Genomic DNA, 128027 nt, shown 5'->3' on the forward strand with positions numbered 1-128027 from the left:
ACCTGGTTGGCCGCTGAGAGAAGATGATGTCAGACGATGCCAGACTCGAGGGGCATCCTTTGGCCTGATCCAGGCGGCCTCTTGCGTTGTTAGGTGAACTTGATCTAGCCCACCTTTGCAGGGAGGTTCACCCTTCAATGCGCCCGGATCAATGCTCAGAAGGATCACAACTGTGGGGCTGCCGATTTTGGAGACCCAGCCGGGTGGAGAAAGGGGCAGCAGGGCCTTGGGAGCAACTTGCTGCTGTTTCTGAAGCTGGCAGGGAGAATAATCTGGGCCAAACACGAGAGGCCCAATTTAAGGATATGCCCATCCATGCGGCTCCCCCAAAGGCACCACACATCTTCCAGAGCAACTCTGAGCATCGCTGAGGAGTTTGTGGCCCCTCGGGTGAAGAGGCAGCGTTTGCCCTGGGCTCCATCCTCAGACCCTCCAAAGCTGTCTGGGCTCTGTGCCCCCCCCCCATCCTGGAGCTAGAAGCCCCCACTCAGGTCTACCAGAGATGGCACAGTGTGGGGAAATGGGGAAGGGGGCAGAGTCCTGAGCCCCGTCCAGCTGGGATGCACAAATGGCCCTTGGAGGCTTCGGAGCCCCAGAGCTGCAAAGCAGATTGATGCTGAAGCCCTTTTCACCCTGTTAGATTACCCAGGATTAACCTTGATCTGAGTAATAGATATTCTAAATGGAAGTCCTGCTCCGGAGGATTTCCGCCATATGTTCTTGGAAGGGAACATGAAGGACTGGAGAAGGTGAGGTGCCGGAGGGAGGGAGCTGCTGGTGGGACTCTGAAGAGCTCAGCTGGGCCAGAAGCCCATCAAGGACTAGTTCAGACACCAGAGCAAAAGGCCCTTCACAGAATCATAGAATGGAAGGGATCCCGAGGGTCATCTAGTCCAACCCCCTGCAATGCAGGAATCTCAGCTCAAGCATCCCTGACAGATGACCACCCCACCTCTGTTTAACCCCCCCCCCAGGAAGGAGAATCCACCACCTCCCTAGGGAGACCCCTCCACTGCCAAAAACCTCTTACTCTCAGGAAGTTCTTCCTGATGTTTCACTGGAATCTCCTTTCCTGACATTTGAATCCATTGAACCCTCCTCCACCTCTTCTCCCTCCCCTGCTGGACCCATTGACTGGTTCAGAGCCCACAAGCCACCTGCTCAGTGGGGGTTTCTGGCTTGCAGCCTTTTCCGTGCTCCTCTTCCTGGCATTTGGGAATCCTTCAAGCAGAGAGGCTTAATGGGAGGGACTCATCCTGCTGTCAGTCACAGGCACTCAACCTCTTCATCCTGCCGGCAGAACAGCGCTTTAAATGAGCTGACTTGCAGAAGGACTGACAGATGACTATCAAGCGCTAAACAGTAGGAAGACCCGCACAAGGAAGTCTGTTTGCAGCCATGATGCTCTCAGGTTCCCAACCAATAAGAGACACCCCCAGCTGCTCCTGGGCTCTTGGGAGCTCCACCCACCCACCAGTACCAAGGGAATTGAATTCTCTCTCTCTCTCTCTCACACACACACACACACACACGGCCAGTTCAAGATATTTTGCTGCCAGTGCTGGCTTTCTAAGAATTCATGGAAGAGGAGAGGGCGATGGATGCCTCAATAGCCCCTGTGAGAACAGGATGCTGGACTAGATGCTCCCTTTGGCTTGACCCAGCAGGGCTCCTCTGATGTTCCCATGCCCCCCCCCCACGCAGAACCCAGCTGGACTGGGCCCCAGCGTCAGGCAGGGAAAGAGCAGCTGTGGGGAAGCAGCAGCCAATGGCAGCAGGACACCTGCAGGTCTCTAGCAAAGGGCCTTCTCAGTGTTTGCTGGAATCATAAACTCCTAGAATTGTAGAATTGGATGGGACCCCAAGTGTCATCTAGTCCAACCCCGCTGTAATTTAGGAACAGGAGCATCCCTCCTGGATGATGCCAGAAGCAAGCAAGGAGGACCCCAGGGTCAAGCAGAAGCCACCAAGGATCCACAGGCTCAGGAGAAGAGGACATGCTAGGGAATGTGTTCAGAAGGGACTCGTAAGGGTGTCCTATATGCCAGGTAATGAAATTCCTGCTGATTTATTGTCCAGGCTTGTTCCAAGGGCTCAACACTGTACCTACGTACGGAAGTTGGGTTTGTACTGATATTGTACGAACTCGCTGCCCAGTGATGTTCACAGAAAGGGGGAGGATGTTAGTTTCTGTTTCCCTCACTGAGCTGCTGCTGCTGCTAGTCACAAGACGATGTTTTCATTCCACAGTGCAGATACTGTTGGGTTCCCACGGGAAAGGGAGACGGGATGTGACGTTTACTGGTTTCCGGTTTCCTTTGTTCTGTCGTTTCTTTGTCGGAGTTGCTCTCTGCTTCTCACAGAGACAAGATGTATATTTGTATGCTCTCAGCATAGCTTAGAAATAAAGCTTAGCAATGTAGCCATACCTGCTTCATCCTTTCGTTGCGGACTCTGGGAATACTCTGCTGGGCTCAGTCAAGATGAGCCGTATCAGCTCGGAGGATCAGAGCTGAATTAACTAACAGTCTCCTCTTGTCTCAACAACAAAAACAACACCCCAAATATGCACAACGCACCACAGAGGTTGTGCTGCCCCAGAACTGGGGCTGCCAGCAGGGGACTTGCAGAGGAGACACTCCTGGGTAAGGATGAGCCGTGAGGAGCAGAGGCTTGGAAGCCAAGGCAGATGGTGGCCCACAAACACCAACTCAGAAGCAGATCCCGTTGACTTCAGTGAGTGGGTGCTGTAGGACTGCAGCCTCAGACTCCGTGAAGCTGTGTCCCTGAATCACAGAATCTTGGTATTGTAGAACTGTAGTTGGAAGGGACTTCGAGGGTCATCCAGTCCAACCTCCTGTAATGCAGGAATCTCAGCCAAGGCATCCATGACAGATGGCCATCTGCTTAAAAACCTCCAAGGAAGGAGAGCCCAACACCTTCCACCCCGTGGTCAAACAGCTCTTACTGATGGAAAGTTCTTCCGGATGTTTAGCCAGAATCTCCTTTCTTGTAACTTGAATCCATTGGTTCAAGTCCTACCCCCAGAGCAGGAGAAAACAAGCTTGCTTCATGTGACAGCCCTTCAGATATTTGAAGATGGCTCTCATATCTCCTCTCAGTCTCCTCTTTTCCAGACTAAACATACCCAGCTCCTTCAACCGTTCCTTGGTTTCCAGGCCCTTGATCATCTTGGTTGCCCTCCTCTGCACACCTTCCACCTTGTCAACATCCTTCTTAAACTGTGCTGCCCAGAACTGGACACTGGACTCCAAGTGTGGCCTGTCCAAGGCAGAATAGAGCAGGACTATGACTTCCCCTGATCTGGAAACTAGACTTCTGTGATGCAGCCCAGAATTTCATTACCTTTTTTTTTTTTTTTGCTGCTGCATCACACTGTGGAGTCATGTTCAGCTTGTGGTCCACTAAGAATAATTGGAGTTGGGGAGATGGTCCTTCCACCTCATACATGCCACACATGGAACCCAGATGTAACTCCTGCTGGGGGTGCAATGAAGCCCACCCCCTTGTTGGCCCCTGAAGCTTTTCCCCCCACAGATGCAGACAGAAGCACTGCAGGGCAGCTGGAGGAAAAAGCAAAGCAGCCCTTGGGTGATCAAGGAAGGAGCAGCAGCAGCAGAGCTTGGACTAGGTGTGTCAGATCACTGGCGCCATTGAGCAGGGGACCAAGAGGGCTGCTGCTGCCAAGCCAGCAAACTCTGCCTGCGCAGGAAGCTTACAGAATCCTTCCCAGTGAAGGGATCAGATGACAAGGTGCGGGAGGAGGGAAGTCACCCCGAGACCCTTCTTGCCTGCCTGGGGAGCAGCGTGAACTGCAAGGCCAGTGGCTCTCTGCGCAAGGCAGCTCTCTGCCTGCTTCCAGAACCCCCCTCACACCTGAACAGGGGGCTGAGTCCTTGGCAGAAGCCGGTGACCTTGGACTACAAAGAGAGCCTGAGCAAAGAGGAGCCGTGCTGCTCACTCTGCAATCATCCCCCACTGCTAATTGCACTGCGAGGTTTTGCTCCACAGAGGGAATCGTGCAAAAGTGGCTCCCGGAATGGAAAGTATCCCTGGAACTCGCAGGAGGTTCTGTAGGGGAATTCAGGAGGCAGCTTCCTGCAAAATCTTAGAGAAGAGACAGGGACAGAAATGCATTGGCAGCCCCAAGTCCCAAAGCAGAGGCTGGCGCCCTGTTTTCAGAGACACCAAAAGCCAAACTGAGAAGATCAGAAGAGCCTCTTGGGTCAGGTCCATGGCCCACCCAGCCCAGCCCAGCATCTGGTTCTCACAAGCAGGATTTCCAGCAAGTGGCCTCCAGAAGCATTGCTGCTTCTGACTGTGGAGGCAGAGGGCAACCATCCTGGCTAGAAGCCATGGTCAGCCACCAGCTCCTCCGTGGATTTTTCCAGTCCTCTTTAAAAGCCGTGGAAACAGGCTGCCAGCTTCCTTCCCAGTCCCCCACCCACCCCTCCCAGGCATCCCTTCTTCTTGAGGTCTGGTGCCCAATGCCAGTCTCATCTAAACAAGGTCCAAGACATAAGCCAGTTTCCTCCCGCACCAGGAGCGAGCAGAACTGGGAGATCTGGAATGTCCTGGGAGATCTCTGGCCACACGAAAGGCTTCGAACTCCCAGCTGTTGGAGCAACAGAAGAAGCTTCCTGCCCCATACTCTAAATGAGGTCGCTGGAAAAGAATGCATTTGGAGGAAAGCAGGAGTGGGTTTTCCTGAGAAAAGGCATGCGAGGGTGATCACAAATGCTTGGCTTGAGCATATGCTCTGAGAGCAGCACCTTCCTTAATTCTTTGCCTTCTGCCTGTCTGGCTATGCCAATATTTTCCACCTGGTTCAGGCAGATGGACTTGGTTGGTGTCCAGATTTCACAAGCCTCAAATCTGCCCATCTCTCTGCAGCTGCTGAATCACGCATCCAGCAGGATCACAGGTTAGAGGGGCTCAGCGGAATCCCTATTCTGGACTGGAGGTAGGAATGAATTCTCTCTGCCAGAGGCCCAGCCCAGGCCCCTTGGCCTAGCAGAGGGATGGTGACATGGCAGTGGCAGACAGCTGAGGATTTTGCAAAGGGATGATCCAGACATGAAGGTTGTGTGAGTGGGAAATTAACTCGCCTGCTCGTCCCCACTGGGAAACTGTGTCCCCCTTGCAACACCACTGGGAAGACCTTGTCCCAATGGGAGTGTTTGGAGCTGGGGTGGACATATTGTACCCCAAAGGGGTAGTGCCTACTGGCGTTGGGCACTGGGGGCAGCTGGTTGTGACCACAAAGGAGGGGTGCCCAAACTTCTTTCAAAAAGGGCCGGATTTGATGAAGTGAGGGCCTTTTTTATGATTTTACCCCAACGTTGATGAGGGGTTTTTTTTAGGATTTGACCCCAATAAACTGCCACAGGGTTGGGCCCCCAAAAGGGGCTTTGGACATGCCTGCCACAAAGCTATGCCATGATTTGAAGACAGCTGGACACTGTTGCAGAAAGGCACCCCAGAAGGTGAACCTCTGCAGCTGCTGCAAACCAGAACCTGCACAGTGTAGCCGTGCAACCTCCTGGAACTTAGAGCTCGATGAAAACCCCAAGCAGGCTGCTTACTGCAGGAGTGTCTGCACTTGGGACTGAGAACAGATTTGCAAAGAGAGTCATCCTGCAAGCTCAACAATGGTTTTGAAATGCTGTGTTGTGTTTCCTTTGCTTGCATGCTGGTGGTGAGAGAAATTGTTTTGAGGGTTTTTAAAGAACTGCTCAGCTAATCCTTGTGTGTGTTTGAAAGCTGTTTGGAAATGCAGAATTGCAGCAGGAGGAGGAGGGAGGCCTCCAGAGACCCTGCTGGGATGGAACCTTGCTTGAAAGGGATGGTGTCCGTGTCGGGTTTGCTACTGTGTGCAGTTTTTTATGATGTGCATTCTAATACCTTTTTGTTATTTTGCACACCTGAGACAGATGGGCGCTTTTTGAGGGGGTAGAATGTTGTCTCTTGTGGGTGCCAGAATCAAGACACCCATAATTTTTAGAACTTAACCATTGTTTGAAGTCTTCACCTTAGCAGTGCAAAAAGGCAACTTCCTGGCCTGGAATTGCTTGGGAGGGGAAAGAGCCATCCTGTAGAACAAAGGAAGGTTACCTTGGCTGGCTAGCTAAGTACAGAGCCATTAGCAGACAACCGAGAGCCATTAAGGGCCATTGGCAACGCAAAGAACTTTCCTTCCCCCCCCCCAATGGCTCATGCAAGGTAACTGGACCTGAGGTCACACAGGAATAATGTTGTCCTTTTGAGCAGAGGTTTTCTGGGAAAGGAGAGGCCCTGAGGTTGGAGCCATCTTGGCTGCTGGCTGGAGAGGCTGCCAGCCAGAGCACAGCTGGCTGCTGTGATAGGAATTTTGAGGTCTTAGATATATGTTAAATGTTCCTAAGTGTACCAACCAAGCACGTACATAGATCAGCACAGGAAGACCGACCTGAAGCCATTTTGATTCCCAAAGTGATTTCTCTGCAACCTCAGAGGAAAATGGAAAAACCTCCCCATTGCCATTTCCTTCACAAATCCTGTCTTAAGGGCACATTTAAGATATGAATAGGGTGTGAGCTGTGACCTGGCTCAGGAACTACATATTTATCATTACAAAATACTGGCCAGGCTCACCAGGGTATCCAATCAAGTGAGCATTAACGGATAACCTGGCAGACGAGATAAAACACACACTCAGTTTTCTGCTGTAGACCGCCTTTTCTGTGATGTAGGTATGATGTATCTGGGGGGGGGGGTGGTCTTGAACTCCAGGGCAGGGAATTAAAAATGTCTATATAAGGGCAGGCACACCTTTGTTCTGGGTTCCTCCTCCCTCCTGCGTGTGGTGAGTGAGGACCCTGTTGCAACAGATCAATAAAGATCAGGCTTACTAGCCACGTTGCTTCTCAATATTCTCTGGTTGGCCTCTGTTATTTTCTCCTACCAATAGGGCTCTTGGATACCCCATAAGGGAAAAAAGGGCAGATTTTTGTTTACAACAGATGGCGACACTCGAAGGGGCATTTGGTTACCCAGATTCTGGGAGCGAGGAAGGACTGGTGATCCAGCGCGCACCAGGCAGTTTGCCAGGAGGAATAACCAGTCCTCCATCGATCCCAGGGTCTGGAAATAACTGGAGGTTCAGCAGGGTTAACCAGAGGAAGCAACGCTTGATCAGGCCGGCCTTAAACAACCAGTCAAGAGATCCCGGGATCACCAGGACAGAGCATGCGGAAGTGAGTATAAGTAGGAAACACGGGTAGTGGGTTGGGTTCTCTAAACCACAGCAACCAAAATTCTTTAACTCTTCCTTTCCTTCCTTCAAATCTAAACTTTCTCCCTCCCTTTTCCATCACCTAATTTTCACCACAGACCCAAATTCATCGGAGCTGCCCAGAGGAGGGTCTTGTGTGTCTCTTCCCCTTTAATTCTATATGCCAAGCGAATTACAACACTGCCCTGGACCCAAGCTGGCTGCAGCTCTGAGAGAAGCCAGGACCGGCGTTCTGGAGATGTCACGCAGCTGTGCGTCTCTCCATCCTAGGCTCAGGTTGTCGAGATGTGAATGACCCACAGATCTTAATGTCACTGCAGTCTCTGTCCTGCCTCACTCTCCCCAGTCCTGGGTAAGCACTGGGACCCCCTGGCATCTTGCTGAGAGCGTGCCCAACCTCTGTAACACTGGCACTAGGGGCAATTAGACAAATGTTACAAGATAACAAAGTAACACAGTGCAAGGAAGCCAAGGGGTGCAGTCCTCTATGCATTCAGCAAACTTCCCTCTCTCTGGTCCCAGAGCAGTGCCAGATATACGTATAAGCTAAACAAGCTCTAGCTTAGGGCCCCACTCTCTTGGGCCCCCAAAAATAATTTAAAGGAAAAAAACTGGATGTACATTTCCAAAATATAAGATAAAAACAAAAATGGCTTTAGCTATTAGGTCCATAAATTACCATATACTGTAGCATCTATTCAACACAAAAAACCGTGACAATTTGTTGTTGACAAAGGACAGCTGGACATATAAAGGGCCCCATTACCTTCAGGAGCTGAGGGCCTCATCAAACCTAAATCCGGCCCTGTCCCAGAGGGAGAGCCTAAGCTGTTCATCTCTGCATCAAGAAGAAATTTCTGACCATAAGAGCTGTTTAGTGGAGCTGTGAACTCGCCTTCCTTGGAGGCTTTTAAACAGAGGTTGGGTGGCCGCCTGACAGGGATGTTTGAGCTGAGATTCCTGCATTGCAGGGGGCTGGACTAGAGAACCCTTGGGGTCCCCTCCATCTCAACAGTTCTCCGATTCTATGCAGCCTCAGCTCCTGGCTGTTACCAGCCATCTCCAACAAGCACACACAGAGGCTCCTCAGGCTTCAGCCTCCTGCTGTGACCACTAGGCAGCTCTGCTTCCAGAGTTGAGTCATCAGAGAGCTCAATCGAATGGAAAAAATATAAGCCTTCCTTGACTCTTTTGCCAGAGTGGAACCTTTTTGCCGAAGGTAAAGTTCTCACTATAGTATTTTCAATACAGGGCATTCAGACTCAGCATGTTATGTGCATTAAACCTATAACTTTAACGTCACACCCCTACCATTGAACATCTGCTGCTTAGGGTTATGATGATGATTATTACTGCATTTATGAATCACTTCTCATAGAGGAGAAGCTAATGGAGGCTACTAGCCATAGTGACTCTGCTCTGTTCTGCCTCCAGTTAGAAGAGCAATGCTTCTGAATCCCAGTTGCTGGAAATGGCAGGAGGGGAGAGTTGCTCTTGGGCGCCTGTGGGTTTCCCTTTGAGGCATCAGGCTGGCCCCTCTGAGAACAGGAGGCTGCACCAGAGAGGCCGTGGTCCTGATCCACCTGCAGGACTCTTCTTATGGCTGTCTGTTGTGATAAGAGAACCCCCATGCTCAGGGATAGTCTACCTCTGAATGCCAGATAATGGGGAGCAACACCTGGAGACAGCTCTTGTGCTTTAAACAGGCTTGCTGCTTTCCCACAGGCGAATGTGGGAACTTTTTGTGGGCCATTGGCCTGATCCTGCAGGCTGTTGTTATGTTCCCATGAGTCACCCTGAAGTCATTTACAGTAGAATAGCATATATAATACGGATACATATATAAACATAGTTAGAACAATCACATATATATGTGTATATAAGCAAGTTGAGGAAACAGTTATAAAAATGGTTTGAAATAGCAACCCATGCATAAAATCAATTCAGATCCAAGGCAGGCAACTGAGATAAAGATTTCAGAAGGGTTGCAGAAAGAGGCAAGTTTGAATGCGTTTCCCGGGAGTCTGGATGGTCTGCGTACCGTAATTTTCCTAGCCAGAAAAGGCCCCTTGCAAGAAAACTGCAGGTCTGAGTTGCCAAGGAGGAGCTATCCAAGGAGCAGGGAGTCTCTGTGATATTTGCTGCACAAGAATAGATCTCCCTCTCCAGCCATTTTTTCATTTTACTGAACTGGAGGAGTTAATTCCTGGCTGCCCTAAGCTGGCATTTAAAATTCTTCAGTAAGTGCAAGCAAAGAAGGAAGACTTTTTGACCTGCAGAAAGATCAAACTCCTAAGACGATGCTACTGAATCATGACAAGGCCGTTTTTTATCACTTAGAAACATAAAATTGTAGAGCTGGAAGGGCCCCCAAGGGTCATCTAGTCCAACCCCCTGCAATGCAGGAATCAGAGTTAAAGAATCCATGACTGATGGCCACCCAAGCTCTGCTTAAAGACCCCCAAGGAAGGAGAGGCCACATCTCCCAAGGGTGTCTGAGGGCACAAGACATTTCCCTGCTTTAACCAACTTCCACCACCAAATTAACTTGGGGGTCAGGAGCCTCTTTGATATAGAAAATGTCAGTAGGGCCCCTACCCCAAATGCTTGCTGATGCTTTATAAAGACCCCCCCCAAAAAAAGTTCCAAATCTTTTTGTAACATCCTGAGCACAGAAGCAGATCTGAAACCTCTGGTTTGGGAGGGACCTGTGGAGAATCGTCTTTGTTAGAAAGCATGGTTTTAAAGTTCAAGCCACCCTTTAAGCAGTAATACATTTTTAATATTGCTCTACTCTGGCTGCCCTGGTATTTGTATGAGAGGGCGGCATATAAATAAGCGAGGAAACAAACAAACAGGTTGCTGACGCCCCTGGCCAGCGAAAGAGGATGGAGAGAGAGGAGGGGTTTGTCTCCCCCCAAGTCCTCCTCTTTGGATCCCAGGGGAATCAAAGAGTCCACTGAATATTGCTGGGGGGGGGGGATTAGGAGGGAAGAAGAGAAACCTGCAAAACATTTGCTGATGTCACAGAAAGGCAGAATCAGCACTCAGACATCAAGGAAGAAGGGGGGAAGATTACCAAGCACTTCTAGACACTTCACTCCGAGGAGAAGAAAGGACAGGATTTGGAAAGGCATTTGCTGCAAGAACCGGCTCCTCAATATTGCGGGAGAAGGGCCTGTGCGCATGAGGAGGGCTCTCCAGAGAAACCACTGCTTGGCTGTGTTTACTGCCTCTGATGCTGGAGGGAGCAGCGGCCACCAGAACACGCGCAGAAGGACCTGGATGGCTCACACATAATCTGGCCTCAAGGTGAGGCGAAGCAGATTGCCAGAGGGCAAACAAAAGGAGGATTTTGCCATGCAACATCTGATCTGTCTACGCAATCGTCTGCAATGGCCAGCAGCTTTGATGGCTTTTTAAATAGGTTAGACGCATGCAGAAAGGAGGAAGGAAGAGTCCCAGTGACTATTCACCAGAATAGCGAAACGCATTCTGCCCTCCTTCCTTGCAATCCTTTAGAGACTAAGGTGCCTCTGAGGATCAGGGACTCAGCCACACTTCCTCTTCGTCTGTGTCTAGAAAACACGGGTCTGAGAAGTTTCCTGCTTGCCCCCTTCTTCCTAGGCATGTGTCCAAGCGGTTTCGCCTTTGCCACCCCTCCAACTTTCCAGCAGAAAGCTCACTCTTCAGTGCTCAATTGGATATGCCCTTGGATGGTTCTGTGAAAAGTTTTGGTCACTGCACCTTAAAAAGGAGACATTGTAATCATATTAATGTAGAGTTGAAAGGGACCCCACGAGTCATCTAGTCCAGCCCCCTGCAATGCAGAAATCTCAGCTAAAGAATCACTGGCAAGTGGTCATCCAACTTCTGCTTTAAAATTTCCAATGAAGGAGAGTCCACTGCCTTCTGAGGGAGTCTGTCCAGCTGTTGAATGGATCCTACCCTCAGAAAGTTCTTCCTAATGTTTAGTCAGAATTTCATTTCTTGTACCATTTGAATCTGTTGCTTTGGGTCCTTCCCTCTGGAGCAGCAGAAAACAACCCTCTTCCATCGTCCATGAGGCGGCCCTTCAGATCTTCCAATGGCTCTCAGGTCACCTCTCATCTTTTCTTCCCCAAGCTAAACATACCCAACTCCTTCAAATGACCGAACCCAAAGAGTGCTCGCTAATAGTTCCTCATCATACTAGAAAAAAGTGACAAGTGGGGTGCCACAGAGTTCCATCCTGAACAATGGGTTCAATAAATAAAAATTAAAAAATTGTCCAGTGCACCTCAAAGGTAAAGGGACCTCTGACCGTTAGGTCCAGTCGTGAATGACTCTGGGGTCAGCCAAGGGAGCCGATGTTTGTCCGCAGACAGCTTCCAGGTCATGTGGCCAGCATGTGGTGAACCAGAGCAACGTACGGAAATGCCATTTTCCTTCCTGCTGGAGCGGTACCTATTTATCTACTTGCACTTTGATGTGCATTTGAACTGCTAGGTTGGCAGGAGCAGGGACTGAGCAACGGGAGCTCACCCCGTTGTGGAAATTCGAACCGCTAACCTTCTGATCAGCAAGGCCTAGGCTCTGTGGTTTAGACCACAGTGCCGCCCACGCTGACCTTAGAGACCAACTAAGTTTGTTCTGGGTATAAGCTTTCATGCACACTTCTTCAGATACCTGAGTTCAATGTCTTTAAAAAATAAATTGAATGAAGCAATTGAGGGGATGCTGATCCAATCTGCAGATGACACCAATTGGGGAGGGGTAGCTAATGCAGAGGAAGACAGAATCAGAATTCAAAATGACTTTAACAGATTGGAGAACTGGGCGCAAGCTAACAAAATGAATTTCAATAGGGACAATTGTAAGGTTCTGCACTTAGGCAGGAAGAACCAGATGCGCAAATATAGGAAGGGGGACACTTGGCTTACTAGCAGTACATGTGAAAAGGATCTTGGGATCTTGGTAGACCACAAGCTGAACATGAATCAACAGTGTGCTGCAGCAGCAAAAAAAGCTAATGCTATTCTAGGCTGCATCAACAGAAGTCTAGTGTCCAGATCAAGGGAAGAAGTCATAGTCCTGCTCTATTCTGGCTTGGTCAGACCACACCTAGAATCCTGTGTCCAATTCTGGGAGCTAAAATTCAAGGAGGATATTGACAAACTGGAAGGTTTGCAGAGGAGGACGACCAAGAAGATCAAGGGTCTGGAAACGCATTCTTTGATACTATGATTCTGTGGCTGAAGGCCTCCATCTTTAAGAAAGCCTCTCCTTAATCTGCTCTGGGCTCCTTTGCAAGAAGCATTTGAGAGTCTTACAGATGTCCAGAGGGAAGGGAAGGATTAAAGCTGGCAGCCCTGAACATTGGTCTGTTAGCAAACCTGGTCGCTTAGTCATGGGAAGAGGAGAGCTCCAGCTCAGGTGCAGCCATGTGAGTCCCACATCACCTGGGCGGGGGGGGGGGAGGGATGTGTCCCCCTTTGCAGAGGACTCTCCCGTCTGAATGGCTGTCCTACCCAGTCTTAAGTGTGTTTAAAAGAAAAAAGAACCATAAGAAGTTATGGATGGGGGGGTTGGGGGGGGCGAAGCCTGCCTGGCTCTTTCCACTGCACAGGCTCCCGCTGGTCTCTTGTTCTTTGGAGTTATTGTGTCCTCTTGTCCCAGTGGCTTAATATGGATTACAGCAATTATAGCAGAAGGCTGTCCTCTCCCTCATGAGGGATTCCTGCTCCCAAAGAGATAGAGGTGAGGAAGAGGATTTGGACATCTATGCTACACTTTAGCAGCCAACTCCCAATTTATGGGCGATGTCGGTTTTAGGAGGTTTGCTATATTTTTTGCCATATTATCTTTTGGCGACAAGGGAGACCGCAGGGCATGCAGTTTTACAGATAGAAGAAAAAATTCAATTAAAAAAATATATTTATTGCTTTCCACACAGAGACAAATGTCCCAAACACAACTCTGCATGAAACAAGGATAAAAGACAAAGCATAAACATGCTCATTCAGGAAAGGACTCCCCTTCCTTGGAGGTTTTTAAGTCTAGGCTGGGTGGCCATCTGCCATGTATGACCTAGTTGAGAGTCCTGCATTGCGGGGGGTTGGGCTAGATGCCCCCAGGACCCCTTCCAACTCTGCAGTTCTGTGATTCTAAGAAGTGCACTAAAGGGCCAAAAACATAACTCACTATCCTCCCAAGAAACAATCAAAGGAGCTGGCAAACAGAAATGTTCTAGCCTGGCACCCTAAACGCCAGGCCTACTTCCATGCATGGAAGTGTTGTGTCTGGGGTTGGGATCCTAGAATAATAGGCAGGGAGGAGTCTAGAAGGTAGCATCTGATTGGCAGTGGAGCCATCCAATCCGGCTCCAGAAGGGAAGTTTGAACTAGCCTATCAGGTGTGACCTAGGGTGTGGTTACAGGATATCTAGCCTGGGTCTGGGAGGGACCAAAAAGCCAGGACACACCAGATGACTGACTGTTTTTATCTGACTACTCTAAAATAAACTGGATGAAACTGATGGCTTCTCTCTGAGCATATTTCAGAAGCGTGCCATGTTCTGGGAGCCACCACTGAAAAGGCCTTCAGCCCCTCTCTCAGAGGAAGAACAAGGAGAAGGGCCTCAAGTGATGAACACTGTAATATCCGGGTCGGTTCTTATGGGGAGAGGCGGTCCTTGAGGCATTGTGGTCCTCAGCCACTGAAGACTTTATAGGCACATTTAAGGGAGCCCAAAGGGACGCGGGTGGCGCTGTGGGTTAAACCACAGAGCCTAGGGCTTGCTGATCAGAAGGTTGGCGGTTCGAATCCCCACGACAGGGTGAGCTCCCGTTGCTCGGTCCCTGCTCCTGCCAACCTAGCAGAAAGCACAAAGTGCAAGTAAATCAATAGGTACCGCTCTGGCGGGAAGGTAAACGGTGTTTCCGTACGCTGCTCTGGTTCGCCAGAAGCGGCTTAGTCATGCTGGCCACATGACCCAGAAGCTGTACGCCGGCTCCCTTGGCCAATAAAGCGAGATGAGTGCCGCAACCCCAGAGTCGGCCACAACTGGACCTAATGGTCAGGGGTCCCTTTACGTTTAAGGGAGCCTAATAACCAAGTGGGAGCTAATGCAGTTGTCATAGACTGGATGGAGTGATGGGAGGCACCAAAGGGGGGGGGGAGCCCCTAGGGAACTCCTAGGGGAAGGAGGCTCAGAGCCAGGGGCCTGGTGGTGGGACAACATTGGGAGGACAACAGGGGAGGAATCTGGGCACTGGGAAGGTGGAGACGTTCAGTCCTCACAACTGCTTCACCAGGGCAAGACTTCCTAGGAAACGTTGCTGAGACCACTAGGCCCGATCTGTTTCCTTGCCTAAAGAGTTGACGACACTTTTGGTTTCTTGCTGACCTGCTCCTGCCTCCAGCCCTGACAGCCCTCGTGCCAGAGCTGGCTGGTGTTCGGTGCTCCCGCCGTCTTCCTCCAGTCAGCAGTCAAATCCTGCCCTGGCTGCAGTTCCCGAATCATCTTCAAAGGCAGCCCCACATTGAGGATGCTGCCCCTTCTGTGTGAGAAGAAATCCCAAGGCAGTTCACAAACCGCTAAAAGCCAACAGCAAAATAGGGAGAATAAGACTGATTACAGAAATAGAGGAATGCATAACAAAAATGCAGAGCAGAACAATTTCATCAAAACATTAAAACATCCGTAATTAAGGTGTATGGTAAACAAGCCTATTAGAACAACGCAACAGTTAGAACAATAATTAAAGCAGTAGGGTCAAGTCGGGAGATGAGGGGGATGATTGTTGAAACAGGCAGAATGCCAAGACTGACAGGACCTCTTGCTTTTCTGCAGGGAAAGCGTTCCGCAACACTGGCACCACCAGTGGACTATCCGCCTCCAGGTTCCCACAAGATGGTGGGCACCAGGCCTTGGCAAAGCTCACCGGGGTCTGAGCAGAGAAGGGGGTGAGGGTCTTTCAGGGAAACTGCTCCAGAGCTATTTAAAGCTTTGCTATGTTAGCTGCAGCATCTTAAAACTGGTTCAGCGGTAAATAGGCAGCCAGGATAGAACCCTTGGTGCTGGGTTGGTGGTAAGGAGCACCATTCACCACCCGGCTTGTGGCAACACTCTGGACCAGTTGCAGCTTCCGTGGGAGCCCCACACAGAGAGCAGCAGAGAAGTGAGGCTGAGATGGGGGCAGAGTCCCCACAGACCTCTGCACCCCCTTCTACCTGGAGGAAGCCCGTGCGTGAAACATTCTGCGCATGGCATGTTGTCAGGGATGGAGGTTTTTAAGGAGAGATTGGGCGGCCACCTGCCTAGGGTTCTTCAGCTGTGGTTCTTGCATCGCAGTGGGTTGGGCTGGATGACCTTTGGGGATCCCTTCCGACTCTACAATGCGGTGATCCTAAGGAGGGCGCCCCGCTCAGCCGCAGGCGCCGGTGTCCTCCGAAGGGGCCTGCGTCAGAGGCCGAGGGTGGCGGCCCCCTGCGCCTCCCTCCTGCCTGCAGTGCTTTCCGGGGTCTTTGGGTGCTGGGGAGGGAAGCTGGAAGGGGAGGGGACGTGTTTGGTCGGCCCAGCTCAGCCGCCGCCGCCGCCGCCGCCGCCAAGTTGATGTACCTGACCAGGAACGAGATGGAGACACGGGATCCAATCCAAGGCCGGAGCGGAGGCGGCAGCTCGGTTCGCAGACGGGAGGGACATGCCCGGAATGCAGCCGACGTCGTCCGCGCGCCCACGGGGAGCCCTTCCCGGCTCGCCTCCCTCCCTCCCTTCCTCCCTCGCAGACGAGTCTGGCTAGCTCGGCAAGCCGAAGTCGCCTCCTTTCGCGGGACCCCTCGAGCCCATCCAAGCAGACCCCGCACTTCGAGAGGGGCTCGAGGGTTTGGGGCAGGAGGGCGGTCCTCGTCCCGGCCTCCTCTGTTGGGTGGGGCCTCCTCGTCCTCTCCCCCCCCCCCCCCCGTTTCTGGGAGACTAAGGACACTTCCTCCCAAGCCACCAACCTAGATTGCTTTCAAAAAGGGCGAGAGACAAATTAATGGAGGATGTCTGGGCTCTGCCTGCCCGGTCGGAAGCGCCAACGCTTCTGAAGGCCGCTTGCAGGACCCCAGAGGAGAAGAGGGAGGCTCTGGTGCTGGGATCCTGCTTGCGGGCTTCCCAAAAGAGACACCTGGGAGGGCACTGGACTGGGTGGGCCACTGGCCTGATCCAGCAGGCTCTGCTTATGGAGGTCTGATGTGATAGACTTTCCCTGAGCAGGGAGGTTCTGAGATCTCTGAATACCAGCTAGTGAGGAGAGGGCGCTTGTGCTGGGATCCCTTCGGGCACCTGATCAGCCACAGGACGCAGGACTAGGTGGGCCACTGGCCTGATCCAGGGGGCTCTCCTTATGTTCTCCATCCTGCGTCCTCCCTGCAGGAGCTGGTGCCGGGAGACGGAGCTTCGGCTGCCGCTTTCCGTGGCGCAACCTGCTCCCTGGCCCGCTCCGTCGGAAAGAGCAGGGCGCGCTTCCAGGCAGAGAGAGGCATTGGGGAGCGGGACCCCCGGGAAGCCCCCGGGAGGAGGAGGGTCGGAGACAGAGAGAGACCCCCGCCCGAGGGGCAGCTCCTTGGGCGCCCCCCCTCCCCTCGGTCCCTTCCCGGCGCAAGGCGGGCGCACCCGGGCCCCGCGCTGCCACCTCGGCTCGGGCTGCCTCTTGCCGACGACGCGCAATCCGAAGTGACAGATCCATCGCGGTCCATCTGCCACTCCGCCGTCAGCCCGCAGCGCTGCCTGACATTTCCAGCTCGGCCCTGACACACGAGCCCGCGCGGCGGGAGCAGGAGGGGCGGCTCCGGCACGGGCGCAGCGACGGAGGACGCAGGCAGGGAGCCCGCCGCCGTCGGGAGGGAGGAGGAGGCGGCTGGCCCTTCAGGGGGGCGGGCGATGGGGGGAGGACCCGGCCCGGGACTTCTTCAGGGGGCCACGTGCTGGAAAGAGCCGGGCCAAGACTGCGGGGAGGGAGCGGGGACCATCGTGAGCCCGGCGGCCGCCCCCTCGGGGCTCGGCAGACCCCCAGCAGCAGCAGCAGCAGCTCCCTGCTCCCCGGGGAGGAAGAGACCCGCGTGGCCGAGCCTTGGCCGGATTCCAGCAGGCCCGAGGGGCTGCCAGCTGCCGCCACCCTCCGTCTCCCTTCATGATCTCAGCAGGAGATCCGCTCAGCCTCGGCTCCGTGTTCCGGTCGCCCCCCCCCCAACTGTCACTCCAATTCTGTCTCCTCATAAGCGACAGGGAACAAGCTGTGCTCAGGCAGACTGCTCCCCACCCCTCTCCCCTCCTCCTCCTCTAGGAAGCCACATAGGAAAAGGCCTCATTCTGCTCAGAATCCACCCATCAATCAATTACTTGCAGTTCTCTACCGCCCTTCATCCAAGGATCACAGGGTGGTTTACAATATAAAAATACAAATTTCCACTGCTCAGTCAGCAAAGCATGGACTACTCTGCAGGGGTGGCGCACCCTCAGCCACAGCCCAACCTTCACTGTGGAGGGATGAACACAGCAGCAGAGTCATTTTCAGAGGGTTTACAGACTCGAAAGAACAAACCACAAAACCAGACCTGAGTCTGAACTCTGGGCTGCCCTGCAGAGTCCTCTTCCCGGCTGGGCCTGATGCCCAGTCACAAATACACCAGAAACCTCCCTTGTTTGCTATGGGCAGCCATTGCTTCTCTTTGACAAAAGATGCCTCAAGGCAAGGCTTCAAAATGAAGCATAGAATTGTGGAGTTAGAAGGGACCCAAGGGGTCATCTAGTCCAACCCCCTGCAAAGCAGGAATCACAGCTAAACCAGGAAGTCCCTGTAACCCTTTAGGGGTCTCTGAAGCCATTGCTGCTTCCCTCAATGTCACTCATAAGTGTGACTTCCCTTATTGGTCAAGAACAATGGGAGGCGGGTTGCAGGCTCGGAAGAACAATTGGGCAGAATAGTGCTGGTACATTATGTCTCCTGATTCTTGTTCAATAAGGACTAGAGACTTGGGGGAAGGAAGGAAGGAAGGAAGGAGAAGGACGTAAGAAAAAGAAAAGAAAGAAAGAAAGAAAGAAAGATGTCTCAGAACTCAGCACTGGCTGAAACAGGCTTGGCAGTTCCTTGGCAGGTTGCAAGAGGGCAGGGTGTGCCCCCCCCCCTGCCAAGCCTGGGGAAACATTTCCCCCATGTTCCGTTTGCCAGAGGCAAGCAGGGAAAGCAGCCCGGGTGGCTGTCTGTCTTCTTGGCCCAGAGGCAGCTGTGCGCCAGCGCCCTGGAGGAGGCCTTTGGAGGGCAGGCCCCATGCCTGCCTCTCCCTCGCTCAGCTGACAGGAGACGGGCGCCAGGTCTCCTTTGCCAAGTGGCTCAGCTGCAGCCCTGCCTGCCTCCTGCTGCCACCGCCTCTGGAAGGATTTCCCTCGGCTTTAATCTCTCCTTGGGATGGAATTAAAACTTTGCACGAACAGCGCAGAACAAAGCCCGGGTGGAGCATTGGCGGGGCAGGATCAGGCCGGCTTCCCTCCTGCTGCTGCTCTTCGCGGCTGTGTGACTCTGATCTGGCGGCACAAAGGAAGCGAGAGAGGACAATTATCAATTTTAATTAAAGGCAGGATGTTAGTGAGAAGGAGGGCTGGGCTGGCTCCCAGACAGTTCCCTGTCACTTCAGCTGCTGACGCCGCAGAAATTGTCGTGGATTCATCTCTATTAAAAACTGCCTGAGCACATCTCTTTTCCAGGACCAAGACAGGCAGGCCAGCCGTGACGCTTGGCCACAGGGGGATCACGGGGGGGGGGAGGCTTGCAGGGGACAAAGGAAACCCAGAGCCGTGGCCCCTTAGCCCTAAAGCAGCATAAGGCATAAGCCCAAGCCCAGCACTGGGAGGGCAACAACCTGCTTGCTCTCTGAGCATTGGATAAATGCTGGGCAGCTGGGAGGAGGGTCACCTGGCTGCAGGTGAAATCACCTGGCCGGGCCTTTCACCCGTTTGCAGCTGTATTAAAAAATAAACAGTTATGGACCACAGGTATGAAGTTTACGGCATGTAATGCCTTAAGAGAGAATATTATGAAAATGATATACAGGTGGTACATGACCCAAGTCAAGCTTGCGAAAATCTACCATTTGCCCGATAACAAATGTTGGAAATGTAAAGAAACTGAAGGTACATTCTTTCACCACTGGTGGACATGCCCAAGGATTAAGGCTTTCTGGGAGATGATATATAATGAATTGAAAAAGGTATTCAAATATACCTTCTTGAAGAAACCAGAGGCCTTTCTCCTGGGCATGGTCGGCCAACTGGTGTTAAAGAAGGATAGAACTTTCTTTATGTATGCCACAACAGCAGCAAGAATACTTATTGCAAAGTATTGGAAGACACAAGACCTACCCACTCTGGAAGAATGGCAGATGAAGGTGATGGACTACATGGAATTGGCGGAAATGACTGGCAGAATCCGAGACCAGGGAGAAGAGTCGGTGGAAGAAGATTGGAAGAAATTTAAGGACTATTTACAGAAATATTGCAAAATTAATGAATGTTAGAATGATGTTCGAATGAAGCTGGGTGGTTTAAGCAGGAATGCTATAAAGGTGTATGTAAAAAAGGATTGATAACAGGTGAAAATTTAAAGTCATAGTATATTAAGTTATAGGATCATGAGAAAATAAAGAGGGAAAGAAATTGCTGAATTAACTAATTGAACTGGAATACAAAAAAGGGAGGTATGAGGAGGTCAGAGAAACAAGGTTATGAATATAAGGTATAGAAAAATTGATCTATTTTTCTTTTTTTTTTCTTTAAGTGTTTTTTATTCTTTTATCCTGTATTTTGTATTTTTCCTGTATTTTTCCTTCTGTTTTTTGTTTTTACTTTTCTTGTTTTTGTGTAATTCTTTTTTTTCTGAAAATCTAATAAATATCATTTTAAAAAAAATAAAATGAAATAGCTGTGTATTGCAGCCTTGGAGAATGAGAACCAAAGGCTGTGTGGGTGTAGATAAGTGAAGAGAGAGGAGCCGGCGTGGAGGTGGGGGAGGTCCAGCAGACATGGAATCTTTGGGCTTGCAAAGAGCTTTCGACAAAGCCCCAGCCGAAGGCGTCATCATGGAATAATAAGGGGAGAAGCCCTCTAACCGACTGGCCACGGGTTCAGGGAGCAGTGGAGGACTTTGGGCTTTCAAATTTCAGCAGCTCCCTGTGCAACACCAAAATTTGGTGCGCCCCCACCTCTCGCCTTCTGTTCTAAGCCATAGCTGAGGCACCTCCTGAAGCCCCCTCCTGGCTTCGTGCCCAGTGCAGGCAAACTGGTTGAGCTCCCCTAAATCTGCCTCTGCGGGGAGCTGTAGTGAATTGGGCACGTCTCAGATGAGGAGAGGCAAGCAGAGGCAGCAGAAAAAAGCAATATTTAAAATATTTGTATGCTGCTTTGCTATTGAAACTATCCAAAAGGCTTACAATAAAAGCCACCCAGCAGACGGCAATAAAATCAGCAAAGCAGCAGCAGAGGCAGCAGAACAGATAAAAATCCAGGAAAAAAACCCAGTCAGCTTATCATCTCCTCAGCTCATCATCTAATAGTCAGCAATGTGGTTCTCTTCTACCAAATAGCAGGCGCCATGATGGATAAGCCTCTCTGCTGGCTCATCATCTAGCCATCCTCTGAAGAAAGGAGAGCCTTGGGAAGGGTCTGCAAAGAAGCAGAGTCATGTACAAGGAGGTGCTCCTTCCACCAACATCTTTGGGACCTTGAAGATCAAAACCACCTCGCACTCTGCTTTGAAAGTCAGCGCAGATTTTCCAAAACCACTGAGAGATGTTCAGACCAGCTGCTCAAGGTAACAAGAGAGCTAAGCCAGTAATCAAAGTCAGTGGAAGTTTCAGGGGCGGCCTTCCTACACAGAACACATTGCAGAAATGGCACCTTGATGATGCAGGAGCCTGGAAGATTGTAGTAACTGCAGCCAGGCTCTCTCAGCCCAGGAGGGGTCTTGTGCTGCCTCTCACCCGAGGCTGGGGAAAAACACCAGCCAGAGAGCTGAAGAAGAGGGACCTCAGCCCATCACAGGAGGCAGGGTAGGCCACCAGCCTGGAGGACTTTAGAAGAGAATTAGACAAATTCAGGGAACAAGGGGCTTTCAATGGCTCCTAGCCAGGATGGCTGTGTTCTGCCTCAACAGCTGGAGCCAGCAATGCTTCTGAAGGCCCCTAGCTGGAAGCCTCATTGCTCTTCTGATGTTCTAGTGGCCCCACAGGGCTGCTTCCATACAGCCAGCTGCAGGTCACTCAACTGTGCTGTTCATGTGTGCAAGTTTTGAACACGGTCCACAGGGGGTCACCCTCTTCAAAATTCCAATCCATTTCCCCCCTCATTCCATCCAGATTTACTGTTTCTGTGGTTGGGTTTTTAAAAAATATGTGTGTTGGAATCCAGAAATGGTAAGATAGGAAATAATATGGGATGGCCTTTTGACAAGGATGAGGTTGTGTGGACACTGTGCAAACCAGCCACTCTTGAGCAGCCCTGTCCTGATGGGAGAGCCTCAACACAACTTGGTAAAGGTAAAAGGTAAAGGACCCCTGGACGGTTAAGTCCAGTCAAATGCAACTACGGGGTTGTGGCGCTCATCTCACTTTCAGGCCGATGGAGCCAGCGTTTGTCCACAGACAGCTTTCCGGGTCATGTGGCCAGCAGGACTAAACAGCTTCTGGCGCAACAGGACACTGTGATGGAAACCAGAGCACAGGGAAACGCCGTTTACCTTCCCACTGCAGCGGTACCTATTTATCTACTCACACTGGCATGCTTTCAAACTGCTAGGTTGGCAGGAGCTGGGACAGAGCAATGGGAGCTCACCCCGTTGCAGGGATTTGAACCGCCAACCTTCTGTCTGGCAAGCCCAAGAGGCCCAGTGGTTTAGACCAGAGCACCACCAGCGTCCATGAGAGAGCCAGATCTCACAGCACTCCCAAGCTAGGAGTGTGACCCCACCCAGAGGAGCTACTTGGACAACCAGCTGGTTGAGGCACCTCTATTTTAGATGGGCTGATTATGAAGGGAAGCGGCTGGCAGACAGGCCCTAGTCGAATGGATGTTTAACATGGTTTCTCTATCCTATGGATTGAAATAACAGGACCAGAGAATTAGCAATTGTAACAATGAATAGACAAAGCCACAGATGAACCCAGCCCCAACCTCAGTTATGTCTGTAGATGGAGGAAGAGCAAGTCCTAATGACCAGCCCCTCCTGCTGTCTGGTCCGCTTCCACGGGGTCCCTTTCAGCATCTGAGACCTGGCGAGGTGTTTGCCCAACCCCCTGCCCTTGGGACACTTGCCCATTGGGACTGATTGGGGCTGGGTGGTTACAGGGTGCAGGGAAAGAGGCTTTACACAAGGAAAACACAGTCAGGAAGCATCCGATGGAAAAGAGAAAGAAGGCAAGCCCATCTCAGTGCCCTGCAGTTTGGGGTAGAGGCACATAGACCCCTTTTTTCCCATTGGGAAGGAGGAATCTTAGAAAAGTGGATAAACTCCAGAGACAAAAAGTTCACGTTTGATCTATGACAGGATCATCAGGAAATATTTTTTGGACTTGGCTGGTCAGAGAGGAAAACAAACACTTGGGTACTTCGAGAGAAGCGCAGGGATAAAAACATTTCTCTGAGGTTTGACAGCTGACACACCCTGTTCTTGCAGGGAAAAACTGCTGCATGGACAGTTTATAAGATTGAGACGTAATTGCTCTTCAGAAAAAAAAATCTTATTTCCAGGAATCTAGAAGATTAAGTAATCAGCTCCTCGAGAGGCCGTGCTAGGGAGAGGTCTGGAGGCAGCTGCCATGATGACACATGATAATCTTTTAGTAACATGCAAGCAGAAATCTTGCAATCGGCTAAACTGTAGCTTGACATCTCATTACGTAACTAATATTTTACCCAGTACTGTTAAGAGATATTAGTACATTTCAGAGGGAATACCAGGGCATCAAGAGGAGGCATTGATTTCCTTCCAAAGAACCAGAGACATGAGAAATACTTCAGTTAGCCGTGTCCTGGAGGCACAGGTGGTTGTTTAATCTCTCCTTCCTATTGCACAGGAAGAGAAAGGAAAATACTGGAAGGAAGAAACTGGCTGTGGAAATGGTTTCGTGGGGGAAGATTTGGCTTCTTCAACCATGGCCTCTGCTTCCATGAAGAAGGATTTATGGCAAGAGATGGTTTGCACCTCACAACAATCAGAAAGAAAGTGTTTGCTAGGAGTCTGACTACCTAGCAAACTGAATCCCAAGGTGGAAGGCAACAATATTTCAGAGGACTGGGGGACACAAAGTACTGGGAATTAGAACTTCCTTGGTGTACAATAAACTGAGGTCACGCTATAGGAACCTGCAAATGCGCAGGAAAAAGCAAGATGGAAGCAGCTGGAGGGAATGATTTGTTTCAATTATTTCTATACTAATGCACAGAGTATGGGGAATAAGCAGGATGAGCTTGAGTTCTTAATACAGGATAGCAAATATGATACAATATCCCTCAGAAACCTGGTGGGATGAGACTCATGATTGAAATGGAATAATTGAGAGGTATAACCTATTCAAAAGGAATAAACCAAACAGGAAGTGTGGGGGTGTAGCATGATATGTAAGGGATGTGTACATCTGTGGGGAAATTAATGACTGGTATTCAAATTACGACACGGGTGGCACTGTGGGTTAAACCACAGAGCCTAGGACTTGCCGATCAGAAGGTCGGCTGTTCAAATCCCCACGACGGGGTGAGCTCCCGTTGCTCGGTCCCTGCTCCTGCCAACCTAGCAGATCGAAAGCACGTCAAAGTGCAAGTAGATATATAGGTACCACTCCGGCGGGAAGGTAAATGGCGTTTCCGTGCGCTGCTCTGGTTCACCAGAAGCGACTTAGTCATGCTGGCCACATGACCCGGAAGCTGTTCGCCGGCTCCCTCGGCCAATAAAGTGAGATGAGCGCCGCAACCCTAGAGTGGGTCACAACTGGACCCAATGGTCAGGGATCCCTGAACCTTTACCTTTATTCAAATTACACAAAATTAGATTCTGACTAAATATTAGGAATAACTTTCTGATAGTAAGAGCTGTTCGGCAGTGGAGCAGTCTTCCTTGGGAGGTGCTGGACTCTCCTTCCTTGGAGGCTGTTGAGCAGAGGTTGGGTGATCTGTCAGGGATTCTTTAGCTATGATTCCTGCATTGCAGGGGGTTGGACTGGATGCCCCTTGAGGGTCCCATTCCAACCCTACAATTTTATGATTCCATGTGTTTAAGGGGAAAAGTCCTGGGCACCGCCAGCCACTTCAAAAACTCACAGTCCTCACCCACCTGGCCATTGTGCCTATTGCAGATTCACAGCCAACCCGACAGGTTTTGGGTTTCCTCATAAACTGCAATTGGTGCCATTTAAGCTCATTCACATTGATGTAGTTTTGAAAATGAGAACAGGAGATGATCTCTGCAGCCTTACAGATGTGTAGCCGGGCACCCCACTAGTTATTCATGTTCTCGAGAAAAATCAATACAGCATCAGACCTTCAGTTTTGGGCTGTCAAGAAAGTTAATTAGGCAAGTGATAAAGTTTTACTTTAAAAGGAGAGACAGTAGATTTTGAAATGGAAAACCCACAAGGCCCAAACGAAGAATTTTTATTGTTTTCCTCTTCTGTAATCTATTTTCGGACAATGCCAGGTGGAGGAGTGGGAAGAAAATGAATTTAGATTTCATAAGAAACTGAGATACTTTGATCCTCCTTGTAAATATTCTTGGTCTTTTGAGATCTACCCTGAACCAAGCTAAAATTTTAGGGCTTGTTATGGGACTGACTCCCCTGTGAGGAACGACTGCTGCGTTGGGGCTATTTGGTTTAGAGAAAAGTGAGTGAGAGGTAACAGAGGTTTATAAAACTCTGCCAGGCCTAGAGAAAGGTTTTCCTCCCTGGAAATTGTGAGGATCCAAGGAAGCTGAAAGTTGGGAGAATCAGGACAGGTAAAAGGAGGACTTTGAAGGAAGGGTGGAATATCAATTTAACAATAAATGAATAAATACTTTTTCCACACAGCACAAACTATGGCACTTGCTCCCGCTGGAGGCAGTGATGCCCCTCTAGTTGTTGTTGTTTAGTCGTTTAATCATGTCCAACTCTTCGTGACCCCCTGGACCAAAGCACGCCAGGCCCTCCTGTCTTCCACTGCCTCCCGCAGTTTGGTCAAACTCATGCTGGTAGCTTCGAAGACACTATCCAACCACCTCGTCTTCTGTCGTCCCCTTCTCCTTGTGCCCTCCATCTTTCCCAACATCAGGGTCTTTTCCAGGGAGTCTTCTCTTCTCCTGAGGTGGCCAAAGTCTTGGAGCCTCAGCTTCACGATCTGTCCTTCCAGGGAGCACTCAGGGCTGATTTCATTCAGAATGGAGAGGTTGGATCTTCTTGCAGTCCATGGGACTCTCCAGATTCTCCTCCAGCACCAGAATTCACCCCTTTTAGGGATTGTCATTAAGAACCTCAGAAGAGCTTTTTGGATCAGGCCAGGGGCCCCTCCACCTCCTCTTCTCACGGGGGCCAATCAGATGCTCCCAATGAGAAGCCTGCAAGCAGGATCCAAGCATAAAAACAACAGGCATTCGGACTATGGAGAAAGAGTGTGACCATTGTGACTCCTGACCATCCATCGCCCTTCTCCTCCTCCTCCTCCGGGAATTTGTCTAATCATCTTTTAAAGCCATCTAACTAGAGGGCAGTGATGTATGGAAGTGAGAGTTGGACGGTAAAGAAGGCTGATTGCCGAAGAATTGATGCTTTTGAATTCTGGTGCTGGAGGAGACTCTTGAGAGTCCCATGGACTGCAAGAAGATTTATATATATATATATAAATATTTATTAAGGTTTTCACAATATTACAAAATGAAAAAGAAAAAAAAGAAAAAACACAAAATAAAAATAGTTAAAAACAATTCAATCTTTCCATCACTTATCTTTCATTTGCTTGTTTCCCGGACCTCCTCATACCTCCCTTTTTTGTATTCCAGTTCAATTTATTAGTTCAGCAATCCCTTTCCCTCCTTATTTTATCCTGATCTTTAATCTTAATATATTATAGCATTAAATTTTTACCTGTTAAAAATCCATTTTTTCATATTCTTTTATACCATTACAGCTAGAAACCACTTAACTTCAATCCAACATCATTCTAACATTCATTAATTTTGCAGTACTTCTGTAAATAGTCTTTGAATTTCTTCCAATCTTCTTCCACCGACTCTTCTCCCTGGTCTCGGATTCTGCCAGTCATTTCCGCCAATTCCATGTAGTCCATCACCTTCATCTGCCATTCTTCCAGGGTGGGTAGGTCTTGTGTCTTCCAATACTTTGCAATAAGTATTCTTGCTGCTGTTGTGGCATACATAAAGAAATTTTTTTAATATATATAAGATATTTATTAAGCTTTTTTAAAGTATTACAATAAAAATGAAAAAAATAACAAAAATACAAAATAAAAATAGTTAAAAACACACAGATTTTCCATTGCTTGTTCTCCTTTAGCTTGCTTCCCGGACCTCCTCATACCTCCCTTTTTTGTATCCCAGTTCAATTTGTTGGTTCAGCAAATCCTTACCCTCTTTATTTATCCTAATCTTTAGTCTTAAAATAGTAACGTTAAATTTTTACCTATTAACAACCCATTTTTCATAATCCCTTAAAGCATTACAGCTGGAAACCATTTAATTTCTATCCAACATCATTCTAACATTCATTAATTTTACAATAATTCTGTAAATAGTCTTTGAATTTCTTCCAATCTTCTTCCACCGACTCTTCTCCCTGGTCTCGGATTCTGCCAGTCATTTCTGCCAGTTCCATATAGTCCATCAACTTCATCTGCCATTCTTCCAGAGTGGGTAGATCTTGTGTCTTCCAATACTTTGCAATGAGTATTCTTGCTGCTGTTGTGGCATACATAAAAAAGGTTCTATCATTCTTTGGCGCCAATTGGCCGACTATGCCCAGGAGAAAGGCCTCTGGTTTCTTCAAGAAGGTATATTTAAATATCTTTTTCAGTTCATTATATATCATTTCCCAGAAAGCCTTAATCCTTGGGCACATCCACCAAAGGTGAAAGAATATACCTTCAGTTTCTTTACATTTCCAACATTTGTTATCGGGCAAATGATAAATTTTTGCAAGCTTGACTGGGGTCATGTACCACCTGCATATCATTTTCATAATATTCTCTCTTAAAGCATTACATGCCGTAAACTTCATACCTGTGGTCCACACCTGTTCCCAGTCAGCAAACATAATGTTATGTCCAAAATCTTGTGCCCATTTAATCATAGCAGATTTCACCGTTTCATCCTGAGTATTCCATTTCAACAGCAAGTTATACATCTTTGATAAAATCTTAGTTTTGGGTTCTAACAGTTCTGTTTCTAATTTTGATTTTTCCACCTGGAAGCCAATTTTCTTGTCCAAATTATATGCCTCCATTATCTGATAATAATGAAGCCAGTCTCGCACTTTATTTTTTAGTTTTTCAAAACTCTGCAATTTCAGTCTATCTCCATCTTGTTCCAAAATTTCCCAATATTTCGGCCATTTGACCTCCATATTGAGCTTTTTCTGAGCTTTCGCTTCCATCGGTGACAGCCATCTTGGAGTTTTATTTTCCAATAAGTCCTTATATCTTATCCAGACATTAAACAATGCTTTCCTGACAATATGGTTTTTATTTTTATTTTTATTTTTATTTTTTTATTTTTTTATTACAATGCTGATTGAGTCTGGTTTTTTTCCCCAATAATTTTTTATTAAATTTTTAAACAAACAAAAAAAAGGAAAAACAACACACACACAAAAAACACAATACAAAACTTAACAATAAAAACACAAAACATAACAATTAAAAACAAACTCTCTTTTCCATTTCCAATTTTAAATTACTTATTTTCTGGACTTCCTCATACCTCCCTCTTTTGTATTCCAATCTACATTGTTTGTCCAGCAATTTCTTTTCCACTTTTTTAATCCCAATCTTTAATTTAATAAAGCGTTAAGATATATAACTTCAACTTTTTTAAACCTAATCCTTGATCTTAATGTCATACAACTTTAAATTTTTCCCTTTTGTTATCAAATTTCCATTTCTTTAAACATCTTTAATCTTAATCTTTAATCTTAATCTATCCTTAACTTTAACCTGTACAGCTGGAAACCACTTGTTTTTAGTCCAACATCACTCTAACATTCCTTAATTTTGCAGTGTTTCTGAAGATAGTCTTTGAATTTCTTCCAGTCTTCCTCCATCGACTCTTCTCCCTGGTCACGGATTCTACCAGTCATTTCCGCCAGTTCCATATAGTTCATAAGTTTCATCTGCCATTCCTCCAGCGTGGGAAGTTCTTGTGTCTTCCAATACTTTGCGATAAGTATTCTTGCTGCTGTTGTTGCATACATAAAGAAAGTTCTATCCTTTTTTAACACCATTTGGCCTACTATGCCCAGGAGAAAGGCCTCTGGTTTCTTAGGGAAGGTATACTTAAATACCTTTTTTAATTCATTATATATCATTTCCCAGAACGCCTTAATCTTTGGGCACGTCCACCAAAGGTGAAAAAAAGTACCTTCAATTTCTCTACATTTCCAACATTTGTTATCGGGCAAGTGATAGATTTTCGCAAGCTTGACTGGGGTTATGTACCACCTGTATATCATTTTCATAATATTCTCTCTTAAGGCATTACATGCCGTAAATTTCATACCTGTGGTCCATAACTGTTCCCAGTCAGCAAACATAATGTTATGGCCAACGTCCTGTGCCCATTTAATCATAGCCGATTTCACCGTTTCATCTTGAGTATTCCATTTCAGCAGCACTGACAATATGGTTTTTAAATGCTATATGCGCTTTGACCTTATCATACCACAGATATGCATGCCATCCAAATACGTTGTTAAAACCTTCTAAATCCAAAATGTCTGTCTTTTCGAGAAGCAGCCATTCTTTCAACCAGCAAAAAGCTGCTGATTCATAGTAAAGTTTAAAGTCTGGCAGGGCAAATCCACCTCTTTCCTTTACATCTGTTAGTATTTTAAATTTTATTCTAGGCTTCTTGCCCTGCCAGACAAATCTAGAAATATCTCTCTGCCACTTCTTGAAACAGTCCATTTTGTCCACAATTTGCAATGTTTGAAACAAAAACAGCATTCTAGGCAATACATTCATTTTTATTGCAGCAATACGGCCCAGCAGTGAAAGCTTCAAATTTGACCAAATTTCTAAATCTTTTTCACTTCAGCCCAGCATTTTTCATAGTTGTCTTTAAATAAATTCCCATTTTTTGCTGTCATGTTAATCCCCAAGTATTTGACTTTCTTAACCACTGTTAAACCTGTCTCATTCTGAAACCTCTCTCTCTCAATTGGTGTTAAGTTTTTCTCTAAAACCTTGGTTTTTGACTTATTCAGTTTAAACCCTGCAACCTGACCAAATTCTTGAATCAGTTCTAAAACCCTTTTGGTACTAGATTCTGGCTCCTGTAACGTCAATACTAAGTCATCTGCAAATACTCTCAATTTGTACTGTTTGGCTCCGACCTGTATACCTTTAACCAACTGTTCCCTTCTTATCATATTCAGCAAAACCTCCAGGACCGATATAAAAAGCAATGGGGAGATTGGGCAACCTTGTTGTGTCCCTTTTTCTATCTTAAATTCTTCCGTAACCACATTATTTACAATTAATTTAGCCTTTTGTTCAGAATATATTGCACCTATACCGTTTTCAAAACCTTGGCCTACCCCCATACCCTGCAAGTTCTTCTTCATAAAACTCCAAGAAATGTTGTCAAAGGCTTTCTCCGCGTCCACAAATATTAAAACTGCTTTAGTATTTATATTCACTTGTAATTTTTCTAAAATGTTGATTATGTTTCTCACATTATTGGATAGATGTCTACCCGGGAGAAAGCCTGTTTGGTCTTTATGTATCTCTTCCAGCAGCACTCTTTTTAATCTTTTAGCCAAAATATTGCTGCAAGAAGATCAAACCTCTCCATTCTGAAGGAAATCAGCCCTGAGTGCTCACTGGAAGGACAGATCCTGAAGCTGAGGCTCCAAGACTTTGGCCACCTCATGAGAAGAGAAGACTCCCTGGAAAAGACCCTGATGTTGGGAAAGATAGAGGGCACAAGGAGAAGGGGACGACAGAGGACGAGATGGTTGGATAATGTCCTCGAAGCTACCAGCATCAGTCTGACCAAACTGCGGGAGGCAGTGGAAGGCAGGAGGGCCTGGTGTGCTCTGGTCCAGGGGGTCACCAAGAGTCGGACACAACTAAACGACTAAACAACAACAACACAATGCCAAGTAAAAAATGCTTCTGGTTTCTTAATAAATGTATATTTCAACATTTTTTCCATCTCCTTATATATCATTTCCCAGAAAGATGCCCCTCTCCTTTCTGATGGGCAGGTGGGCATCTCTTCTTTGCCTGTGCTGCTGCTCTGCCCTTGAGATCTGCCTTGCCACCCTCCCTCCTGCCCTTTCCTTTGCACGACTAAACCACTAAACAACAACAGCAAGAAAAGGGGTGAGTTTTTTGGTTGCAATGATTGTCTGATAGAAGGCACTTCAGAAGTGTCTCTTGGCCCAGTCTGGTTGGCCAGAGGTCCAACCCAGACTTGCAGCAGCCTGAAACAAACCTTGGCATTGTTATGGAAATGACGGGGGGGGGCACATCTTTAAAGTTGTTACAATGTTACAAATATTATGCTTGAATGTATCCTTTTGACTTGACAGCTCAGGGAAGATACCTAGCTTTATAAATTCATATAAAATCAGTAGTTTGGCCAATTCTCTTCATTCCAACGCCATTTTGGCCATAGAGGAAAGGACTCCTTTACCTTTCTCTCCTGCCATAATCCCTCAAATGTGAGGTCACATACACAGCAGCCCACCCAGGGAGTGCTCAAGGGTGGCAATCGCTGAGCTGATGGCTGACCATAAAATCCCAAGAGCTCATCCCCAGACTTGCCCCTGGACAAGGATATGTAAAGGGTTCTATTTTTCTTTGGTGATAGGTACTTGAGAGGTGTTAAGAGAAGTGACTGGACACGTTTGCCAAGGTTGAACTAGTGTAACCCCTGTCTACCCCTCCCCTTTTGTGACATGTCAGGGATGTAAGGAGGATGTATCAGTGATGCTGTACGAACTGTATTCTGGGTGATTTTGGGAAGTTTTAAAAGAGGAGGTCACCCCACGCTGGGGGTTCTTACTCCTGGGGGGGACCTGTTGCGCAACAATAAAGATCATGGTCTACTGACCGCTGTTTTGCTCCAAATTACTCGGCTGGAACTTCCTTCTTTTACTGACTTCATAGACCCGCAGGCAGGGCCGTTGAGTAGTCTCTCACCCCAGAATTTTTCTTATCAGAGTATTTTTCCGCAGGTTCCTCGGGATTCTTACCTTGAATGTTTTTTGAGCTGCTTCGAGGCAATATGTACGTTACGGTATTTTTGTATGGAAAAAGAAAAATTGTTTAGCCTTATTGACAATAGGTTTCCATGGGAACGAGGGCTTTACAAGCATGTGGCTTTTGAGACACTGTTTTATGTGTGTGTGTTTTTTCTCCAGAAGCCGTTTGCCACGCAGGGTGGATCTGAGATGTTACCTGCTTCCTGGCAGGTGGGGGTTGCTGCTGCTGCTTCCCAGGAGGGAGGGGGCGGCAGGGAGGTTGGCGAAGCATAAAAGCAGCAGCCGTGGAGCCAGCCCCCCCCCCCGCTGGTCCCCAAGAGCCCCCCACCTGCCAGGAAGGGAGGGAGGCTCTGCTCTCGCCCTCCCCACCGGCCAGCCTCCTCTGGCTCCTCCATACCTCTAGTAATTGCTGCCCCACTTTTCCTGTCAAGGCCCTGAGGGAGGCCTGCGGGGTATTAATAAAAAGTGCATGGCTAAAAGAGCTTGCTAACTTTCTTACTAGTTGCTGCAAACCTCAGGAGGGGAGAGCTGTTCCCCTGCGCAAATTTCCCCTTGTGAGAACAGGATGCTCTGCTAGATGGGCCATTGGCCCTGATCCAACAGATGCTCTCCTGATGTTCTTATGGCTCTCCAGCAGAGCAGTGCCTGCCAGGGCGTCTGCTCCTGAATAAGTCCATCCTGAACCCAGAGACATTTCTCAACTACCCGCCCATCATTAATCCCCTCTCCTTGGGCAGGTGTAGTGGAAATGTGGAAGACAATTGTATTTCGAGGAGTTAGGTGGCATGTCCCTTTCCCTTTAACACCTCCAGTTTGATTCTGGTGTTTCACACACCTGTCAGGAGTTTCCTGGGTTCTTCTGGGTTCTTGCAGGTGCTGGCTGGATGCCGGCTGCAGGTAGTGGGAGACTCTCGGCTGCTCTGTATTAGTTCCATCTCAGGGTCCTGGGCTCATTATGAGTAATGCCAGGTGCACTGGATTACATCCAGGCAGGCTATAAAAGCCATAGGTGGGAGGGGCCCAGATCAAAGGACCTGACGCTGGGAGACTGATGGTTGGGGTCTTTCTCCTGCTGCTCTAGCTGGGGCTCCGGGCAGCTGGAGGGGAGATTGGGTAGCCCCTGTCGGGTATGTTTTATGTTATGCTTTGCATGCCTGCTGTTTATTTGTTAATAAAACTGTTTTGGTTCCCCTTCCACCTCCTCATTCCTTTTGTCCTGATATCCTTGGAAAGAACTTCTGTATTTGGCAGCACAGCAGGATGCTTGAGGGGACAACGGTGGCGCAATCACAGGCACTTCTGGGGGAGCTGATGGTCCAGCCTTGGTTCAGGCTCTGTTTGGGAACTGGATCAGCCTTGGCTTCTTTCATGGATGGCCTTGACCAGGAGAGGAGCACAGGCAGGGCCACCCTGTTGCTCTTTCTCACTTTCTCAGCAGCTTTGGACACCAAAGCTGAATCTGCCTGGAGCAGCTCCATGAATTGGGGACTGGGGGCTGCAGTGGTTCCGATTTCAGAGAGCAGCATGGAGTTGCTGCCTCTCAGCCCCCTGGCAACTGTGCCATGGGAGGGAACGCGCACAGAGGACCGCCTTGTCTCCAGCGCTGCTTAACATCTCTAGGAAGCTACTGGGAGCTGTCCTTTTAGGGGCTTTGTAGCTGGGTGTCACCAGTAGGCTGATGAGCCACAACTCTATTTCTCTGTTACATCTGAATTAAGCGTGGCTGTACAGACCCTGGACCACTGCCTGGTGTGCTGGATGAGGGCCAGGAAGCTGAATCCGGGGAGACACAACTGTGGCTGAGCGGTTCTTGGGCCCTGCAGCTTCTATGCCCATGACAGAGCTGCACTTTATCTGAAGGAGCAGGTATGCAGTTTGGATTTCAGCAGGAAGCTCCATCGGCTGCACCAACGGGAAACAAAGGAGGATGCCCATCCCAGTCTCTTGTATCAAAGACTGTGGAGAGCCAGATCACACAGAACTGATCTGGTTTGGTCCCCATATGGGACAACTGCATATCAGGGATGTCCAACAGGTCAATTGCAATCTACTGGGAGGTTTTGGTAGATTGCAGTCAATCACCGGCTCTTCCATCTGCCCCCCCCCCCTCTAAATTGCTATACCGGAAGATGGAGCTCTCTTTGCAAGGCTGACTGTTTCATTAGTGATCTCTTGGTGAGCGCCATTTTTTATTTATTCCTTCGCCCTGATCCCCCCCACAAAAAAACGGGATTTTCCTCCCTAAAAAATCTCAACAACTTTGACCTGCCAGTTTTTAATTGTGTGAGTAGATCACATTCTCTTGGAAGTTGGCTGTCCCTGGACTAGATGATCATTGGGGTCCCCTCCAACTCTACACTTCTGTGATTTATTGAGAGTGCTGCTAAGCGTGTGTTCTTGAAGATGTCAGAGCCCAGTTCTTGGGTTCCATGTGGTGGTCCAGGAGGAGGAGGAGGAGGAGGAGGAGGAAAGTGTGGCAGCCAGAAAGGAGAAGCTGTGAAGCCGTCCTGGGCTCTGGGGGGGGGGAGGCCCCGCCGGCAGCTGCAGGAGAGCTCCTCGGGGCCCTTGCCTTCCCTTCCTCTACCCTCCGCCTCACCCCACTTGTGTGGCTGGTGGGTGGTAGGGTGGTAATCAGCCCTAATCAGCTCAAGAAATAATTGCCAAGCCTCCTGCCGCGAAATGATGGCTGAAGAGCCCCCCAGCCTCGCTCAAGTGACTGCCAGAGGCAGAGAACTTCCCAGAGGCTCCAGAAGAGGGTCAGCTGCAAACCTCTGGGGCATCCGACTCCAAGGACAGCGGGGGCTTAGCTTCTGCTCCCAGGGCAGAAGGAAGGACGGCTCTGAGGTCAGGGTGGAGGTGCAGAATTTGGATCCCAGGAGCAGCTGGGCAGGAGGAGCCCCAGGAAAGGACTGCAGGGTTCCTGACACAGCAGCAACAAATACACTCTGCTTCCTTATGGCTCTCTCCATCTCCTCAGAAGAGAGGAAGGAAGGATTGCTCTCGACTCATTCCGTGTCGGAATGCCATTCTACAAATCTATGGGGGCTGTGGACAGTTCTAGTCCCCTCGCCTCAAAAAGGATCTTGTGGGAAAGGGTCAGAAAAGGGCCACTAAAATGATCATGGGGCAGGGGGGAGTGACCCCCATATGAAAAAGGGTTAGAGCGTTTGGGACTTTTCACTTCAGAGAAAAGGGAAGGGAGAGTCTGGTGGAAATTTATAAAATGATGTACGGAATAGAGAAAGTGGAAAGGTTTTCTCCCTCTCTTATAATGCTATGAGTTGTGGACACCCAAAGAAGCTGAATATTGGAAGATTCAGGACAGATTAAAGGAAGGCCTTCTTCACAAAGCAGAGAGTTAAACTATGGAACTCCCTCCCACAGGAGACAGTGATGGCCACTGACTTGGATGGCTTTAAAAGAGGATTAGGCAAATCCGAGGAGGAGGAGGAGGCGAGACTGGCTCTTAGCCAGGATTCTCTGCTCTGCCTCCACATTCAGAGGCGGCAAGGCTTGCAGTTGCTGGAAACAGTGGCATAGTGTGGGTTGCTGGCACCCGGGACGGGGCAAGTCTTGTGCCTCCCTGGTGAACTGAGCAGCTGAACCGGGGATGTGCAATGGGGGGGGGGATGTGTGGAGCCCATGTGGAGGGTGAAGGGAGCCTTCAACAAGCTCCTCGCCTGCTGCCTCCATCCACCTGACCACTAGAGCAACCCACCTGCTGCTGCTCCTCAGCTGCCAGGGCTCTGTGCCTGCTGTGGGGGCGCAACCTGGAACCATGGCCTCCCTGCTCTGGCAGGAAACCCCAGGAGGGGAGAGGGCTCTGTGCAGGATGTTCTGCTTGGGGCACCTGACTGGCCACTGTGAGAGCAGGAGGCTGGACCAGCTGGGACGCTGGGCTGATCCAAGAGGCTTTTCTCATGCTCTTAGGAAAAGGAGCCATGAGAGAGAGAGAGAGCGGCCAGCCGGCCTCTGGGCAAAGCAGGCACCAGGTCTCTGGCATTCGGAAACTGCCAACATCCTCTCAGGCCCAGGTCCCTTTTGTTGCTGAGGGAAAGAGCCTCTCTCTCTCCGCTTCCCAATCCTTCTCTTGCCTCCACCATGTCTTGCCTCCTTCTTCCAGAGAGAGCAAGAGAGAGAGCAATTTCTGAGCCTTTGAGCATCTCATGCCTAGGCTGTTGCCTTCTGCCACCAGGGAAGCCACAAAGGATCCCTCACAGCTGAGCGACACAAGGGGCACAACAAGCTCTTGTTGCCTGTGGCCATTGCAAACTGGGGGGGGGGGGGACACACACACACTGAAAGCAGATTGGCAGCAGTGGCTCTCCAAGATTCCAGGCAGGAATCTCTTCCAGTAGGGACGGAATGTGGGACCTGTCTGTAGAGCATGAGACTCATAATCTCAGGGTTGTGGGTTTGAGCCCCACATTGGGCAAAATCTTCCTTCCAACTCTGCAATTCTGTGATTCTTTGAAGGCAGATGCTCCATCACTGAGCTCTGGCCCTTCGTGGATTGCAGGTGTGAATGTCCCTCTCTCTGTGTGCAGCCGCCCCCCTTTCTATTGTACACAGAAACACACATTAAAGCCCTATAGACCTGGGGGCCAGGAGACCTGAAAGGTTGTCTCCCCCCTCCCTCACCTACAGAAGTGATCGCAGCTTGTGCTATCTTCTCAGGAGGCCAATTTTACACAATAGGGGTGGTGACCTCAACCCTTTGGAGTCCCCTCTCCTTGAATATCAGGCCGGCTCCATCTCTGTTGTGCTTTCCTCTTCCAACAACTCTTTTAAGGAGAGATACCATCTTATCAGGAGCTTCTTCCTACACAATGGCTGCCCCTGGAGCCGCCTCTGCTGCCTTTTTAACACCAAAAAGATCTTTATTTTCTGTTGCAAGGAAGTGGGGACCCAGAACAAAGATGTGTCACAACTTCTAAAGACCAGAAGCTGCCTGACCCCTTAGCCAAAGAGCAACCAGAGACGGTTTACAGCAGGCTTGTCTCCTCTCTTATCAGAGGGAAGAGTTTCCTCTTCCAAACAGCCTTTCAGGTGGAGATCTTTCCCACCTGCATCTTCCCTGGAACTGGTTTTTAAGAGGCTTGCTGCTTGCTGCCCTGGGCTCCCTTGGGAAGAAGGGGGTGAAATATACGGTAAATTTAATAAAATAAATCCAGAAGTTCCTTGCCTTGTGAGGAAAGGGGTCCAAGCATGCAAGTTCTGAAAGAGTGGAGAGTTTAGATGCAGGACCCAGGGAGCCACAGGTGGGTTGCCCAACACTGGGGGCATCTCAGAGGATTGCCCTGGGCCTTATGCAGCGGCGAAGGAGGACGCCCTGGGTTGCCAGTCCAGAGCAGCAACAGGAGAGAGGGCAGAGGACCCCCCTGGGAGGACATCAGATGGGCAGCTGGCTGCAGCTGGGTCAAGTCAAAAGACCCACCTCGTCCCTCCAGCATCCTGTTCCCACAGTGGCCAACCAGGTGCCCCCAAGGGAAGCCTGCGAGCAGGATCCGAGCGCAAGAGCCTTCTCCCATCCTGGGGCTTCCAGCCACTGGGATTCAGCAGCATTTACGGCCTCTAACTGGCAGGGCAGAGCCTGCCTGCCTTGTCACCATCAATAGCCCTCTCCTTCTCCATGAATTTGCTGAATCCTCTTTTAAAACCATCCAAGTTCATGGCCATCATTGCCTCCTGTGGGAGGGAGTTCCACAGTCTGCGCTGCTTGAATTTTATCTGTCCCGAATCTTTCATCCTCCAGCTTCATAAGTTCTAGTGTTATGAGAGAGGGAGGGGAAAAAATTCTCTGCTCACTTTCTCCAGGCTAGGTATCATCTCCTCTTTCCCTGCCCCCCCCCTTCTGCAACTGGCATGTCCTTTTTGCCCCTGCCCATCCTGAGAGGCCCCTGCCAGAGAGGGGGGCCAGCAAGAGCCAAGGTGGGGAGCACTCAGCCACCCCCTGCTTCGCTTGCAGGGTCCCAACACAGCTGCCTGACTACACTGGGGGGGGGGAGGCAAACTTGAAGGAACTCAGCGAGGAGAATGAGACGGGACAAGGACAGCTTGTTGCCTGTGGGGGGGGGCATCTCTCCCCCCCATCCCTGGGAAATGGCTCCTCTGGCTCAATGCAAAGAGCGGCAATCTGAATGGCGGCTTCACAGACCATTACTCTGCTCTGCAGCCCCCTGAAGAATAATAGTTTTGGTTTGCTTGAAGTGCTAAATGCTCTCAGATTAAGGCAATATATACTGTACCTGAAAGCATCATCTAGAGTTGCACTTGCAGCTGCAAGGCAGGCAGAGATGGGCCTCAGCGGTCCTGGTCTGTTCTCCCCAAATAAATGACCTCATCAGCCGAAAGCCTGACCTGCACACAGACAGGGGTGGCAGTACCAACCTCACCCCTTTGCACTGGGCCCAGAGGTGCCATCTTGAGTCCATGTCGGGATCAGGCCCCAAGATCTGCCCCTTTTGCTGAGAGAGCATCAGCCTGCAGCCTCCAGAGACACAGGTAGGCTCTCACACACCTGGAGCCTTTGCTCTGCCCAGACTTAGTCCAGGTGTGCAGGGCAGCCTCAAGGAGGCCAGAGGTTCTCAGACACCTGACAAGGGAAGCGCATTGGTGGCAGCACTGCTTCTGAATTCCGGTTTCTGGAAACCGCAGGAGGAGAGGGGCTCCTGTGCTCGAATCCTGATTTGAGCCACCTGTGGTTGCGATTTGGCATCTGGTTGGCTCCTGTGAGAACAGGATGCTGACCCTGGAGGGTCCTTGGCCTCATCCAGCAGGTTCTTCTTGCGTTCTTATCTTCACATGAGCAGCAGAATCATGCGCGGCAGATCTTGCAGGGCTGCACCCTGTTAAAGGGAATTTCCTGGGCTCACTTGGATTGCCAAACCAAAACAGCAGCCAAGAAATAGGAGCAAAACAGCAGCCTGTAGGCTTGGTCTTTAGTCAAAGACTGTTGCAACAGGACTCCCACCCACCGCATGGAAGAAGCAAGAAGAAGCCCAGAACAAAGGATGGCCCCCCCTTTTTAGAAGTTTTCCCTTTTTTACCCACAGCACCCCAATGTAGCATCACACATACATCATCCCTACATCACAAACTGGGAGGGTCTGGTGACAGAAACCTGAGTGTCACGTTTGTCCCCATCCCTCTCTTGACCTCCACCTCACACCTATCAAGTGATTGAAATAAATAAAAAAATAATAATTGTCCAGTAGCACCTTAGAGACCAACTACTGGACATTAAAAAAAAAAATTATTTCAACTGTGTCAGAACAACACAGCTACCTACCTGAATCTATCAAGTGATGCAAAGGAAAACATTTACAAGTTCCTGTCTTCCTGGTCAAGGTAATCACCCTCCTTTGTCCTGACCATTTCTGGACAGTTTGCCATTGTCTGTGGGATGGCTACCTGTCTGGTACCCATCTGCCAGGATGCCAGTGATTATCTCTTGCGCAAGAGGCTGCTGAGTACCTCTTCTCAGGTTTGGGGGGTTATGGCTGCCTTTCCTCGTGTCCCAAGTCCCCCCCTTCGGTAGCCCCCTGAGCAGAACAAAGTTGGAATGGCAGAAATCTGAAAGTTTTCCCATTGAGCCAGTACATAGATAGATCTATCAGTGAATTGTCACATTTGGTAATGTGCAGCGGAGGCCCTTTGAATGGTGTAGCGGTTAAGAGCAGTGGACTTGTAATCTGGTGAACCAGGTTCACTTCCCCGCTCCTCCACCTGCAGCTGCTGGGTGACCTTGGGCCAGTCGCACTTCTCTGAAGTCTCTCAGCCCCACTCACCTCACAGAGTGTTTGTTATGGGGGGGGGAGGGAAAGGAGAATGTGAGCGGCTTTGAGACTCCTTCGGGTAGTGATAAAGCAGGATATCAAATCCAAACTCTTCTTCTTCTTCTTCTGTGTGATGAAGGAAGAACAGCAAAAGAGGCTTAAGCACCAGAGTCATCCTCTTTTCTTTTGGTCTTAGGCCCACCCCCAGCCGGCCGTCCATTGTCCTCCCTGGCCGAGGGCAGGTCAAAGGCCGGCTCAAGCAGGTAGGTGCCACCCGCCCAGGTGAGCCCCACTCGGTGCCACAAACCCTGCCCACCTGTGGGGAAGGGAGGGCGGATATTGTGGGGACAGATGCAGGAGTGATTGTGTTGATTTTGGTAGTGGATGTGGGTGTGAATGATGTCCGCTGGAGGGGCAAACTCCTTCCTCCCCCCAACCTTTGCATAAATTCTGGTAACAACCCCACCCGCCTGTTTGAATGCTCCCTGGGCCCTGGCTTCCCCCTGCCCTTTCTGCCCCTCCAGCAACTGACCACCTACATTAAGATTGCAGGCACTTGGAAGAGATGGGTGCAACTCTACAATTCTGTGGTTCTATAGTATTATGGGTTGCCCTGTTCTCCCCCTCTGGCATGCCCTTGAGCTCATGTCCCCCCAAGGCCCCCTCCCTCACAACTGCAGAAGCCACCCAGCCCTCTCTTGGGACGCCTCGGTGACCATAAATCGTGGCCATGGCCCCCGGTCCAGGCATAAATATGTCTGCTTTCTGCGGGGCTGGCCATGATTATTCCTCCTGACACCAGCAGCCGACGCAACACACACACAATAAGCGCATATTTATCGCTCTGCGCAGCCCCACGGAAAAGGGACCTGGCAGTGGGGGGGGGGGATTGTGCTGAGTAAGCAGGAAAAGAGCTTGGGAGGGGAGGGGAGGGGGGAGAGATGTGGCGGGCAATTAATTATCGGCCTTTGAACAGCCATAATTTTATATTAAACAAATATGCAAATGTGGTGTAAGTGGCTGCTGTTACTGTTGGGTGATTCAGCTGGATGGCTGGTCATCACTCATCACAAAAAGCTTGGTTCTTTTGGGGGAGGTCTTCCTGCCTTTTATTTAATGGAAGTGCATCCCCCCCCCCCAGCCCGCCAGGAGGATAATGCATGGGGTGGGAAGCAGGAGAGGCAGCAGCCTGGGCAGGTGAGCAAGGCCGCCCCCCCAGCAGAGATTCTCTGGAGACTTGCATTTTCCTATATTTCTTATTACTATTAAATCACAATCTTGTGTAACTACTAAATTAACTATAATGTAATAAGCAATAGTTTTAACCTTACAAAACTTCTTGTAACCCTACTAGTGATATTAATTGTTTACAATTGTCTTTCAAGTATAACAAAAATTTGTTCCAGTCTTTCAGAAAAGTCTGATCCTGCTGGTTCTGGATTTTCCCCGTCAGTTTTTCCCAATTTGGCATAGTCACTGAAGGTTGTTGAGCAGAGAATCAGCCATCTGTCCAATGGGATTCCTGTGTTGCAGGGGGTTGGACTAGATGACCCTCAGGGGTACCGTACCCCAGGATTTTTTCCTTAACACGTCCAGCCCTACAATTCTGTGATTCTATGACTCTAAGACCCTAAGAAGGTCCTGCTGGGTGAGGCCCATGGTCTGTCATCCAGCCCAGCCTCCTGTTCTCACCAGATGCCCCCAAGGGAAACCCACAAACAGAATGGGAGAACAAGAGCAACTCTCCCTTCCTGGCATTTCCAGCAGCTGATTTGAGAAGCTGATTTGAGAAGCATCGCTGTCCCTAACTGTGGAGGCAGAGCTGAGCCAAGATGGCTGAGCTGATCCTCTTTTTATTATTAGAGAGCCAGTGTGGGGTAGTGGTTAAGAGCAGTAGACTCGTAATCTGGGGAACCGGGTTCGCTTCCCCGCTCCTCCACATGCAGCTGCTGGGTGACCTTGGGCCAGTCACACTTCTCTGAAGTCTCTCAGCCTCACTCACCTCACAGAGTGTTTGTTGGAGAGGAAGGGAAAGGAGAATGTGAGCCGCTTTGAGACTCCTGAAGGGAAGTGAAAGGCGGGATATCAAATCCAAATTTATTAATTTATTTATTATTTTATTATTTTTTATTAAGAATTTCAACATAACCATTTATCAAAAACATATCATCCTCATTTCACCGCCCCCTATTTTTCCTTCCACCCTCCCCAAACCAGAAACCCACCCTCCCACCCCAGACTTCCCTCAGCTCCTCTCTCTGATTTCTCAGCACATATTAATCTCTGCATGTTGTAAAATTGTAAAGATCCTTGATTTATCTATCTATATGTTACCAATAATAAATTTGTGTATGTTTATTCAAAACCTGCCAAGGAGTTCAATTCAGTTTGTTGTTTCTTTAAGTATTTTGTAAAAGGTTCCCACTCTTCTTTAAAGTCACAGTTGTCCTTATCACGCAGTTTGTGTGTCAATTTTGCCAATTCCGCATAGTCCATCAGTTCCTCTTGCCACAGTTCTTTGGTCGGGATCTCTTCTTTCTTCCATCCTTGTGCAAGACTCTTGCCGCCGTTGTCGCATACATGAAAATGTTCTTCAATTTCCTTGGCAGGTCTTTCGCTACAATCCCTAACAAAAATGTTTCAGGCTTTTTTACAAATGTTAATTGGAACAGTTTTTTCAATTCATTATATATCATTTCCCATAATTTTTTAATTTTACTACAATCCCACCACATATGGTAAAAAGTCCCTTCTTTTTCCTAAGCTGATCCTCTTGGAAAGCCATCTCTTCCTCCTATAGGAGTTCCATGGCTAAACTACACACAGTGGAACCATGTCCTTTCTTTTCTCCCTCCTCCCAGGTAAGGGCTCTTCCAAGGCCCCCCATCCTGCCCCCCTGCAAAGAGGAGCATAAGAGCAAGCAGGCTGCTGTCGGCCCCATTGCCTTGGCTGTGGGAAGTCCACATCCAAATCCCTTCTCATTGCCCCCCTTCCACGTCCCCCAAGTTTCCAGTATCTCAGAGGGTCACCGCAAGGCTGAAGAGCTGCTTTGAGCATCAGTGCTACTTAATGTCTCTCCATGCTCCTTCCCACTCCTGGCAAGATGGTGGTTCTGAGAGGGAGAGGCGCCTCTATCCAGATAACTGGTCCATTGCCTGCCATGAAGTCCTGCTCCTCCAGAAAGAGCAGCTTCATCACCGGAGATGGACCCCCGTTTGTCACTGATGAGACTGTGTTCCCCTCCAGCAAACTGACACGCTGGAAGGTGCGCAGAGGAGGGCAGCCGGGATGATGGAGGGTCTGGAAGCCAAACCTTATTTATGAGGAACGGCCGAGGGAGCTGGGGAGGCCTAGCCTGGAGAAGAGGAGACTTGAGAGGCGACACAAAAGACATCTTCAAGTGTCTGAAGGGCTGTCAAAGGGAAGATGGAGCAGGCTTTTCTTCCGCTGTTCCAGGGGGAAAGCCCAAAACAACGGAAAGGAGATTCCGACTAAACAGCAAGAAGAACTTTCTGATGGCAAGAGCTGTTGGACAGTGGAAGGTGGTGGACTCTCCTTCCTTGGAGGTTCTGAAGCAGAGGCTGGATGGTCCTCTGTCAGGGATGCAGGGGGCTGGACTAGATGCCCCTGGACCTCTTCCAACTATGACCCTATGAAGGCGAGGGCATCGGTCTTGGCAAGGGCAAAGAAGACTGCCTGCTTCTCTTCCCCCAGAAATCAGGACCAGAGGAAGCAGAGCTGTAATTGGTGGCTGGGAGGGTGGGAGCCCCTAATGGGGTCCCTGGAGCAGCCCCAGCAGAGCTCCCCGCATTAGCACCAATTAGCAAACAGCTGCAGAGACCAGAAGAGCTTTGAGAATGACGATGTCGCCGCAGTCCCAGCTGCATGCCTGGTGCAGGAGTTTGGCCGCAGCTGCACTGAGTGCCCCCCACAGATTCGCTGCAGCTGTGTGTCAACAGGTGTGCCTGAGAGGCCAGGCCACAAGCCAGAGGACCCCCGAGGGCACCCTGTGGCTCCTGCAGGTGGGCAGCAAGTGGGGGGCAGCCCAAACTGCCGCCCAGCTGGGTGGCTCAGAGTTGCGGGGCTCAACGTGCCCCCTGCTCCTGCAGGGGTTTGCTAATTGCTGGAACTCTTGTGCACGGATCCTGCTTGGTGGTTTGCTGTGGGTGAGAGCAGGACACTGGACCGGGTGGGCCATTGGCGTGTTCACATGGAACCTCCAGGTCCATAGGCAGTCAATCTGGATTCCTAGGTTCTTAGGTGTATCTGGCCACTATGAGACAGGACTCTTCTCATGTTCCTAGGAGCCAGCGGGGTGTGTTTAAGGATCCAGGACCTGTGACTCACCTTGCCCGGCTCCAGGGCCACCTTCTGCTTCCAAGCCAGGCCTGAGCCTCCATCTCCCCCCAGCAGTGGTGCTGTTCTGTGGCAGAGCCCCGTCTGGCCGCCGTAGAAGCGCCAGGATCTGTACTGGAGCCCGGCAGCCCGATGATGTTGCGTTGAGGCACGAGGAGCGTGGCAGAAGCTCTGCAGATGGCAACCCCCCCCGCCCCCGTGTCACTCTCCCCCTGCAGACCCTCAGGAGAGCAGGCCTGCGGCCCCCGTGTGATGGATTGAGAGGCAAGGCAGTGACATCCCCTCGTAAGTCATCGAGTTTCTTTATGGGGAGATCACAAGTAATAAGCTTCCCCTCCGGAATTAGAATGACATCCTGGAAAATTACAGTCTGGCTGAACAATGGCTGATGGAGGCGCAAAGGATTCCCTCTCCGCAGGCAGGCCCCCTCCCTCCCCGGCAGTGGAGGGGGGGGAAAGAGAGAAATGGCTCTCTGCTCAGAGCCAGGCAACCAGCAGCTTTGCCTTGGCCCAGCGCCCTCCATGCCCTCGGCTCAGGACTCGGGTGGCACTTGACCCCCTGAGCTCCAGCAGGATGGCAGAGGGGAGGGGGCACAGCGGCTTCAAGGGAGGGGGCACGACTAGGGCGATAGCTGGAGCTCACCAGGCAGAATATTCATCAGGCTGCCACATGGCTAAGCCACTCCTCCTCCTGCGATGGCAGGAACTGCTGTGTGGATGGTGAGTGGGCACCTGAAGCCGTGGCACAGGAAAACAGCCAGTGCCCAAGGCAGCCTGCCCAGAAGGTGGCAGACTCCTTCGCTGGAGGTGTCTCTTGTCCTCCAACCAGGACCAGAGGCCCTGGGGGATTCTGGGAAGGAGAATTCTCTGGGCCCCACTCAGCTCCTCCCATGGGCCCTTAGCAGGCACCCTTTATTTTCCATCAGGGGTGAGGGGGAACCGGCTGTGCCAGCCCCAAACCTTCCCCTGCCTTCAGCGAGTTCCCAAGCGCTCTCTGCCCAACACCGTAAGAACTAGCAGCTTGGTGGGATATTTCAGGGTGCAGAATCCTGCGGCCAGCGCTCCCTTCTGGGTCTCCAGTGCCCTTGTGTGGAGGACGCAGGTTGCTGGCCTGAGCTGATGGCGACAGTTTGCTCCTTTAAAACCCGGCAGACCGTTTTATCCACCTGCTGCCGTTTGTTCTCTGTTCAGCGTTGTAAATAAGTCCAGCTTCCCTTCCCACCTGGAGCTTGGCGTGTGGGCAGCCTGCATCCTCCAGCCCTGCTTGGTTTTCAACTCAGCTGCTCTCCTGCCTTTGTTTCTGGCCAGCCTCTACTCTGGTCTTCAGGAATCAACACATTTGTCAGACAGACGCTCAGCTTCCGCAGCTGCCAGACTCGGCACTGGGTACCTGGGTGTGTGAGCTGTGGGCATGGAATTTGCGACTGGGCAGCCCTGGTGGTGGCAGAAGGAGGGCAGGTCTGTTGCTCAAGGTGTTTGCTTGGGAGCGCTGCAGCAGAGGAGGGTCTGCAGGAACCGGAGTTGGGGGGCAGAGTGACCCGTCGGCCTCCCCTCCCCCGCTGCCCTCCGGCTGCCTCTCTCCCTCACCCCCAGCACCTGATGCCCATTCCAGGTGCTCCTTCACCACAGCCTCAAGGGGCCTCCATGTTCCTCTCCCCCTCCCCAATTCCTCTGTGCACCTGACAGGCACAGGGAGCAGCGAGCTAATTGATCCCGGTCTTCCTCCTGCTGGCCTCCCGGCTGCTTCTACAATGTCATTTTCTCCAGAAAGGCTCCTGCAATTACTGAGAATTACATATGAAAAGCAGGCACCCCATATTGATTGGAGCCCAAGAATAGCTCTCCAACCATTTAGAGTAGATTAACTTGGGGGTGGGGGGGGGGTCACAGTTATTTAAAGAGATTAATCAGTTCATTTCAGGTAATTCCTCCGCTGTCCACAGGCTCCTCCTGCCCTGCTGGGTGTGGGAACACTGAAGGACAGCCGGTGCCAGAGACTGGCTGCATTGGGGCAATGCCAGGGCTGGAGGAGAGCCCACCAAGTCAGCTGTGCCACTGCCAACTCCACACCCTCCTTCTTGCTGTGAAGTCTCAGGGAGAGAGCCCACGGTGTGCTGGGTGCTGGGCAGAGGGACCCTGGGGAGACATTGCCTCCTGCCCCACCATTCCCATCTCCCTCCCTGATGAAGGGGGGCACTGATGGGCTTGGTTAAAGGGCCCCACCCACCCTGGTCTTGAAGGCTTGCGGCAAAGTCAGCAGACAGGGCACCCGGCTTCTTTTTACACAGGCGGGAAAAGGTCCCTGCCTGCAGGATCTTCCACTCTGAAACAGACCATTGTTGTTTAGTCGTTTAGTTGTGTCCGCCTCTTCGTGACCCCCTGGACCAGAGCACACCAGGCCCTCCTGTCTTCCACTGCCTCCCACAGTTTGGTCAAACTCACGCTGGTAGCTTCAAGAACACTGTCCCACCATCTCGTCCTCTGTCGTCCCCTTCTTCTTGTGCCCTCCATCTTCCCCAACATCAGGGTCTTTTCCAGGGAGTCTTCTCTTCTCCTGAGGTGGCCAAAGTCTTGGAGCCTCAGCTTCAGGATCTGTCCATCAGCACTCAGGGCTGATTTCCTTCAGAATGGAGAGGTTTGATCTTCTTGCAGTCCATGGGACTCTCAAGAGTCTCCTCCAGCACCAGAATTCAAAAGCATCCATTCTTCGGCGATCAGCCTTCTTGATGGTCCAGCTCTCACTTCCCTACATGAGACAAACCATAGAGGGAGGGAAGTGGGGGTGAGAGCAGGAGGTTCACAGCAGCCGCGTTTGGAGGGTGAGTCTGCATACAAGCAACGCACGCCTGTTCACAGCCAGCCATCTTGGTTCTTTGCAATAGCAGGGCGATCACCACGTGGAATTTCAGAGTAGGAAGGGACCCCAAGAGTCACTTAGTCTGACACCTTGCAATGCATCTCCAGCACAAGACCAAAAAAATCACAAACACAAAAACACTCATCTTGCTCCGGAAACCTTTTTTACATCTGACATTTCAATAATACCAAGAGAGATGGAGTTTGGAGGCGGCAGCTGCCCTTGGCTTTGGGGCAAGATCAGTCCTGGGGGCAGAGCTGGACCTCAAGGAGCACAGCATTGGAGAAAAACTCCAGTAGCCAAAGAGGCAGGCAGGGGTCCCAAGAGGCCTCTTGGCTTCCAGGAAGCGGGTCTTGGCCATTTCCGCCTCTGCCGGCCTCAGGTGCTGCCCGGGGCCTCCCTCCCACCATTGGGCTCTTGCCTTGACCACAAACTCACTACTTCCCACACAGCCATCCCTGCCGCAGGGGAACAGCCGTATTGGCCTCCTTTGCAAGACTTTGGAAAGGACCATGGGACGTTGCCTTGTCCCGAGACAAAGCCTGGAACCACCTATAGCTCAGTCCTGTCTGCGCTGCCTAACTGCGCTGACCATCCCCACTTTTCAGGAGAAAACGTGGCCATCTTGGGCCCAGCCTTCCCAATCTCCGCTTTGTTGCTGCTGCACGAGAGAAAGAGGAGGCAGGCGGCTTCTGCGCTGGGTGACTTTCCAAATGTCAACACAATCTGTGCTCCATTACGGCTAAATGTGATCATCTTAACGGCTGGCTTCTTAATGTCAGAGGTACCCCAGTCGATGGATTGACAGCCCCCAGCAGCACAGGGGAAGGGAGGGCCATGGGGAGGGGGTTATGGAGGGCAGAGCCCCCCTGTGTTTTCTCCAGCCTGTGCACTGGAGGGTTAAACTGCACACCCCCCCCACGGCTGCCCTTCCCTGGGTGCTTCCCTCCTCAGAAGAGCCACAGGCTGAGCGTGTCAGGCAGTTTGGCTGGAATGACGGAGGCGTGTCGGAGAGGCTGGGAAGGAGAGCTGCTTGCTTGTTGGGTGTGTGTGTGTGTGTGTGTGTTTAGCAGCAGCTCACGTCCCTGTTGGAGGTGGTGGGCAGATGGACAGACTTCTGCCCCTGGGCCAGTCCGACCAGGCAGAGAAGGGGGGGGGGCATGTGCTGAGAATCTCCCTGCAAAGGCATTGGGAGACATCCTCAGGGCAGCTGCTGGGGGTGGTGGCAGCTCAGTGACCCAAACGGCAGCCTCTAACTTGCGAAATGGGGCTCTTGTGGCTGCAGCAGCCCCACCCCCAACACACACACACACACACACACACACCCTTCTCATCTCAGCAGAAGAAATGGCAAAAGACAATTCAGGACAGATAAAAGAAAGTCCTCCTTCACACAGCGCAGAGTTCAACTGTGGAACTCCCTCCCCCTTGACTTTAAGAAAGGATGAGACAAATGCCTGGAGCAGAGCGCCGTAGGGGCTCCCCAGCTGGAGGCAGCGATGCTTCTCAATCCTGGTTGCTCTTGAGTCCTGCTCTGGGGCTTCTGTCTGGCCCCTGGGGGAGCAGGAGGCTGACTGGCCTGATCCAGCACAGACCCTTCTCATGTAGAGCAAGGCAGGGCAGAGCCCAAGAGGTGGAGCCATCCCTCTTTCTCCCTCTTGTTATGGTGATGTGCGCACAATGTGTCCTGGGACCTTCGGATGGAGGATGGATGGCGATGCTTCAGGAAGCACATCACGGCCAACCAGCCTCTCCAATGCACAGGCGCATTGGGGGACTTGGCCATGCTAAGCCTCGCCTTGAGCGGCACTTGTGCTCAAATCCTGTGCCACAGTGAGAACAGGATGCTGGACTAGATGGGCCCCTTTGGGCCTGATCCAGAGGCTCTGCTTATGTCCTTACTTCCTGGGAGAGGTGAATGGCCTCTGGGCCTCGAGGATTCTGCTCCGAATGGGTTGGCAGGGGCAGGGGCTGGCAAGATGGGGAGATTTGCTCCTGGGGTTCCCCATTCTGCCTGCCTGGCTGTATCCTGAGCAAAGCCTCCACTTCCTGGTCAAGAGGTTTGCTTGGCTTCCTTTGGGTCCGGTTCCTGGAGTAGGAGCACTGCAGAGTTCCTACTCTCGACCCTTTTTGCAGTGGCAGACCTACATTTTGGGGGTCTTGAACTGTTGTGGGGGCCCCTTTGCAACCAGCAACGAGGTCTGGGCAACCACTGCTAACTCCTTCAACGACCATTGCAACATCTGTGTTACTCACTCTCAGACTCTGAGATCGTTGAAATATGTACCACAAAAAATAAATCAATGAGTCATGAGACTCAAATTGTGTCTACTAGACCCATTTTTTAAAAGCAGTGTGGACCGAAGTCGCTTCTGGGGCTCCTCTGGGATTTGGGGCCTTGAAGCAGAAGCTTCCGTATTTCATGGCAGATCCGCCTGCCTCTTTGTGCCCCCTGCCCACCTGAGCCATCCCTCCGTCTCATGGTCTGTTTGCCTTTCAAGGCTGGGAGAAGCTGTTTGCTTTTCAGCTCAGCTCACCACGGCAGCAGCTCCTTCCACCAGCCCAGCCTGCCTTCGCTGCTCCACCCGCCTGCAGATGACTTCCTCATGCACCCCTTGCGCAAAAGGGGTTGGGTGTTTTTGTGCACACAAGCCCTGCAAGAGGCTCCCAGAACGGGCACCTGGTGCCAGGAGGGGGGCAGCGATGGCAGGTGCCTCCAGATGCAAAGTTCTGGGCACCTCCGTGCTTGTCCCTGGGGCAGGCGAGGGCCAGGTCAAGCGCAGCCCAGCCAACTGTCCCTTTTAAGCGGCACATCCCAGATCAAAGCAGCAAATCCTGGCTTCTGTTTCAATCCCAGAATGTCCTTTTTTGTGTGCGGCTCTCTGGCGTGAGCACCGTATGTGGAAGGTGTCCTGTGCCCCCATTATCCTCGTGATGCAGGGGGTCAGGGCATCTGTACCAGGCAGGAGCTCAGAAGCACCCGCAGCCTTGGCACTGCCCGGGGGGGAGGGGGAGGCCCTTCCCTGTGGCAAAGGCTCAGAAGATGGATCTCTCTCCTGGGGTGGGAGCACAGAGATCTCGCTTGCTGAGCACATCTGTCTCTGCCAAAGCTCTCTCGGGAGACTCCTCTGGGCTCTGCCTGGCGCATCTGGAGCAGCTTGCAGAGGGGGCTTGATGGGCTCCCCAAGAGGAGACTCCCGGGAAGAGGCCCTTCTTGCAGGACTCAGATGGGGGCACCAGCCTGTTCCCTGGGAGGCAGGAAGAGGTCCCAGTGCCCTTGGCCTTGAGAAAGTGAACAGGGAAGCTTCGTCTCCCCCCCCCCCGGCCTAAACTGGACCCGGATGCCAGGACTTCCTCTCCTGCTGCCCCTCCACCAGCCCCCATTATCCACTCTGGTCCTGACCCAGCCCCTCCTGCTTCCTGTCCAGTGAGAAGCCGCTGCAGGACAGACACCCCCCTCATACAAACACACAGAGTAAATCTTCCTGCCTGCTGCCTTATCAGGCTGTGGGCCACACTAATTCCTCAATTTTGTTTTCTAGGAAGAGGAGAGATAAAGGCCTTGTTACCTTTAAGCTGCTTTGAGCATCTGCTGCTGCTGGAGCCCGTTGAGGCACACGGCAAGGCAGCCTCTGCTGCTGCCAGCTGCAAAGCTGCCTGGCTTAGTCAGGATGCGACCCCTGACACCACTTGCTCTGTCAAAAGGCAAGGACTGCAAGTTTGGGGAGGGGGGAGCATGGAAGCTGCCCCTCTTCAGCTCCCACAGTCCATTTCCACAAGCACACACGCAGGGGATATTGAGGATTCCCCCTCACTTCCATGTGCCCAGAAAACACGGGTGCAAGCCCCTGCCCCGCTCCTTCCCCAGGGAAAACTCTCTTTAGGGTTAAATTACATCAGATAGCAAATTTGGCACTAAAGGGCGATTTTCCGACTCAACATCCGGAAGAGTTTTTTGATGAGGAGAGCTGGCAGTGGAACGGACTCCCTGGGGAGGTGGGGGCCTCTCCTTCCTTGGGGGTTTTTCAGCAGAGGTTGAATGGCCACCCGTCATGGATGCTTGAGCTGAGATTCCTGTATCACAGGGGGCTGGTCTGGATGACCCCCAGGGTCCCTTCCAACTCTACCATTCTAGGATGCTCAGCTGCACTCCTGGCTCTCCCTTTCCAGCCCCTGCCTCAATTGGGCACCTCTCCCCATCTCACACAGTAACTAGAAAACGTGCCAAATCCTAAAAGCAGCGGATTCAAGGAGGCCAGGGTGCCCCTCAGGAGTGCCCTTGGCATACGAGCCCCTGGCTCTGCCTTGGCAGCCCCTGCCAGTCTCTCTGAATCACCAGAGGCCACAGGACACCAGGAAATGGACAGGTGCCTGTGAGGAGATTTCACCCCTCCCATACCCAAGAATCTCCTGATCATCTCCTGATGGTCTCTGCTGACTCTCCAGAGAGAAGGAGGCGTGTCCTGCCTATCTACTTATTCTGCCCAGCAACATATCTGTGTGTGTGAGAGAGAGTCAGTCAGTCAGTGTATCGGAGAGAGTGAGAGTGTTGGAGATCCTAGAGATAAGATTGCTGTTAGAGCAGCTGCAGACTCTCAGTGTAGCATTGATTTATGCTTAGAATATTCAACTCTGTATATAGTTTTGTATCATAGTTGTAGTTACAGAATAAAAGGAAGATATTCTACAGAGCTGCTCTCCGAGTGGTTTATACTCTGCAAGACTCTGCAAAACTCTGCTGCGCAACGACTGTATTACTGAGACAGTGAATCCGGTGCTCTCAGCTCTGAGCTGTGAGTCCACAGCACTGTGACCTGTTCCTGTGGGAAAGGAGGTCTCTGGCGGTGCTACCCAGCTCGCCTAGCCCAGTCGGGGTTGAGGTGCATGAGTCCAGTTGGTGCACTGGCTCTAGGGCGATGCTGACAGCCTGGTCCCACCCTCAGCCAGGGGGACCCCCCCCCCAGGTCAGCTGCAGGCAGACGCTTGCCAGGAAGCGACGCCTCTCCCCTCGGACCCCTGCTTGGCTCCTGTCGCCCAGGAAGACCCGAGGCTGAGCTTAGCCTTCCTTTGGCCTGGCTATCGATTCCTCTCCTGGAATCCTGAGCATTTGTTTTGATTTTCGGTGGTGCCAGAAGATTTGTCTCTATTGAATTTCAATATACTGCTTTCGGTACAGCCTCCTAATTTATCAAGGCCATTTGAACTCCCAGCTTATCACCTGCAGGGTCTGCCGTAACTCCCCAGTTTATGTCTGGCAGTTCAGGAAAGCACAGCATCTCTGAGGAGTCTGCCTGCAGGAGCGGGAGCAAGAGACCCCTCCCCATTCAAGGCACAGCATTCAGGGTGGGGGGGGGGCTGCAGGGGCTTTGCTGCCTTTGCTTTCCAAACAGGATTTCCAGACAGAGGCAGGCCGCTGCTGAGCCCAATTCAGACACGTGGCAGAGAGGAGGACAGGCAACATCGGGCTCTCCTGGTCCTACAGATCACCAGGGACACCAAAACCAGGAAGAGGCTTACGCTGACCAGATCCAAACTGACCTAAAGGATTTGGACCGCAGGTATGAAGTGGAACGGCCCTCAGGGATTGACCTCTTAGTGGAGGATAATACTGGGACTGAGCCAGACCTCTCCTCCTCAGGGGCACAACGGGAACCCCCAGGAGTGGCCCCGAGACAGACCGCAAGGAGGGGCCCAGCTGGCCCTGTGGTTGGCGACAGCATCCTTCCCTGAGACAGCAGCCCACCTGGAATCCTAGAAGGGTGGAGTTGGAAGGGACCACGAGGCTCATCTAGTCTGACCCCTTGCAAGGCAGAAGTCACAGCTAAGGAAGCCCTGACAGCCGGCCATCCAACCGGCCCTGAAGGAGGGTCCACAGCCTTCTGAGTTGTTGGCGACAACACCCTTTTGTGGGCCAGCAATCCCCTCCCCCTGGTTCTTCTCTGGCCCCTTGAAATCCCTGCGAAAGGTAGCAGGCTCCTTCCGGGACCCCACTCTGCACCCAGGACAGGCTCCGGCCCTCAGGCCCTTCCCCTCAGGCGCCCCAGAGGGCTGGCTTCAAGGGGGAGCAACCAGGCAGGACTCCAGTGAGCAGGATCAGAGGCTGCCTTCTCCCAGGTCAGGCTGGCCCACTCTTCTGCACTCTGATGGGCACCTGCAGCTCTCCAGGGTCTCAGGTTCAAAAGGGACTCCCCCATCACTTGCTAGGACTTCATCTTGCAAACCAAAACAGCCCTGGAAAGCCCAGGGGTTGAATGTGGGACCAGTTTGGTCCCTGGCTCCATTTTTGGCCCAGGTGTGCAAGTGTGGGACGACCGCTCAGGTTATCTAGAGCAGATTCCAATCCAGCTTTACAGTCGACACAGAAACAGCCTTGCTTGCCCTGGTGGGAAAATCCTCTGGTACTTCTCAGTGGCTTTCAGTTCCACCAACTGAGCATGGAGGGAGTGGAATCTGGGGCCTGCGGCTCCTGTTCTTCCTGCAGGGACACTTTCCTGGAGAGGGCTACCAGCGGCTTCCACAGTCAGAGGCCCCAGTGCTTCTGGACACCGATTGCTGGCAACCACAGGAGGGGAGAGAACTCTTGTGCTCGGATCCTGCTTGCAAGTTCCCTACAGGCACCTGGTTGGCCACTGGGAGAACAGGATTCTGGACTAGATGGGCCGTTGGCTTGATCCATCAGGCTCCTCTTATCTTTCAGAAGCTGGTGCTGAGGACCTCCCGATCAGTGCCTTGGCTCCTAAGCTCATGGTGGCCCCCAGGAGCTCTGTTCTGTCTCTCAGGCTGTTTAGTATCTGCAGGAAGCCGCTGGGAAAAGGTTGTATGGAGATTTGGAGCCATCAATACGGAGATGACAAGCGAGAGAACCTCTCTCTTCCATCACAGTCAGGGCGGCGGCTGGACCGATGCCTTGAGGTGGAAACAGACTGAATGTGGCCAAACACAATGAAGCTCAATCCCCACCAGGCGGGGGGTTGAGGGGGAGGGAGGGAGCAGCACCCCCATTTGAAAGGCAGGCTTGTCACTTGGAGTCTGGCTTGTCCTTGGTGCGCTGACGGCTACAGTCAGATGTGCTTTTGCTCAGCCCAGGCTGGTGCGCCAGCTCTCTCTGTTCCCGGAGAAGGCAGATCTGCCCATCGTGACAGAGGCCTCGGATGCATCGCATGTGGGCTCCCGCCTTTGGAAAATGCCCAGAAACTTCCGTGGCTGCCATATTGCTCAGCTAGACCTGCCTCTCCAGAAGATGCTGTGCTCTTGCCCCAGTTCCCAGCTTGCCCTCTCCCAGTTCAAAGCACTGGTGAAAGAAACCTTCAAAGGTCCGTTCAGTTTGGGACCAGGATATCAGAGTGAACCCTCCCCTGATCTCCTACCCGAGCTAAAGGGACCCCATGCCCCCCATGAGCAACCCTGTTTTTTGGGGGGGGCTTTTCCTTGACTGCAAGAGGCTCTGCCCCTCCCTCCTGAGGGAGGCAGCCCAGTGCTTCCATCGCTCCAAACACTGCATTGGCAAAACCTCCCTTTTGGGTAAAGCCGTTTGGTGGAGTGTATTAAATGCGTTGGAAGCTGCTCTAAGTGTCCAACTGGGTGTTTTTAATTATTGTTTTAATCTCTGCCGTTTTCAAGTTTGTGTCGTTTTAATGCGGCTGCATTGTTTTAATTGACTGTCAGCAGTCACCTGGAAGTCTTCTGGTGAAAGGCAGGATTAACATGTGGCCAAGCCATTTATCTATGCTGCTTAATTACCCACACCCATGGGTGCTCCCCACCCACACCCATGGGGACGTGGGTGGTGCTGTGGGCTAAACCACAGAGCCTAGGACTTGCTGATCAGAAGGTCAGCGGTTTGAATCCCTGTGACGGGGAGAGCTCCCATTGCTCGGTCCCGGCTCCTGCCAACCTAGCAGTTCGAAAGCACAAAGTGCAAGTAGATAAATAGGTACCACTCTGGCGGGAAGGTAAACGGTGTTTCTGTGTGCTGCTCTGGTTCGCCAGAAGTGGCTTAATCATGCTGGCCACATGACCAGGAAGCTGTACGCTGGCTCCCTCGGCCAGTAAAGCAAGATGAGCACCGCAACCCCAGAGTCGGCCACGACTGGACCTAATGGTCAGGGGTCCCTTTACCTTTACCCATGGGTGCTCCAAAGGCTGGCAATTCTTAGTCCAGAGACCAGCCGCCCCCATGAGTGACTCTTGGCTGCCCAGGAAGACTGCCTAGCTTGGCTGTGGGCATGAGAGGGGAGAGGAAAGCCATGACCCCCCCCCCCCGTCTGCACCTGCCCAGGAACACTTAAAAGAGGGTTTCTGGAAGCTGGGGGACTGACCCCTGAGGTCATCACGCAGCGGAAGAGGGCACACCCCACATGGGGCTCTCATCCTCTCCCTCCCGGCCTCCTTCCAGCATCTCTGCCCATCTGAGTCCACTTTCCCCTCCCAAGAAACTACCAAGGAACGCAGCAGTCCTCTTGGGACGCCTTGCCAGGATCCTTCCCTGCAAGCAGCCGTTGGGGGGATGGAGAGGAGCTGGATTTGGGGCCGGCTCAGAGACTCAAGCGCAGACCTCAAATTAGTGGCAGATTAAAAGGGTTCTTGCAGGAGACGCCAGAGATTCCGCTTGGCTGAGACATCCCTCCTCCTCCTCCTCCTCCTGCAGACCAGCCAGGAGTCTCGCCTGACCCCCAGCCCCTTCAATTCAATGGGAATTGCAAAGTACAGTGTCATGAATTACAAATTACGAATTGTGAATTATAAATTAAACGCATTACAAAAATATGTGGGTCGTGAAGAATTCAACACCTCCGAGGGCCACGTGACAATTCAAAGAGGCAGGAAGGGCTGCAGGAAGATCTGCTCCGGACCCCTTTTAGGATAGGGAGAGCCATTTCTCTTTTGCGGGAGGGGATTCTGAACGCCTGCCTTGAGCCAGCGGCCCAGACCCACTTCTGTGGAGTCGCCCCTGTGCAGCACCGGAAAGGGGCTCCGGTCCCTGCCAGGCTCCTGGCTGAGCTGCAAGGCTTTCCTAAAATCATAGAATTATCGAGATGGAGGGAGTCCCTGGGGTCATCCAGTCCAACCCCCTGCAATGCAGGAATCTCAGCTCAAGAATCCCTGGCAGGCGGCCATCCAACTTCTGTCTGAAAACCTCCAATGAACCAAAATCCCCACAGGGCGGACACATAGGCCAGGCCCCTTCTGGGGAGCTCGCTGCCCACCAGTCCCAAGCCCAGCAGCTGCAAAGGGCAGCAGGAGGTGCTCCTCCCCACCTCACCCCCAGGGAGCAAGGCAGGTGCTGGGGGCCCCTCTCCTTGTCTGTCTGTCACGTACAGGGTGGGTGCCCCCCCTTCCCAAAGGAAAGCAGCACAAAGGACTCCAGGAAGACGACAAGGAGATCATTTATTTCCGGGTCCCAGAAAGACCAAAGTGTGAAAATACCAAAGGTGAGCAACTCGGCTGGCTCAGAACTCAAAGCACAGCTGCCCCCCCCCCCAGTGCTCCATGGGCCTGCCAGCTCCTCCTGCGGGGGCATCCTTTGGGGGGCAGGGGAGACGCACCCCTATTTACAGGTGGGAAGAGGCAGGAGTGGAGGGGTGTCACCAGGACAGCAGCTCTGGGCAGGTGGGGGGGAGGGCAGGCAGTGTGGGGGGGAGCACCAGATACATACCCTGTTTGGCCCATGGCCTGAGAGGCCGGCTGCCCCCAGGGAACAGGGAGGGGAGCAAATGGGAGGTGTTCCTGAGGAGGAGAGGGAGGGGAGCAAAGAGCCGCTTTCCCTGCATCCAGCCCCCACCCTTTGGACAAGGACCATGGGGGGCGGGCTGCCATCTGCCCAGTTGCCTCTCTAGAACCAGAGGGGAAGTCACAGTGAAGGCCAGGCTGGCTTGGGGAGGCCCATCCCACCCCCCCTCCCACTACCGGAACAGCCCAGGGAGACTGGGAAAAATCCTGAGAACCAGCGACTCGGCTTGGTCCGAGCCGTAAAGTCAGGCAGGCCTGCAAAGGGGGGCAGGAGGGGGGGAACTGGCCAGGAACAGGGAGCTTGGGGGTCACAGCAGGTGCCAGGGGAAAGGGGAGTCATGAAGGCTGCCCCACTCCCAGCCCCCCAACACACCCTTCAGGCCTGCATCTTGGCCCCAAGTCCCAATGGGCCCTTGCTGGTCTCTCACCCGAAAAGCCGGGTATTTTGTAGGGAGAAGTGGGACCGGCAAGGGGGCTGTGGGGCAACCATTTGCCCCAAGAGAGCTGCCTCCCTCAGACCCATGGCAGGGAGAGGTGGGGGGAGTCCCAGGAGTCTGCCAATGGCACACAACTTTTGCAAGAGGGAAACAGGCAAGTGGAGCCAGAAGGGGATGGTTGGCGGGGGGAGACCCTACGGAACAGTGATGCACCTGCTGGAGGGGAAGGATGTCACACTGCAAGCACCTGGGGAGGACGAGGTGGGGGTGTCTTTGCTGGGGGCGTGTCTGGGGCTGCGTGTGGGAGAGGAGCGCTCTGCTGTGGAGAATTAGAAGACCCTGAGGATTGGTCCCCAAGAGGGGTGGAAGGTTCTAATCCAAAATGCAATACGGAATCCCGCCAAGGGAAGGAATCAAAATGGTCCCCCCCTCACTGCAAAAGCGCTGTGCCCCCTCCCCTCCCTGGAGCCCACAACCAAAGGCCTCCCCTTCCCCGAGGATGAGGCCAGAGAGGAAGGTCCCGGGGGAATGTCCTGGAGAGGGAGACCCGGGAAGGAGAGCCAGCCAGCGGGAGAAGGAGCAGCAGGCTCCTCTTGGCAAAGACTCCGCTTAGCAAATCAAAGCTTGTCAAACGTTGGAATCAAGTGACAAAATCAATTTCGACAACAAAAGGCTCCCCTCCCTCCCAGGCAGGCCGCCCCCTCCCCTGCACAGATCCATTTAAATGATAATTTGCCAGGGGAGAAGTCCTGGCTGGCAGAGATGCAGTCTTCAAGGGACATGGAGAGTTTCAGTAGAAGAGGAGGAGAGGGGGCAAGCAGTGGGGCTTCCCTGGCCCCCTGCCCTGGCCCTCCCTCACCCCAAGGCCCTCCCCTTGCAGGCAGGCCAGGGCACTTGGGGGGTTCTGCTGTGTGGCTGGACCTGGCTGCGCCCGCACGGTGCCCCCCCCCGGAAGCCACTGCCAGCCTGGCTCTCTTTCCTCCGCTGTGGGTGGGGTGTCTTTTTGGTTTGGTGGGCCTAGGACTCTGCGCTGCCGCCGCCGCCGTCCTCCTCCCCTCCCCGGCGCCCGGCATAGAGGGCCGCCAGCTGCCGGAAGCGTGGCCCCCAGCTGCCCAGGTAGGAGAAGTCCTGCTCGGAGCCCGTGGAGCGGGAGGCGATGGAGCTGAGGGAGGCGGGAGGGGAGTCGGCCCCCTCAAAGGCGTAGGTCTGGAAGGAGTCGTAGGGGGGCACAGAAGGGTCCTCGTCCGCCTGCCCCACTTTCCTGCTGATGTAGTCCCTGAAGACGGAGAAGTCCAAGTCGGGCGCCGGGCGCCACTGTGGCAGCGAGTGCAGCTCCGAGGGCAGGACGGGGGGGCCCTCGCCCCCGCCCCCGCCCCCCTTGGTCTCCGCAAAGTCATAGAGGCTGCGCAGGGCAGACATGTCGTAGGCCTCCGTGTCCTGCTCCCCGCCCCCCTCGTCGTTGTACTTGATGACGTTGTCGCGCATGTCCTCGTCCTCCTCGGAAGAGAGGTGGCCCTTCTGGTGCCGCTTCAGAGTCAGGATCAGGAGGACCAGCACTGGGGGGGGGGGAGAAGGGTGGTCAAGGCAGGAAGAGAGCAGGGGACCCCCCAGGACAAGACAAGAGCCAAGGGCTCCTTCCAAGCACCTCCTACCTGAAGGGGCTCTCCCTTTCCTTACAAAGGCAAAGCCACCTCCTCTGGCCCCTTTCCAGAGAGGGAGGCTTGAGAAGGGCTCAGGCCCCATGGAGCCTTCAATGTGGGGTTCCTCAAAGTCTGTATTATCCCTCCTGCTGTTTAACATCTACGTGAAACCTCTGAGTGGGGTCATCCGGAGGTTTGGAGTATGTTGCCAGCAGTATGCTGATGACACTCAGCTCTCTTTCTCCCTGACATCTGCAGGTGAGGCAGTGGGAGTGCTGGACCAGTGTCTTGCCTCGGTCATGGACAGGATGAGAGCCAACAAACTGAAGCTCAACCCAGATAAGACGGAGGTCCCGTTAGTGGGGGATTCCCTGGACCAGATGGGTGGGAGGGCACCTGCTCTTGATGGGGTTCCCCTTCCTCTGAAGGAGCAGGTCCTTCTGGATCCACTACTGTCGCTTGAGGCTCAGTGGCACAGAGGACCTTCCGTCAGCTTCGCCTGGTGTCCCAGCTGAGCCCCTACAGGGATAGTTTTAACTTCTGCTGTCTCTGCTCTGGTAACCTCAAGGATGGATTACTGCAACGTGTTCTACATAGAGCTGCCCCTGAAGACAGTTCAGAAGCTTCAACTGGTGCAGAATTCGGCAGCCAGGTTGCTCACCGGAGCAAGACGGCTTGAGCCTATTACACTGATCCTGGTCCAACTACACTGACTACTGATTAGTTTCCAGGCCCAATTGTAAGTGCTGCTTTTGACCTATAAAGCCTTAACTGGTTCAGGAGCCCAATACCCCAGGACCGCCTCTTTCCATATGAACCTTAAGCAGAGGCTTGACAACCATATGTCAGGAGTGCTCTGATGGTGTTTCCTGCTTGGCAGGGGGTTGGACTCGATGGCCCTTGTGGTCTCTTCCAACTCTATGATTCTATGATTCTATAACCTACCTGGGCCCTGAGATCTTCCTCTGAGCCCCGCTTTCGTGTGCCTCCTCCTCCAGGTGCGGAGGGTGGCAACACGAGAACGGGACCTTTTCTGCAGTGGCTCCCCATCTGTGGCACCTTCCTTCCATATCTTTAGGTGCCAGGCAAAAAGTTTCTCTTTCACTCGGCCTTTGGCTGATGAACAGCCTCTGTCCTTTAAAGTGTTGATGGGGGGGCTTCATTGGTTTCCTTTCCTTTTCTTATGTATTTGTGTCCTCATTTTATATTTCTATGTTGTGCGTCTAAGCCTGTTCTTGGAGGTGTGGCCCTCCCCCCTGGAGGGGCAGGAAGGGGGCTCCGTGGGGTGCAGAGACTCACCGATGAGGATGAGGACGCAGACCAGCAGGGCAATGAGGGCTCCGGGGCTGAGCGAGGCGGAGACCACGTAGGCGGTGGTGTTGCAGGACTGGATGGCGCCGGAGCTGTCGCAGCCGCAGATGCGGATGGTGAGGGTGCCGGTGCTGCTGAGGGTGGGGGGCCCGCTGTCCACCACCAGGATGGGCAGCAGGAAGAGGTCCTGCTCCTGCCGGTTGAAGCCCAGGCGCTGCGTGTGCACGGCGGCCGTGTTGTCTGTGGGGAGGCAGAAGGGGCATCGTGCATTGCAGGGGGTCAGACTGGATGGCCCTTGGGGGTCCCACCCAACCCTACAATTCCACCATTCTAATCCAAGGAATGACACAAAACAAATGAAATACTGTGAAAATACCTGAAACGAGAAGTAATCGACTAGAAATATTATCTTATAGGGACTTCCGGGACAGCGCCATCAGCAATGGTGGAGTTCCTCTGACAGAGAGGAACCCGCTCCGTGAAAATCGGGTCTTGCCGCCGCGGCGAAGGCGGAGACCCTTTAAAAATCCCAGGCGGAGGAAGCCTGGGAACGTGGGATTCGGCTGACACCAGGAGCGCCTCCCCTACTCGCAGGGAACCCCTTTTTCGGGGGTCCGAAGCGACGTGGGGTGAGCGGCGCGGTGTTTTGAATCAACCGCTACTTTTACGGAGTGAAGCCGCACAGCCGTTGCTGGAGAGCGCTGACCTTTTCCTGTGGACAATTGGACTCTAAACAAGTACCCGTGAGTAGAACGGAAAATTGGATCAAGTACTAAGAAATATTTTAATTTGGCACCGAAACGGGAAGGTTCTAAACAGGAAGTCCGTCTCCCGTTTTTTGTAAATAGATTGAAGCAAAAACTTTGTAAGCTAAAGTCTGGAAAGTCGTATATAAAGTTTTAAATTTCCTTCATTCATCACCACCAAAACCCCTCTTGGAAGCAGGAGAAAAGAGGGCGATTTTTGACTGTTTAAGCCTGCAGGAGAGAGAGTAAAGAGAGATAAATTTTCCACTATCTCAAACCTGGGAACGGGGTGCCAGAGACAGAAATTTATTGGGAAGTTCATCGACTGTGAATGGAATGTCTTTTGACAGATAGTAAAAAAGAAGAGAAACAAATTGACTCCAATGTTGCTTCTTGCAATCAAAGGAAACAAAGTATTTGAAAAGTGAAAGTAATTTTTCTTTGTTGGTCCTGCTTTTAAAAGATGGATACAAATAGAAATTGTCTCCTCTAGAGGGAGCTTGCTAATTTGTTGCCGGAGCTGATCACAGCTGTATGATTAGGATCGTGAGACCAGACTATAACCTTGGGGGGGGGGGGGGAAATGTGTTTACAAGAAGTATTGGTGCTTGCTTTTTGCAAGACAAGTGCTTTGCTGGAGCAGATGCATGAGAAGATGGATTTGATGACTGTTGCAGTTAAAAACTTTGGACAAACGGCAAATACCCATATAGAAACTATTCAGGAACCAGCCCAGGAATCTGTTTTGATAGGGCAAGCGCAAGTGCAGAAGAAAATGGAGGAGGTTGCTGTTGAACCTCAAATAACACAAATGGAGAGATCCGAGGCCTTGCAGGAGTATAAGCCGCTGCTCTTGAAGTTTGAATCTGGAGTGGACCGGGGGAGGGGGGTCTGGAGTTGTGAGGGCTCTTAATTTTGGAAAGACTGTGAATCATGCTTTTAAATACTTTCTGGATTACAGTGTTGACTGTGGGGAATGGGCTGATCTGCTGAGGAGAGATGGAGATACTTTTGGATTGGAGTCCTCCCGAGACCTACCCCCCAATGAGAAAGGAAAGAAAATAAGAAAAAGATCAACAAAAGACAAAGTAAAGGGCAGATATAAACAAGAAGAAGACCTGCAGAAGGGACATGGAAAAGACTTAAGAGCCTCGGACATTAGAGCACCAGGTTGATGGATTAGATGGATGAGAAAGGACTGACAAAATCCCGAGACCAGGAAGAAGAGACGATGGATGAAGATTGGAAGAAAGTTTTAAAAATTTATTTAGAAAAGTATCGTAAAATTATGAGTATTAGAAAAATGTTGGAATGAAATTATTGGGCCTTAGTAGAAATGTCAAAAAGAATTATGTAAGAATATGTTATGGTTAAAAGAATTTGGTATATATAAGATTTAAGTTTTAAGTTTTAAGGTTTTTTAGGGTAAGATAAGGTTAAAATAGATTAAGGTAATTTAAATGACAAAATACTGTGAAAGATGGAAAGGATTTGCTGAGATAATTAACAACTAGAATACAAAAAAGGGAGGTGTGAGGAGGTCGTTGAAATAAGTTAATGAAAGTTAAGGATTTGAGAATATTAGACTTGTTTTTTAATTTTTTGGTTATTTTTGTTTTTTGTTTTTTGTATTTTTGTTTTTTGATCTTGATACATTGTGTGTTTTGTTATTTTTTTCGACTTTGGTTTTTATTGAATTGTATTGTTTAATTGTTATGTTTATCTACTTCTTTCTCTCTTTTTTTCCTTCTCTTGTCTTTTCTTTCTTTTTTCTTTGTAACTTTAAAATTCTCAATAAATATCACTAAAAAAGAAAAAGAAAAATTTTCTTATAGAAATAAACTAAATAATAAAAATCAAAAAGTTTAAGGAAAAAATTAGAAAAACCTAGAATTGTACAAAGCCTTAACGGGAAGCCAGCTACGAACCTCGTTTCACTGAACTATTCAGTCTCCTCAGAAGGAAATAGAAAAATCATAAACCTTAAATGACTAAAATTCAAATTTCTAGTCGATTACTTCTTGTTTCAGGGATTTTCATGGTATTTCATTTGTTTTGTGTAATTTCTCAGTTCCGTGACTGTCCTTTTTTCTACTGATTCTAATCCAAGGAGGCAGAGGGTCATGGGATGGACGGAGAGTGGCAGGCGGCCCCTTCCCCAGGTAGCCCCCCCCCACCTGAGGGCTGTCAGGTGCTCTTTGCAGCTGGTGCATCAGGATTCGTCCTCGGGGCCAGCCCAGCCAGAGTCAGTTCTATCCCCCCCCCCTTGCAGGCACAGACTCTGCAGATCCTCTCCCGCCTTCCTCTCTTCGCTGTCAGGGTCCCCAGGAAGCTGCCAGCTCCTCCTGCCCGCCCCCCCAAAAAACCTTGCTTCTAACGAGATCTTTAGAGAGTTCCTGCATCTGCTCCTTTTGCCTGCAGTCAGGAGCCGTCCGGTGTCGCTCCCAATTAGCCACCAGCCAGCCAAGAAACACACACACACACAGAGAGAGAGGATCTTTCAGAGCAAAAAGCAGCCCGGCAGGAGACAAACCTTCTTCTCCCATTGCAAAAGTGGGAGGGTGGGGGCTGCCGTTCTGGGATGTGCCCCCACCCCAATCTGTCCTGCCTCATCTCTGCCTTGTGTGTTTTGGGGGATGTCTAGGGAGGGGCCCTCCATCTCCCCCATCTCCCCCACCTGCACCCTGCGCTTGTTCCATGCAGCCCAGCAAAGCCTGCCTCCATTGGGATTGGGGGGTCATAGAATGCTAGAGTTGGAAGGGGCCCCTAAGAGTCATCTAGTCTAATCCCCTGAAACACAAGGATCTCAGCTCCGGCATCCAAGCCTTCCAGCCTCTTCTTAAAAACCTCCCAGGAAGGAGAGGCCATCTCCTTCCATCCCACAAATGGCTCTTACTGGCATAAAGTTCTTCCTGATGTTGTGTTGGAATCTCCTTCCTTGCAACTTGCAGCCATGGGTTCGAGTCCTGCCCTCCGGAGCAGGAGAAAACAAGCTGGCGGGGTGGGTGTGTCCCACAGGACACCCCATGGGATGTTAGCTGCCATTCAAGCTCCCCAGGGAAAGGTCCAATGGCATTGGTGGGGGAGATTGGAGGGTCAAAGCCCCAGACATGTGGGACCCAATGGACCCACAGTCTGCCCCTGAGGTGGGGCAGAGAGCGGCAGCTGGACCACCCTTGCAGGCTGTGGGTGGGGGACGATGTGACCCTGCGAGCTGCCTGCACAACAGGCAGAAATTCATCAGGGAGGTGCAGGGCTGGAAAAAGCTTCCTTGGTCGGATTTCTGCCTGTGCAGATCCCAGAAGCCCAGCTGCAAACATGAGGAACTCTTTGGATGCTGAGAAAGTGGATGCGAATTTTATATGCGTATAACTTTTTGTCTCTTTTAAACGATTGCTGTACATTCTTTCCGGGTTTGATCATTTTCTAAACCGCCTTGGGGGTTGGGTTTTTCCCCTCCACAATTGAGCAGCATATAAATCTTAAGAAATAAATAAATGAATATGAAAGAAATCCTCCTTGTCAGTGGCTGCTGCTTCTTCTTCTTACTGTTGTGCCTGTTCCTGTTTCCTTGCTCTCTGTGGGGAGGTTTTGCTGAAGGGACACACAGAACTCTCTGGGCTAGGAAATGCAGCCCCTGCAGCCACAGAGGGGGTCAGAGGCCCCTGGAAGCTCACAAGTCCCCCTGCCCCACTTTGGTGGGCATTTCAGTCCAAACCCACATGCACCCCAGAGGAGCTTAGATGCACAGAATTGCAGAGCTGGCAGGGACCCCCAAAGGTCATCCAGCCCAACCCCCTGCAAGGCAGGAATGCTTGCGGGCATCACAGGAGAAGAGCAGCTTCCTTGCCCCTCTCAGGAACCAGGACGCCCTCCTTTTTCCCACCCACCCCCTTCTACCAGCCTGACCCCGGGGAGCAATCTCCAGGACAGGCAGGGAGGGCGGTGCGGAGCTTTGCGCCCGAGGTCTCTTCCTGCCGCGGCCGAGGATGTAAAAGGAGGAGATTTAAGTGAGCGCTTTGTGTCTCCATCTGGGCTGGCATCCATCAGTGTCTTGTCTTGGCTCCAGCAGCAATATTTATAAATCACATCTCAAAACTGGCTACAAATTTGTACAAAGAAACAGATGGGCCGTTGGCGGCCGTTTGTCACCGCCGATATTTATACCGCGCCCAGGAGAGAGCAGAGGGGAGGCGGGCAGGGCAGAGGGGGGCACGGGGGGGGGCTCGCTGGCATGCGTGGGGAGGGGGCCGTGGGGCAGGGCTGCCGGCCTCGGGGGCAGGAGAGCAGGCGGAAGAGCTACCTGGGGGGGAGGCAAGGTGGTGGGGCTGGACTAGATGACCTGGGGGTCCCTCTGTGCTCTCTGACTCCACAGCTTACCCTCGATATCCAGCAGGGAGAAGTGGTGGCTGGAGGAGGCCTCGGGGGCCAGAGTGAAGTAGAAGCGGTGGCCGCTCTGGGGCTCATCCCGGTCCACGACGCTGATGGTCTGGATCAGCTGCAGGGAAGGAGGGCAGCGCTCAGAGGAGCAGCTCAAACAACATGCCCAGCTCGGGGCGCCCATGGATTGGCTCAGCGCCAATGGATTCTCAGTGCCCCCCCCCCGCAAAATAGATCGATCCTGATACGTTGGAAAGACACAGATATGCCCCCCCTTTGATCAATGGATATGAAAACTCTTACAGCCCATTCTTCCAGATAACGATTATCCACGGACGTCTTTAATGCTGTTTCAAACGTATTTGTCAAAACCATTGTGAATCAACCTATACTAAGTTTATATTTCAGCTTTGCAACCTTAATTACATTTATTGCTCTTATGTATTCTCTTTCTCTCTTTTCTTTTAAAAACTTACTTTAATTTGTTGTAATTATTTCAGTAAAATATATGTATTCTAGAAGAGCCCCTCCCCCTCAAACTGCACCCAAGGGGTGGGGGGGGTCTGGGGCAGGTGGGGCCACAGGTGCCTCTCAGGGGCAGACAAAGACTGCAGCTCCCAAAAGTGCCCCCCCCCAGCATGGCAGGACAGGAAGGACGGCCTCCCCAGCGGGGGTGATGGCTTCACCCCCGATTGACTTCGATTGACTTCGCTGATTGACAGCCGCTGAGCTGGGATGTGGAAAGAAAAGAGAGACAGAAAGGGGAGAGGAAAGCCCCCACCCCAATTGCAGTGCACCAGCCCCTCCATGCTCCTGCTGGACCACAGCGCCCCACAGCCAGTGGTCAGGGCTGCCATATGCCACATAAGACACCCCCAGCCCCTCCCTAAGCAAAAGCAAGCAGGTGGGAGGGGAGGGGAGTTTCCAGGGTTTGGGGGGACCTTTCTGCCCAGCAAGGCTGTCCCTGCCCCATATGGGTCCTGTCCCCCTGCCCATGCCTGAGGTCTCCCTGCCAAGTCCAGGGCCTGCCTTGTGGGCTCAGAGCCCCTCACCTGGCTGCCCCCCCAGCTGCCCCCCTCCTGCTCCTCACCTGCCCAGGCTTGGCGTCCTCGCAGACGGCCGCCTCGTAAGGCGTGGCGAGTTCAGGAGGATTGTCGTTCACGTCCAGGATGCGGATGCGAAGGGTCTTCCTGGACACCTGAGCGTGATTGTCTGGAACACAGAAAAGGGCAGAGGGGACTGAGAGCCGCCTCCCAAGGTTTGAGGCAGGGGGTGGCAAACTAAGGCCCACAGGCCGGATCAGGCCCACCTGGGTCATAAATCTGCCCCGCTCCGCAAAGCCAAGACTCCAGGTGATGGCGATGGGAGGAAGAGGCTGAGCAGCAGCCGCTCTGCCACTCAACAGCCACGCTTGTTTCACCTCAGTGGCATTTGATTGCCAGAGACATCCAAGCGCTGCGCTGAGGTAAACCAGGTGCGGCGTCTGATTGGCAGCGCCCACCACCGGCTCCGACTCCTCTCACCTGGCCACCTCCGGAAGTCCGCTTTCCCTTCCCCGCCAGCTTCCACCTGCGCCGCCAGGAGACACCACGTCTTGGCGCATAGCCGCACCCTGCCCTGCCGTTGGATGCACGGATGCTAAGAGCCCTAAAGACGCGCTTACTCGCAAGTAAGCGACAATTGTTTCAAGGCCACTTGTTCAGCGCCTGAAGAACTGCTCAAGCCCACGGAGATGTAACCTTCCTGGCTCCTCTGCCGGTCCCTCGTGTTGCAGATGCTGCAATAAGGTTTTCTCAACCTAGGCATGAAGAAACCGATACAGTGGTACCTCGGTTTCCGAACGCCTCCGCAGTCGAACATTTCAGAACTCGAACACCAAAAACCCAGAAGTCAATGCCTTGGTTTTCGAACGTGCCTTGGAAGTCGAACAGGAAATGAGGTTTCTGTTTTGAGGCTTCCGATTTCAGTTTTGGGTTTTTGAATGTTTCGGAACACAAACGGACTTCTGGAGTGGATTATGTTCGAAAACCGAGGTACCACTGTACCAGTTTTTGTCCACCACAATTGAATCTGATGGACATCAAAGTGACCTCGGGTGGCTGCGTAATTCCTACCCACTTAAGGCAGAATCTAAACCAGGGGTCAGCAAGGTTTATCTTGCCTGGGCCGGATCAGTCCCACAAAGATCCCTCCGTGGGCTGGATCCTGCACCCGCCCATGAAATTTGGTGCCTGCGTGTGTGCAGACGCAATTTTTGGTGCCGCGGAAGCAAGTCCCTGTGCCGTGCTGCGCCAGTTTAGCGCAGCGTGTGAGGGACTAGCTGAGTTTGGGGGCGGCTCATGGGCTGGTCAAATGACATCCGTGGGCCACTTCTGGCCCATGGGCCTTCAGTTGGTGACCCCTGATCTAAACTGTCCACTTTCCTGGCAGGATAATACACTGGGTGGCCCCAGGGGTGGTCTCTGCCACAATCTGTCACCTCTACAATTCAGTGGTTCCACCACATGCCAGGGAGCTCAGAGAGGGGGCTGTTGGCACCCCAAGAGCATCTCCCAGCCAAAGGTGGAACCAGGCCCCTCCATAGCCAAAGTCTCTCTGATGCAGCCGCCTGGGAGGACGGAGGCCGTGGGGAAGGAGCAGAGCCTGACCCACAGGAAATGGGAGTGGCCCCGAAACACAGGAAGCCCTCTGGCCAACAGCCCTGAAGAAATGCAGGCCAGCCCCACGCTCCTTGCCCACCTCCAGGTAAGTCCCTGCCAGCCCCACCTGGTGCAAAGACACCCCCTCCTCAGCCCACCCTACGGCTGCCTCTCCCCCTTGCCAGACTGCTGTGAGCCTGGAGACGGTGTCCGACCCTGCTTGTAGGATGGGAGCAACGCGGATGATGCCCCTGCCCAGCAGGCACAAACTCCTCTGACTCCCGGAGCTGGTGCCCTTTGCCAAGAAGCATCGCTCTGGCCAGGGCTGGCAGCAAGCCCAGCTGACGGGCACTGTGCCAGTCTCCCTCCTCTGTGGCAGAGAGCGTCTGCTGGAGAGAGGCAGGCAAGGAGGGGCATCTCTCCCTGCTCAGCTCTGCCAATGCCCAAGAGAGACCATGACCTCCACCTCAGGGCACTTTGATGAGAGAACCCATGGGAGAGGGCATACGGGCACCACAGGGGTGAGGAAGCCTTGCCCATTGACTTCCCTGCCCCACTCTCATATCACCATAAATCCAGGAAATTGAGGCTAAAAGCAGCTTTAGTCAGCCTCTGAGCATGCCATGAAGGCCAGTCGCTGGGGAAGGGGCTGGCCTTGCACCCCATCCTGCCCACGGGGCACCCGGTTGGCTGCTGGGAAGGGCAGGATGTGCTGATCCACCAGCAGCCATTTCTGGGAGCCCTTTGCAGCAGGGAGAGGGGCCGACATTCTGGGATGCAGCCGTGAGCAGGAGACCCCCCAGGAAGTGCAGCCCCAGCAGCAGCCTAGCCAGGGAGGGGGCTCTGCCAATCCCCGACTCTTTGGCAATGCCACCCGCAGGCTGGCCAGCTAGCCTGGCTCTGCCTTGCTGGCCTCCAACATCTGCCTCTTTGCTGATAAGTTTGCAAGGAACCGCCGTTGCCCAAAGGCCTGGGGGACGGGGGCAAAGGGGCATCACGCCAGCCAGAGCCGGCCTTCAAAGACCTCCCTCTTCCGGCTCGCTCTGCCGCGGCTGCCATTTTGCTGATTAGAGGGGAGGGTCCCGGCGGAGGGGCCTGTGCCATCCATCAAGCTCCTGGCACCTGCCCTGCTCCACTGAAAGGAGTGGGAGAGCCGGAGCTGCAAGGATGGGCTGGGCAGGGGCTGGATCCGAGCAGAGGAAATGGGCAGGTGGGCACAGGAGGGGGGGCTGCTGGATCTGGGAAGGAGGGGCAGGGGCTGCCCATTGCCCCCTCCCTCCCTCCCTCCTCTTGGCCACTGCTCAGATTTCTTTAAGAAGCCTTTTCTTACAAGGCAGCTCAGAAAAAACACGTACGAAGCAGCACAAATTTAAGCCAACAGAAGTAAGCGTAGCTCACAAGAAATCTCAGAAAATCATCCAAGAAAGCGGGTGGCTTCTCCTGGGCTGGTGGCTCTGGGAGAGAGATTGCCTGGCCGCCCGCCAGGGACTCCTGAGCCGCCATCCCTGCCTGATGGGGAGCGTTAGGAAAGGAAAATAAAACTCCCCCCATCGCAATGCCCTTTTACCAATCTCTGAGGCGACCACGTTTGGAGGACTGTGCCGCCTCGCCTCCAAAAGGATATTGTATTTATTTATTTTGGTCAATAACCAGCTGATCAAAGATATTGTGTACCCAGGAAAGGGCCACCCAAAATATCCCGGGGAGGGAGCACATCCCGTGTGTGGAAACTCTGGTAAAACGTGGCAGAACCAGAGGTGTGTGAAATTATGCAAGGCTGGCAGGGGAAAGTTTGCCTCCTGCTCTCATCATGCCGGAAGTCCATGCGGCCGCTAGATGAAGCAGCGGGATGGACAAAATATATTCACACACTGCCATAACTCTGGAACTCCTTGCCACAAGACAGAGGGATGGCAACCAACTGGACTGATTTAGAGAGGAAGACGGGACCCTGTTTCTGCTCTGCTCTCGTGCCTCTCAGGGCCAGTTGCTGCAGATGACAAGCAGGGAGAGATGCGGCCATGCGCGCTGGTCCCGCATGAGGGCTTTCCTTTGGAGCATCCGGTGGGCAGCATGCAGGACTCCAGGGGCCCTGGACCTGATCCTGCAAACAGGCCCTGCCTGGATTACGCAGGCTGCTGGTTTATTAATGGCTGGAGGGAAGCAGAGACCCAAAGGGCAGTCCAGGATGGAGGCTCTGGTTCTTGGTGCCGTTAGCATTTCCAAGCCTGTGTGTGCCAGGGAATGGTCTGAAGACGAGGCCTGGGGGGCGCATTCTATGGTAGACCAGCTTCTCTCCGATGGAGAGCTGGAGGCGGAAGAGCCCCCCCCCCTTGCTCACAGCATGTTCAGAAGCAGAGAGAGAAACAGAAGCTGAAAAGCTTAGGAGGAGTTACCAAGTTATGAGATAATGACAAGGGAGCCGGAAGGGAGGGGGCAGCTAGTTGTGACGTCTCTTGACCCCCCACGGACTTGGAGGTCCAAACGTATCAGAAAGCAAAGGAGGCAGAGGGAGGGAGGAACTTCTCATTGGCGCCTAAAATGCTGCTGAAGTCGGAAGGAAGATTGGAGAGCTATGTATTTGTGCTTACAACATGATGCCGTAATAAAAGGACTATAAATATATCAACTGCTCGTTAATTCTTATTTGTGAAGTTACTGAAGGGAAGGGAGGACTCTCCATGTCTGGCACGTTGGGACTGGAGGGTCCTGCCGGAAGTGGAACTAATAGGGGGTTCAGAGCGGGGGGGAGGAGGCTCCAGAGATGCCGCCGAGAGCCTCTCCTCCTGCCCTGACTCGGATCTCTGCCATGTTCTGCTTCCACTCCAAGCTGCTGGGTCTCGGTCTTTCAGCCCCCCCCCCACTTGCCTTGTAGCTCCAAGTCAGACCCAAGGAGAGCCTCTCGGTCACCTTCACCTTAACTGCGCATTACCTTTCCACATTTAAAACCATGCTCAAGGCGGCTCACAACATGAACACAGGTTCATAATTACAAACACAGCAAAAGTCGTCACAAACAATCAATAAAACGCGTCAAAAAGTCCACAACCAAATTGAACAATGGCCGTAAGATCTAAAAATAAAGATGCAGTAAAATAACAAAAAAAAAAAGATGCAAAAAATTAATAGTAGTAACAGCAACCCCCCCCCCCAAAAAAACCCCATAAGAAGGCAGTGGCGAAAGAGTTTCCTCAGCAGCCTCAGCTTTTGTAGCTGGAGTTGGTCTGGGCTGCGGGAGTCAGGGGGCAATTTCCTGGCTGCCCTACTAATGCGTCATGTTCTTAATAGGTTTTACATTTTGCTCATCTTGGGGCTCAGGAGACAAAACTAGGGTTACAAATTAAGCAACTCAACCAGCCAAACAAGCCGCCTCCCATTTCTTCCCACAGCCCTAAAAAAACGCACATTTGCCTGCCAGAGGGAGGCGGCCAAGTTCCCAGGTGCCCAAGCGGGTTGCAAGGAAGGATCTCTGCCAGCTGGGGGCACAAGGGCCAACGGGGTTCAGGGGAAGCTTGGGACCCGGGTGGCACGGGGGTCAAGATCAGAAGGTCAGCAGTTCAAATCCACATGACAGAGTGAGCTCCCCTTGCACTGTCCCGGATCCTGCCAACCTAGCAGTTCGAAAGCACGCCAGTGCAAATACAGACACCTGACCCCATAGTCTCCTTTGAAGGGATTCAGCCAGCCTTTCCCAAAATTATTGAGAAATGATGTATAACGAATTGAAAAAGATGTTTAAAATAACCTTGGTTGAAAAATCAGAAGCTTTCTTGTTAGGTATTATAGGCCAGGAATTACCAAAAGGGCAGAAGAAGTTATTCATGTATGCGACAGCAGCGGCTAGGGCTTTAGTAGCCCCAAAATGGAAAGACAACAAGATACCAATGAAAGAAGAATGGCAAGCAAAACTGATGGATTCTGCAGAAATGGCTAAACTTATGGGAAGACTCAGAGACAAGGAAAATAGAGACTTTAAAAAAGAATGGGAACTGTTTGTGCTGTATTTACAGAAATATTGTAAAGAAATGGACTCATTAGCAGGGTTTGAGTAAACACTTACAACTAAGAAAACAAGAGTAAAGGTTAAGAAATAACAACATGGAAATTAATTAAATGCAAGATGTAATTTGAAGAAGATGAGCCTGGATAGCTCAGTTGGATAGACCATGGTGCTGATAATGCCAAGGTTGCAGGTTCGATCCCTGTATGGACCAGCTGCATATTCCTGCATTGCAGGGGGTTGGACTAGATGATCCTCAGGGTCCCTTCCAACTCTACAGTTATATGATTCTATGATTCTGGTACAAAAATGATGAGAAAATAAGAGCAGTAAATTTAAAGATGAAAAATAAGACAAAAATTAAGCAGAAGTAGCAAATAGTTAAAGAACCAGAAGGAAAGTTGAGGGAAGTCACGGGGGGGGGGGGGGAGTTGTGTTTTATTTTTATTTTTTATATGATAAATGTATTGAATATTAAATAGTAAATTTTAATTAAAAGTTATTAAAAAGAAAAAGATTGGACTCAACCGTCCAGGGGTCCTTTACCTTTTTAGCTCAGGGGAAGCAAGTGTCACCGAGAATGGAAATGAATGGAGGCCCCAAAATTCCCAGGGGATTAGACCCATCCAGTCCCCCAACGGCCAAGCAGAGACCCCCATGGGGAGCCCACAAGGGGCACAGCAACTTCCCCCTCATCTCGCATCCCCCAGTGACCTGTCTCCTCGGATAGAATCACAGAACTGTAGAACTGGAAGGGACCCCAAGGGTCATCTAGTCCAACCCCCTGAAACACAGCGATTTCAGCTCAAGCATCCAAGACAGATGGCCATTCAACCTCTTCTTAAAAACCTCCAAGGAAGGAGAGTCGGCCTCCTTCCATCCCACGGAAGAACGGCTCTTAGTGCCAGAAAGTTCTTCTGTTTAGTCGGAATCTCCTTTCTTGAAGCCATGGGTTCGAGTTCTGCCCTCCAGAGCAGCAGAAAACAAGTTTGCTCCATCTTGTGAGGAGGACTAGAAGCCAGGAGACCAGAGTTCAAATCCCCCCTTGGCCGTGCCGTTCCCTGGGTGGGGCCTTGAGGGCCAGTCCCTGCCTCTCAGCCTCCCTGGCAGGGTCCTTGTGGGGGCTAGAGGAGGAGGGGAGGAAAAGGATTATCGAATATTTTAAGAACCAGTATAAACAAGAAAATAACCTAGCAGGTCTGTAACTCCAGCAGAACAGAAGTTAACAGAATTTAACAGAATAGGCCATATATTAACAATTGCAAAGTTATTTACTAGAACTACTTCTCAAAAATTAGATACCGCTTCCCATAATGTCAAAATCAACATCGTGACATAATATAATAAAAATGTAGCTTTTCAGTTGACCACCAAGTCCAGTATGTACAAACTACAAGTCCTATATAGTCAGGGCCGTAGTACATTCTTTACTAATTTCTTCATCTCTTTTGTATTTTTCTGTAGTTCTAGTAAATAACTTTGTGATTGTTACTATGTGGCCTATTACGTTTACGTGTGTTTTCAATTGGATTTGCGTGATATAGGCATTCTGGTGGTTTATAACAGAATTTAACAGGCAAAGAACTTTGAAGACGAAGAATTTGGAACACGTGATTTAATAGAAAAATAAAGAAACCAGGAATAGGGTGGGAGGGAAGTCACCAGGTATTTAGTCGAGAGGAATATGAAAGTTGCGCAACCAGAGGGGGGAGGGAAGGGGACGTGGGATATATTCTTTGTCTTTTCTGTCTCTGTATTTGAAAAATGCAAATAAAAAATAAGAATAAAATAGAAAGGAGGGGGGGGCATGCCTCCTAGCTTGAGCCCCCCCCCCCAATTCCTCCTCCAACAGCCTCTCTTGCTCCCCTTCTCCTGAATGTCTTGGAGCAAAGCCATCCTAGCCCCTCCTGGGGGGGCATCTTCCTGCTGCCTCTCCTCTGCCAGCTCCTGCTCTGCTGCCCCCCAGCCCCTGCCAGCCCCTCCGCTGGCACCTGTGGCAAGAGGCTGCTGGGAGGCGCATGGCTGGGACCCCAAGGCCAAAGGGGCTCCACAGTCAGCCCAGGGGGGGTCGCAAGGAGGGAGGGGGGCAAGGCGGCTCCCCTCCCCCTCCCCGGAGGATCCATCATCTCCACCGGCCCCTCCCCCCCCAGCATCCCAACCCGGCTGACTGACATGCAAATTAGTTTAATTATTTCTTCTTCTAAAATAAATTATATTTTGCAGTGGCTGCAATATGTTGTGTCAGGCAAAATTACATTCAATATTTTTAAACTAATTGATGTCAGCCTTGAGAAAACGTGATTGACAGCAGCGAGGAAACGAGGCTCCGCTACCTAAATGCTTTCCTAAATTAAAATTAAACATGCCGGTTTTTTCACTGCATTTCCTCCAGGAGTCGGAATGCCATTAATCTGAAAGCGCCGTTGGGTGGGGGGGGAGGCAGGTGGGAAGGGGAGCTGGGGGGCACGGAGAAGCAGGATGGGACTCCCAGCCGGGGGGGGGGCTGCAGGCTCCTGCCGTGGGCACCTGCCGGCCTCATCCAGAAGGATCCAACCGCGTCAGCTGCCCGTGAGGAGGGGCACCGGCAGGAGGGGAAGGAAGCCAGGAAGTCTCTCTGCAGCCCATGACAAGCGGGGAAGGAAGCAGAGGGAGGGAGGGAGGGAGGGACTCCCCACATCCAATGGGGCAGCAAGGGGAAGCTGGCAAGGCAGCCCCTCTCTGACAAGGAGAGGCGATCCATGGGGGATGCATTCCGGCACAGAATCCCACCCCACTCCCAGAATTGCACAGTTGGTGGGACCCCCCAGCCCGGCTCCTCTGGGGTCACAGCGGGAGCATCCCTGACCCACAGCCAACCACCCTCTATCAGGAGCGTAAAAGGTAAAGCAAAGATCACCAGTGTGGAAGCAATGATTCTTCAACATCAGCTTCGTTGGACTGGTCATGTTGTGCGGATGCCTGATGGTCGTCTTCCAAAGCAACTGCTCTATTCCAAACTTAAAAATGGAAAGCGTAATGCTGGTGGTCAACAAAAGAGGTTGAAAGACTGTCTCAAGGCAAATCTAAAAAAATGTAGTATAAACACTGACAACTGGGAAACACTGGCCTGCGAGTGCTCCAGTTGGAGAACAGCCTTGACCAAAGGTATCATGGGCTTTGGAGACACTCGAACTCGGGTCACATGGGAGAAACACACTAAGAGGAAGGCACACTTGGCAAACCCTCACTGTGATCAACTCCCGCCCAGAAACCAATGTCCCCACTGTGGAAGGATGTGTGGATCCAGAATTGGCCTCCACAGTTACTAACGGACTCACTGTTAAGGCCGTGTTCATGGAAGACAATCTTACTCGGCTACGAGGGATCGCCAAAGAAAGAGAAGAATCAGTGTATGAATCAAAGTCAAACAGATGACCAAAGTCGAGGATTAAGGAGAAAGCCCGGTTGGTTTAAAAGGAACCTCCCACATGAACAACAACAACATTTTTATCATTTATATGCTGTCCATCTGACCGGGTTGCCCCAGCCATTCTGGGCGGCTTCCAGCAAAATATAAAACACCACAAAATACCAACCCTCAAAAACTTCCCCCTACAGGGCTGCCTTCGGATGTCTTCCAAAAGTCACACAAGTTTTATCTGTTTGACATCTGATGGAAGTTACTCCCCACAAGGTGAGCCCTGGGGGTCCCTTTCCTGCCCCATTATTCTATCATTTGACTGAGGTTTCTACGTGGAGGTTGGATGACCATCTTCCAGGGATTCTTTAGCCGAGTTCCTTCATGGCCGGGGGTTGGACTAGATGACCCCTGGGGTCCCTCCCCACCCTACAACCCTCCGATTCCATGATCCTTCTAACCCCATTCACCCTGCCACCAAAGCGACCGGCTGGACCGGCCTTGGTGCATCTGGATCCTGGCCCCTGCCTCTCCCTTGGCACAGGTGAGCCTTTGCCGGGGAGGAATCTCCCTCGGAAAGAGGGGCTCCCCTCCCTCTGGCCCCCTCCCCTCCCCTTGCGCTGCCCCGGCTCAGCGGCAGGAGGGTAATTAAGGAGCGGTCCAGCTCCGTCTCCGATTACGGCCGTTCTCCGGCAGGAAGATTTATCATCTCAATTACCAGCAGTGGACACAGCAGTCAAGGGCCCATCATTTTACATGAGCGCCGGAGAAAACAGGGAGAGAATCCCTAATATTAGCCCAAGGAAGGTAAACAGCTTGTGCGGGAGATGAAGATTTATTTGCACAAACACTCCAAGAGGCTCTCCGGGCTCAACAGGCCCCTTCATGCCGCGCCCGGCCCTGCGCATCCCCGAGGAAATGCTCTCGGCTGCCCAAAGAGACCAAGCCAGAGCAGAAGGCAAAGCGTGCCGGATCAGGCCAGGCATCCTGCTCTCACGGCGGCCAACCAGGTGCCCATCAGGGAGGCCAGCAACAGAATGACGGCACAAGAGCCACATGCCCGCCAACATTTCTCCAGTGAAAAGAGGGGCGTCCTGGTCTGCACCAGGAAGCTTCTCCCTTGCTGGATCTTGACCCACCTACACCTGCCGCCTTGAGCCAACCTCTCTGCCACACCTACCTCACAGGGTTGTTGTAAGGAGAAAAAATATCTCATTTATTTATTGAATTTATATCCTGCCCTATACCTGGAGGTCGAGGGAAACAATAAATGGAATGAAAGAAAGAAAAAAGCTGTAAGATGCCTTGAGTCCCTGTCAGGGAAAAAGGTGGGGGAACAGTAATAATAATAGTAATAGTAATAAGTAATAGTAGGGACGCGGGTGGCGCTGTGGGTAAAACCTCAGCGCCTAGGGCTTGCCGATCGCATGGTCGGCGGTTCGAATCCCCGCGGCGGGGTGAGCTCCCGTCTTTCGGTCCCAGCTCCTGCCCACCTAGCAGTCTGAAAGCACCCCTAAGTGCAAGTAGATAAATAGGTACCGCTTTATAGCGGGAAGGTAAACGGCGTTTCCGTGTGCTGCGCTGGTGCTGGCTCGCCAGAGCAGCTTCGTCACGCTGGCCACGTGACCCGGAAGTGTCTTCGGATGGCACTGGCCCCGGCCTCTTAAGTGAGATGGGCGCGCAACCCTAGAGTCGGACACGACTGGCCCGTACGGGCAAGGGTACCTTTACCTTTACCTCATAGTAATAGTAATGGAATCTGTGAGAATGGTCAGGAACATACCAGGCAGTAAATCCTATTGAACTGCTTTGGATGGCAGCAAAAGGCTGCCCAGTCTTTACCCAGTTACCTGGGAGTAAGCTCCATTGACTACAGTGGGACTTACTTCCGAGTAGACAGCATCAGGCTCCACTTACAAGAAAGGAACAAAAACTCCAGGTGTTTCTGAGGACGGCTGGCTGCTGAAGCATTGCAATTAAAGAATTTAAAGCAGATTGGTGACCTTTTCCTTTGAAATTCCATGAGGGGATTTTTACGCCAGCTTCCCTGTCTCCTTCATTTGGTGCAGGGATTGTATTTTCAGTATAAACTGGACTCTGTTTTTGCACCGACACACACACTCCACTTTGATTGTTCTCAGAGACATGGAGGGGAGGAAACCGGGAAACGTGGACATTCTGGGATCAAATCATAGCTGTCAACTTTTCCCTTTTCTTGCGAGGAATCCTATTCGGAATAAGGGAATTTCCCTTTAAAAAAGGGAAATGTTGACAGCTATGGATCAAATCAGAAACCAGGACAGCTTCTGTAATTCCGGGACTATCCCCGGAAAACCGGGACACTTGGAGGTTATGCAAGAGCAGCCCTTTCACATCCTGCAGTTTCCAGCCACTGGGATTCAGAAGCATTGGACTGGGGAGCCAGAGTGGGGCCATTGTGACTCGGGGCCACTGAGAGCCAAGCCAGCGCCAGAGATGGGGCAGCCGCTGGCGGGCCGGCCATGACCCTCCCCACATGCAGAGGTTCAGCCTGGGAAACCCGGAAGGGAGAGGAGCTCCTGGCCCCATTTGGAGGGGTCTCTGGACACCGGAGAGGCAGGGGCCTCCCAGGGCTGTGAAATGGGAGGAAGCAGGTCCCCCCCCCAGGGGGAGGAGGGCAAGAGGCACCCTTGGGCGTCCAGCCCCACCAAGAAGCGCCGGGTGTGTGCGGGTGCAGAAAGTGTGAGCATCTATGGCGGGGGTTCTTTAGCTGCAGAACCTGCATTGCGGGGGTTGGACTGGATGACCTTGGGGTGCCTCCCAACCCTACGATTCTGCGTGTCTGAATTGCGCCAAAGTGGGGTTGAGACCCAATGAGCAGCAAGTGCCCCACCAGCAGTGATGGGCAGGGGCTGGAATGATGCTCCTGGGCAGTTACGGGAAGATATGCGTCATTCATTGTCATCCTTCTCCCCCCCCCCCTTGAAGCACCAAGAGGGAGGGAGGGGTCACATTCCAGCTTAGGGCAAAAGCCCTTTGCAAGAGGCCCACAAAGCAGTTGGGTCCCCGGGTGGGAGATATGCTGACTCTCCCCCCACCTCTCTCTCTCTCTCTCTCTCTCTCTCTCTCCTTCCCTCTCTCTTTCTCCCTCTCTCCCCGCCCCCCCCCCACTTTGAAGGCCGCCCCTTTACAACTGCCCTTTCCAGCAAAGGATCCCGACATAAATGGCGCTTTAAATTCAATATCCGCCATTAATATTTCATGATTACAAAGCGCTCCGGATAATGTCCCTGGCAGGAGCGTCTGGACAGTTAAAATGGATGAGTCAGAACTTCCTGACGGAGGGAGAGGGGAGTTGGCGGGGAAGGCGCCCGCCCAGCACTGGCACTAATGCGCCCTGACAGGCCCCTTCACCCGCCGGGGGCTGCTGACTGGTCTGGAAATGGGAGCTGTTGCAGGGAGAGACGGCCCTTCTGATTCCTGTCGCCTTGTATTTGCGGGCGGAGAGAGGGATCCCCCCCCCAGCCACGCAATGGGAGCCGGGGGGCAGCAGAGCCCCTCTGCACCGTGGCCTGTGGGGGAAGAAGCCCCTGGTTTCCCCTGCCAAGGGCAAGAAGATCATTGGGCTGTGGGGTCGGAAGGGATCCTAGGAGTCATCTAGTCAACCCTCCTTCAATGCAGGAGAGGCGCATGTGCGCCAAGTCCCCCCCCCATGGCACTGCCCCCCACAGGCCCCCTGCAAACCAACTGGACCTACTGAACAGTTCTGAACCCCACATCCCTGCCATGGGGCTGGCTGTGAAGAACACAGTCCATTAGGGGTCTGGCAGAGACCGGGAATTCTGGAAACATTTCTACTCTGGAAGGTACAGTCATACCTCGGGTTGAAGTCCCTTCAGGTTAAGCCTTTTTGGGTCATGCTTTGTGGCGACCCAGATGTAACAGAGGGCGTTACTTCCGGGTTTCGCCGCTCGCGCATGCGCAGGCGCTCAAAATGACGTCACACGCATGTACGGAAGCGGCAAATCACGACTCGCGCATGTGCAGACACGCTGGCGCGGGTTGTCTTCACTGCAGGATGTGAACGGGGCTCAGGAACGGATTCCGTTCGCATCCAGAGGTACCACTGTAATTGCAAGACCTCCAAACATGCAAGGGCCTAACTCTGGCCCAGACCGCAAGGACGGACATTTCCGATGAAGGGAGAGGTCTTTACTGAGGCAGAGGAGACGGGCAGGGCTGGGAAGGAAGAGGCCTTGAGCCACAGCAGCCGCTGCTCTCCGGAAAGGGGGCAGGAATGGCGAGGGAGGGGGGCTGGTAGCAGCAGGCCCAGGACCCCATTGCAAGAGCAGCCCCTGCCCCCTGGGGACTCCAAGAAGCCCTGAGAGGTCTCCTCTGTGCCTCTGTCGGATAGTCTTCTCAAGTCATCCAGCTGCAAATGATGCATTCTTATTCTGAAGAATAATTCAGTTTATACGCAGTCCTTTATCCAAAGATCCCAGGGCAGTTTGGAACGCCTCACGCCCAGCCTCTCCAGAGGGCCTTCCCAGAAGCGGCAGCTCCCTTGGACACTCGACTCCCAGCACTGTCGAGGTGGAAGGGCCCCCCAAGGGCCATCTAGTCCCACCCCTGCAATGCAGGAAACGCTCTTGCATCTTCTTCTGCAGCCCCTCTCCGCCATCCTCCTCCTCATTAGCATTCCCTCTCCCCCTCCAGACAGGTGCTGCTTCCTACCTGCACTTGCCACGCATATTTATTCCTATTTATTCGGCTAACTCCTTCCTCTCCCTTCCCTCCCACCCCAAGAGATTTCCTTTGGCAGAGCAGAGCCAGCCAGCCGCTCTGCCAGGAGAGGGAAGGGGGCGAGGAGGAGGAGGAGGAGGAAAGGAATCTGTCTCAGGGCCCTTCCCGAAATCCGCTTGCCCAGACCCCCGAGACCCAGCCCACGGAGGCATCAAAGGCGGCGGCTGCTGGGAGCCTGCCTTTGTTTCCTGCCGGCCTTGTTTGAAGTTTGGGGAAGCAGCATTCAAGCTGTTGGGCTTCCTCTTTGGGGAGAGTGGCAGAGATGGAACAGAGCAGCCCCCCTCCCCAAAAGATATATAGACAGCTGAGGAGGACCAGGGAGGAGGGGGTAGCAGGCAGGAGCGCAAGAGCCGAGGTCCTCACAGGACCCCCGCCAAAAGCAGCGCCCGCTGGTGGGGGTGGGTTGGGGGGGCTGGAGCCGAGCCGCTCACTCTCCCCCACCATCTGCTTGGTGCTGAACCTCGGCCTCCTCCCCAGCTACAGCCGCCTCCTGCAGGGCTCCCCAAAATACCATCTTTCGCGCCTGCCTGCCTGCCAAGGACCAGGCTGCTTTGCAGAGAAATTGGGGGGGGGGGAGAGAGGCTATGTGTGAAGTGGGTGGGAGAGGGAGGGAGGGGAGTGTGGGGAGGGGAGGGGAGCCCAGAGTGGGCACCCCACAAGCAGAGCCCAGGGGAGCCCTCCGCCCAGGGTAACTCCAGGTGCTGCAGAAAGAGGGGCGCCTGCCCTTCCACCGGTGCACTGTGCAGGGTCTCATGGACAAGATCTTGCAACTGCGGCAGCGAGGAAAGCAGCCTTTGCCCTCTTTTAGCTGAACTTCTTCACGCAGCACATCATGAAACTAAGGAGGCTGCGATGGCCATCAAGTTGGATGGCTTTAGAAGTTGGAAGGGTCCCTCAGGGTCATCTAGTCCAACCCCCGGCATTGCAGGAATCACAGGGGGCCACCTGAACCCTGCTTAGAAACCTCCCATGGAGGAGAATCCACCACCTTCCCAGAGTCCGTCTCGCTGCCAACATCTCTCACCATCAGAAAGGTGCTTGATCTCCTTCAAAAGCGAAAGGTGGGACGCTAATAATCCTCCTGGAAGCCCCCCAAAGGGCTTGGGGCAGGGGGTGTTGCTTCTCCTTTGCCCCCTCCCTCCCTCCCAATCCTGTCCCCTCCCCCTTTGCTGCCGCAGCCGTGAGGTTTTGGCTTTGCCTTCCTCCGGGGGCATCAAAAGGGGGCCTGAGGCGCCAGCCCCAGAGACAGGCAGGGAGGTGTGTGGGGGGAATGTAGCTCCCCAGGAGGCCCCACGTCAGGCGTGGCAGCGGAGGCAGAAGCACTGCCCACCTGCCCATCCCAGCTCAGATTAATATTCCTGCTGGCTTGCCCCTTCCTGCTTCCCACTGGCACCTGGGAGGGCTGCTTCAGGTCCAGACGAGCCCCTTTGGCCTCCTCCACCTCGGGGCTCTTCTCCTTCTTCTTGGCCCCCTCTGGGCTGACTCCATCCTGCCCGCCTCCCCGCCCCCCCGGGACTCACCTGCTTCCATGGCCAAGATGGTGATGTTGTGCCAGCCGGCTGTCTCCCGGTCCAGCACCTTGCTGGTCACAATGGCGCCGGTCAGCGGGTCAATGTCAAAGATCTGCTCCAGGTCGGTGCTGCGGTCGATGGCGTACCTGGGCACCAGGTGGGAAAGGGAGCTGTGAGGAGGATGCAAGGGAGGGGTGGAAGGCTGGCACATGCAGCAACGGAGCTCTTGGGACCCTGATGTCAACCCCAGGGGGGTAGGAAGGGGGTGCGGGGGGTGAGGCCCGCCCCGGTGTCATCCTGAGGAGGGGTGATGAAATGGCAGGTGGCATTCACCGTGGGCCCTGCAGCGCACCCATGCCATGCGTCTCAGCACCCAAAGGCTCTGCACTGTCCACTCGCTGCCTACCCCCCAGCTGTGGGGTGGCCGAGGGCATGCTTGCCCCGTCGGTATGGGCACCGTGCATGTGCCATCCCTATGGGTGCCACTTGAGCACCGTCCGTATGGGTGCTGCGCATGCACAGCTGGGCAGTTTGCCCTGCCCCTGTGGGTGGTTCGGCCCACCCCTCAGTGCCCTGCCCCGGCTGCCAGACAGGCTTCTTCCGCCACTGGTCAACTCCTCCTCCTCTGTGATTTCAGCCGCAAGGAGGACTAGAAACCTGCTCCTTTTAATTTAGCCATTAAAGGAAACTTGTCAATAGATGCTGCAAAAGGTGTTTAATGCACAGAACCTGCCCAGCCAACAGACTGGCATGCCCATCCCACACCAGCTCTCATTCACTGCCACTTTCAGACGGGCGCCACAACTTGCCAACATTCATTCGTTCACGGAGAAGACACCATGTCAGAGCAATAACCTGGAGAAGGAAGATCACCCTCCTCAGATCAGAGAGCCATAGAGGCGGCTCAGAGGGTACTCCAAGTGGCACATGCCACACAAACTCTCCTGGCATGTGGAATCAAGAAGGAACTGCACACATCTGACATTGGACTCCAGCCCCTGTAAAGGCAGGGGGGGCTAGCCCCCCCCCGGGCGCTGACTCACCCCACCAACACAAGACGCAACCGGCTGTACTTTTGAATAAATAAGGTATAATATTCATTGTATCAAATTGTAGATTTCAATGGAAGTCTCATAAAGTTCAACGGAAAAAGCAGAAGACCCAGTGGATCAGTTCATTCTCTAGTCCGTTCATGCATAAGGTCCACCCATGTATAAGTATCTATTCCACCTGTCTGTTCATAGAGTCCAATAATCCACACAAAGGGTTGTTACAGTTCCACAGAATCCTGTCACAGAGTCTAAGACAAGGATTTCCGGAATATCAGCCTTGTTTCGCCATCCTAGGCTTCATCAGTAGTCCAGGCTCATATGTAATGTTACAGGATAGTGGATCTTCTAGCATAGCAGTGGTGCATGAACTGACTAGAGAATGAACTGATCCACAGGGTCTTCTGCTTTGTTCGTTGAACTTTATGAGACTTCCGTTGAAATCCTGTGTGTTTAATTTAATTAGAATACAAAAGAGGGAGGTAAGAGGAGGTCCGGGAAACAAGTAAATGTAAAAGAAGTGAGGAAAAGAAGAAATTGTTTTTAATTGTTTTTTCTTTTTTTACTTTGTATTTTTTCTTTTTATTGTTAATTCTTTCTTTATTAATGTGGTTTTTTTCCTTGTGAAACTTTAATAAATATTATTTTAAAAAAAATCCTGTGTGTTTATTGAGTATGTTTCACGTAACCACAGGTTTGTTGTTGTTGTTGTTTCACACACACCCCCCAACAGGCAGGAAGCTTTCGGGGGGGGCGCACTCTGGACGGCTCCTAGTCAGGATGGCACCGCTCTGCCTCCACAGTCGGAGGCAGCCAGGTTTCTGAATGCCAGTCGCTGGAATCCGCAGGAGAGGAGAGTTGCTCTGGGGCTCAGGAGCTGTTTGCAGTGTTGCTACAATGGGCATCTGTTTGGCCACTGGGACAACAGGATGCTGGACTAGAGGGGTCACGGGCATCCTGGTCTGGCTTCTGTGCCAGGGATGTGAGGCGACTGGTCCAGCGAAGAGCAGAAGGGAGATAGAATCATAGAATCATAGAGTTGGAAGAGACCACAAGGGCCATCGAGTCCAACCCCCTGCCAAGCAGGAAACACCATCAGAGCACTCCTGACATATGGTTGTCAAGCCTCTGCTTAAAGACCTCCAAAGAAGGAGACTCCACCACACTCCCTGGCAGCAAATTCCACTGTCGAACAGCTCTTACTGTCAGGAAGTTCTTCCTAATGTTGAGGTGGAATCTTCTTTCTTGTAGTTTGGATCCATTGCTCCGTGTCCGCTTCTCTGGAGCAGCAGAAAACAACCTTTCTCCCTCCTCTATGTGACATCCTTTTATATATTTGAACATGGCTATCATATCACCCCTTAACCTCCTCTTCTCCAGGCTAAACACGCCCAGCTCCCTTAGCCGTTCCTCATAAGGCATCGTTTCCAGGCCTTTGACCATTTTGGTTGCCCTCCTCTGGACACCTTCCAGTTTGTCAGTGTCCTTCTTGAACTGTGGTGCCCAGAACTGGACACAGTACTCCAGGTGAGGTCTGACCAGAGCAGAATACAGTGGCACTATTACTTCCCTTGACGCCAAGGAAGCCAGACTGCCAGGCCTTGGAGGCTTCTGCACCTCCGTCCGGATCCGTGCTGTGGATGCGTTCCCAGAAAAAGCAGCACCCCCACCGGCCAGGGGTTCCTGAAGCAGCCCCAGCCCAGCCGCACCCTGCACAGCCCCTCCGGCCCCCCGCCAGGCCGGCCGGGCATCTGCCTGAGCCACTGTGCTGCCTCCTTTTTCCTCTGCAATAAAGTTAATGACTCGGATGGAGGAGCGCCGAGCGAGGGGCCCTCGTCAAATCCGCAGAGGATGACACAAGCCGGGAGGAACTGTAAATATTGCAGAGGACAGGAGGATACAGGTTCCAAATGACCTTGACAGAGAGAAAGGCCAGGCGGGGAGGGAAGGGACAACTGCAGAGTGTTACGTCCCCCTGGGAGAGAGGAAAGACCCACAAGTGCCCCCCTCCCCGGGAAAGAAGAGCCTTGTGAGAGCCCCATAGTGCTGGAGGGGCTTCCCCTGCAATGCAGGGAGCTGGACTGGGCGACCCTCGGGGTCCCTTCCAACTACGATTCCCACCAACGGAAGCCAAGGGCCTCCTGGGACGCACCTTCAGCCAGACGCTTCCTCTCTGTTCCTGGGCTGTGCCTTCTGCCCCGGCCAGGATAGATCCCCGACGGGGGCAAAAGGGGAAGCTGCTGCCCTGCGCATGCCCCATGTCTGCCCAGCACCTGCTGCTTACTGGAGTCGCCCCCTGGATTCTGCGATGGAGGTGATGGCACAGCCACCCTCCTGGATGTGCCAGGCCTGACCTCCCGGCAGCAGCCCCAGAGGGTGGTCTCTGCCCAGCTGCCCCCTGCCACCCGCAAGCCAAGCTCTGCTAGGAGTTTCTGGCTTCTCCCGCTGCCTTGTCTCCCTCCCCTTGGCCCTCCTTTTGCCCCCACGGCTGCCCCTCCCTCTGCCCCCCACAAGCAGCCAAGGAGGGCAGCCCCACCTCCAGGGTGGCGGGGGAGCAAACGCCAAGCGGCATCCGGCACGGCTGCTGGGAGATGCTGCACCAGCGGTGCCAGGCCAGAGGCAGCAGGTCACGGCCCCCTCGCCTCTCCACTCGCCCTCCTAATTGCCTGGCTGGCAAGATTATTTTCAATCAGGTCTGGTTTGTCTCTGGGGGATTTATCGTCTTTTATCCGGCTATGAAACAAGCCAAATTGCTTTGCTGCTGCTGCCTGCAATGGCGTGTTTGCACGGGGGCTGCTGCCCGGGGGGGGGGGGGTCTCAGACGCTGCTGCCGGCCGAAGGTGGCGAGGAAAGGGTGGGCCTGTCCAGAGGGGACCTTGGCCTCAGCCGCTCTGCCCCCAGCGCAGGGCTTGATCCTGCCTCGGAGGGAAGAGGGCACAGGAGCAGACCCTGGCCCAAGCCAAGGCCCCCAGGGGTCGGCCCCAGGAGCTGCTTCCAGTCACGGTTCAGCCTGAAGGCCTCCCACAGAGCCGCAGAACCCCAGTTCCCACTTCATGCCGGGGCTGAGCATGTGCAGAGTGCATTTCCCTCACTGCTGCCAAACCACGTAGAAAGAAGCCCCCTCACCTCTTTCTCAGTCTTGCCAACCCTCCCAAATGGAGGATTCACAGACTCACAGAATTGTAGAGCTGGGAGAGACCCCCAGGGGTCATCTAGTCCAACCCCCTGCAAGGCAGAGCTCAGCAGAGGCAGACATGTCACCTGCAGGTCCAGAATACCTACAGATGCTCCAGGGGTGTTTTGACGGAAGCTTTCCCGACGGCCTTATTACGTTTTGCATGCTGCATGAAAGCAGCATCAGTGATACACAAAAAGAAAAGGATGCCCTTCTCTGCCCCCGCCAGAGCCCAGCCCCCTGGCAAGGGGGAGCTCTCTCAGCCCTCATGTGTCCCAGTTGCCCCCCCAGCAGCGCCCTCCAACAAGGCCTGCCCTGCCCTGCCCAGCCCTTCCCTGCACCAGCTAAACCAATGTGTGCCCCCATCACCAAAGGCAGCAGATCTGCCCCCCACCCCATTCCTAGCTGGTTCCGGGGGGGGGGGGGGCTTTGAGGCAGCCAGAGCAAGAAGCCCCTGCTTGGGATGCTGCTGGTGTCGCCAGCTTCCCTCTCCTCCTCCTCCTCCTCCTCCCAACGGCATCGCCTGTTGTTTGGCTGGGCAGAGCAGAGAGCGGCTTCTCCTCCTCCCTCTCCTGCGCTTTGGCGGTTTCCTTGGCACTCGCCTGCCTCAGCCCTTCCTTGCCACCCCCAAAGGCAGCGGCGGCAGCCGAGCGAGGGGCTCATCCTGGCATCCTGGCATGTGCATTGCTGCTGCGGCTGCTGCTGGGCTCTGGGAAGCTTTTCAAGCGCGGTGTGAAAAGCTCTTTGTGGTGTTTGTTTTCCCTGCCTGCCGCCTTTGTGCCGGAGCAGGTTGACGCTCTCGGGCGTCGCGGGAGTCTGCAAACCGCCTGTGCCCAACACATGTCTGCGGCGCCAGCGAGTGCCAAGGAGCAACAGCGTCTCTACAGAGTGCCAGCCTGCAGCTCTGCATCGCAGCCGGGGGGAAGCAGCAGAGGGGCTCCAGCGGGCGCAGGCGGGGAGGAAGCCGGGAGGGCCCTGTCCTGGGCAGAGAAAGAGCGGAGGCCTGTCTTTCCTCCCAGCGAATCACAGCTGAAGCATCCCTGGCAGGCGGCCATCCGACCTCGGCTTAAAAACCTCCGAGGAAGGGGAGTCCACCATCTTCCCAGAGAAGAGAGGAAAGGCTTCTCTCCAGCGGCCCCCCGTCACTTAGAGTTGATGGGAAGGGGGCGCACCCATCACAGGCCCTGCTGATCTGCCCTCTTTGCTCACCTGTGGTGCATCAGAGGCCCCTGGGCTCCGTTGGGCCAATCCTGGTTGAGCCCCAGAACCGGAGCAGAGCAGCTGGGCCTGCCCGCCCCCCAGAACCCCTGCACCTCGTCTCCCTTCATGCCTCTGGCATTCCACTGGCACCCAGAGCCCACCCATTCTGAGTGACAGCCAGCTGACTTTGCATGGCCCACTTCTGCTGGACCCCTCTGCCCCATCCCCAGACCCCTTTGCCTCTCCTGAGACACAAACAGAGGTGCCACTCAAAGCAGAAACTCAGCAACTGGGATATATAATCAAGCACCGATTGCACAACCAGGAGATTTTCAGGAATGTGCATGAAAAGGCAAGGAAGTGGTTCAAGATGCGCATGTGTGTGATATGTGCAAAAAGGAAAAGATCCACAAACTACACAGAAGCCCTTCCACTCCCACCTCCCTAAGTTGGGCAAAGACCTCGCCTTTTGGTTCATCTCACAAACCTCAAAACTTATTTCTTGCCAAAGGACTTTGCAGAAACCTCTCCTCAAAAGCCGAGTTTTGTGCGACATGAAGCCCACGGCCGCCTTGCAGATTCCGGATCCCTCCTTCTCTGCCTCCTCCCAGGCTTAGGTGCCCAGAACCTTCTTGTCCCTTCCCCCTTCTTGTCCCCTTGGGGTCTCCCACCTCAGCTGCCCATGCACCCCCCTTCCTGCCCTACTTCCTCCCTCTCCCGGCACCACGCGCCCATTTCCTGGACGGAGGAGAGGAAGCCCTCCTTACCGGACAGGTCTGTTTGCCACGTCGGGGTCCAGGGCGGTGACCATGCCCACAAAGGAGCCCACCGCCGCGTCCTCCTGCACCTCCATCAGGCCGTCGGGGGGCTGGAACTCAGGGGGCTCGTCCACATCCAGCACGGAGACGCGCACGATGGTCTGGTCCCGGAAGGTGCCCAGGTCCACAAAGCGGGGGTCCGCAAATTTGTTCAGGGCCTCGACCACCACTGTCTGCACACTCTGGGCCTCAAAGTCCAGAGGCTGCAGAGAAAAGAGGGTTTTTTGTGGGGTGAGCAGTGGGCTGACACCATCCAGGCTCCCCCCAAGCCCTGCCCCACTCCTTGGCCGCCCGAGGTTGAGAGCCAGGTGAGAGCCAGGGGCATCTCCCTCTTGCAAAAGGCTGGAGGAAGGAGCTGACCCCTTCAAGGGGGGCAGTGCCCAGCCGGGTCCTCTGGGGCCAGTTCTGCAAAGAGGCCCCGATAAGCAGCTCTATGTTTTAGGGGGCAGAGCTCTGTGGGGAGCAGCTGCCTTGCAAGCAGAGGGACCCAGGTGCACCCGCCTGGCAAGGCTGGGAAGGGCAACCCCAGAGAGCGGCTGCCAGTCAGGGCAGACAAGCCAGAGCAGGGCCTATGGGCTGGCTCTGCAGCAGGCAGCTCTCAGTCTCCTGCCTGCCTGGGGAGGAGGGGGCCCCAGTCTGACGCAACACAAGACACTCAGAAGACGGAGGCAGGCAGAATCCCGCAGGCAGGCTGGCATGCTCCGAGTCCCGAGATCCCCGTTTCCCGGGCGGAGGGAGGCCTGCCAGCCAAGCAGAACTGGAGGGGGGGAGAAAGGGGGGAGAAGGGAGGGGCAGGAGGAAAGAGCCCCCAAGGCTGGGCAGGGCTTTGCTGATGGGGGCAGCAGAGGATGGCAGGGAATCCATAGAACGGCATGGATCTGAATTGTATAGAATTGTGAATGCTGGGGCAGCTCCCCCGAGGCCCTGCTGTGGCCACAGACCCTCCCCAGCTTCCCCCAACACCCACAAAGGGGAGAAGGGGAGGCCCCCCCCGGCTCACCTTCTGCACGGAGATGAGGGCTTCCTGTGTGTTGCTGTCGGTGGTCACCCGGAAAGCCCCCAGCCCCTCCTCATCCTTGACCTGGTAGGTCATGTCGGTGTTCTCGCCCACGTCGGAGTCCTCGGCCTTCACCCTCCCGATCAGAGTCCCCACGGGGGCCGTCTCCACCACACTGAACTGGTACATCTCTGGGGCGGGGGGAGGAAGGTTCCTGCTTAAGAGCCACCCCATCGCTGCCTCTGAGCCCCGGCACTCTCACATCCCCCCCAAAAGGAACCCATCTTCAAAGCATGGATGGAACAAGGAGTTTGAGTGGGTGGCACAACCTCAACCACGGATCTCTGGATGGGACAACCCCTCTGATCAACGTGGAACATTTCCGTAGCTTTAAAACTGAGAGGGATTCTGCAAAAATTGATCTCCCAGGTCTATTGCACAATGTCTCTCTAGGGACGGTCTAATTCGGATGGACTCTGGCCCTGTCGTGATGTTGGCAGGTCCAGTGGCACTTCCCTTTGGGTCTGCATCATTTTTGTATTGGAGCAATCCTGGATATTTGAGGATGTTTGTGCATTTTCAAATCCTATCCCCATGACCTGGGGATTAACAACAGGATGAGAAAAGTGGACCTTAGGAGCCCTTTGGGTCACAAAGCAACTGGAAGGATTAATACTCGCTGTCTGCCGGGCAGTGGTCTGAGGACCTGAATGTCCCGACTACATCTGCACCCGTTTTTTGTTGTTATTTTTTGTAAACTCCACTTTCACCTGGACATCATTTTAGACATTTGGATGTTGTATGTCCATCTTGGGTGGATGCATTGATGCTTCTTGCATTGCCAATGTGCTCAGAGTTGATAACATGTGTTTCATTCCCTCACCCCATATATTCTCTCTTTGTTTTTTTCTTTACCTTAATAAACTTCCATTTAAGGGGGGGGGGACAATAATAAAAAGCAGTGATGTGGATTTTCTAGGAAAAAAAGAACTTGGAAGTTTTCTGTAAAAAAAAAAAATTGGGGAGGGATAATGTTCTAATGCCCTGCAAAGAGATCCCATTGCATTTTATTCATAATTTATAAAGCTAAAACTGCCAAACGGCCCAGCTCGCCTAATCCTGGATTTGCATTTGTCATCAAGTCAGTGGTTCTGAATTTTCGGGAAAGGGAATCTCTCATGGGGGGGGGGAGTCCTGTGTAAATCTGCCTACCCCACACCAGAGTTTTTGGGGGCACACACACCCTTCACAGCTTTCATGGAGCCTGCACCCTAAAAGCAGGGGCACCTCAGCCTGGCACCGGGAGAGTGTGCATGGCACAGGCAACGTGGCCTCAGTGCTCAGCTGGCAGGGCCCATCCCGCTGCCTGGTCCAGCAACCCACTGCCAAGGCAGCCCAAGTGGGGCACCCAGCTCTGACTGGACAGCTGCCCCCCACAAAGGAGCTGCCAGCTGATGCCACCCTCCCCCCGTCCACCCCGCGGCCCAAGCTCACTCTGGGGGAAGCGTGGGGGGTTGTCGTTGACGTCTGTGATGACGATGGTGACGGTGGTGGACCCAGAGAGGCCTCCCAGCTGCCCGGCCATGTCCGTTGCCCGGACCACCACCTCATAGCGGTCTTGCGTCTCCCGGTCCAGGTTGGCCACCGCCGTCCGGATCACACCTGCAGGAAGCCCCAACATGTCAGTGGGGGGCCAGGTGGGCCCCCAGGAGCCTCAAGGGGCCACGCCCAGCCCCAACACCCCTGCCTTCCCTCAGCCCCACCCCCGCAAACTGTGCCAAGGAGGAGATCCACAAAGCACTCCCTTGGCAGGGGGCGAATCCCAAGGTGGATGTGGGAACAAGCCCAACGCTCCCCCCCCCCCCCAGTCTCCAACAACTAGTATTTGGAAGCATATTGAGAAATGCAGGAGGCCTGGACCCACGGCTAAAGAAAGAGCCCCCAACCAGCTGGCTGCCCCACAGCAAAGAAGAGATGGCGCCCAAGGATCGTGGGGCATAAGGGGGCACGATATCCACCCGGGAGATCTTTGGAGGCAGGGAATGTCCCCTATGGGGCAGCCGCCGCCTTGGAGGGCCCCCCTGGGCAGGCCCCCAGGGTGCCCCCAGGCAGGCCCTAATCCTGGCCCCCTCAGGCCTTTTTCACGCACACCCCACATGACAGCATCACTAGCATCAAAAGGACAGTCTGTGTTTTGCCATCTTTTGATGCCAATTTTCCCTTTCCATGGGGAAATCCAACAAGTTGGAAAACACACGTGTCACATGTTGCCAGTGAAGCATTTGTGGGATCTCAAAGACTCGCTTGCCACATTAAGCTCCCGTCTGGAAGTCCCCTTAATTGGGAAGCAGCAGTGCGGGCGAGGGGGGGGGGACAGCTGCAGGGGGAATCCCTCCCCCCCCAGCATCTCTTGGCCACAGCTGCTGCAGGGGGGCAGGATGAGGCTGTGCCTGGCGCTGGGCGAGATCCAAGGATCTTTGCTGCCTGTTTGTCTCACCAGCTCAGAGAAGCACCAGCTGCTTGTTAACTCGTCAGATCAAAATAAAGATCTTTCTGATGAACTCTGCTGAAGCCGCTATAAATAGCTGCCCGCTGCCCGGCAGGAGCCGGGAGAGTTTGGGGGAAAGCAGGGAACGGGCAGGGAGGGGCAGAGATGCCACCTTCCCCACCACCACCCCTGGCAAGGAGCTGGCTGAGCACCCAGGGGAGCCAGGCTGGCAACCGGCCAGCTGCAGGAAAGGCAGCTGTTGGGGAGGGGCCAGCGGGGGCCAGTTTTTGCTCAGCTGCTCAAAGGCAGCCAGACCAGGATGGCATCCCCATCGCCCATCAGGCACCAGGCTCCCCCGCCAACCATTTGGCAGCCCAGGTCCTGACTCCTGCGCCCGCCCACCCCTTTTACTTCTCTTCGTGCAATTGCCCACACCTCCTACACTTGCGGGGGTGGACTAGATGACTCTGGGGTGCCTTCCAAATCTACAATTCTGTAATTCGCAGTGACCCAGGGCCAAAGGGCAGGAAGAAAAAGGGTCTCCTGGTAACATGGCACCAAAGAGGACTCCGCTGGCCCCCAGCAGCCTCCCCCAGTTTCAAGAGCCACCTGTTTCCCGACTGCCATGGGGGGAGCCAGGCTGTGGGTCCTGGGGGGTCGGAAGTAGACGGTCTTGGAGTGGGGAGATGTGATTTTGCCAGCATGGCAGGGGATTGGATTCAATGAGCCTTGTGACCCTCCCATGGGTCTTAGCCTCCCATGATTCTAGCATGGGGCAGAGCTGCAGATCCAGCCCCCCGACCAAGGCGGTGGGTCCCATGAGGTCACTCTGCTGTCAGGGAAACGTCCTTCCTGGCAGCGTCTCTTCAGAGCCCTTGCATTTGGGGCAGGGAGCCTGCTGGTTGCTCAGTGCTTCCCCAGGGCTGGTTTGGGGGCGCAGCCAAGTGGGGGCCGGAGTGCTGGAGAGGCTAGGCCTGCGCCCCCCCCGATCCGCTGCTGCCTCTCAGCTCTTCCCAGGAGACGCTTGGCAGCCCCGAAGGCTCTGCTCATTATCCCGCCGCTGATGGGCTGATTGTCAGGAGGCATCACTGCTGGCTGGACCCAAAGCCGCTCCTGGCCTCTCTCCCTGGCTGACAGCTGTCAGCCGCCGTGCCCTGCAATTACCTCCGCCTCACCCCAAAAGCTCTGGCTGCCCTCCCTGCCACCAGAAAGAGGGAGAGAAGGGGGGGCACGCTGCTTGCTCGATGCAAAACGTTGCAAAGTCCAGCAAAAAGCTCTCTCTCCCCCTTGCTGCCCATCCTGCTGGGGCTGAGCTTGCAAAGAGAAGCAGAGGGGGCTCAGCGCCCCCTTTCCAGAGAGAGGGGCCGGCCAGAGCAGCTCCCTTGCATGCAGAAGGTCTCAGGTTCAATTTCTGGCAGCCGCTGCTGCCAATCAGTGCAGACAACACTGAGTTAGACAGACCAAGGCTTTGGCTCCGTGTGAAGCAGCTCCTTGCATTCCTCTCTAAGCCTTCCCACCTGCAGGGAGTCCCAGGCCGCCTTCTTCATCTGTGTGCCTCTGAGCATGGGAAGAGCACTCCTGCAGCAAAGGGCTACCAGATGGCACCTCCCAAACCAGCAGGCAGGGCCTCCTGCACTTGCTGCCTCCCTGGAGATCTGGTCCCGCCCTGCTGGGGAACAAGGGGGGAGGGCACTGCCATCCTGGGACAGGGGGAGCGAGAGAGAGCTGGGAAGAGGGCCAGGCCAAGGATCCTCCTGGTCAGAGCTGGCATCCGGGTGGCAGAGCCCTTGGGAGGCAGGACATCCAAAGAAGCGGAAAGTTGGAAGATCCTGAACATCTTCAAGCAAGATCTTCTTCGCGCAAGGCAGAATTAAACTATGGAACTCCCTGCCTCAGGAGGCAGGGATGGCTGCCAACCGGGATGGTGCACTTTGCTGCCTCCACTGCATCCCGATTGTGCCGTCCGGCAGAGCTTTCCCGGATCATGCATGCAGGGCGCTTGACAGTCTGGCCAAAGGAGGCAGTTCAGCGTGACTTGTTTGCAAAGCATCTAGAGGAGAAAGCCACTTGCACCCGCCAGGATCCTGGCTCCGCTGTTACAGCAGATGCACTCAAGGGAGGTCCAGAGTAGAGTCTATGGTAAGGCTCAAGGATGCGGAAAGGGGGCTTGGACTGCTCAGGGAGACCCCTTGCTCTCTAGACCCCGATAAAACCAGCCGGGAGGGGACAACTGGCTGGGCCATGATGGCGAGGAATTCCTTCCTGGGAGAAGGGGCGCTCCCTGCCTGCTTGAAACCCTCCCTGGAAAAAAAAATAATTCTTGATTTCCCCCTCTAAAAACTAGGTGCGCCTTATGGTCCGGTGCGCCTTATGGAGCGAAAAATACGGTACGTGAAAACTCTGAGTTGGGTCATCCAGAGTTTTGGAGTCTGCTGTTAGCAATATGCTGATGACACTCAGCTCTCTTTCTCCCTGACATCTGCAGGTGAGGCAGTGGGAGTTCTGGACCAGTGTCTTGCCTCGGTCATGGACAGGATGAGAGCCAACAAACTGAAGCTCAACCCAGATAAGATGGAGGTCCCGTTAGTGGGGGATTCCCTGGACCAGATGGGTGGGAGGGCACCTGCTCTTGATGGGGTTCCCCTTCCTCTGAAGGAGCAGGTCCTTCTGGATCCACTACTGTCGCTTGAGGCTCAGTGGCACAGAGGACCTTCCGTCAGCGTCGCCTGGTGTCCCAGCTGAGCCCCTACAGGGATAGTTTTAACTTCTGCTGTCTCTGCTCTGGTAGCCTCGAGGATGGATTACTGCAACGTGTTCTGCATAGAGCTGCCCCTGAAGACCGTCCAGAAACTTCAGCTGGTGCAGAATTCAGTGGCCAGGTTGCTCACCGGAGCAAGACGGTTTGAGCGTATGACCCCGGTCCTGGTCTTACTGCACTGGCTACCAGTTAGTTTCTGGGCCCAATTCATTCAAGTGCCGCTCTTGACCTACAAAGCCTCAAAGGGCTCAGGAAATGAGCCAACATGGACCCTGAGATCATCATCTGAGGCCCTTCTTCGTGTGTCTCCTCCATGAGAGGTCTGGAAAGTGGCAACATGAGAACTTTTGTGATGTCTCCCACAGCCTAGGACCCTTGTACCTTCGGGACCGCCTCTCCAGGTATGCCCCACGGAGGACCTTAAGGTCCATAAATAGCAACACCCTAGAGGTCCCGGGCCCTAAGGAAGTCAGATTAGCCTCAACCAGAGCCAGGGCCTTTTTAACACTGGCCCCAGCCTGGTGGAATGCTCTGTCTCATGAGACCAGGGCCCTACGGGATCTGATTTCTTCCCGCAGGGCCTGTAAGACAGAGCTGTTCCGCCTGGCCTTTGGCTTGGAATCAACTTGATCCCCTTCCCCTCTCTCCTTTATCCTTTCTCCTTCTGTGATGGAACTCCTATTTGGGGACTTCCCTGGCTTTTTTCTGGCCCTCGTAGCACCAGTCTGGATAGTTGGCCCTGGTGAAGATTTGACATTTTCATCCCCAAAAAGATTTTGATTTGAGTTCCTACTGAAATGAGGCTGCATCTGAATGTTGTATTTTAATCTTGTTCTTAAGTTGTATTTTAATCAATTGTTTTTATATCTGGTGTTAGCCGCCCTGAGCCCGGTCTTGGCTGGGGAGGGCGGGGTATAAATAAAAGTTAATAATAATAATAATAAAGAGGCTGGCCTGACACTTTCTCTCCATCGCTTTAGGCACCAGGCAGAAACATTCCTCACCTCCCAGGCCTTTGGCTTATTCAACAATCTATGGCCTTTACAACCAGGGAGGCGTGGGGCATTATTTCTGTTTGTTACTATGGTATGTATTTTTGTGTTTTTATATTGTAAACCTCCCTGTGATCTTTGGATGATGGGCGGTATAGAAATTCTAATTCAAATTCTAATATGATGATGATAAATGGAATGGCTTTGCTTTTCCTCCACTGGTGGAGGCAGAAGTCAGTTGCCAAAAACCACCGGAGGGGAGGGCATCTTGCCCTTGGATCCTGCGGACACGATGGGTCGCTGGCCTGACCCTGACCCTCTCCTGGTCCTCTCCTGTTCAGAAGGGGGTGGCGTCTGGCTCCTGCAAGTTGCTGCAGCTCCAGAGCCAGGCGGCGTCTCATTGGAATGGAAACGGCTCTGTTAATTAAAGGGTCTGAAGCGTTTTATAATGAAAATGATTCTTGTCAGCCGCGCTGTGATGAGAGGGATGTCGTGGGGGGGGGGCCTCAGCGGAGACAGAAGCTCATCATCCTCCCAGCAGGAAGGGAGCCCAGGGCCCTCCAGCGAGGCCTCAGCACCGGGCAGAATGAGGGGGGCGCTGGGATGCTGGCAGGGACCCTGCTCTGCCACCGGCTCATCAGCTTCCACTCCAGCCCTGGGGAAAACCCTCCCACCAGTCGGACTCCATCCCATAATTATGCACGCAATCCAAGGAAGAGCTGGTACCGCCTCCCATGACATCCCCATGGAAGGAGAAAGAGACCAGGGGCCCGATCCATCCCAGAATACGCCGACCTTCTGCCTCTCCGCTGGTGCCGTCTAAGGGAGAACTCAAACGCAGCTTCTCCCCTCGTTGGGCATCTCTGCCCGCATTGCAGGGGGTTGGACTAGATGACCCTAGGGGTGCCCTCTACAATTCTTTGACACACTCTGGGCTCATTGCGAGGCCAAGAAGACTCAGAGGAAACCCAGGGAGTTGGGGGGGGGGTGCAGCTGCGTCTGCTGGCTTTCATTATCTCCACAGCCCCCCCCTCCACACCCGATCGCCTCTCTTTTAAATAACTTCTCCCCTCGCACGAGTGATTCCACCTCCCCGCCTTTGGCTCCGTGCCCATCTCTTGCACACAAGGGTTGTGGAAATTGGGGGGGGGGCGGGGAGAGGGAGGGAGGGAGGGACAACTGCAAACTGCTGGGCTGCTTCTTCTTTCAACCTGCCTTGCCAGGAGCCTCACAGGGGCTGAATTTGCCCCCAAACCTGGGACAGAAAACAGAAAGTCCTGCTTCACGCAGCGCATTGTTAACCTCTGGAACTCCCTGCCACAGGAGGCAGAGATGGCCACCAACCTGGATAGCTATGAAGGAGGATCAGGCAAATTCAGTGGCTCCCAGCCAGGAAGGTTCTGCCCAGCGTCCACAGTCAGAGGCAGCAACGCTTCGGAATCCCCGTGGCCTGAATGCCACCTGTGGCCAGTCAAGGCAGCCAGCTCTGAGTCCAAGAGGCCTCATCCTGGCTCAGCTCATTCCTGCATTGCAGGGGGTTGGACTAGATGCCTCCTGGGGGTCCCGTCCAACTCTGTGTTCTAGGATTCTGTGCTCCTCAAAGCCTCACCCGGTGGCCCCTGGCAGGGGAACCCAGGTGCCCTGCGTGCCAATTCCTGCAGGAGCAGCGGCCCCACCTGTCGGCCTCTCCGGAGCCAGATTCTTGGCCAAGGGGTCCCCTCTCCCCCCTCCGCCCCCTAACAGATGGGGCCTGGGGACTCGGCCTGAGACGGCACAAAACGAAGCCAAATCCCAAATCCCTCTGGTCGTTAAAGATTAATTTCCACTTTACATCCGTAAATGCATCCTAATTTCCCAAGGAGGCGGCAGGCAGGCAGGCGACTCGCCCCGGGTTCAAAGGCTCTGCCCACCTGGGAGCCCTTCCGGGCAAGAGCCCCTGGGGCGGAAGGCGCTGGCGGTGCCCTTGGCCAGACTCGGATGCCACCTCCTGCAGAAGCGGACAAGCCCAGCCGCCTCAGCCTCCCCCCGGCCGCAGCAGAAAGGAGGAGATGCACCAGGACAGGTCTTCCCTCTGCCCAGAAGCAGCACTGGGAGGGGGGAGGCCCAGTGCCAAGACCTGGCAGTGCCAACAAAGCTGAATGCTGGGGGATTCAGGGTAGACCAAAGGAAGGATGGAGCAGAGTTAACCTATGGAACTCCCTGCCACAGGAGGCCGTGAGGGCCACCAGCTTGGACGGCTTTGAAAGAGGAGGAGATACCGTATTTTTCGCTCTATAAGACGCCCTCCTAAAAAGAAATGGGGAATGTGTGTGCGTCTTATGGAGCGAATGCAGGCTCCGCAGCTATCCCAGAAGCCAGAACAGCAAGAGGGATCACTGCGCAGCGCTCCCTCTTGCTGTTCTGGCTTCTGGGATTCAGAATTTTTTTCTTTCTTGTTTTCCTCCTCCTCCAAAAACTAGGTGCGTCTTATGGTCTGGTGCGTCTTATAGAGCGAAAAATACGGTAAATTCATGAAGGAGAAAGAAACTATCAAAGGTGGTTCTGCTCTGCCCTCCATGGTTGGAGGCCAAAATGCTTGTGAATGCCAGGAAGGGAGAGGGCTCTGGGGTCTGATCCTGCTTGCGGGTTTCCCGGTGGGGCATCTGGTTGGCCGCTGTGAGAACAGAAGGCTGGATGAGACGGTCCCCCTGTGTCCTGATCCAGCAGCCAGGCTCCTCATATTCTCTTATGGAACCTCCAGGTCCAGATGAAGTCTATCTGGATTTCTACAAGAATTGGGCCACAGTGAGAACAGGATGCTGGGCTAGGCGGCCCATTGGCCTGATCCTGCCGGCTTTCCTTTCGGAGAAGGTTGAGCAGGAGGCCCTCAGAGAAGGTCAGAGCTCCTCCTTTCCCTTTCCGCTCGTGCAAAGACACGCACGGTCCCGCCAAGCCTTGCGCAGGACACTTGCACCCGCGTGCGACAGCCCAGCCGGCAGGGCTGCTCCCCGCCTGGGTCTCCTCGCGTGATCAAGGCGAGGGAGAAAGCAGGTCAAAGTCAAAAAGGAAAAGCAAACGGCTCTCCATTATCGTATATTACGAAAAATGAAGGTGCCAGATTTTATGGCTCCTTTTACAGCATTAATGATCACGATGGCTCTGCAAGTTAAGCTGCTGATCTGGGCAATTAAACCTGATGCTCCGAGCACAGGAAGGAATTGCCAGGCGGAGCAGCTGGCCAGGTGCATGATGGGACCTGGCCGGAGTCAGGGGGGGGGCTTCCGTGGCCTCTGCCCTCAGCAGGACAAACGTCTCCCCAACGGCTCTTTCAGCTGCCATGCCACCCAAGCCAGTGCAAGTTGGCAGCCTGCTCCTGGACCACCAACAGCTGCTGCCACCCTGGCTTGGAGGAGGGCTCTTGATGCCACACTCAGCGGAGGTGAAAGCGGGTACAGAAGCTGCCTGACTTCCGAAGGGCTTTCGCGGGATGCCAGGATGCCAGCAGGCCCAGGAAGCCAAGGGAGAAGAATCCTCCTCTGGGCCAGCCCAAGTTAGGAGCGGCAGAGACCCCCAGGTGAGGGAGGGGAGGAAGGAGCAGGTCTCCATCTCACGCAGGTAATTCCTGCAGCCCCTGCCCCCGCCCTCCACAGCGCCACCTGCAGGCAGGCAGAGAGGGAGACATCTCCTGCCCAGAAACAGACCGAGGTTGCCACGTTGGAAAGAAGACTTCTGAGGCTGGAGAAAAAGCGTGGCTCCCGTTTCCAAGCAGAGAACCAGTCTCCTCCGAGGATCCCTGGGGACCTTTGGGGGCGCCGTAGCTGCTTTGGCAAGAGGGGGCTTTGCGGGGTGTGGGCAGAGACAGCTGCTTGCCCAGGAATAGCCGGAGTGGGCAGGCCTGTGGATCTGACGCATCGCCGCGCATTGAAACTCCCCACTCAACTTGAGGACGGAAAGAAGCAAAGGGGGGTGGATGGAGAGACACTCGAGCCCCACGGAAGCCTGGCTGGCCATTTCTGGGTTTCAAGGGGGCTGACCCCTTGCCAGCCCCTGCGGGGATCCTGAGCTGGGTTCCGGGACTGCCAGCCCAGGCCCTCTTGGCTGCTCCTCACCGCGGGTACCGCCAGCAGCACCCAGAGGGGTCCCTGCCCTCACAGCGACTGCTGTGGGGTCCAGCGGCCCCTTTTCTGAGCCTCCCCCTCCCCCCAGGCCCAGGGAAGCGAGCGAGTGAGGCCCCCCACCCCCGTCCTAACAGGCCGTCACGGAATCATCTGCTGGGGATTTATCGCGGGTCCTTTTACAGCAGGCCTTTATTAGAAGTTATTAAAGGATGGAGCGGATTCCACCGCTCACCCATCAAATATTAATAGAGCATTTATAAAGCAATCCTTAATTTAAAGTGTTGCCTTTAATCAAAGGCCCGGCGCTAACAAAGCCGCTGCTGGAGAGCCTGGCGGGGGGGAGCCTTTGTGCCCCTTCAGAGTGCCAGCCCCCCCCCCTGCACCCGGGAAGGGTCAGCGCCCCTCCTCCAAGGTGGGCCCAGCCGGCCCAGCCTGACATTTCCGGACTCCCCGCTGGGTCAGATGCCCACGGACGGTCTCCTAATGCCAGCCCCTCCCTCTCTCCCAGGGAGATCACCTGGCAACCAGGCAGGTGGGCACAGAGGAGGGGGGGTGGAAAACCCTCACGCAGCAACTCTCTCCATCTGTGCTTTCCAGGAGCTGGGATTCAGAAGCATAGGGGGGCCATGGACAGTCCTCTTGGCCATGAATTGGTCCTAAATTGGGGGGGGCATCATTGCCTCCTGTGGCGGGCACTTCCACCGTTTAACTACGTGATGGAGAGCTGCTGCAGCAGAACCCCTGCCAGGCTGGCGTTCTTGGGTGATCTTCCTTGCAGCCCCCCCCCCCCCCATGAAGCAGGACAGACCCGAGGTTACACCCCCCCCAGGTTAAATTGCCCCTTCCACAAGCCCAGCACCCAATTTGCTAGGCTACCTGGCTGCCCCCCTGATTCTCAAAGGGATAGCTTCTGCTCCAGGAGAGCCAGGGGGTGGTAGTTGGGGGTCAAAGCCTGTGCCCAGCCAGCTCCCCCTCCCACCCCCCAGTGCCCCCAGCACCTCTGCCTGGCACTCACCCGTCCTGCTGTCGACCGTGAAGTGTTGCTCGCCCTCCAGGACGCTGTAGACCACCCGGGCGCTGCTTCCGTAGGTGGGGTCGTCGGCATCGGACGCCATCACCTGCATCACCGATGTCCCTTGGGGGGGAGGACAGAAAGAGCCCCACGTGAGCAGCAGCCCTGAGCCCCGACTTCCACAGCCCCAGCCCCACCGAGGCGGGTGCACAGCCTCCCCCTGTCCTGGGTGGGATAATTTCCTGCAGGCTCAGATCTGTGCAAGGCCCCCTGGGAGCGGGCAGGACCCATAGGGTGGCGGGTCTCTCCCCACCCAGCCTGCTCTCCTCCATCCCAGACAGAGCCCAGGGTCCTCATGCACAACACGTAGAGGGGGGGGGCAGAGAGAGTGCAAATTGGATAAAAGTCCATCAAACGGCTGCAATTAAGTTATTGATTTTCCACGCTGCCTCATTAAACCGGGGGCTTCACTCTGAGTGTCCCTGCAATGGGTCTAATTTGACATCATGTTCAATTTGACCAAAGTGGGACCCCTGGACGTGAGGAGCAGGAGGGGGGTGTTGGGGAGGGGGCTGGAAGGCTGCTGATGGCCCAGAGACCGACAAGGCAAGTTGGGGGGGGGGAGAAGGCAGAGGCCTCCCCAGCTGGCAGTGCCCATCCAGGTAAGCAGGGCGGGCAGGTGGGCAGGACCCCCACCAGGTAGGGATCGCTCAGGTGGGCCCAGCCCTTCAGGGAAGGATCTGCCCCCCCCCAATCTCACCTGTCAGTCAGAAAGCCTCTTGAGGTGACCAGAAGAGTTTTAAAACGGCAAGATCATAACCATTTAAAACGGAATAAAAAACGCCACGCAGGAAAACAGACACAGATGGCACCGGCCGTAAAACCAGGCACCATTAAATGCCAAAGGGCCCCTGCCAACTGTTGCCTAAATGCACTGCTGGGGGGGGGATTTGAGGCTGGCAAACTGGAGGGAGCTCCAGAAAGCCCAACAACACTGTGCGAGCGCCAAGCCCGCCTTGGAAGGTAGTGCTGCATAATGGTCGGAGTGTTGCGTTGCTCCTTTGCAGGGTAACAGCAGCAGAGTGACTTGGGACACCAGTCCTTGACAGTGGGGGCTGGAAGTCACAGAGGTCTCTTCCTTCTACCGTGTTGAACCCGCCCCCCCATGCCAGATCCCCGCCCCCACGCCACCTCTAGGCTGCCTGTCCCACCACTCAGAAATCACCACAATGGACCCCACTTGCAAAGCGGGTCAAGGAGGCAGAGAGCAAGGGGCAAAAGATTTGGGGAAACAGAACATCTCAACTGCCGCCCCAAAGGCACCGGGGAGGGGCCGCTCTCACCTCTTGGGGGGGCAATTCCACAACCGGGTGCACAGAAAAGGGGCCGCCTCCCCTTCCCACCCAAGAAGCCCCTCTGGTCAGGGGGAGACGCCCCACGGCCTCCGAGGGGCATCTCAATCTAGGGCAGGGGGGGCGAGGAGGAGGTGTCCTTTGGCCACTCGCGGTTCCGCCCTTCACCACATGGGGCAGCCTTGCGTAGAGCCCCCCCCCCGCTCCCCCAGTGGACCCCTTTGGAGAGGAGGAGAAAGGGCTGTGGGTGCCAGTCACAAAATGGCTGCCGTGGGGCCGGGGCTTCATACAGAATGGCTGCAAAGGGACAGGGACCCAAAATTGTGCGGGAATACTGCCCCCCCATCAAAGGGCAGAACGGCACCTCTGCACTTGACCTCCTCCACCACCTGATTTTTTTGGACATTGGGGGGCCCAGGGTCCCTCCCAAAAATATTGTGGGGCTAGAGAGCTCGGTCCCCATGAGTTGGTGTACCTGACCTGAGGTCACCTTGGTGCTCTTTTTTAAATAATAATAATAAGGATTATTTTATTAACAAAAAGAAATAAATGAAATATAAAGCATAAAGAAATCTTGCTATAGTATTGAACTTGTTGTTCCAAAACATTACAAGAAACACATTTTTTCCATTAACCTGTTAGGCTGGTTTATAACAGGTTAGCTTGATCGTAGTGACTCTCGACCACATTTTCTCACTCCATTCCGATATCGAAAGAGATATGCTTTCCCTCCCATTTTTAGCTATTATAATCTTAGAAGCAGTTTTAAGGTTGAACGCTATTTCTTGATCATTTTCCAGTACGACATCTTTTAGATAACCAAGCAGAAATCCTTGAGGTTCCAAGGCTATATATGATATCCTATCGTATCATATCGGAGATTATTAGCCTGAACAGATTTTCAGAATATTTCTATCTGAGAAGCATTCCAGAAGAGATGGCTGTAATCTGCTTTATTTAATCCACGTCGCCAACATTTATCCGGTCCTAATTTATATATTAAATTCAATTTGGAAGGCGCTAAATACCATTGATAGAGGAGTTGGAAAGAGTTTGCTGGTCCTTTTGGTGCCAGGGAAAGAAGACTTTCCCGTTCGCCCAGGCCTGGGCATTGCAGGCTGGTTCCTGGGGGCGAAAGGGGGGGTTCTCTCAGCCAGCCCCCCAACCCACCTTCCTGCTTGCAAACAGTCCGCGGGGGGGGGGGCTGTGCCCATCTTTGCCTCCAGCTTCTGTGGTCTCCCTCCCTCCCGGTCACAGGGGGCACCTGCCCCGCCTGTCCTTGGTTTTTGACAGACAGGTTTTAATCTGGGGGGGGGGGGTTGTGCTCTGTTGATGCTTGGAAGGGAGACTTGGCTGCTTGACTTTCCATCTGCGTTGCACCTCCAGATCTCGCAGCACGAAACAGGAGGCAGCTGCTCTCGCCTTCCTCCCCCAAATCCCAGCCTCTGCCTTTTCTGGGGGGGTGGGAGGAAATCTCGCAAGACTCGCAAGCAAACAAACCCTCAGCATTGGCAATGAGCTGCAGAAGCCCCCCCCCAAGCGAGAGAGATAATTAGGCACGTAAAGTGGATAAAGAGAGGTTCCCCCCCCCAACCTTCTCTCCAGCGCACACCAGGAGGGCCCCCAAAGCAAAAAAACTTAACAAGTCAGAGCAAATTGGTCTCCCCCTCTCTCTCTTTGCTAAAAGGTGGCATCAGTTGGGTGGGAAGAAGCACAGAAGGGTCCGACTGGGCTGAACCCAACAGGGCACCCCCACCCCCAGGCAAGGCTCCCCCCAACCCCCCATGCAGAAAAGTGAGCAAGAATCCTAGAATTGCAGAGTTGGAAGGTAACCAGGGGGTCATCTAGTCCAACCCCCTGCAAGGTAGGAATGACAGCTGTAGCATCCCTGACAGATGGCTCTTGGACCTCTGCTTGGAAACCTCTGAGGAGGAAGACTCCACCCCCTTCCAACGGTTATAACAATCAGAAGTTTCATAAATGAAATGCATGTCCATAGATGTGCAAGGCAAACACATGGACACAAGTGCTGGAGGCCAGAAGAGGGACCCCCCCACCCCCCGCGCCCAGAGTCCCCTGGAGGCTGAGCCAGATGTGGCTGGCTCTGGGGAGGAACCCCTGGCTGCGGTGCCATCCTCGGCTTGAACCAGACAGCACCACCACGCCTCACCTCTCTGGCTTCTTCTCCTCTTCTCCTTCTTCTTCTCCTTCTTCTCTTTGTCTTCTTCTTCTTTGCCGATCCCTCATAGCCGAGTAAGATTGTCTTCCATGAACACGGTCTTAACAGTGAGTCTGTAAGTGACTGTGGAGGCCAATTCTGGACCCACACATCCTTCCACAGCGGGGACATTGGATTCCGGGCGGGAGCTGATCATGGTGTGGATTTGCCAAGCATGCCTTCCTCTCCACACGTTTCTCCCTTGCGTCCTGAGTTCAAGTGTCTTCAAAGCCCAGGACACCTTTGGTCAAGGCTGTTCTCCAGTTGGAGTGCTCGCAGGCCAGTGTCTCCCAGTTGTTGGTGTTTATACTACATTTTTTTCAGATTTGCCTTGAGACAGTCTTTGAACTTCTCTGGCACCGCTGCGTCTGCAAGCAGCTGTCCGGCGCAGCTCTTCCAAGTGGTGAATGGCCATTGGTCATCGGACCAGGAGAGTGTCACTCGGACACCTTCAGAAGCCGGATGGCAAAATCATGGCTAGAGCAGCTCCAGTGGGCTCCTCCCTGGGAGGTTCTTCAGCAGAGGTTGGGTGCTCATCTGCCAGGGATGCTCAGTGAGATTCCGGCATGGCAGGGGGCTGGACTAGATGGCCCTTGAGGGTCCCTCTACTATTCTGTGATTCTCTGAGGACTTTCTGAGCCGGAGGACCAAAATGCCATGGCTATTCACCGGGCAGGATGTGTCCTCTCCCCCCAAGTGCAAAGGGAAGGCAGATGTCCCAGCGGGGCCAGGATCGTTCTTGCTTGAAGCCCAACCTCCGAATTCGTGGACCGGGGCCAGATCCCCCTCTGCGGCTGCCCTTGCTGCACACTCAGACCAGCCTGAGCCCCCCCCCTCCTGCCGGGACCCTGCCAGCCGCCAGCCCTGCCAGCCTGGGCAACACACAGCAATGCCGGGGGGGGGGCAACTGTTGCTGCTTCCCCCGACGGCGGTTTTTTTATCCCCGGCTTTGCCTGGCTCTGTGCTGCCTGTGGTCTGACTCACATCCCCCAGAGACGGTTTAGCTGGTGCTTGCGAAGGATTTGGTTGACTCGAAGCTTTCTCTCCTCTGTTTGCTGTTCACTAATAGAGAGTTTTTCTCCTGCTTTTATCTAAATCAATCAGGGGGATTTGCAGGAACAAGACAAGGCCCAAGGCAGGCACCCCACCCCCCAAAAAACAAAGCCCAGCCAGCATCTCACGCTATGGGGGGGAACAGCAACAGGGCTTGGAGACAAAATACCCCCACCCCACTACTCTGGGGCCCCACCTCCCTCCATCCACCCCTTTCCACCAAGGTGCAACTGGGATGGCAGCAGTCTGGGTTGCCCTGACCGATGGTCTTCCCCAGGCAGGAGGTGACCCTCTTGCTTCCACTCGATCTCTCGGCAGCTCAATGCAGAGGATCACGGGATCCTCCAGAAGGGCCTGTGAAGAAGAGTTTGGATTTGATATCCCGCTTTATCACTACCCTAGGAAGTCTCAAAGCAGCTAACATTCTCCTTTCCCTTCCTCCCCCACAACAAACACTCTGTGAGGGGAGTGGGGCTGAGAGACTTCAGAGAAGTGTGACTGGCCCAAGGTCACCCAGCAGCTGCAGGTGGAGGAGCGGAGACGCGAACCCGGTTCCCCAGATTACGAGACTACCGCTCTGAACCACTACACCACACTGGCTCTTGAGAGACTTGGAGGAGTCACAGTTGCTCCACTATGAACTACGGGGCCAATGTCAGAGGGCAGCACTGGGCAGCTCTCTCCTGGCACCCTGGCAGGCTGCTGCAAAGCTCCATCCTGCCCCCTCTGCCATTAAAAATCGAGATGAAGCCATGAGGAGGAGTCACAAGTTGATCTGGGCTGAGGAGACAGCAGGGTGCCCATGAGAACCTGCCTGGCCAGGAAGACAGTGGGGCTCAGCGTCTCCCCATCCCTCTTTCCCCTCTGAAGTCAGGCAAGGCGGGATCTCAGGAGCAGGGCTTTCTTGTGGTGGCCCCTGTTGCACTCATTCTCCTGCAATTCACCAGGGGGCCTTTGCAGCTGAAGAGCGGGGTAAAAATGCTTTGAAGAAGAGCATGCAAGCACCGGATCATTCCGACTCTCTTTGCAGCATCAGGTGAAACCCTTCAGAGAGGGAAAGGCTTTTGCGCTCAGCTTTTCCAAATGTGCTGCTGAAATGTTCTGCTGTAGATCTGGCATTTTTATGGCATTTTGCATGCCGCTCTGCGAGGCATGACAGAAGAGCAGCCAATGAACATTTAAATGTATCATCAGATAAAACAACACCCTTCTTGAGAAGCAGGAGACAGAACCCTGCAAGAATAGAAGAGGAACTCTGCTGGTTTGGGCCCAGGTCCCAGCTAGACCAGCCTCCTGTGAGAAACCCGCCAGCAGGATCCGTCCACAAGGGCAATTCTCCCCTCCTGCAGTTTCCAGCAACTGGGATTTAGAAGCAGGGCTGCCTCTGGCTGTGGAGACAGAAGCAGAGCTATCCTGGCTGGAGCCCTCAACAGCCCTCTCCTCCTCCATCGACTTGTCAAATCCTCTCTTAAATCCGTCCAGGTTGGATGCTGTCCCTGCTTCCTGTGGGAGGGAGTTCCACTGTTTAACCAGGTAGAAGAATCCAGAGAGTACGGCACAGGTGTGGCGCCCCCCTTTCTGTTTTGAGTCCCGTCCCCTAATGTCAGGTGCTGCTGGTGGTTGCTCGTGAGTAACCAGGCAGGACCTGTCTTTTACAGGTTTTATTGTGCAAACTATTTACAGTGCAGATCTACCAAGTTCATGTCCGTCTCAGTCACTTGCAGAATCCAGGAGTGGCCCCTTCCGCCTTCTCCCCCAACACAAGAACTTCGGCACCCCAAGCCTCCTCCTCCCCCCCTTGCGTTTCACCCCTCTGCGCAAGGTGGGCGTCCCTCCTGGCCAGCCTGGCCAGGTGAGGCGCTGGGGCTCTCAACAGCATCCTCTAGCCCTTTCCTCGCTTGGCTGGCCCCTTCCCTCTCTTCCCCACTGGAGGTGTGGCTTTTCCCACCGCAGGAAGAGGAGTTTCGGAGGTTCTCTGTATCCCAACGGCCCCCCCCCCGCCTCCCTCCCCTGACACCTAAGAATGCCCCCTCCCACAATGGCCTGGGAGCTCAGACTCTCTCTCCGCCTCCTGCTCCATGCAATGGCCTGTCCTGCGAAAGTCCTTCAGAGGCTTCTGACAGGCCTGGCAAGCAGACGACGTCCGCCAGATCTTTCCAATTCATCTGTTTGCTGCTCAGAGAATGGTCAGTGAGGCAGGACTTGCTCTGCCCTGGGCAGGGAGTCTTGCTCCTTTAGGGGCTGGGGAAAGGCTTTCCCCATTTGCCTGCAGCAGACTTTGGCTCCCCCCTCCTGGCTCGCTTGCAGGGACCCAGGAGCCCTTTAGGAGGAACAGCATTCTGGTGGGGGCTCTCTTCCCGCCTTGGGGTGGCAAGAGCCCACAGGCGGGTGCCATCTGGATCCTGCAAGTCGCTTGTTCATTTCCCTCCGGGTTGTTTGCTTGTCTATTCAGATTTTATTCTTCCTTTTGGCCCAAAGGCCCCTCAAAGCAGCTTAAAGCAAGACGAAAATGCAGAATGCAAACAAGGCAACAAGACACACACACACACAAAGACTTTCATCAAATAACACGGTTTGGAAACGCACAAGATTAAGGCACCCACAGGTTAACAGGGACCAACCGACTCCATGCAGGGCTTCTTGGGAAAGGAAAGTTCCTAGCAGAGGCTTACAAGACACTCCGGTCGTGGCAAAATTGGCCCAGGAGGACCCAGACTCCCTCCTTGAAAGCATCTCTAGTTAGAGGCAGAAGCAGGTGGAAGGACACAGAGAAGACTCTGGAGGGAACAACAATCTGGCCAGGCAGAAGGGAGGTTTCTGATGCTCCTCGTTAGGGAAGGCGCAGCAAAGTCCAGGAGCCTCTACTGAAAAGGCTCCGCGCCTCCCAGGAGACAACCTCATCGCAGGTAGCAGAGCCAGCCCCAGCCTGGGAGAGCTTGAGGGGTCACAACGTCCGGCATGTAGGATTCAAAACCAATGGATGCTGCTGAGAACTGGGGTTCTGTGGACCCAGCTACCATCTCCACCGAGCAAACAAGCAATCCTGTTGGAAGCTTCCAAGCTGTCTCCAGGGGCAGCTCCAGGCTCAACATATTACAGCAGTCCAGATGAGAATTTCGCCTTTGTCCTTCCACAAACGAGGCCGGCGCCTCCACCCAATGCCTCCTACAGTGAGGAGCGTTGGAGGCAAATAATTCCTTTGGCTTCTCTCCATTCTCCCCCTCCCCACACTCCTCCAGCAGGACCTTTCACAGGAGGGGCAAGGGCTGCTCTCTGTTCGAATCCTGCTTGCGGGTTTCCCTTGGGGCCGTCTGGCTGGGCACTGCGGGGACAAGAGACTGGGCTAGATGGGCCCTGGGCCTGATCCACCAGTCTCCTCTTAGGACAAGGACCTTCTGAATGCAGAGCAGATGTTCTGCCACTTCAACAGCAGGAGATGGCAGGGCCAGGGAGCTGGGGGGAAAGGGACACAAAACCTCCAAGAAGGAGAGAGCGGGAGAGAGAGAGAGAGCGCGCGAAGCAGAAACACACATGCCCAGCCAGATACCATGCTCTGGTTATCTCCCGCTTGGACTACTGCAATGTGCCCTACATGGGGCTGCCTTTGAAGGTGACCCGGAAACTACAACTAATCCAGAATGCGGCAGCTGGACTGGTGCCTGGGGGCGGCCACCGAGACCATATAACACCGGTCCTGAAAGACCTACATTAGCTCCCAGTACGTTTCTGAGCACAATTCAAAGTGTTGGTGCCCAGTATACTTGGGAGCCCAGTATACCTGGGCCCAGTATACTTGGTGCCCAGTATACTTGACACCGGGGTCCACTTCCGATGGCCTTCTGGCGGTTCCCTCCCTGCGAGAAGTGAGGTTACCAGGAACGAGGCAGAGGGCCTTCTCAGTAGTGGCGCCCACCCTGTGGAACCCCCTCCCTTCAGATGTCAAGGAAATAAACAACTATCTGACATTTAGAAGACATCTGAAAGCAGCCCTGTTTAGGGAAGTTTTTAATGTTTGATGTTTGATTGTGCTTTTAATATTCTGTTGGAAGCCGCCCAGAGTGGTTGGGAAACCAGATGGGTGGGGTATAAATAATAAATTATTATTATTATTATTATTATTATTATTATTATTATTATTATAGAGGCAGAGTCCTAGGGAACACCTGTGGCCAGAAGGAGCCTGGAATGCCAACGCTCTCCCCAGGAAAGGGGGGGGTCATGCTGTCAGAGCTTGGCACTCCCAAGAAACCCATCTGTCCCTCTTGGCTGGGCTTGCTGGAGCCACAGCGGAAGGTCCTGGGACTCATGACAGCACCTTCCCCCCACTCCCCCCCCCCCGGCCTTGGCCAAGCAAGCAAATCGGCTCTAGGAAAGGAGGGAGGGAGATGGGCAGCCCCCCCCCCCCGCAGGAGATTAACCAATTCCCTCTGCAGTGATAATCAGGACAAGTCTTGACCCCCAGCCGCCAAATCGCCTCTCTAAGCTGGTGGAGGAAGCTTGCGGCCACCCAAGAAGCACGGGGGGGGGGACTCAGCAGGGAGGGCAGAGGAAAGCTGAACCCCAGACCGAAAGACACTGCTAAGGACCCCCACACCCAGCTCCGGACCCCCAGCGTGAGCTCACAATCCCAGCCAAGAGGTTTCAGCCAAGGCCCCCCACCTCGCCCTCTGCTGCCCAACTCCTCCTGGTAGGAAGGATGGGGGGGGAGGTGGCAGTGGCAGCCCCTCCTGAAATCCTGGCCCCTGAGACTGGGCACATTTATACCCTTCTTTTTCCTCCAAGCAGCTCAAAGTAGCACATATCACTATCTCCCCCACGCACACATTTTATCCCCACAACATCCCTGTGAGGTAGGTTAGGCCAAGAGAAGGCAATGACAGCCCCCCCCCGCCACCCAGGGTTGAGTGGGGATTCGAACCCGGATCTCCCCCCGTTTGGCACTCAAATTGCTGAGCCTCAGTGTCTTACGCAGGAGCGGCATGTGGAAGGTGACAGTTCGAAAGCCATTCTTGGTGCACCCAGGACACCTGGAGACACGCGACCCGGGTGCGAAGGAGGCGCCCTGGAGACGGGTGCCAGTCACCCTGCTCCCCCCCCCATGCCCGTTCCCTGCTCAGAGATGCCAGAAGGAGCCTCTGGTTTCTGCCTCCGCAGCAGAGGAGGAGGAGGAGGAGGAGGAAGGTCTGAGCGCTTCTGACAAGGGCCTGGGGCTCCTCCGCCGCGGAGCGTGTCTGGCGTCCGCACGCAAGCCTCCCAGGACGCCCATTGCGCCGCCAAGGCACGTAGCTGCCGCTCCAAACCCTTCGCTCTGCTTTTAACTTCTGAGCCTTTTAATTTGCAGGAATCGCCTCCTTTCATGTAGGGAAGGAGCGTCTCTTCCTGCCTGTGATCTGCAATTTGGCACAGGCGTCGCCGCCTTTGATATGCCTTGTTTCCATCAGCTCCTGATCAGGCACCCCATAATTGTGAGCGATTTTCAAATAATCAGAGCCTCCGCTAATATCTCCCCCCCCCCCAAGGACCAAGCAGCTCTTTCCCTCCCCAAAACACAGCCTGCCTTTTCTTTCTCACCCGCCCAGGGAGAGCAAAGGGGGCTCACAGCCCCCTCTCCGGAAATAAGTGCCGGGGCTCAACCCTGCCCCCCCCAGCTTCTCTCTGCAGCTCAGCTCCTAAAGCAAGGAGGGTGGGGAAGGCAGGCTGCGGGGGCTCAGAGGGGCAAGGCAGGCAGTCTGCACATGCTCAAGGACCAAGTCTTCATTTACGGATTCCATCTTCCATTTCAGGAGACAGACTCTGGGGCTGATCTCAGCTGAGCCCCAAAACCATTTCACCCCCAAAGCCCAAGGGATCCTGCAAAACGCTTTGGTTCGACCACTTTACCCTCACCCCCCCCATTACAAATTTATTTAGTTATTCACTTCAACCATTCAGGTACCACTTAGTCCCAGGGGCCTCTAAGTAGTGGGCGGGAGACTTGATACAATGGAACCGAAGACGAGTTAAAACAATAAAATCTGGATTCTGTATAAAAGCCCATTGGAGTAAAAGGAAAACAGATTCTGGAAGTGCTGGAAGTTCAGCCGGGAGAGAGAGGCCTGTCTGACCCCCATTGGAAGGGGGAATGTTGATTATGTATTTACAAAAGTATTGTAAACAGGTTAATAAATTGGATAGGATTTTAAGCATAAGAAATTTGAGGTAGAAAAATAATTCGGAGCTGAAATGATATGCAGGTGAAAAAGAAAATTAAGGAACCAGGGGAGGTGGGGGAGGGAAGTCGCAGGATTCAGAGAATTCTATTTTATGGATTTGATATTGCTTTTGTGTATAAATTTGTGTTGTTGCTTGTTTTTTTATTTTTTTTATTTCTTGAAAAATTAATTTTTAAAAATTATAAAAAAAGGAAGTGCACAGAATTGGGCACATAGTACTGCGTCATGGCAGACACGGTCTGTGCTTCTGAGCCACGAAGAGTGACTTCTCTCTTTGGTCCACGAGGGATCTTGAGGGGCTTCAACCTGACCAGGTAACGAAAAGCCCAGGGAGCCGTGCGTAAGGCAGCTTCCAGTTGGGACCCTGGGTGGCTGAAAGGGTTAAAGAGCCCCCACCCACAGTGCCCCGATCCAGAGTAGGTCTCACCCCCTCACCCCACAGCTATGTGACCTCTAAACCTCTAAAGCAAGGGAAGCCCATGCAACAAAATCTCACATCTCGTTGGCCCCAAAAGGTTTTGCTCAAATGGCCCAACCTTGTGAGTTGCAGCCCAGCACCACTTAGCAGGGCGCCAGGTGGCAAAGGCTGGTGCGGCAAGTTCAAATGGCAAGAGAGGAACTTCCCACTAAATGTTTGGAGAAACTGCTGGACTTCAGGGATGCTTTTCAGTTGCAGGTTCCTGCATTGCAGGGGGTTGGACTAGATGACCCAGGAGGTCCCATCCGACTCAAGAGTTCTACGATTCTGACAAATCCTCAGCCCCCACCCCAAGGGAAAGGGGTATTTTCCAGGCAGCAGAAAGGACGTCCCCTGCATGGCCTGGAGCCAGGAGCTGCAGATGGAGCAGGGGGGGTAAGGGGGGAGCCGGGGGGGGTGAAGGAAGCAGGTCAAAAAGGCCCCAGAGGGGGCAGCATGGAGGAGGCAAAGAAACCCCCCAAGGGCCTTTCACAAGCAGGGGCCGGACCCTCGGAGGAGGGGGGGCACAGGACCAGAGGGCAGGCGTTTGGAAAGCCCTGAGCCCCCGGCCTGCTCCGCAGGGACCCTGGGGTGGGGGCAGTTGGGTGGGGGGTGGGGGTGGCGTGCAGAGGGACTCACCGATGGGGGAGAGCTCGGCCACACTCCCGATGTAGGGCCCCCCCAGGAAGCGGGGCTCGCTGTCGTTGATGTCCTGTACCTTGATGACGAACTCCGACTCGGGCTCCAGCAGCCGGTCCGTCTGGCGGTCCCTGGCCTGGGCGCGCAGCGTGTAGAAGGTCTTCTGCTCACGGTCCAGGCGCTCGGTGGCGTGAATGTCGCCCGTCAGCTCGTCAATCAGGAAGATGGTGCCGGCCCCCTCCCCGGAGATGGTGTACTTGATGGAGCCGTCGCCCTCGTCCGAGTCCGAGTGGATCTGCGGGGAACGCGAGACGGGGAGGTTGGTGCTGGGAGAGACAAGCAGGGAGGAGAGCAGGCGCCCCGGGGTCAGCCCCACCGGCAGCATCTCCAGGCAGGGCTGGATGGAGCCCCCTGCCGGAAACCCTGGAGAGTTACGGCTGCCAGCCAGTGTCGGGCAGCCTCTCGTGTTCCTATTCAAACCAGCCCCTTACTTAGAACCATGAGGACTAGCGGCTTCCTTTATTTTGAGGGCAAATAGCATCCCTCCGCCAGCATCTCCAAGGAGGGCTGGGAGAGACCCTGCCTCCGAGTTGCCATTGCTGCCAGTCAGTGCAGCCAATACTGAGATAGATGGACCCAGCGGCCTGCCTTGGCATATGGCAATTTCCCAGTGGCAGCAGCTCCCAATGGCCAGGCCCTTGGCTCCAGACATATGTGGGGCTGGCATCTAGGGGGCAGCAAGGGGCAGCAGCTGAACGTGACCCTGTTGACTCCATCGCCACCTTCCCCAAATGAGAAATTGCTGGAGTAACTCTGCCTCTCTTCTTTTGACTGAGAGCCATCATGGCGCAGAGCTTAAGAGTGTCAGACCAGAGCCTGGGAAAGGCCTGGGTTCGAATCCCTGCTCAGCCATCAAGTTCACACAACCTCTTGGCCTCTCCCACCTCACAGGGCTGTTGTGCGGCCAAAGGGCAGGGAGTCACGTATGCCCCCTTGGGCAACTTGGAGCAGGGCCTGGGGAGGCGGCTCTGGGGACCAGGATCGGATTCTGCTGGGAGGCCCTGGGCTGTGGCCAGGATCCTGCCAACCAGGAAAGAGGAGCCCCCCAGGCTTGCCCAGAGCCACTGGTGGAAACCCCACCACCTCAAGCCCACCCCACCTGAAGGGAGGGGCTTGGAAAGTAACTAGCAGGTACCTGGAATTGTAATGGAATTAAAAAATTCTGGGAAATGATATATAACGAAATGTTTTATTTAAAAAAATTAACCTTTGTTTAAAAAAACAGAAGCTTTTTTACTAGGAATTATAGGTACCGAGATTCCAAAAGATCAGAAGAAACTGTTCCTGTATGCTACAACGGCCGCTCGGAAGTTGCTAGCCCAGAGATGGAAGGGAGAGACAGCCCCGACCAGAGAAGAATGGCAAACCATGTGGATGAACTCTGCCAAAATGGCAAAATTAACTTGGAAGCTCAGGAACCAAGAAGACAAGAAATTTTAAAAAGAATGGGAAATGTTTAAAATGTATATACAAACTCATTGCAAACAGGTCAAAACATTAGCAGGATTCTAAATACACTTGTAATGTAATAGAAACGACAGATAATTTAGGAAGATGAAAAATTGGGGAAAGTATTGATATGCAGATGAAAACAGAATTAAGAGGACCCATGGATGGGATTGGGAGAAGTCAGGAGATTCAAAGTAATCTTGATATGTGAATGTGTATCATATTTTGATGTAATTCTTTTTCTTTTCTGTTCTTTTTCTTTCTTTCTTTCTTTTGGAAAATCAAATTGAAAAAATTGAAAGACAATATAAGAAATATAAGAAATATAGTGGAATATCTGTCTGCCAGGAATGAGAAACAAGCCATAATGATGTTTGTGGATGCAGAGAAGGCCTTTGACAATATAACATGGGACTTTATGTTAAAAAATTTGGAATATATGGAGGTTGGTAAAGAATTCTTTAATGGAATAAAGGCAATTTATACAGAACAAAAAGCAAAATTGATTATAAATAATGTAGTTACAGAAGAAATAAAGATAGCAAAAGGAACAAGACAAGGATGTCCACTTTCCCCATTATTATTCATAATGGTGTTAGAAGTTCTTTTGAATTCGATAAGACAAAATAGGAAAATAAAAGGAGTAACAATTGGCCAAAATGAATATAAAGTTAAAGCATTTGCAGATGATTTGCAGATGATTTGGTAATAACGATAGAAGAACCAATGAACACAGCAAAAGAAGTATTGGAAGAAATTGAACAATTTGGAAAAGTGGCAGGTTTTAGATTAAATAAGAAGAAAACGAAAATGATTGCGAAGAATATGGATCAAAGTGTAATTAAAGTAATGCAACAACAAACAGAGATAGAGGTGGTGAGAAAGGTGAAATATTTAGGAATATGGGTAACCCCCAAAAATATAGATTTATACAAGAACAATTACGAACCAGTGTGGAATGGAATAAGAAAGGACCTAGAGGTGTGGGGAAGAATGAAGTTGTCATTTTGGGGTAGGATATCTACAGTTAAGATGAACGTGCTCCCAAAGATGTTATTTTTATTCCAGACTATCCCTATAATTAAGGGAAACAAGATTTTCAAAGAATGGCAAAGAGCAATTTCAAGATATATTTGGCAGGGCACTAAGCCGAGAATTCAGTTTAAGTTATTAACAGATGCGAAAGAAAGAGGAGGCTTTGCCCTGCCGGACTTGAAATTATATTATGAGGCATCTTGCCTTTGCTGGTTGAAAGACTGGATAAAACTAGAAAACAAGGAACTGTTAGATTTAGAGGGGTTTGATAACAGATTTGGGTGGCACGCGTATTTATGGTATGAGAAAAAGAAAATCCATAAAGGTTTTGAGAGCCACATCTTCAGAGGTCCTTTGATTGAAGTATGGGATAGGTACAAAAACCTATTAGAACCTAAAGTACCACACTGGTTATCTCCGTTAGAAGTCATGAGTGTAAAGAAAATTAATATGAGAGGCAATTGGATCACATATGGTCAACTGCTATTTAAAGAAAGGGGTAAATGGAAAATGAAACCATACGAACAAGTTAAAGAGCATGTATATGATTGGTTGCATTATTTTTAAATAAATGTAATGTTTAGGAAAGATATCAAAGATGGCGGTTATGCTGATAAAGATTCAAAATTTCAGATTGAAATAATAAATAATGATTACAAAATTCTATCCAAAATGTACAAGCTGTTGTTAGAATGGAATTTAAAAGATGAGGAAGTTAAGTCGGTAATGATACACTGGGCCAGAGATGTTGGATATAATATACAATTTGAGGATTGGGAAAAACTATGGAAAGAAAATCTAAAATTTACAGCATGTATGACATTAAAAGAGAATGTTATGAAAATGTTTTATAGATGGTATATAACACCGGTGAAATTAGCAAAAATGTATAAGACATGTAATAAGTGTTGGAAATGTAAAGATAAAGAAGGCTCTTTTTATCATATGTGGTGGGAATGTAAGAAAGTGAAAGGCTTCTGGGAAAGGATATATAATGAACTGAAGAAGATTCTAAAATATACATTTACAAAGAAACCTGAAGCCTTTCTGTTAGGAATATTAGGAAATGAGATAAAGAGAAAGGACTGTAAATTTTTCCAATATGCAGTGACTGCAGCAAGAGTGTTACTGGCTCAGAAATGGAAACAACAGGAAATACCGACAGTGGAAGAATGGAGAATGAAGCTGTTAGACTATGCTGAGTTGGATAAACTGACTGGGAAAATTAGATACCTAAGAGACCAAAAGTTCATCGAGGACTGGGGGAAATTTGTGGAATATCTGGAAAGTATAAGTGAGGGACAGATAACGCTAGAGGAGTTTAAAAAAGCACTGTGAAAAACTAAGAAGTATTGTTTAAAGAGAAAGGAAACTAAGGGTATAAATAATGACAATATAAATTACGAAATATGTATTTAAAATAATGACTATGGATGATTTACGGAGAAGCTGAAGGAAGTCCAGAAAAGAAGCAATTTGTGAAAATTGGATGTGAAAAATTTTATGTATATTTTGTTTTGTTGTAAATTAATAAAAAAATTTATGGGGGGAAAAAAGGAAAAATTACTTTAAAAAGTAAAGTGACTAGCAGGAGCCTCCGCCCACTCCACCTCAAACACAGGTTTGGGGTCCCGGTTGCTGGATTATCTGGGGTCCCCTCTGCCACCAGCCCTTTTCCCGGCTGCTTTATAAGACTCCTAATGAGCTCGGAGGCTGAACGAGCTTGTCTGACTTTGCTCCCTGCCGGAATTTCTTCTGACACTCGGCTTTAGCGCAGTGACAGCCGGGACCCCACGCTCTGGGCTGGGTTCCCATAACGGCCACCTCAGAGGTTCTCCGCAAAGGCTGAGGGGTCCCAGGGAAAGTGGGGAGGGGCCTTTTCCTTGGCCAGGAGTGAAAAGGAATGAGGAGCAGATCCATGCGCATTGTGGGGAAAGCGGAGATGCTCAGGTGCCCACGAATCTCTGTGCGCCCCCTTCCAACACGGTCACTGTGGCCGAGAAAGGGGGCCCTGCAGCCAGCAGGAGGGTCCCCCCACACACACTCCAAAATGGCCCTCTTCCTCAGGGGGCAACCGTGAGGGCGCTCTGCCTGCCAGAGGAACAGAGATGCCACACTTGGGGACTTGCTCCACAAAGCAGCTCACCTGCACTGGCCGGCAGCAGCTCTGCTAAGAACATGAGAAGAGCTCAGGCCAATGGGCCGTCTGGCCCAGCATCCTGTTCTCACAGCGGCTGGACAGTTTTGGAAACTGCAATCAGGATTCGAGCCCCAGAGCAACTCTCCCCTCCTGCGGTTTCCAGTGATTCAGAAGGAGGGCTGCCGGCTGAGCCAGCCTGGCCAGGAGCCTCCCCAGTCCTCTCCTCCCCCCTGAATTTCCCTGGTTCTCTTTTAAAGCCTTCCGAGTTGGTGGCCATCGCTGCCTCCGGTGGGAGCAAGTGCCACAGTTTTAACTATGCTCTTTTCTTTGTTCCCTCCCGAATCTTCCAACGCTCTCCAGCGTCTCAGGCAAAAAAGCCCCCCTCCTCCTCCACTCCTGCTACCGAAGATCAAACAAGCAGACAAACAGGGATGAATCACTTGTCCCTTTTTTTTGTACCTGCCTTTCAGCAAACAGCCCCAGGGCAGGGTTTTAAAAAAATGACATTTTTTCTGAAGCGCCATGCACAATTAAATTCTTTAAATAAAAACCACAAAAAGCAACTAATTCTCCAAAGAGCAAAAGAGCAGCACAGGAGAGCCAGGCGAGAGACGGTTTGGGATCAAAACCGAAACCTTCCGCATGCCAAACAGCCGACCTACCTTCTCCCTGAGCCACAGGGCCGAGCACCTGTCTCTGCCCCAGCCTGGCCCTGCTCAGCCGCCAGGGAGCCAGAGTTTCAGAGCAAGCAAAGAACAATGTCAAGTGCCCAATCTCAAGAGGGCACGGAGCCCCTTTCCATATTCCAGCTGAGATCAGTGGGTGAGGACACCCACGTTCAAGGGGGCAGCTCAGCTGGTGGCCCTTTGGGGAAGCTGGAGCCAGGTGGCGGGAGGTCTTGGCTCAGAGCTCTTCTCCCCCCCCCCCCCCGTCCTGCAGAAGGGATCTCTGCCACCCGGGAGCGAAAGGGTCCCCGGCATCTCCCCTCGGCCCCAGAGTGCCTGGAATCTGGGCCAGATGTCCGGAGATAATTTTATGGGTGGCATTAAACTGAGTTATGAGGTTTTTACAATCCAGCCACTTATGAGAAATCTATTAACGGTAACTGGACGGGCAGAGCCCAGCGCGGTGGCGCACGGCAGAGGCGTTAATTGGGACCATCCATAACGGGCCGGGCCCCCGGAAAGGCCTCGCCAGACGCCTTCATTTACTCCCCAACATTTTTTGCTGAGAATCAGCAAAGTTGCCAGAGAAGGGAGACGTCCATTAATCGGCTAATGAAATATGAAAATGTTTATGGCCCACTCAATCTTCCAAACTGCAGTTCCATAATCCACCTCCAGACACAGACGCGGCTCCCACAGCCAGCAGGGATGGCAGACCTGCCACGTTTTACGAGGCCCTCGTTAGATTTGTCTCGTTAGGGGCAGTTTATGTTTCTATTTACCTCGCTGGGGAGGGGAAACCAGCCTCAGGGCCAAACTCTTAGGAGAGGATCCCCAGAAGGACCTCAGAGACACCCACACCCACGGCAGGCGGCAACCTGCGCCCGGTTGCCTGGCAAAGATGGCAGCCGAGGGGCATGGGGAACAGGCAGCCACCAGGCAAGGAACTGCGCTGCCCACCCCCTGCCTCAAATCAGGCAGGCAGGGAGCTCAGCCACCGGGGGGCGGGGACAACCTCCCTGCGTTCCCACCTCCGTGACCTTCCATCGCCTGCTTTTCCTCTCTGCAGAGAGCGGATCCCTGCCGCCACTTCCCCAAGCCTGCAGAAAGGGGTCGCTTGGAGCTCCCAGCAGCGTCCCCCCCCCCCAGCTTGGACCAGGAGGGGGGGGCTCTTCAAGTCAGTTTGCAGAGGAAATAAATGCAGAGGCACAAGCAAACGTTGACTCTACAAGGTCAACTCTGTGCCAACCGTGCAATGGACTTGCCACAGCTATGAGCCACAGGCACCCCCCCCCCCCCGGACTGAGCTCCCCAGGAGGAATCTGTCTTCTGGGCAGAAGCTGGGGGTCAGCTGCTGTGTCAGCCCTGAAGCCTCTTCCTCCCCCTCCTCTTCCTCCCTAGTTGGAGCCTTTCACACATGGGCTAACAAGGATGTCAACAGACACCCACAGAGGGGATTTTTTAAAAGAATCACTCCAAAGTAAGGCAGATGGTCCACCTGAAGAATGGGTGGGGGGAGTGGGGAGAAGTGTGCCCATTTGGGGGGAGCAGAGGTGACCCTACTGCCACCCCCTCCCCATCTTTGGCTCCCAGGTCCCCCTGTGGGCAGCAGAGAAGCCCAGCTCAGCATCTGGGGAAGGAGGGGGGCACTGAGTGGAAGGGCAGAGAAATCCAGCCGCCAGCCCTGGGAAAGGGGCTTGAAGAGGGTTTTGGAAAACAGACAAAAGCCTTTCATCTCCTCCGTCTGTTAAAAAGGGAAATTGTTTCCTTGCCCTAAAGGGCCAGAAATCTGGGATTTTACGAGGCCATTAATTACCTCCTACTAATTAAATCAAAATTAAATGTGAGCAGAGGTGCATTTTCCTTATTAAAACGATTAAACAGAAAGCACAGATACACAAATAAAAAACGACTCTGGGACGGTGGAAGAAAGGAAATCAAATAAGAACTCGCCCTTAATGAAGGCGCTTCTGGTGTTTGCTCCAACTCATAAAGCCCAAGTTCATCAATTTCCTTTAAATATTAGCAACTTAATTAAATCTGTTTTTTCCCCTTTAATCCCCTCCTCTATCTAAAATAGATCTGTCCACAGGCACAAGTTTGTAACTCATGCTGACCCCATAATTCTATTTTTTATTATTTAAAAAAAACCACGGAAATCCACATCAAACTGACAGAGGCCTCGGGGGAAATTACACTTCAGAAAAAGGATTAGCTCAAGTACCCAGATTTTATGAAAATGTTATTGGTCCTGACTGGCGCGTCTGGGCGAGGGGCGGGTGGGCAGGAGGTGCAGGGAGAGCCAGGGCAGAGGAGCAGGAGGCGGCGCTGGCAGAGACGCCGTGCCAAGGGGCAGGGGGTAAGGGGCAGTGCCCGACGGCGATGCCCACAGGGCCAGGGGGCACCAGGGCCCAGGCGCTCCCTCCAAGGGAGAAGCCGCTTCTCTGCGCAGCCAGCCTGCCGTTTCCTTGGCGCTGGCAGCTGCTGTGGCAAGCAGTGTGCAAAGGGGCTGTAAAATGGGTTAGTTTTAGGTTCCCAGAGTTCATTTTGGAAAGGAGGCTGTTGCTAGGCTACCTCTGGAATTCGCCAAGGCCTGATGCTTCGAGTCGCTCCCCAGGGGAGCCGTGAATTAACTGGAACGGCGGCATCAGCAGCGTGGGGTGGGGGCAGGAGAGAGCGTCCTGCCGGGGGAGGCGAGGCGAGGAGGCACCGATCCAAACTTAATGCTCAGGCATGTCCCAGCCAACTTTCCAGGTCAGCTCAGAGGACCCACGGCAGGAGGGAGAGGAGAGGCAGCCTGAGAAGGGTTTCGTGCTGCCCATGTGCATTCGGCTGTTTGACAGTGAATCCATCTCCCGGGGGGGCAGGGGGGGCGGACTCTCCTTCCTTGGAGACTTTTAAGCAGAGGCCGGAGAGCCATCTGTCGGGGACCTTCTAGTTGAGATCCCTGCCTTGCAGGGGGTGGACTAGAGGACCCTTGGTGGTCCCTTCCCACTCTCCCATTTATGATTCTAAGCAGCCCCATGTTCCCAGTCCCCTCCCTCTTTCCCGAGCAGGCGGCCCCTGCCCCCCACCCCCCACGACCCAGCTGCCTTTACCTTCCCCACGTACAGAGGTTCCGTGCCGGTGTACTCTTCCACCACGAAGAACTGGTTCCAGACCCAGCCTCTCTTCACGCGCCCGCTGCCCGGCAGCCCCCCATCCCCGGACTCTTCTGGGCCGGAGCCCCCCGGCTCCATGTGCATGGACACGACCCCCGCAGGGCAGCAGCCCAGGCCCCACAGAAGCAGAAGCAGCAGCAGCAGCGGTCGGATCCAGAAGGAGTCTCGGGAAGCCATCACCACAGAGCCCTGGCAGCTAAGAGGCAGGAGGTGGGCATCCTCTGCAGAGGGAGGGGCAGCCACAGGCTGTGGGTCAGCCGTCCGTGGGGGGCAGCAGTCTCGGCATCCTCGGGAAGACAGCGGGCGAGGATCACATGCCTGCCCCAGTCCCAGCAGCCCCCCTCCCTCCCGGCAGGATCCGCTGTCCAGGACCAGGAGAGTCAGGCATCAGGACAATGTGAGGATGGGGCCTGCCCCATGCTGGGCGCAGCACCCACACAAGGGCGCTCTCCTGGTGCAGAAGGGACCCTCTGAGGCTGGCCAAATCCTGCTCCTCCTGAAGTCTGTGTGCACACAGGCGCCTCTCGCTCGCCCTAGGTGAGTCTAGCGCAAGAACCAGCTGCCTGCTTCTTGAGCACCCAGGGGGGCTGGTGGCCCCCAGCAGCTCAGTTTCCAAAATGGTCCTCGGGCACCCAACTCTCTGGGAGCACCTGGCGTGGTCAGGTGGTGGCTGCTGTGCAGCGGATCAGGACGAAGGATCTGGTAGGTCCCGTTTCCGCCAAGGCGTCGTGGCTCCAGATTCTGCCATTGGGGCCCATCCCAAGCAGCAGCCGCTGGCGATGCCCTCTGTCCTCTGCCGGGTCAAAGAGGCTGGCAGGCGAGGTTGGCGTCCATCCCCAGGGACCTGGGAGAGAGAAAAAGGGGTGGTGAGTGAGGGGCTCGTGGGGGCGACTCTGCCCTTCCCCCTCCCCTCCAGGGCAGCTCCCCCCAGGTGAGGAGAGGGGCTGATGGATGCGGGTTCTCCTGGCAAGCAGGATTGTGCCCCTGCCTGCCTCAGTTTCCCCCACAGACACACGCACACCCCTGCCAGGTATGGGAGCCACCTGTCCTGCAATGACTCCCGAGACCCTCTGAAGGCACAACCCCCTCCTCACATTCCCAGGCGGGTGAATAAGTGAAACCGTGACCTGCAGTCCCAGAAGTGGGGGCCCTGCAGGGACCCGTCAGGCCGCAAGGTTTCAGTTGCATGCCCAACTGAAGCCAAGAACACAAACGTCCAGCTGTCCGGCTGTCAGTTGTGGTCTGATGGCCACAGAAGTCCCTCGGGAGACTCTCCGGGGGAACGGACAAAGGAGACCCCCCCGCCATGCCAGGATCGAGGGCCATCATGCCATTTGAACAGGATGCCTGTAAGACCCATCAGCAGCCAGAGGGCGACCCACAGGTTGGCTGTGGGGCAGGACAACATGAGGAATCTGCGCAAGGCTCTGGAAGGAATCCTGCCTGCCTGCCCGTTATCCTTTGCATCCCTGCAGGGTAGCAGGCCACAGCCTCACTTCTTAAGGTAAAGGTAAAGGTACCCCTGCCCGTACAGGCCAGTCGTGTCCGACTCTGGGGTTGCGCGCCCATCTCGCTCAAGAGGCCGGGGGCCAGCGCTGTCCGGAGACACTTCCGGGTCACGTGGCCAGCGTGACGAAGCTGCTCTGGCGAGCCAGCACCAGCGCAGCACACGGAAACGCCGTTTACCTTCCCGCTATAAAGCGGTACCTATTTATCTACTTGCACTTAAGAGTGCTTTCGAACTGCTAGGTGGGCAGGAGCTGGGACCGAAAGATGGGAGCTCACCCCGCCGCGGGGATTCGAACCACCGACCATGCGATCGGCAAGCCCTAGGGGCTGCGGTTTTACCCACAGCGCCACCAACTTCTTAAAAATAAAATAAAACCAGGGAATTCTCCTCTCTCCAGACACTGCTACCCCTGAGGCAGCCCAGCGCTCCCTGCAGCCCCACACATGGGCAACTCTCTCGCGCCACCAGCGGCACACCCCACAGCACACAAAATATTCCCTCCATAATGGGTTTGGGCAGCCTTTATGGGGACTTGTGAGTTGCGAGAGGCCACTAGGAATCGAGAGGGAGAGAGGAACACACAGTCACACACACACACACACACACACACAGCAATTCATTTATTTTATTTCATAAAATTTACGCACCACCTGGTTTTTTTTGAAACAAAACAAAACCTTGAAGAGGTTTACAAAAAGATAAAAGAAGAAACTCAAGCAAATTTTGCAGCCATGCTTTAATAAAACATACAGCAGTTAGAACAGGTTAAAGTTCACATCTGCTTTTGAAACAAGAACGTTTTCATCTGGCCCCAAAGAGAACAAGAAAGGCGGCTGCTTGGATGTGTTGTCAACAGGCAGGGAGTTCCCAAGTGAAGCTGCTGCCACAGCCGAGTTCTTACAAAGGCAGAGCAGGGCTTCCATGGCCGCCGGGGCAGTGCCAGCCCCACCACCTCCCCGTGGCGCAGCTTAGCACCACTGCCATCTTCGTTTATCTGCATGCCCCCTTTCCTCAGTTAAAACCAGACTGAAGGCGGCTCACGACATGAAATGATTCCCATTACTACAAAACTACAACAAAAGGAGTCATAAGAACTCAATAAAAACATATCCGAACAAAATAATCCCCATTTATGTCATCATAATAAGACCTAAAGATAGATCCAAAAAAATAATATCAATAACTGCAAAACTAACAACTCCAAAATTAAACCTTGATTTCAACAACAAAATCCCTAAAAAAATACCCCTAAGGGACTGCAGGAAGCTTCTGCCCCCCATCCCCACAAAGGGGGCTGCTTGGAAGCCCCTTTGTTCCAGCCCAGGAGTGCGACTCAGTGGACCTGACGGCAGCAGCAGCTTCCCCAAGAGGCCTCTGCAGCTGCCTGCCTGGGCTGGCACTCTTGCTCTCTTGCACAGGGCAGGTGGCAGGCACAAAGCTCCAGGGCCGCTCGCCCAGGACCACCCACACACCTGCCTGCCAGAAAGCACACCCTAGCTGAGGAGGGAGGAAAGTGAGGCTGCAGAGAAAGGCAGCGGACTCTGAACGGCAGCATCAGCAGCCTAGCCAAAGTCACAGGCAGAGTCCACAAGAAATACATTTTTAGAAAAGGAATCCAGGAAATTATTGGCTGGTTAACTTTGACTTCTATTCTAGGAAAACAGGCGGAAAGATTGACTAAACACATAATTGCCAAGCCTATGGAAGAACAAGCTTTGCTGAAGAAAAACCAGCATGGCTTCTGCAAGGATAAGTCCAACACAGGCAGTTTATTATATCAAAGCACAAAAATAGATAACATAGCTACAAAAACAACCCCCCCCAAAAAAAAACCCACAACACCATGCAGTTTTAAGGGCCAAAGATTGTTCAATTAGCCAAATGTCTGGGAGAAGAGGAACATTTTTGCCTGGTGCCTAAAGATATGTAATGAACCTCCCTGGGAAGAGCGTTCCACATGGAGGGGCCACCACAAAAAAGGCCATTCTTGTGTTGCCACCCTCCAGACTTCACAGGGAGGAGGAACACAAAGAAGGTCCTCAGAGGATGACAGCAGGATCCAGGTCTATTCGTATAGGGAGAGGCAGTCCTTGCGGTTTCACAAGTCAAAACCAAGACTTTGAATTGGGCCCGATAGCTCATTGGCATCCCGTGCAGCCGAGCTATAAAGCCCTAAATGCCTTAAGGCTGAGATCTAGGAAGGACAACCTCATTCCCAGGAACCTGCCCATCATCCTGAAGATGGGGGGATGAGATGGGGGGGGCTTCTTGGTGGCAGAGCCCCAGTTACCGATCTCTCCCTCCCACAAGAGGGGCCAGACTGGCTCCCGTCTTCCTGTTTTTACTCTGTATTCTTAAGCAGTTTTACATTTTTTTTGTATCAAGGTTTATTTATTTTTAACCCAAGGAATGCACTGGTGAGAACTGTGGTGCCAGAATGCAGACCTTGGTCAAAGGGCTGTGGGCACCAAGTGGCCGGCCTGGCGAACAAAAGAAGAGGGCGGGTGCTGGGCACTGGCGGGCAGCGCCACCCAAACAGCGCTGGCGGTTGCTGAGCTGGGGCTGAAAAGCAGCAGAGGAAGGTTGGCAGAAGTCAATGCGTGTGGGTGCTGGGAAGCAATCTGCAAATATTACAATCTTCCCAAATGTAGACTTGAGATCTGAAGAGCATGGAGAGATGAGGACACACCTGTCCTAGACCAGCTCAGGTCAGCAAGAGCTCCGCCGGCTTCTCCCCCTCCTCCACCCCCCCCCCGGGACTTGGAGGAAGAGAGAGACCCAAGGGGGGGTCTGAAGGGGCCCAGGAGGCCACGTGCCAAAGCTAGAGGGTTCTGCAGGTGTGATTGGTGCCCAGTGGGCATCTGCTTGGCACCCCTGGGAATGCCACCTTGGGCTCTGAGACGGAAGAGGGGCAAAGGCAGGAAGGTAAGAAAACAAGCCAACAGAGTGACTCGCAGGGGGGTTTGCTTCCCTGGCAGGTGAGTTCCCACGGCTCCCTCTCCTTCCCAGGCCCCCACTCTCCCCCCCCCCGACACCCGTGACTTGGGCCAGTTTGGCGGACAAGGATTTTTGTTTGTTTGTTCCAAGGAATTTCTATTGTGCGTTGCCCACTGCTTTCCCTCTCAGCTTGGGGACTCCTTTTGTGTAGAGGGATGCATAAATTGAATAAATCTAATCTGTGTCTCTCATCGGCAGCCCACTCTCCACGGCTGGCGCTCTCCGTGGCCAGGATTACGTGGGCCGCTCTGGCGGGTCCCCCCCCCTCTCTCAGCAGCCTGTTGCTCTCCTCCTCCCAACGCATCCCCCTCCCCAATTGCCAAGGGAACCTGGGTGGAGGGAAGAGAGAGGCACCCCCAAAACCTAGCCAGGCAGAGCAGGCAAGGGGGCACCCTTCTCCAAGGGGGGGAGGGACTCCTGGCCCAGCACACCCTGTTCTCTGCACCCCCCCCCCATGGGAAGGAGCAGGTTGCCAGCCACAGAGGGCTCTGCCCCCCAACGTGCAGGGGGCTCAGTCCAAGGCGTCGAGGCAAGCGCCCCATGGAGCTAGGGGGCGGGTGGGCAGGCGGGCAGCCCCCTCTCTCCACGGATAAGACAGGCGCACAAACACCCATCATCACAACAACAGGTTCCCTCCCGCCGTGTCCCCCACCCACACGTGGAGGGCCAGGCAACGGTTGCTGTGGGAACGCCAACCTGCCTCCAGAATCCTTTCCCCCTCCTCCCGGCTGCCTTTTGTGCTCAGCCATCTCCTCCGTAAAGTGACCCTGCCAGCGGGATGGGGGTGGGCTGCTCCCCCTCTCTCCTCGCACCCCCCACCCCACTCCAAAGAGGGCAGAGGGTCTCCACATCCAAGCCCGCGCAGCAGTTGGCAGCCAAAGCACCAAGGCACTCCTGGGCTCGGCAGGTGAGAGGGAGGGACTCCATGCACTCCACAGCGCCAGCCCCCCCCAGCACGTGCTCCCCCTCCCTCCCTCCCGCCTCCCCCGCCTCCCGCTCTGCTCTCGTCAGTGTGTGTTTGGCAGAGCTGTACTGTACATCATGTTGACAGTAGAAATTACATCCTGAGCTTATGTTTTACACTCTGCCCTGTCAGAACTCACCGCAGCCCAGTGATCAGGACAAATTGAATAGCATCCCGTCCGTGTCAATATTTATTTCATTTCACAAATGCGGCGGCCGGCAACTGGAGGGGAGACACCACCTGCTCATCTGGTGCGCGGGACGGGGGAGGCACACCAGAGGGATGCTGGGAAGCCTGCGCTGGCAAGGCCTGGCAGGATAGGGGGCAGCCACAGAGGCCCCTAGACACTCACACACAGAGAGAGAAGACAAATGACCTTTGGGCACCTGGGGAGGCTGCCGGCAAGGAATGCCAACACAGCCCCACCCCCCGTCCCTGCAGCTCCTCCAGGGTGGCACTGAGGGGCCCAGGAGACTCCCTCAGCCTCTGCCAACCCCACACACTCCCCACAAGAACACGAGAAGAGCCTGCCGGATGAGGCCAAGGGCCCACCTAACTCAGCATCCTCTTCTCACAGGGGCCAACCAGATGCCTCAAAGGGAAGCCCAAACACAGGATCCGAGCACACGAACCCGCTCTCCTCCTAAGGTTTCCCTAAGAACATGAAAGGAGGTTGCTGGATGAGGCCCACCCGACACCCATTATGGGAAACCTGCAAGCGGGACCTGAGCGCAAGAGAAACTCTCCCCTCCTGCAATTCCCCGCGGCTGGAATTCAGAAGCACGGCTGCCTCCAGAGCACAGCCATCATTGCGGCTAGTAGCTCTCGCTAGCCCCCCCCCCCACCCTCCTGGATTTGCCAGCCGAGACCTCAGGAGGGACCCTGCCTGCCACTCTCAATGTTTCTCCGGCCCCTGCGGAAGAAGTGTGGCTTCCCCCGACTCTGTTTTCCTCCAGTGCATTAGTGCGGGATCACAGCACTCTATCCCACTTAATGCCTCAGCAAGACCACCTGCCTGGCGTCTCATCTCGGGGAGGCAGCCCGGCGCAGAGAGGCCGGCCGCCGACAGATCTCACTGCGATGGGCCAAGGATCCTGTATTATTCCAGCGGCAAATTCCTCTCTCAGATTGTCAACAGCGCAGCAAATTGCAGTGCCATGTAACTGTGTCTCCTCTCCTTAAACAAGATTCAATTCCACTTAACTCTCCCCTTCCTCGGGGAGGGCGGGGGGGGGGACAGGACACGCGGGCTGGAATTCATTTCCCGGGATCTGCTAGGCAGGCGCCGGCGCCGTTACCAAGGCAAGGTCCTTGGGAAACTTTATTATCACTTGCCACCTCAAAGCACCTGCGCAGGCAGCAAGGCGGATGCTTCCGCTGGGGTGGAATTCAATTTCTCCCCTGCCTCTTGCGAGGAGACGGAGCCACAAATGCTACAAACATCACAAACACACCCGGGGAGCAGGGAGGCCAGCGGAGGAAAGAGGCCTTGAACCCAGATCCTCAGAGCAGCAGCTACTGAAGGGGCCAAACTGAAAGGAGCTGGTGAAACCTCTGGCAAGGACCAGGTGGTGAAAATTAGCTCCTTCATAGAATAGCAGTTGGAAGGGACCCCCGGGGTCATCCAGTCCAGCCCCCTGGATTGCAGGAACTGCAGCTCAAGAACCCCTAACAGGTGCCACCTGGCCTCTGCTTAAAATCCTCCTTCAAAATGCAACCTGGCACATTCCCCGCCCACCCACTCCAGAGCAGGTAAGGAACTGCTCGTCTACTGCCCAATCTTGCTGGGCAAGCCACCCCCACCCCCCAAATAACACCCCCAACTATAGATGTGGGGAGCTAAGCCTGGCTGTGAACTCCGGCCTAGGAGGCAGCGGGCAAAGGGATGTGGCCATGAGGTGGACCCAGGCCTGCCTTTGAAACAGCTCAGAAGAGAGCCTGGAAGGGGTGCAAAAGAGGGAAACCCAGGGCCTGGAATCCACGCCTGATGAGGAACGCTTGAAGGAGCTGGGAAAGAGGAGACTGAGAGGCGACGGGGAGCCACATTCAAACATCTCAAGGGCCGCCGCAGAGAGGATGGAGCAAGCTGGTTTTCTCCTGCTCCAGAAGGGAGGACCCAAACCAATGGTCTCAAGTGACGAGAAAGGAGATTCTGTAGACTCTCCTTCCTTGGAGGCTTTGAAGCAGAGG

At 53.3% G+C, this 128027-nt stretch overlaps 1 protein-coding gene across 3 annotated transcripts; it reads right to left on the reverse strand.

The window, feature by feature from the left end:
* Positions 1-56137: 56137 nt before the first annotated feature.
* On the reverse strand, positions 56138-121209 carry CDH22 (cadherin 22). Of its 3 annotated transcripts, none has more exons than XM_081010954.1 (11): positions 120304-121209; positions 111857-112151; positions 99929-100048; positions 90073-90240; positions 88582-88769; positions 87531-87784; positions 81349-81485; positions 66101-66222; positions 65011-65128; positions 59873-60124; positions 56138-58489 (listed from the first exon to the last, which is right to left on the reverse strand). In XM_081010954.1, the coding sequence occupies exons 1-11, from the start codon at positions 120541-120543 to the stop codon at positions 57951-57953; spliced, it is 2433 nt and encodes an 810-aa protein (XP_080867080.1). In that variant the 5' UTR covers positions 120544-121209; the 3' UTR covers positions 56138-57950. The 3 variants fall into 3 exon arrangements, with proteins under 3 accessions (XP_080867080.1, XP_080867082.1, XP_080867081.1); XM_081010956.1 differs by having other exon boundaries at positions 120317-120554; XM_081010955.1 differs by lacking the exon at positions 120304-121209 and having other exon boundaries at positions 111936-112069.
* Between the last annotated feature and the right edge of the window lie 6818 nt (positions 121210-128027).

Source organism: Podarcis pityusensis, assembly GCF_964106645.2.
Source record: "Podarcis pityusensis genome assembly, chromosome: 6".
Classification (NCBI taxonomy): Eukaryota; Metazoa; Chordata; class Lepidosauria; order Squamata; family Lacertidae; genus Podarcis; species Podarcis pityusensis.

Bases quoted from the DNA above. Each gene is read 5' to 3' on its own strand.
- CDH22 (XM_081010954.1), bottom strand. From the start codon at position 120,543: ATGGCTTCCCGAGACTCCTTCTGGATCCGACCGCTGCTGCTGCTGCTT. The intron at 112,152-120,303 runs GTAAAGGCAGCT...CGTTCCCCGCAG, and splicing joins AACCTCTGTACGTGGGGAAG to ATCCACTCGGACTCGGACGA. The intron at 90,241-99,928 runs GTGAGTGCCAGG...GGCTTCCTGCAG, and splicing joins CACGGTCGACAGCAGGACGG to GTGTGATCCGGACGGCGGTG.